The following is a 105443-nucleotide window of genomic DNA, read 5'->3' as shown; positions in this document are numbered from 1 at the left end:
GTGCCTTTCTCCCACTCACACGGCACCTGACATGATGGGACCCAACAGAGTCTTAACATTTGCAGGGAGAGGGGTGCCTGGGTGGCTCAGTCGGTTAAAGCGTCTCTCTCAAAATCTTTTTTAAAAAATTTTTTTATTTTGTCAGAGCACAAGCAGGGGGAGCAGCAGGCAGAGGGAGAAGCAGGCTCCCCCCTGAGCAAGGAGCCCAACGTGGGGCACGAACTCAGGACCCTGGGATCGTGACCTGAGCTGAAGGCAGACGCTAACCAACTGAACCACCCAGGCGTCCCTCAAATAAATAAAATCTAAAAGAAAAAAAAATTGCAGGGAGAAACTGAGGCAGAGAGCATGCTCACTCCCAGTTCCCCAAGCCTGGGCCTTCCCAACATCACTGCATCAGAAAAATAAGCACCAATAGGCTACCCCTACGACCCAGGCCTTTAGAAGAAATGCTTTAGGGGAGAGCCAATCAGTCCCAGCTGTGCCCTTGGGCTTCCCTGTCTCCCCCCCCCACCTTACTGAGGACCCATCACGTGCCTCTTCACCTTCCTCACGTGGCACTGCCTGGTCCTGAGGTCCTTGGGCCCGTCCCACCCCAGGGCCCGACACCTCTCAGGAGCCTTAGCATCCTGCCGCAGATTCTGGGCCTTCCCAGCCAGTCAGGGAATTCAACCCGGGCCTGAGGGTCCCCTGTGTGCCCGACACTGTGCTAAGGCCGGCGGGGCGACCTTGTTTTCTTTATCTTCAGCTAGTGGTTTGCTTTTTAAAATTTTTTCTCTATGGAGAGGGCTAGATTCTGGACCATTGGTAAAAGGTAAGCCACACAAAAGATCCCTCCCACCTTTCCTCAGTTCTTAGTTTTTCTCCCTAGAGGCAAACTTTGTTGCTAGATTTGGGGCTTTTTTCGGGAATATTCTGTACATGACTAGACTCAGATCCGCAGAGATAGTTACCAAACAAATGGCAGCACATTCCAGATACTACCAGCACTTTGCTTTTCTTAACCTATCAGTACAAACAGACCCACCTCAGAATTTCTTGTGTGAACAGGTCGTAGCTGGTGCCTGCGGACGGACATTCGGGCTGTTTCCATCTTCTGCGAGTCCAAGCAACGGTACAGTAAGTATCTGCCTACATACGTCCTTGCTCGTGGGCCCAAATGTAGCTGTAGGATCTAGCTCCAGAAATGCTAGATCAGGGAGTATAGCATTTTCTGTTTTACTTCTTGTTTTGAGAAGGCAATGTATTCACATGGCTCAAAATGCAAAAGGCAAAAAAAGAAGTGAAAAATCCTACTCATTATTCTCCGCAAAGGAACCAATGTTACCTTCCAAAGAGACTCAAGATGTCTAATATGGCTTTTTCCCCTTTTAGACACAATGGGTAGCATGGCATACACCCTGATTTGCACCATACTTCTATCTTGGAGAATTTTCCGTCATCAGCCCGTTACAGAGAGTGTCCTCATGCCTTTTTAGAATGGCTGTGTGGTTTTCCATTGCAGGGAGGTTACCGTCCCGAACTAGGGCCCCACAACGCCCATTGAGTTGGTACAAGTAATACCGCAAGGAATTTTCACTTTTATATACATGGATTAATTCCTCAGGCACGAGTTGCTGGGTCAAAGGTAGGTGCACTCATAATTTTGATAGCTGTTGCTAAAAATTCTCTGGTTTACATTCCCGCCAGCCAGGATTAAGATGCCTACGTCCCCCCATACGGTCGCAGACAACCCAGTGTATAGATGTGTGCCAAACTGATGGTGAAGAGTGGTACCTTACCGTGTTTTCCATGTGCCTCTGTTCGTGCGTTTGCGAGCCATTTGCATGTCCTCTTCTCTCTTTTTAAAAGATTTTATTTATTTACTGACTTATTTGAGAGAGCACGCACATGTGCGTACGGGGTTTGGGGGCAGAGGGAGAGGGAGAGAGAATCTCAGGCAGACTCTGTGCTGAGTGCAGAGTCCGACGCGGGGCTTGATCTCACGACCCTGAGATAGGACCTGAGCTGAAATCAAGAGTCAGACGCCCTAACTGACCGAGCCACCCAGGCGCCCCTGCACGTCCTGTTCTGCTTCACATTCATATTTCATATTTTTTGCCCATTTGTATAGTTATTGGTCCTGTTCTTACTGATTTGTCATTATTTCTCCCCGTTTTGTTACTGTCTTTTATTTTTCTGTGCCGAAGCCATCTTCCTTTAATCTCTTCTATACTTGCCTGATCTAGTGCTTGTCTAATCTTCATTTGTGCATTTCTATCCTGTTCCATCTGGGCTTTATGTTAGAGACAAGGTAGGGATCCAACTTTCTCTTTTCCCAGATGGTTACCCAGTTGTCTCCACACCATTCACTGAGTAATTCATTTTTTCCCCACAGAGCCGAAATGTCATTTGTAACATGTACTGCGTTTCCATATGTATATGAGTACTTTTCTGGACCTTGTTCTGCAGCAGAGAATTTTGTCTATTCATTGGCCGTTGTGGTTTTTTTTTTTTTAAGTATTGTACCTTTATATTTCCATATTTATAGTACCCTCTTATTCACCCTCTTTGTCCAATCAGTTGGTTAAGCAACTGCCTTTGGCTTAGGTCATGACCCTGGAGTCACAGGCTCGAGTCCTGCATCGGGCTCCCTGCTCAGCGGGGAATCTGCTTCTCTCCGCCCCTCCCCGCCTGCTGCTTCCACTGCATATACTCTCTCTCTCTGTGTCAAATAAATAAATAAAATCTTTTAAAAAAAAGAATAATATGTATTTATAAAATAACATAAGTTATGTAATATATAATTTGTAAACTGCACTCCAGACTTTATTCAGATTTGACTCATTTCCCCACTCATGTCCTCATTCGGTTCCCAGAGCCCACATGCCATGTGGCTGTCAGGTCTCCTCAGTCTCCTCTAATCTGTGACAGTTTCTCAGACTTTGTTTTTCATGACCTTGACGGCTTCAAGGAGTACTGGTGGGGTATGTTGCAGACTATCCCTCAGTTTCGGTCTGTCTGATGTTTTTCTCATGGTTAGACGGGGTTGTGTGTTTTAGGAGGAAGAACAGAGAGTTGCCCTTCTTTGTCACATCAGATCAGGGCACACAACATTGGTCTCTCACTGTCACGTTAGCCTGGATCCCTTGGCCAAGGTCGTGTTTCCAGCTTTCTCCGCTGTGCAGTTATTCTCTTCCCCTTTCCCTAGTCTGTTATTTAAAAGCAAGTCACTAAGTGCAGCCTACACTCGGGCAAGATTGTGGGGGCAGGGAGTAGCCACATAATGACTTGAAATTCTTCTGTAGGAAAGAACTGGTTTCTTCTCCTGTATTTATTTATTAATTCAGTCATTTATATCAGTCTGGACTCATGGATATTTATTTTCCAATTTGGGTTTAATCCAAAAGTACATTATTTATTTTGTTGCATAAATTGTTCCAATTTGGCCATTGGGAGCTCTTCGGGGTAGCCTCCGTGTCCCTTTGATACGGCCCATCCTTGCTTTACTTTGCGACTTCCTTGCTCTCTGGAATTACAAGATGCTCCAGGCTTATCTTCTGTTTGTCCTGCCCCAACCCTAGCAGCAGCCATTTCTCCAAGGAGCCTGGTTCCTCTCCTTGGCGAGTGGCCTTAGAAACCAAGATCTAAGTGCTGGGTGTGTTTGTTGCTCCTGGGTAGCACTTCTAGGCCCTCTCGGCAGACAGAGCTAGGAAATACCTGTGTGCACACTGACCCGTGTAGACACACATGTCCCTCCGTTGTTTTGTAACTAGTAGCTATTTGCATATAAAAATGAAATTGCTTTATAGGTACAAATCTTGTACCCCCCCCACCTTACAAAATTGTCTTGTTTTTCTCCCTGTTTTATCTCATCTCCTCCCACAACAACTGTGTGAAGTCAAGACTATTGTTATCCCATTACAGTCTAACTGTAAGGCTTAGAGAGTTGGAGTAATTTGCGCAGATTACACACTCTTGCGAGGAGACCTCAAACTCAGCCCCACTCCGTGCTGCCTCCTCGGGTCCTGAGGGCTTTCGAGAGGCTGACCACTACGCTTGGTGGGTGGCGCTATAAGGATGACCAAGGACCCACTCTATGCCAAGCATCTGAGAGAGGGGTGCCCCCCCATTCCAGGGCTCGGGGGCTGAGTCACTGCTGGGACAAGTGGTATTGTGCTGTGATTAACGGTCAGGACAGACCATGATGCAAGGGCTGGGCGGGGCCAGAGCAAATGGCCCTGGCAGCTGGATGCAGTCCAGGATGCTCGACCCCAGGGAAGGGCTGGACTCAGGCCAGCCAGGGAGAAGCTGTTTAGGCACTGGGGGGAGGGAAGGGCGGTGCTCGCAGGCTGGCATCAGGCGGCTGTGGGCTCAGGTTCTCCCCCCCCCACCCCACCCCCCCGGGTCTGCCCCTGCCCGGGGCCTCTCTACAGCCTCCCAGCCCACCCCACGTTCTGTGGCTTAACCCTTCAGGGCTCAGCTTAGGCGTGGCATCAGGCCTTTCCTGAGCCCCCAACCTCGGTAGGCGGGCAACTCCCCTGGGTCGTCTCAGCCCCCAGAGCCCCCAGGCCTTTCCATCTGTCTGTGCCTGGCTGCATGCCTGGCCCCTTCACGCGCCACAGAGGACGGGCAGGAACCAGCTTGGCCACCATGGGCCCAGCTCCGGGTCCTCTGCACCTCACGAACACATGTACGGCTGCTTGATCCGTGCTCCCGGGAGCACCGAATGGAAGCATGTGAGGAGCCTGGGAGCCACGGTGGCAGCAGACATCCCCCTGGCTGTCTCTGCTTGGGGAAGGAGTGAGGGGACCCCTGAGGGAAACGTTGAAATTCCATCCCAGCCCAAGTTCTCTGGCTTGCTAGTCTTCGGGAAGCCTGTTGCCCAGGCGGCCCACTCCTGTCATAGCTCAACTCAGTCCCCACGGATGAAAGGGGCTTCCTCAAAGTCCCTCCCCACGGGGCCACAGGCTCCCAGCTGATCTTCTCCCAAAGGCCCTCTGGTCCCTGGGCTGCTCAGAAGGTCAGAACTGATGACCCAATGTCTCGGGTTCCAGTGCCTGTGCCGCCACTTTCCTGCTGGGCAATCTCAGGCAAACCTTTGCACCCCTGGGCCTCGAGGAGCATGTGGCTATAGGTCGGGGCGTGGCACCTCACAGCCCCTTGCTAAACGGGGACTGCTGCTAGGGGTGCTGGCACAGGAGTTTCCTAGGGGATGGGTCACCCCCTTGAGGTCTGCAGGGCTTTGTAGAAGCTTTAGGACATTCCCCGTCCAGAGTGTCCTCCATCATTTCCAAACCGTGCACTAGGAAAGCACACTGGGACCAGAGATGCCCCCCACCCAGCCACACACAGCCCTGTTTGCTGGTTCTGAAGAAGCCTTGCCCGAGAAGGCGCTCTGTCAGAAAGAGAAGCAAGGAAGGTTTTCCAGAGGAAGGACACGCAGAACGAGCTCCCAAGGGTGGTCTTGCTCCCAAGGAGCAAGAAGAGAGGGTGCTCCAGTCAGAGATGCGGGTCCCACCCAGGGCCTCAAGGAAGACCGTCCTGATGTCAGCCCTGCACCCTCCTGAATGCCAAAAGGGAAGGAGAGCTTAGTTTATGTTTGTTCCCCAAAGGAATTGAGGCAGCTCACAAAACCCCAAAGTCTGAAATGTTATGAAGTGAGTGGGGAAGGTGGGCGAAGGGAAAGAATCATGGCGGGAAAAGAAGATGAAGCCAGGAGCCCCCACTCACTGGGCTTGAAGACCTGGAACACCCGCAAGAGACAGTCACAAGTCTGGCTCTGAGCTCCCTAGTGGCTGGGGAGAAGAGTGAAAGCAGACCCAGTTCCCCAACCCAGCGTGGGAAGACGAAAACACAACCAGTACTCTGGAGAAACACCCTCTGTTGCCATCACTTGCTTCCCGGAGGAGGGACCCTCTCCTCACTTCAGAGCTAAGCTCCTCCTCTCTCCTCCACTTCCCTCAGGCTGGAGGGGGCTTGTCTATGCTCCTACGATGCCTGGATCCCATGTGTTCTAGAACCTTCTCTCCTAAGGTAGGACTTTTCCCTCTCCCTCCCCACCTCTGCAGTCCCGGTGAGCAGTAAGCCGGGGAATGCTTGTTGAAGAGACGCACAAGTAAAAACCTTGGTCAGTGCAGAAACATAGAGGTGTCTGTACATTTCTCCCAGCACTTGGGCATCTGGTCAGAGAACTGGGAGAGTCCCCCTCTGCAGGGAGGAGGCAAGCAGAAGTAGAGGATGGGGGCTGGACAAACCCAGACTTCCTGAGCTGTAATGGTGAAGGAGCTTCTCACCAGATCCAGGGAGGGGGGAGTTTGGGCTTTGAGGGAAGATACAGGTGGAGACTGAGGCAGAAAACTCGGCCTTTGCAGTGACAGAGGTGGTGCTGACCAATTTCTGGATCTTTCAGCCTTGTTGGGCGGGGATTTGGGGCTGAGCTACTGTGACCTGGTGTGTACCGGGCTCAGCACACTCTGTCCAGCCCCACCTGGATGACGGCCATCTGATATATTGTTTCATGCTGGACATTCACCTCTGTGTGCAGGACAGAAGTGGGAGGGCTCCTCCGAGGAGACCACAGGCTGTGCGTCAGGGGCCACCCACTGGCCGCCAACCTTGGAGAGTCCCCTCCCGGGCCTGTTTTCCTCTCTCAAACGGAGATAACCAGGCTAAGGCTGTGGGTTCAGTGATCGCCAGGCAACAGCTTAGTAAAGGGCCCAGCACGTAGTAGGGTCTCAAGCCAGGTGTCCGCCTTGATGGATGTGGAGCAGAGAGCCAGCGCAGTGCGGAGACTCGCCCAAGGTCACACAGCTGGGGCTGTAGAGCCCACCCGACCCCGGGCGGCCTGACTCCGGCGGGCTGGGTTTGTCTGGAGCCAGCTTGCGGGAGCGGTGTTTGGAGGAACGGACGCGGACGTGGGCGGGAAGGGACTTCTATTTTGGAGCGGGTGAGAGGAGCGCGGGACACGGAGGGGGCTGGATCCCTCCCCCAGCTCCCTGCGCCTCAGTCACCTTCCCGCCACCCTTCCCGGGAGGTGCGTCCCGGGCGGGTAGGGGGGAGGTGGGGAGGGGCGGGCCGGCGGTTACCTCATCGCCGCCTCCAGGAGGCTCCGCTCGCTCGCTCGCTCGAGCCGCTGGCTGGGGCGGCGACTCAGGGAGCCGGAGCGGCAGAAGGACGGAGGGACGGAGGCACCGCGAGGCAGCGCCGCCCCCGCGCCCCGATCGGCTGCGGGACCCTCGCGGCCAGGAGGTCGGACCTCGGTGCTCGTGCTGCCGGCGGCGCCTCCAGTCGCGCTGCGGGGCGGAGGAGGTGTCTGCACGGCGCGCGGGGTCTGCTTTCTCCCGAGCTTCGGCACCTGCCGGAGCTGCTCGTGCGTCCTCCGTCGGCCTGCTCGGCTGTCTGTCTGCCCTCCGGCCGCGCGCTCCGTCCTCTGGTCCGGCCTCTTTCGGCCGGGGCTGTTCCGGGGGAGGATGAGGGGCGCGGAGCCAGGGCGCACCGGGCAGGACACGCGGGGCGCACGGCGCTGCGCTGGCCCATGAGGCTTTCCAGCGCTGGACGCGGCAGGGCGCGCGGGCCATGGGGGGCAGCCTGCGGGTGGCCGTGCTGGGCGCCCCGGGCGTGGGCAAGACGGCCATCATCCGCCAGTTCCTGTTCGGTGACTACCCCGAACGCCACCGGCCCACTGACGGGCCACGCCTCTACCGGCCCGCGGTGCTGCTCGACGGCGCGGTCTACGACCTGAGCATCCGCGACGGCGACGGCGCTCGCCCGGGTCAGAACCCCGGAGGTCCAGAGGTAGCGGCTGGAGGGGCGGGCAGGGGCGTGTGACAGCGTGTGTGTATGTGGGGGTGGCGTGCTCGGTGCACACGTGCGTGTCTGCCTGGACAGCCCCGGGATGCCCAACTGTGTTCCTGGATTGAGGATGAATGTGTCCTGGGGGTTTGAGCGTCTCTCTCCTTCTTGACGGCCTGGAGCTGCCCAAGATCTGGTCCCAGGCCGGCGATTTTGAAAAGCGGCTTTTTCTCACTCGCCTAAACTGCCTGTATAATTGCCTGCCTCGGCTGGTGGTTCTTGATCAGTGCATGGCAGAGCACGGTTGTGCCTCCCTGAGGGTGAGCACTGTAAGTTTGGGGTTTTAAGCACAGCCTCAGTGGGGGGAGGATGGGGCCAGACACAGGAGTACTTTCTAGGGTGGTCATTCTCTGCTCCCTTATTCCTGTGACTTGGAGCAAAGACTCCTGTAGCAATTGGTGTGAAGTCCAGGACAAACTTCAAATTCTTGGAGCTGGATCCCTCGGAGAGATGAAGAGGAAAGTGCACGCAGAATTAAGCAGGGCTTCCTGGAGGGGGTGACGTTTGGGCTGACCCTGGAAGGATGAGTGAAGTTTTGATTAAAAGAAGTGGCAAAAGCCTGGCAGGTGCAAAGAACAGCCTGTGCTTAGGCAGGGAGGCCTGAATGTATACAGCTGCCCATAATCAATGGTCCTCGAAGGCCCCGTAGTAAACAGGGAGGAAGGGCCTAAGGCGCCAGCGCCCCCCCCCCCCCCCCCCCGCTGAGCTTTGGAAAGGTAAGGAGGAAGCTAGGGGGTGGGCAGAAAGGAGGCCGAGAGTGAAGCACGGCTGGTAGCTGACTGGCTTCAGGCACGGGTTAGAAATTTTTACCCTGGCGAGGGCAGTAGGGCCTGGAGCTTGTGGGGAGATGGCACACAGGGGGTGGGGACGGCCGAGGCCTGAGGATGAACTGTGGGTTTAGCGTCAAGACCCTTCAGAGGGTCTGCCTGTCGGAGAGTAAGAAAGGGTCTCTAGCAAACTCCGGCCTCCCACCCAGGAGTGGCCGGACCCCAAGGACTGGAGTTTGCAGGACACGGACGCCTTCGTGCTCGTCTACGACATCTGCAGCCCGGACAGTTTCGACTACGTGAAGGCGCTACGGCAGCGCATCTCGGAGACCAGGTGGGGACGCGGCCACAGGTGTGTGTGGGCGGCAGAGGGGAGCTTTTGCCATTCTGGCTGGGCCTTTGCCCAAGGGGAGCGGGTGGGTTCTTCCCCAGTCCTGGCCGGGTCTCGGGCCTGCCGGCTATGCGGTCTTCGGGCCATTCGGGTCTGGTGTTTCCTGAGGGGGGTCTCTGGCCACTGCGGGGGAAAGGTGTCTCGGGCCGTGGGGTGTCCGGCACGGCAGCCCTCGTCCCCATCTGGCCCACAGGCCGGCGGGCGCACCCGAGGCTCCCATCCTCGTGGTAGGCAACAAGCGGGACCGGCAGCGGCTGCGCTTCGGGCCTCGGCGCGCGCTGGCCGCCCTGGTGCGCCGGGGCTGGCGCTGCGGCTACCTCGAGTGCTCCGCCAAGTACAATTGGCACGTGCTGCGTCTTTTCCGCGAGCTGCTGCGCTGCGCTTTGGTGCGCGCGCGCCCTGCGCATCCGGCCCTGCGCCTGCAGGGGGCGCTGCACCCCGCGCGCTGCAGCCTCATGTGACTGAACTGGACTACGACGCCGATGGTTGGGGGGTGGGAGGGTGGTTTGATTGGAACAACCGGGTACCTGGATTGGACGAAATTGCCCAACTTCTCTCGGATTGGACAGGACAAAGTCTCCTCCCTGATTGGATGAGGAAACCTCCCACTCAGTTTCCCAGGCGACAGGACTCTCTTTGAGCCTCATTGGACCCAGCCAGGCCCCAAGCTACATTGGCTGGAGCCGTCCTTTCTGGGACTTCATTGGGTTACAATCCCATTGGATAGAAGGGACTTGGCTATGAATCTGATTGGAAGCTCTCAGGTTGCTCCTGCAGCTTCATTGGACAAACTCTTAAGTCACACCTCTCAGGAGGTAATAAAGGGGAAAGCAATGCAAACGCACCTCGCATTTCTTGGATAGGCTGCATGGTCGTTAGGTTAGAGCTCCGAGCTGCCGGGCATTGCTCCCTGGCAGTCAATGCCAGAATCCCGACATGTAGTAAGGGTCCCCCCAAAAGGTGTGACGGCCACAAGGCTGACCCCAAGAAGCAGACACAAGTGGCTGGAACAATACTTTACTTGTCAGGCTCTGCAGGGCCACAGGACCTCAGGAGGGGTCCTCACTGGCCTCCTCTAAGGCATTCAATAATATTAGTAATTAAATAGCAACGCTCATCCCCCAACCGGAATGTACAACAGAGGTCCCATTGTGCCATGTGGTCCCAAGGGGTCTGGTCCCATGAGGTCTGGTACCCAAGAGGCGGGGGGGGGGGGGTGCTCCCTGATGCAGAGGGGTTAAGGCCACGAAGGAAAAGGAAGAGAAGGAATGGGGTCCTGGGGGGCAACTGGGCTGGTTCATGACATCCAGGAATCTGGCTCTGCCCTTGGGCTCACGGAGTGCAAGGCATGCCAGGACCCAGTCTCTGTGGATCCAGATGGGCGCCGAGGGCCCCGAGGCGTCGGGATGCGTGAGGGTTTTCGGTCTGGCTGTGTGTCCATCCGGCCCCGTGCCCAGGTCCTCGGGAGCTCCAGGCCAGCCAGGGGGCTCCCAGGTGCATCTGGTGGGCCCCCCACACCGGGGCAGGGGCTGCCTTCATCAGAAGAGCTGGACAGGATTGGGCCTCGGGGCCCAGGCAGCCCATTGGCCATCCGGCCAGAGTCCCCGGGTTGGCCACACTTGCCACCCAGAACACTGAGGGATGAAGAGGAAGAGCTGGAGGAACAGTAGGCTGAGTCAGGAGCTGGAGGGTCTGGGGCCCGAGCTGGGTCAGAGGCTGGTCCCGTGGGGGTCCCACCGGCAGCAGCCTCAAGGGCTCGGGCATTGGCCAGGAACTCCTCTTCCAAGCGCCGGAACAGCTGCTGCTCCTGCTTTGGGTCAAGCTGCAGGGGGGTGCGGAAGACACTGGCCGGTGTGGCGCCCAACTCTGGACCTGGGCTGGAGACCCGGAGAGGCCGGGGGGCTGCAGGGCTGCGAGCCCGGGGAGTCTGGGGGCTGCTCCTGCCTGAGCCCCCGCTGACCCTGCCCCGGGGCACCCACGAGTGCTGCCCATCTCGGTCCCTGCGCACCAGCAGCATGGTCTGCTCCTCACGGCTCTGGCTCCGGGCCCGTCGGGCAGGGCTGGGGGCCAACATCTGGGCTCCCCTGCCTCCTGGGGCCCCACGGGGCCGCCCCCGATCCAGTCGGTCTCTGGACTGGCTGCGTGGAGCAGGGGGCCGTCGCGGGGAGGCTGGGGTGCCCGTGGTCAGCCGCCGACTGGGCCGCTCCCTCCGGGGGCCAGTGCCCGAGTCTTCACTGCGGACACCAAGGGGGCCGCTCTGGGCTGAGGACGCAGAGGAGTCGCTGTCCCCGGAGTAGCGGCGGGAGCGGGGATGGGGGGGCAGCTGGTCCCGGGCCCTGGGGCAGGGGAACAAGAGAGAGAGATGCCGCATAGGGAGACAGGACTGGCATGCAGAAAAGGCAGGAAAGGAAGGAACAAGCAGCCAAATGGTTGGGGGCGGGGAAGACACCTGTGGTGGTGGTGGGGGCTGTCAAGGGCTTCGTTCAGTCCTGGGGACTTCCAGAGAGAAGTGAGGGACTCGACGGCAGCTTCCGGCAGCCGGGGCCACCCCCCAGCCCACGGCAGCGGAAGAAGCCAGGCTCCGAGCTCCCCCTCCCCAGGCCTCCCGCTTCCTGGGCAGGCCAGAGGGAAGCGGGTAGGACTGGCCGCCGCCCAGCCCCCAGGGCCTGCCCCAGCTGTGTTTTTCGGTTGCTTGGGTTGTCATGGAGATAGGAAGCCAGGCCTGCCCCCACCCACGGGAACTTTTCCCAGGGTGTGAGTCACTCTGGAGCACAGGCTCCTTCGTCATCCAGGCCAGGGCGGACGCCCCCCACCCCCACCGTCTGGGCCCCTCACCCCCAAGTCCTCCTGCCTCTCACCTGAGGGGGGTCTCTGTTCCCTCCTTTGAGGTGCGTAAGCTAATGGGCGTCACCTCTGGCCGGGAGCTCCGCCGCTCACCCCCAGGGGCTGGGCTGCCTGCGCGGGGGCTGGGGGTGGGCGACACCCTCTGTGGGGAGAAGGCGCGAGCCCTGGGCTGGGGCGGGCGGTGGGCTGCGGGGTGAGAGAGCAGGTGGCAGGTGAAGGGTGGTGCCACAGACCGGAGCGCTCTGCCCCCCAGCCATCCACCCACACCCCCACCACGGGCACTGACCCGACGACGAGCAGCGGCAAGGGTCATGCTTGTCCAGATAGTGCTCCAGAGTGTCCCAGCCGCCACCCACGCGCACCATCACGTGGCTCCTCAGCACCTGTGGGAGCCCAGCGTGGGCCGGTCACGGCCTGTCCCTGTCAGTGGACCCCGCAGTCCCCCGCAGGCCGCTGCCTGCAGGGCAGCCCCGAGCTCTTACCCGCACAAAGATGAGAAGACTGGAGTCTCCCACGCGGTACTTCCCCTCTGAGACTTTGATCATGGGAAACTGGTCCGGGCAGGTGCAGCAGCCCAAGATCTCCCTCACCTGAGGCCAGAGAGCAGAGGCTGGAGGTCAGGGATCCAGTCCCTCCTCCTGGGGCCTGATGTCAGCAGCTCCAGGCTCAAGAGGAAGCAGGTCCTTCCGGGGGGAAAGGGGGCACGGACCGTGTTGCCCCAGACTTGGGTGCGGGCTCTACATCTGACCTGTCACCAGCTCCCCTTCCCCTTTGGCTGTCAGAGGTCAGGGAGCTGACCCAGAAAGGCCGGTGGTGCTGTGGTCAGGCCAGGGCTTGGGACCCTAGGGAGGCGCATCCCTCCAGCCCCTGGGCCTGGGGCAGCCCTGGAAGCCGTCCTCACCCCCCCTTCACCTACTTCACAGACAGAGAGGCTGAGGCCCCACAGGGAGGCCAGGTCCTGGGAGGAGGTAGGCCAGGGACACGAGTACCACAGACAGGTAGTGACACACACACAAACCCCGACATGCGCACACAGGCCACACGCCCAGCTAGCAGACATCTGCCCACATGCCCCCCCCCCCCGGACCAGGAGCTGCCAGGCTGGCTATGTGGGCAGCCCTGCCCGCCTCGCAGCCCACAGTGGAGCCAGAGGAAATGAGCAGGTGGAGCCTCGGGTAACCCTGGCCCAAGACAGGGGTGGGGTGGCAGCCTCTGCCCACGACCAGCCGGCTACCCCCCTCTGGGATAGGCACATCATAGTCCTAACCTCCTGATAAGAAGGAAACTCTTGGCCAGCCTGCGGGGGCGTCAGGGATACCTAGGTCCCCAGAAGAGGAGGAGGGAGCTGGGGCTATGGTCTGGCACCTCTTATGCTCACAGTAGAGCTAATCCCGTCCTCCAGAGAGAAGACTTCCGGCTCCTAGCAGCAGCTCTGGGCCTGGCTTCCCGGGGCAGTGATGTGTGCAGGGCCCCGGGGAGAGGGTGGGCCTGCAGAGCCCTGGGGGAGCTCCGCTAGGTACTCTCTGAGAGCCTACTGGGTGCCGGGTACCTTGCTCAGAGCCCAGCGTCACACGCACCCACTCATCCTCCAGCTCTGTGATGGGGATGCGACTGTCTCGCCCTCGAGTACATACAGAAAGGGTCAAATCATGCAGCCCCCTGGATGAGGGAGCGTACGGGCACTTCTCTGATGCACGGGCAGCCCTTAAAGGAAGCGGGGAGATCGTGCCCTGGAGCTCAGATTGTACCCCAGGCCCAGCAGGGCCGTGTGACCTCACCCAGCGCTTCTCCCTCTCCGGGTCTGCGCCCATGTCCTTGGGGCCAGGTATACAGTTGCTGCTCAACATACGCAGCGTTCCCTGCGGCAGGCTGTCCCGTCCCTGGCACGCGGTGGGGGCACAAGGCAGGGCCACAGGCATGCGCCCTCTTTGGCGGACTCACCAGCTCGTCGAGGTTGCGCAGGTCGTTGGGTGTCATGCGGGGCCCGCGGGCGGGAGCCCCTGCTGCTGTGGCAGTTTCGGGGGTGTCCTCCTCGGCTGCGGGGGCATGGGGGGCAGGGGGGGCAGCCCGTAGCTCCCGCTCAATCTCCTGTTCAAACTGCACGAGGCGAGGGGCGAGCAGGCCGAGGCGGGCCCCACGCCGCGCCACCTCGAGCAGGCACAGCACCACGCTCTTCTCGTTCTTCCGCAGCACCAGGTCCTCCGTCTCAAACATGAGCACTTCAGGCACACCCAGCTCTGTTCGGCACCAGCCGATGAACGTGGCCACGTTGTCGCGGGCCATGAAAGAGCCGGGCGCCACGCTGTGCGCCTGGAAGGCCACCCCGCGGGCTGGACGGGCAGCGGCCAAAGCGCGGGCGGCCTCGGTGACAGCATTGGCATGTTGGCACAGGGTGGTTCCCGTGGCCAGCCCCGTCAGGAAGCCATCACCACCGCTGGGCAGACCCAGGCCGTACAAGGCGTTGAGCCACTCGGCCAGGTCCTCTTTCATGGCCTCCACGTAGGCCTCACTCGAGCGGAACGGCCGCACGCTCTTGGCTGCCGAGCCCGCAATGCCCGCCACGGGGTCCGCCATGCCCGGGCCAGCCGAGTCACTGTGGGTGGGCAGGGACACAGGACTGCTGTGAGGACCCAGGAAGCACTCAGTACAGACTAAGCCGCTGACCACTTGCAACTCGCCTGTCATCTCAGGCCAGATCCCTGGTTTTGCGTGCTGGCTGTGAGAAACTTCACTGTACCTCAGTTTCCTCGTCTGTGAAATGGGTACAATAATAGTACCTTCCTTGCAGGACCTAATGAGATAATTTGTACGAATGACTTAGTATCTCTAAGTGGTTGTTACTTCCCTCTGGGAGGGGGGGCAATGGGAGACTTGGCTGAATCCTCCCTCCCTCGCAGGCATACACGCATCCTTATTGCCCCACAGGGTAGGTGAAAAGCAGAGCCCTAGAGATGCAGCCCACAGGCAGGACCTGTCCAGGAATCCGGGTCCCAACCGTAGGAATGGTTAGCTCCATTGCTCAGGGCTGGTACCTGGCCCACCTGCCCTGCGAAAGTCCCGGGTCCTCCCTCAGCTCCCCTTCCCTAAGGACTGTGTCATTATAACAACGACATAACAGCAGTAACAGTAACCGCAATGCCCCTGCCCAGGGCTGAGAGTCAGTGATTTTATCTCCATTTTACAGATGAGGAAACTGAGGTGCACAGTGCGTTAAGGGCTCGCTCAAGGTCGCAGAGCAATGGGTGGCAAAGCCAGGCCGACCTGAGCCTCACTGCTGATCCCAAGCGCCTGGGCAGCCCGGGGGCTGGAGGGAGGCCCCGCCTCCTCTGAGGAGCCTCCCTAGCGCCGCAGGCCGGGTGCGCGCGGGCCGGGACTCAGCCGGGCTTCTGCCGGCCCCGGCTGGCCTCCGGGCTTTGGCCCAGAGAGGGTGCGGGGCCGCCCAAGGTCACACAGCCCCGGGGAACGGAGGCCGCAGCTGCCAGGTCCCCGTAAATGTGCGCCAGGCAGGGGGTGCTGGGGGTCCCCGCGCTCACCTGGCTCATCCTGCGGCCTCGGGGAGCATCGCCCCGGCGGGGCCGAGCGGGGCCGGGCCGCCTCAGGCAGGCGCCGCCCGAGCCACAGCGATCCGGTCCCGCGGCAGAGGCCTCCGCACCCGCCCGCCCGCCCGCCGTCTCCGCCCCGCCTCCCTGGAATTCGGATCCGGCCCGAGGGGGCGGGCGGGGCCGCGCGCTCTTAAAGGCGCAGCGCTGTTCCCGGGCCGGGAGGGCCGACGGAGGGAGGAGCTGGAGTCTCCTGACTGGGGTGGGGTGGTACCAGGGCTCCCAGGAGACCCCACCAGCCTCGACGCCCCATCCCCGCTCAGGCTGGTCCCTACGGTCCCTTCCAAACCTCCTTGGTCTCCTGGGTAGAGGTGTGGGCGCTTTTAATTGCACTCCCTCCCGGCATAGCTGCCTCCTCAGGCGAGCAGTACAGCCTGTTCCCAAGACGAACTCAGGAAGCGATAGGGACCGGGGCTGCAAAGTCACCTCCGTCTGGAGTGAACCTTCCTAGGCCAGATAAATGAGGTCAGCGTGACTGGGGTGCGAGCTTCCTACAAGCAGTGCGGGCCTCGTGGAGGGGGAGGATGACCTGTTCTGCCCACCCAGGCATGCCACTCCTCACTGAATGCTCATCTTTAACCTCGAGGTTAGGGGAACCCATTTCTCTGATGAGGACACTGAGGCTCAGAGGGGTAGGCAGGCGGCTAAGGCCTGGGGATCTGACACCTTGGCCCCTGCCCTTTGCGGGGAGGCCCATCCCCAACCACCTGTGGCTGCCCAGGTCAGACACAGAATTAAGGGGAAAGGAGGATATGAACTGGCGTGGCTTGGGAGGGTTAATCAATCGCCACTGGTTTCTTTTCAAACTGCAGAGGAGGGACCTGGCTGGGACCAGCGGGAAATCCTGCCCCCTGCTGCTGGCTGGGCCGGGAGGCCAGGCCTGGATGGGCTGCAGCCTCGCTGGCCAGGCGGGGCCAGCCTGGGGGGAAGCACCAGCACCCACAGCCAAGTCTCAGAGCTTTCATAAAGCTCCTACTGTGCACCAGGCCTGCTCTGTGCCCTGGACCTGAACTAGTCCAGTCACCTCTATGCGGGATTCTCTTTCGCCCAAACTAGGGCTCAAGAGAGCAGCTGGTGGAGTCTGGGTTTGAACATGGCCATTATGGGAATATCCTCATTCACGCACCAGGGCCATTTGTTGAGTACCTACTGTGTGCTAGACCTACTGGTGCCAGGCTGATCCATACATCGACTCTCCAAGTCCTCATGACTCAGCGGGCTCACAGCCTGGTGTCCTAGATACCAAAGCGGTGCAGGCTCTGATCTACCCTCTCCTTCAGCACCCCTACCCACAAAGAGTGAGGAAGGCCGGTAATTAGTAATAGTAATGGCTGACATTTATATGGCACCTACTGTGTGCTGGGTCTCTTCTGGCATTGGGAGCAAGAGAGCAAAAAGTGGGAAAGGAAACAGAGCCAGCTCTTGGGGTTCACAGTGTGGTAGGAAGGCAGCCCCTGGGCTGAAAGAGGGATGAGGCACCAGGGAAGAGAGAGTGGTGGAGCCGGGTGAGGGCCTGGGAGTGTGGGGTGGGATGAGGCTACAGTTTTAAATCAGTAGTCAGGAAAGGAGCTAAGGGAAAGAACGGTGTGGATGGGTAGAAGGAGAGTATTTCATGTAGAGGGAACAGCCAGTGCAAAGGCCCTGAGGTGGATATGTGGTTGGTATGTTCAAGAAAGAGTAAGGAGGCCTGTGAGGCTGGGGTGGAGGGAGGGATGAGGATTGAGAGACTGAGGGCAGAGCAAGTGCGGCTTTGTGGGCCACGCCTCTTTGGAGGGACATGGGAGCCATGGAGCATTTATTGCAGGGGAGGGGTGTGACCTGACTTAGGTCTTAACAGGTTCCCTGTGGTTGCTGTGATGGGCAGGGCAGGAACCCCAGAGGAGACTAGGTGGTACCAGTGGGGATGGTGGAAAATGGTGGATTCTGGCTGTATTTGAGGGGAGAGCTGATGGGATGTGCTGGTAGATTGGATGTGACTGTGAGGACAGAGTCAAGAATGACTCCCAGATCTGGGACTGCTGATACCTGGGGAGAGAGGGCTGCTGGAGATGGGGCAAGAGAACTCGGGTTTCAGGGGGAAGAACAAGGTGTGGAAGCAAAGTAGTTTTGTCCTCAAAATAGTCCTTGAGGTATGATGATTTTACGCGTTCTCATTTTACCACGTGGGGGCACTGAGGCCCAGAGAGGGCAAGGGCTGTGTGCGGTCAGCTGCTGTGCGGGAATTTGATTCCTGCTTCTATCTACCTTGCTGAACGACGGGGCTCTAGACAGAAGAGAGGTCAGATTGAACCCAGGCCCTGCTCTTGGTCATTGGGCGAGATGGTTAAGCTCTCTGAGCCTCCGTTGTACTATGTGTACAATGGGACAACAGTACTAGTCGCATCATAGAGCCGTGAAAATGGTATCATTAGTTAGCAGTCGGGATGGATGTCTATTCCTCTGAAGAAGAGGGGACACGGGGGTGGGGGCTCCCTCCTCCCTATCTCCCATCCCCTGGGCTGTGGCCTGCCATCACAGAGGCCCGCTCCAGAGCACAGACTCCAACATTGGGAGCAATTATAGGACAAGTGGCAGGTGTAGGGGTGACAGGCATGGCCAGACTCCTGGCCCAGGCCATGGAGGGCCTCAGCTCTGACCCCCTCTGTTGGGTGGGGACCTTTCCTGTTCCTTGCAGGACCAAGGGAAGTCACAGAAACTGCGGGAGGGGCAGCAGGTGTGGGCTATGGTTGTCCTGAACCCATTCCCACACACCCCAGGGGCCACAGAAGGCTGTGCTGTGCCTCCCGTGCACGCGTGGTCTGGCACGTGGCCGGATTTCTTGCCTCCACTGCTGGGTGCCTGGGAACTGCGTGCTTGGCCTTGGTTGCAGGTGGGCGTCAGAGGATGGCCACGGAGTCTTCAAGTAGAGCCCCCACTGGCGGGACTCAGCCCTGGTGCCGGGCAGCTCAGCGACTGGATGGGTCCACTCCCAGCTCGGCGGGTTAGACTGCGCCTGTGAGCACCACCCTGGTTGAGTGAGTGACCCACAGGGGTCTTTAGACTCCTCTGTTCCAGTGCGGGTCCAACTATGACAGCTGCTTGCTCCTGCTCTGGCTGTGGGACGAGTGACCCTAAGCTTCCCTGCGCTGCCTCCTGGGCCCTCCAGGAGAGAAATCAAAGCCGGAAAGCCCAAGAGGGCCCGCTTTCCAGCCCGCCTCCGTTACACTGCTCCTCGCTTGCCCTGTGCCCGGCAGCTCTGCGTGGGACGGGAGGGGGCCGCTCAAGGGCCAGCCGTTGGCCCTGGGGTCTTGGTGAGTGGGAGCTTGGCCCCCAGTTGCATCGGCCACTGGCCCGGCTCCCCGCACTGTCCTTGGCCCCACAGCTGCTGCAGTCCTGGAGCTCCACGTCCCTTCCCACGGAGCAGGTGAGCCACTCACTACTGTCCGTGCGTGTGCGGGGCATAGATGAGTCTCCCCACTGACCCCTCAGCCTTTGTCCGGGACTGTGGAGTGTGGCCGCGCGGACCCGTGAGGCTGTGATGGAAATGTTTATTCTAAGCCTGCCCGACCAAGTGCTCTTGGAGAGTTCGGAGCAGGGTGTGGAACGTAAGCAGGACTTCTCCGACTTCTCCTCTTCCCTCTCCTGCTTCTGGCGGCTTCCTCCTCCTCCACCTCTAGGAGCATTGACCAGCCTGGCGCAGCCCTTTGAGACGGGGCTTGGAACTCAGGCTGCCTGAGGTCCTCTGAGGCCAGTGCGGCCCAGATGTTTCTTTTGGCTAAGAGAAGTCAGCCCTTTTGACATAAACACTCCCAAACCCCAGGCCTAGGCACCTAGGACAGAGACACCTCTTGCAGGACTATGTAGTGCTGGCGACAAGCCCCTCTCCCGGCAGGGACACCAGCCACTCCCGGGGCAGCCTCAAGCTCCAGGCAGGAGCCAGGCGATGGCGGTCACATGTGATGGTTGTGCCGCGGCTCCCACGGAGGGCTGCCTGTCATCCCTTAGCCCGGGCTGTAGGCCGGGTGTGGCTGACCCCCGCCCACTGCTGCCAGAGCAGCTGGCCCCTGACACAGGACCCCTGCTTGTGCGGAGCGCAGGCTCTGCAGGGAGGCTGCCCTCAACTCCGGCCTCGCCCGCCGCTGGCAAGTTCCGCCGCCTCTTCCAGATGGGGGCAGACTCCTACCTCCCAGACTTCTCGGGAAGTAATGTGGTGAGACGGTGCTTGGCACCACGCACAAGCCTGGGGACGTCGTGGTTAAGTTTGGGCCTCAGGGTGTGCATCCAGGCTCTGATGCTTCCGACACCCGCCAAGGCTGAGGCAGGAGCCTTCTGGGCCCCTTGGAGGAGCAGCACTGGCCCGTGTGGCCAGACTCGAGCCGGCCAGGCCAAGTGGGGCAGCTGAGGTCACAGGGGCCCGCGGGGGCCAGATCGAGTAGGGCCTTGTGGGTCATGGCAAGTGTGGTGGAAGGTCTTGTCGAGTTGTAAGAAGTGCAGTGACTTAAGGTGTCAAGAAGTCACTCTGGCCTCTGTGGGGCAAGGGCTGGAGGGGCCGAGGGAAGCGGGGAGCCCGGCGAGGGGTGGCAGAGGTGGGAGGCGCTGGTGACTTATACCGCATACTGGACTTCGAAGAGAGCCTGCTGGGTTGGGTCAGGGGCTGGGGCGACACTAGAGAACAAGGCGGCCAGGAGGACGGTGAGGTTCCGGGACCGGTGGCGAGCAGCGTTTGCGGAGCTGGGCTGGAGGAAGGGGCCGGCTCCAGCCCTTCTGCAAGCCCATCCGACACTCAGAGGAGCCGGTGCCTGGGAGGAGGTCAGCCAGGCATGGAGGGTCAGAGGAGGCCGCCCTACCTTTCGAGGTCGGGTTGTGGGGGTAGCAGCCACCAGAGGGCCAAGGAGGGGCCACTGATTAGGCAAAGTGGTCACCGGGAACTTTGAGAACTACCCTATCAGTAGAAGCAAAAGACTGAAGTGGGTTCTGGAAAGGGAGAGGAGGTGGCCACTAGGGGAACAGAAAAATGGCTTGGTATCTAGAGGGGCTGATGAGGGATTTCCTAAAGGTGGGAGAGCAATGCCTCTTCTTGAGAAATGACTTGTCACGTAAAAGACGAAGCCACAGAGAGGTCGCATGTATGTCCAAGGAGGGCCGGGAGTGCCCAGGACCTGTCCTGTCTGCCTCAGGAGCACAGCCGAGGAGCGCAAACCCTCCCATAAGCAGGGAGCGGCGCACGGGCTCCTCAGAGGTTTCCCAAGGCCTTGCTCTCGTGGGCCGGGGGACGGTGAGGAAGTAACTTATTCCAAATCCTTCTTGTGCCTTCTCCTGGCAAAGGTGACAGTCTCTCCTTGAAGCTTCGGACACTGGCTGGTTTCACTGTTTATCCTTCTTTAAGCTCTGAGAGCTACAATTTCATACACGTGGACTTTGGAAATACGGATTAATATGAAGTAACGCCAGGAGAAAAGCTGCGGCCGCGACTCTAGGAGGCAGCAGTCACGCAGGACTCGCTCCACTGCTTCACGTCAGCACCACCCAGCATCTCCGCTTCCGAGCCAGAGTCCTGGCCGCCAACGTCGGATTTCCAGAATCCCCTGGCCACCGTTCAGGACTTCGTGTGCAGCCCTGCCCTGCCCGCTGACTGGGTATGTTAAGGCCTGCATTTCTTCCCTGAGCATCTGGTGATCGATCAACTGACTGCTTTATTATTTGCAAGACTGGGTTACACACAGTTGCTTACTTGGAAAACCTCTTTTCCCAGGAAGGCACGTTAGGGCCTCAAGTCTCTGGATGCCAGAAATCACACACGTGCAGGAGGACATCAAGACTTGAACCTACTGGCCTGGCTGTAAACTGGCCTGGCTGTAAACTGTCTTCGTCCAAGTCCAAGAAAAGGCAGGACTGACCAAAAAGGCCCAGAGGTCAAAGGTCTGGGGCTCTTCTCATCTTCTCCCCAATTTCAGAAACACGCTCATGGGGAAAAGCCCTGGCAACCAGGGAGAGCTGAACAGTGGCTTCTATCTACCAAGTTCACCAACTCTGACCCTGTAACATCAAGAAAACATCACATCACGGAGTAGGAAGTAAAAACAATCCCTATTAGCAGTCACGGAAGCAGACCTTCGTTCTGAAGCGTGTGGAGCCTGACTGGGACCGCCCACTACACCACGCCAGCGGCCTGGGAGCCGCAGGCACCCACGGTGCTGGGCCCTCTGACACGGAGCCCCTCCCTGCAAATCAGCCAGGCTCGGGCTAGATGTCCCCTTGCCTGGAGCTAGGATTCAGGGTCAGGGTTGACCCCGCAACCCCCGAGTCCTCACTAGTAGCACCACGCCCGACATGGTGCCGTCCTGAGCACTTCAGGTTTCCCCTCCCAGGACGCTGGAAGGAGTAGTTATCTGGCGGGTCGGGGTGCACTCCAAGGAGACTCGCAGCGACTGCGCAACAGAGGCCGAGAAGGATGACTGTTTATAAACATTTGGAATTTTATTTAAAAAAAAAAAAAAAACATCACAACCATGAACATTGTTACAGTTAGAGGCCCTCTTGGTTCTCCACAATGATACTGAGCATGCTCACAAGGGGTTCCCATTGTTTAGTCTTAGTTAAACAACCATCTTTAAAAGAAGGAAAAAAAAACTCGGCACACTACCATTTAACTTGTTTTAATGTTTCTTCACAAATGGTGAAAAATACTAAAGTACAGACAAGGAATAATCATAATGTTGTGGCCAACATTATAAATATGGAATTATAAATTTAAAACATTTTTTCTGGTTTAAAAAATAAATCTGGTAGTCAATGCAGCTCTGCGGGGTCTCTGCGTCTAGTAGGGCCGGTCTCTGCGTTCCTGACGGTGCTCGCCTCTGCAAGGCCAAACGGGGTGAGGGGTGAACAGGGTGAAAGGAGAAGGAGCTTCCCACCGCCTCCCACCAGAGCCCACCCTGCTGCAGTCAGCCAGGCAGGGCTGCCGCCTCGACGTGCCCCAGATCCCGCAGCTGGTTCGCACTGCCACGTACTTATCCATTTTTCCAGGTCCTCCGCGCCCGCCTCTTCTTCCTCCCATCTGTTCCATCAAAGGTCCAGGGGGCCCACCAGGGCCGCCCCGTCTTCCTCCACCAAAGCCACCTCGGTCCATGCCCCGACCACCACGGAAGCCCCCTCTGTCTCCACCGCGGCCACCTCTGAACATGCCACCGGGACCACCGCGGTCCATGAGGCCGCCTCTTCCGCCCCGCATGCCACCAGGGCCGCCTCTGCCACGGTCACCGCCTAAAGGAAGGAAAAGCACGGATCAGTAGCAGGACAGGGAGGACGGGCGGCTGCTCAGGGTCTGTTGCCTTCTCCCAAAGCAGAAACCAAGCCGACACTTTGCTTGGGCTGTGTGTCCGGGGCGCACTTTAGAACGGACTGGAACCTCTCAGCAGCTCCAGCGCCAAGACTACACTTACTGAGACACCAAGCTGGCTGTGAGCGCCGGGCGGAGGAGTTTACCAAGCCCACCAAGTTAACACAAGAGGTTTAGAACCAAGATGCTGAGCGGGTACTCCCAAAACCTGTACCTACCCGGGGGTGGGAAGGGTGGTGGAAGGAAGCCTTCAGGCTTCGGGGCCTTACACTGGTTGCATTCTGTTCTCCAGGCGAAGTTCTGGTTTCCGCACCCCCTGCATGAAATTATATCACAACAGAAATCACCAACCGAACTAAGGCAGTTAAGCAAAGCAAACGCGAGCAGGGACACACCGTATTCCACCAGCACAAACAGTGGAGCCTGGTCAAACACCATTAAGAGGATCTGTTGACAGAAAATGGCTTTAGAGTCATAGCCCCAGGCAGCAATGTACCCAAAAGATCAGTGTATGATCCAGAAAACATCTGCACAACCACGTACACATGGACCCCAGGAGTCCAGTGGAACCATGACTTCCTTCAGAAGGCTCTGAAGACGGACTAATTAGGCCACCCACCCACCCTGAGCTATCAGGGTCATCATTAGACTCCTTGAGACAGAGAGAAGCCAGCAGGCCTCCTCTCCAGGATGGGAATGGGTGGGACACAGGATGACTTCACTAGTGTAGGGTTTCAATTTGTCAAGTACATACGGATTGGGACACTGCCAGTCTCCAGCTCGGTGCTGGACGTTTCCTCCTCCGGATGGGTTCCCTCGGGAACCCCGGGGCCCTCTTGGGGGAAAGCCACCTCTGTCTCCTCCACGGCCTCCCATGCGACCCATGGGGCCCCCAGGACCTCCTGGGCCCCCGGGACCTGCAATAAGAAAGAGCCAGTCACCTCTGTATAGCAAGCACTAGATTTTCTACAGGGGAACTCTCTATCATTAAGGGAATTCAGAGAACACAGCTGTCACTGTCCATTTGCCTCAAACTTTCCCACAGGCTCCAGGACCCCGCTGCATGTCTTCTGTGCACACTACTTTACTTAGCTCCCACCATCTGTACAGAACAGGCATTCTCATGCAGACAGAGAGACCCAAGCAGAATAAATAAACGGCAGCCTGGGGTTGACAGCCAGGCAGAGTGGTTCCCAGGCATTCCAGCCCCCTTGACCAAGAAACCCCTGTTCTTCTCTTCCTTTAGTCCTGCAAACTTTTAACTGTCAGCATTCAGTGGTTCAGTATTGATTCTACATGACTTTTTAGTATTTCAAAGGGCTTGTCTACACCCTAGAAATCAAGTTTCTCAAAGCCAAGTGTAAAAAAAACATTGACAGCGACACAGCAGCTGTTCAGGGAAGGTGTCTGGTAGATACCTCCACGGAGCGGCGGCGGCATCCCTCTGCCCTCACGGGGAGGCATAGCACCCCTCATGCTGTTCATCGGAGGCTTCTTCCGAGCAAGAGACACCTTAAGCTTGCTCCCTTGGAAATCTTTCCCTGGAACAAGAGAACACAAATTACTCCCAACCTGCAACTCTTCCCTCCTTGAGGGACTGGGCAAGACTAGACCACTCCTCGCTCCCCAACTCCACCACACCGTCCCACTCAGCCACCCCCACAGCAGCATGTGCCCCGCCCACAACCTTCTCGAAGATCTTCGCTGGTAAGGCCACAAAACCTTTTCAAAAGCTACGTCAAAACCCCTGTACCGTAGGGAGGAAAGTAAGCCAGGGGAAGGCTGAGTGCATTAGCAACCTCGCCCCACAAAGGGTAAGGAGTAGGGACAAGAGTATAAAGTGGCCACGAGATGAAAGGCCAGGACCTGCTCTTTGACACTTTCAAGTTGGTTTTGTCTGCAGTGAAGTTCCAGAATCAATGCCAAGGCCAAGTATGGATATATTTAAACTCAAATGTATACTGGACTTTTACGGGGTGATCTGTACGTTCTGATACCCGTGCTGAGAGAAGCATTTACAATCTCAAGCAAGGCGGATTTATGATAAGGACTCAAAATAAGGGATCCCCTAACCCAGGGCCAGCAACAGGGCCCTCCCACGGCAGAGTGGAGCCAGGCACGCCGCTTTCCAACAGCCATCTGGTGCTCCTCCAGTGCAGACAGAGGGCCTTCCTGCTCCTATGGCTCTCAAGCTCCTCCCTTCTGCCATGTCTATCTGTCCCTTGTCCCCCAAACCAGAGTTTTAGAATATCAGAGAATGATAGTCTAACAGAATTACATACATCAGCAAGACCCTTGCTTCACCTGCAGGCTGACAGACATTTGCTACAAGACCCTTCATGCGCCCCAAGCACCGAGTTAAGAACACCAGTGAGCGCCCCCTGTCGACTCTAGGGCTCCTACCATCAAACCACTCCACGGCAGCCTTGGCAGTTGGTGGGTCTTCATAGGACACTGTAGCATCACCTTTGGGCTTTCCTGTTTCCTTGTCCAAGTAGATATGGATCATGGGTTGTCCAGTTCTCTTGTTCATCTAGGCATAAAACAGCAGAGTTAGGCTGTGACCAGAAACACACTGCGCTTTTAGTGGGGAAAAGTCCATGTGAAATTCAGAGAATTCCCTTAAAAATTGTCAAAAGTGTCAAAAGCAGTAATTTTTCGGGGCGCCTGGGTGGCACAGCGGTTGAGCGTCTGCCTTCGGCTCAGGGCGTGATCCCGGCATTATGGGATTGAGCCCCACATCAGGCTCCTCCGCTATGAGCCTGCTTCTTCCTCTCCCACTCCCCCTGCTTGTGTTCCCTCTCTCGCTGGCTGTCTCTATCTCTGTCAGATAAATAAATGAAATCTTAAAAAAAAAAAAAAAAAAAAAAAACAGTAATTTTTCACACACATTCAGCAGGATGCCAGTTTACCTCCAAGTAGTGGAATGACGCGTGCCTTGTTTCCTAAATTGCCACAACAAATACACACTTGGGTGATTTCTTCCTCTTAGGTATAGGCGTCATGAAAACCAAAATAAGCCTAAAGTTCCCAAGTGTGTAAGTGAACAGTACAGTTCCCCACTGCTTCCCTAGTTGTCATCCCCTGGTGTCGTTTGTACCTGCCCCAACATTTTCTGTGCCCATACTAAGAGGACCCAGTGACACCACCACCTCTTACGAGGCAGTCAGGCTTTGATGCCATCACACACGCCATGTCTCACATCAAGTAAAAATCACCCTGAAATCAGGCAGTACAGTATACAGGGGCTGTGAGCGTGCTAGAAGCATTCTTAAGTCTAACACTGCCCTTCGGTCCTGCAGAGGCAGAACACATCATCAGCCTTTCTGCTGAACGCCAAAGGCAACTGGCTTGAATTCACGAGCCACACTATAGAAGACCACGGCTTCATCTATTTTCTGCATTAAAAGTGCACATCATCAAAGTCTAATCTATACATATTTGTTTATGTAACACCTAATGATACCTAAGAGTACTGATTTATAGGGCGCTTTTTTTTTTCTTGTAAAGAAAGCTAATGTTTACAAGATATACATACCAATACCTATGTTTTTATAAAGGACATATACAGACTGAAAAGAAATATGGCAAAATAGCGGTATGAACGATGGGACTATGTATTTTATTTCACAAAATTGACAGCATACGGTACTTTCTTAACTAGGGGAAAAAAAAAAAAAACACCACACATACCCAAATAAACATACCACATACATCACAAACTTCCATTATGCAACTTTTTTTTTTTTTTTAAAGATTTTATTTATTTATGTGACAGAGACAGCCAGCTAGAGAGGGAACACAAGCAGAGGGAGTGGGAGAGGAAGAAGCAGGCTCCCAGCAGAAGAGCCTGATGTGGGGCTCGATCCCAGAACGCTGGGATCACGCCCTGAGCCAAAGGCAGACGCTTAACTGCTGTGCCACCCAGGTGCCCCCCATTATGCAACTCTTAAGCTCTACCCAAATCAATTTCTATATAGTTGTAACAACCACAAAATGTCATTTGAAAAAGTCACTCACAATATCAACTAAAAAAATCTAAAAAATAAAATAGGGGCGCCTGGGTGGCTCAGTCGTTAAGCATCTGCCTTCAGCTCAGGGTGTGATCCTGGCATTATGGGATCGAGCCCCGCATCAGGCTCCTCCACTGGGAGCCTGCTTCTTCCTCTCCCACTCCCCTGCTTGTGTTCCCTCTCTCACTGGCTGTCTCTGTCAAATAAATAAATAAAATCTTAAAAAATAAAAAAAATATAACAAAGACTGGGGCCCCTGGGTGGCTCAGGTGGTTAAGTGTCTGCCTTTGGCACGGGTCATGATCTCGGGGTACTGGATCAAGCCCTTCATAGGGCTCCCTGCTCACTGGGAAGCCTGCTTCTTCCTCTCCCTTTCCCCCAGCTCGTGCTCCCCCCCCCAAAATACTTTGTTTCTTAAAAGCCTTTATTTGCTTGAGAGAGCGAGCGAGCATGAGAGGGGGACGGTCAGAGGGAGAAGCAGACAGGGAGCCCCATGTGGGACTTGATCCTGGGACTCCAGGATCACAACATGAGTGCAACCCCAGATAAAATCTTTAAAAGACAAACTCAAAAACTAATAAAGACTTGCAAAACCTTTAAGGAGATGGTCTTTACTGCGCATATGATATTCATGGAAAAAACTACTCAATATTATAAAAACGTCAATTCTCCTCAAACTAATTTTATAGATTCCATAAACACCCAGTTTCATAAATGGAATTCTAAAATGTATATAGAAGAGCAAGGAGTAAATAGCAAAGCATTCCTGAGGAAAAAGAACAAAACAGAAGAATTTGCTTTATTACACGTATCAAGACTTAGCATAAAGACAGCTGTGCTATTAGTGCAGATCATACAGATTAACTCCCAGTACACAAGACCCTCAGAATAGATCCAGGCCCCCTGCCCCTTCAAATAAATAAATAAAATCTTACCAAAAAAAAAAAAGAAAAAAAAAGAAAAAAGTAAACAGATCCAGGTATGGGTGGAACTTTATGTGACACGTACAGTAATATACCATCAAGGAAAGGATGGCTCCTTCAATAAATGTTGCTGGAACAGAAGGTCTTACAAATAGAAAAAAACCAGTAAGGACAAGACCGATAAGTTCAATTACATTAACAGCTTCTTCAATTCATCAAAAGAAAAGGAGTTAGAAACTGGGAGAATACACTTGCAATACTAGACAAAGATCTGCCTTCAGAGAATATGAAGACCTATATGTAGGGGTGCCTGGGTGGCTCAGCTGGTTAAGCGTCTGACTCCTGATTCTGGCTCAGGTCATGATATCAGGGTTTTAAGATCAAGCCCTGCACTGGGCTCTGCGCTGAGCTTGGAGCCTGCTTGGGATTCTCTCCTCCCTCTGCCCCTACTCCCTGCTCTCTAACAAATACGATAAATAATAACAAATAATAAAATAAAATAAATTCTTTAAAGAACTATATGTAAAACAACAAATGACAACCCAATGAAGAATGAGTACAAGACTAACAGACGTTTCACAGAAGACAGCATGCCATTAGAACATTATTAGCAGGGTGACGGGCATTAAGGAGGACACGTGATATGAGCACCGGGTGTTACACGCAACTTGTAAATTATCTAAAACTAATGATATGTACTTTATGTTGGCTAAATGAATTTAGGTAAGAAAAAATTCAACAACAACAACAAAACAAAACCACCACCATTATTAGCAACCAAGGAAAAGGAAATTAAAACGAAATTTCTGGGGCACCTGGGTGGCTCAGTCAGTTAAGCATATGACTGCAGCTCAGGTCATGATCTCAGGGTCCTGGGATCGAGCCCTGCACAGGGCTCCACACTCAGCAGGGAGTCTGCTTGTCCCTTTCCCTCTGCCCCTCCCCGCGCTCGTGGTCTCTCTCTCTCTCAAATCAACAAAATCTTGACAAAAAACCCCACCAGATTTCCATTTTTTCCAGCAGATTGGCATTAAATACTCAGGTGATTCCCAGTAGCAATGAAGAGGTGGTCACTGTGGTCTCAGGAATGCTGGTGCCGTCTGCTAAGTTGCTCAGCCATACTATTAGCTTACGAAGTTAAACATGCACACAGCTTAAGAACCAGCAATTGTACATCTGGGTACAGTCGATCCTCATTATTCGTGGATTCAATATTTGCAAATTTGCCTACTCACTAAAATTTGTAACTCCAAAATCAATACTTGTGGTACTTTTGTGGTTACTCATGGACATGTACAGAGTGGCAAAAATTTGTCTGACGCACGTGTTTCAGTGGAGTTCAAATGAGACATTACCCGCCCCCCCCCACCCCCCGCAGTCCAGCTCTCTCTAGAGATGACCAGGGCATACACTGTGGGGGCAGGGCAGTGTAGTGCAAGAAGTTCTGGCCCTGGGGCCAGCGGGATGAAACTGTGTGCCAACTCATGCAAATCACGAAACACTTCAGAACCTCAGTTTCTCTTTGTAAGAGGAAACAGATCTACCAGAGGGAGTTCTTTTTAATTTAGGATCATAGCGTATGTGAGATGTGTAATGTATCTGTGCGCACACTTGCCTGAGAAGCAGTGGTTCAGAATCCATTAATTCAGTCTTTGTGGTGACTTTACAGAACCACTGCAGGTAACAAGAACCAACTGCACGCGCACTAGACGCTACCGCACTGTGCCCAGAGGGGTACGACAGCGCTCACTGCAGCATGGGCTACAGACCACAAACGGAGACAGACCCAACTGTCTATTACAGAACATACGAGTAACTTGTGACGTATTCACAGACGAAATACAGGACTCCCAAACTTTTTGAGTTTCTGACCTGAGCACCGACCCTGATCCCCCTTTCTCAAAACCCTAGTTTCTTTATCTCCAACCTAACAAAGAACCCATGTTTCCCAGTGTGTGAACTCCAAGGGTTCCTAGTTCATTCCCAGTGTATCCCCAGAATAGCAGTGCCTTATAGTAGTGTTTAATAAACATTCTCTAAAATTATAGAAAACAAACCATTACTGAAGGTACATCTATGAAAAGAAAGGAACAGGAGGACAATTTGGGACAGGAGTGTGGAGAAGGGATAAAACTGGGAAAGAAAGACATACGCCACATGCTCACAAAGCTCTCCTTATACTAGGAAGTAGAAATACTAACGTTCACTATTTTCAAAACTGTACGTTATAATCTGTATTTCATAAAAAAGTGTCCCTGTAAGTATTCTTATAATTAGCTGACAACTATAAAGAAAGAATTGTCAAGCATGCCCAACCATGTTTAGTATTTTTCTTAAAAAAAAAAAACAAAAACAAAACAAAAAAAACACACACACACAAAAAAACTTTTCTTCTTCTTCTTGTTTTTTTTTTGTATTTTAAGGAACAAACCACAATAAGCCCAGAAAGAAGTCAGGCAACTTCAGAAGCAGTCAGATCTTCAGAAACTTTCAATGTCACCTCTCTAAAATGCCTGATTTGGAAGATCTGCCAGCTCGCGCGGTTACGCTTGTACTTACCCTAACAACCCCACACTGCTTAAAGAAGTCTGCCAGGTCATCCAGCGTCACACTGTCATTTAAGCCTTGCACATAAATCGCACTGTTGTCACAGTCTTCATCTGGGTCTACAGGTGGGCCTTACAGAGAAGACAGAAGGGAGTTATTGTCCTGTTATCTACAGGGGCTGATTAATCCACTAGTCACTACTGCTCACTGGTAATTACCACAAAGCTAAGAGAACTACCAGCCACATTAACAAGAATGCCATGGAACTTGTGGTCTCCTTTGTCTAAGGCTATTATGAGTAGCTGCTCGGATGAAGGGAACCCAAACCGCTTCTGACAGCAAGCAGCTCACACTGACCCACCAGGCTGCTGAGCTCTAGTGTGCACTTACTTTCGTGCTGCTGCTCATTTATAAAGCGCGATACGAAATTCAAGAATCAAAATTACCTAGATCAAGATCTGGTCCTTCGTCCATGGGTCCTGCCAACCAGGAAAGATCATATAAAATACTATCAGTGCACGTCTTGCAAGCTACAGACCTTACAAACACACATAGCTATCTACTATACCACCATTTGATGGGGCTTCATTAAATTCAAAATGACCCGCACTGCTAAAATGGAGCAGTGCCCCTTTAACATTTGTGAAAGATTTGCTAGGGTTTTGCTTTTTTTTTTTTTCTTTGCTGGTTTGCTTTTTTTAAACCATTAACCAAATACACTCTCAATGCTTATGTGCCAAATTAGTGTTAAATCTAAGTCAAAATTTTTCCTCCAAACAAACCAAATTTAAAAAATGTATTCTCCCCCATATTACAGAAGCAGTTGCTCAATACCTCAAGTTACCCTTTGTTTTGTAACCATAGGTTAGCCTTATTACCCCTAAGACAATGCCGGCAGTACCCATTAGTCTCTTTGTATAGATCATTTTTAAACCGCTTATGAAACTAATAAAAAATTATAGTTTTCTAAAAACTGACTGTATTTTTTTTAAACACTATCCATGGTAATACTCAAAAACTTACCACCAGGCTTATTGAAGCCACCTCGCTCTCCAGCGCTGCTGGGGGGATAAACGAAGAAATGAAGGCCTTTCCCTTTAAAAGCCAGTACCGCTCTGAGCCTTGGGGGGGCTCGTGGGGAAGAAGGGCACTGGCTAAACACATCTCCAAACAATGCATCTCTCTCATCTCGTCACTATGCCTTTCTTCAGGGCAGCTTGCTCAAATTTCCTTTATACACAACCTTGCTTGTCTGATTGTACACACCAGTGTGGTTGGTTCCTTTCATTTCGGGGGCTGGTATTAATAGTGCAATACTTGGCAAATCAGGGGGGAAAAATTGATCCCAAACACCCACCCCATCAGCTGGGAAACAGGGAGAGCTTGGTTGTAGAGAGGAGTAGCAAGCTGGGGCAATTGCTTTCCATGTTCATAAAGGTGCACCCTCAACCTCTCCTAGGGGAGAGCCAAGTGAGGCTTCCTAACAAGTCACAGTATAATAAAGCAGGAGACAACCACATTAAACGCCTACAACACACATCAGAGGACGCATCCAGCCAATCTTCAGCATAAAGCCATACAATTCAGGGCACTAATGGATTTAACAATCGCTGTGAAAGGAGAATTTACAACAAATACCGAGGCTCAACGGACTGGGGGTGCAACTTTATAGACACGGGATCAGTTGAGAACAGTGGGATAGATGGCAGTATAAAATGACTGCCTTACATACTGTAAATAGGGGGAGGGAACATGATGGGCCTTTTTAATTTTTCCTTTAAGATTAAAGGCAGCTCCTCAGTGGGAGGTCCTGGGCTTTTTCTAACCAGTATTGCACCTTTAATACCTGAATATACAATTTCAAGCTGTTGCATGCAGCTTTGTTTCCTTTTTAAAAGTACACACCATAAAATGTTCTCTCTCTTTAAACACAAAAGTTTACACTTTAATGTTACACAATTCTAGAGTATTATACCTCCTCTGGTTCATTACCAAATAACAAGTATGCAGTTACCAAAGTTACAGAAGGATTCCATTTATACAATGAATACATTTTGTTAAAAATATTCTATGTATATTTTTCCTCTCCATATGGACACCGTGTCTAGTCCCACTTTTCATTATGCTGCCGGCTGAGTACTGAGTACGGGTACTTTTTAAGTATTGAAGTGTATACAAGGCTCTCACTTTGTAACCTGTAGCATATAAATGCGACAAAGCATGTTAAAAAGTTTCCACGTTTAACAGCCAATGAAAATATCAAAATACTGAGGCAATGAAAAAGGGCATGTTAACAACATTGAGTGCCTTACCTGCAGAAGACACTGAAAACCATCACCACACCAGAGTGAAAAAGAGGGGAGGGGAGAATGCCCCTGTCCTGTCCCCAAGGGATCCAACCGACTGCTTCACAGTCAGCTGGAACACCTGGGGGGAAAGCCATAACTTTTTTTCTATGGCTCCAGGAGAGACTTCTTGTCCAGAAAGAGGGGATCCCTCTACTAGCAAAGTCTAGCAAAATTAGTAGAATTATCACTTCTGGAGTATTAAAATGAATGAACTTGAAATTGGTTTTGCAATTGGAAAATACTAAGAATTCTAGGTGATTGGAGGAGACGTGATGATAGTAATTTCAAGTGTCTACGTCTATTTTAAAACATCCATAAAGAAGTGAAACCTTTATAATGGAATGACATGCTCCAAATCAGACTGATTTTACTTAATACCAATTTGTTCATCAATTTTTGTGTGTTGTCAAGTAACTGTTTCTTCCAATAAAGATTTCACCAAAGACTTTTAAGTTATGCAGAATATGCAGAACCGTATTTTCAATCAGTTCTCTTTCAATAGGATACAGATTTGAGAACACAAAAATTAAAGATCAACTTTTTATCTAATTTTGAAGTCCATTTCTATTAAAAAAAAAAAGAAAGAAACCCTACCCAATTTTTCTTTGACCCAAGTGGCACCAAATCCAATTTATACATAATATATAACATTCTGCATAACTTTTTTTTTTTTTAACTAGTTTATATAGGGACAGAACACACACAGAACTAAACCTTCTGGATCATGTTAACCACCAACATTATACCTCACCTTCATTGAAGTACAGACACCAGAAAGGGAAGAGGGGGCGGGAGAAGGGAGGGGAAGGGCAGGCACAGGTGGCAGGGTTATGTTACTGATCTAAACAGAATTTTCTAAACCAGATTGTGCCATCAATCAAAATGGTCAAACCGATTTAGACTTCTCAAAATCTCCAATGGGGAGTGATCCTGTAATTATATACATTACTCTGCAAAAAGCTATTAGACTTTTCTGTGTACCAGGTGCACCTCAGGCCATAGTTCAGGGGTGACGGGACCAAGATCTTCATCATTATGTTCAACAATTCCAAGGACAAACAGAAGTTGGGGACAAACATTGTGGAAAACATCTGCATTCCCTTCTCTGCAGTATATATACACCAGGTATTTCAAGACAACCATTCAGAGGCAATTAGTTAAAAACCTAGGGGTGTTAGAAGGGTTGTGTGTGTTCCATCCCGAGTCTGTTACCCAAAGAGGCTTTTGACCTCTGGAAACCATGAAGGGAACTGAAAGCTCTAGTTTCAAAACCATTCTTTGTTCTCCCCAACCCAACCAAGTAGATTGGCAGGGAAAAAAAGTGAACTGCCACTTAATCTATGCCACAAAGATGACATTTCCATGTTTTAGAAGATGGCCTGGGCTCAACAGATTGTCCATGGAAATGTAGAAATAAATTTCTTATGTCTTTCAGTCCCTTCTTTCCATTGAAAATCCTATGGATGAAACAAAATTAGGTAAAAGGAGAAAAGGTTTGCTCTTACCCCATTCCACCGCGTCCTCCTCCCCGCCCACCTCTGCTCATGCCTCCACGATCAAATCCCCCTCTTCCCCTGCCCCGGTTATCAGGGCCACTCATGCTCCGGTTCTCTCCTGGTCCGGAAAATCCTCCAGACTCCTGCCCATAAACACCCATGCTACTGGGGTGGTCCTGTCGGAATGAACCTGAGGAAAGAGTCACATCTGTAAGCCATGGACCAGCATTTGAACCACTGCCTGTTGTACTTTCTCCTGGAATCACAGAATGTTCAATTTCAAGGCACTAACCAAGGCACCGTCTTCTTTAAACCTGACAAAGCACCTCTAAATCAGTAGGATCTTTTAAGTTTAACCAAAACTGCTGGTTCATTAAAGCTGAAGTAACCTTACGTAACAGTTAACCTAGAATAAACCACCCAAATAAGAAAACAGCTCTCTGGTCAATAGTTTACAGGGTTTTGTATCCTAGGATGCCTCCGACAGCTGCTTCTTTAAACTATCTCAAGAAACAAAAACCAGAGGCAGGTTTCTTAGGGCTTTAGCATGTCGCTGAAGCTTGGGCTCCATTAAGAAGCACTACTCATCTCATAGCCGTGACGAAACACGCCCATAGATGGAGTTTAATTAAAAAACAAATATCCAGGTAAAAATTACATTGTGAAGACAGTTCTGAGAGTTTTTGGTTACTTCTCCATGTAAAACTAAGTGTTCTATGAGAAGGACTTTTGTTGTTTTTGCTTTATAGATGTAAAGAAAAACCAAAACCAAAGCACAGCATTTACATGACTACCAAAACTGCAGTCGTCTTCAACAGCTATCTGCTCACATCCTTATAATGAGCTGGGTGGGCAGGCCACAGGAATGCCAGCTTCACTCACTGTGCACAACCTCCTCAAAGACAGCAAGGCTGGCGTCTTAAAACGTTTTCTCTGGTCAGTTACAAGCTCTCTTTTCTCTCTCTCTTTTTTTTTTTTTGCAGGGCATAATAACAATTAAACTGGAGAAAAGCACTCATGTCTTTAATGGGACATCCAAGCGGTTAGCCAGGATGTTATGTCCTAAAGATGCCCTGGCGTCCAAAAGTAAACAATGTAAAGAGCATTTCCCCATGTTCAGAAACTCCAAACATAATCATTCTTATTTGGTTTTCTCTCTTAGCAACTCACTCTGCTGCCCGTAGCTGCTGCTCTGTTGGCTATATTGACTTGGAGCCTGGCTGTAGGATCCAGTTTGGGGGGGATAACTAGTGGGCGGCTGCTGCCCATAGCTGCTTTGTTGACCATAGCTACTCTGCTGTCCATAGCTGCTCGGCTGCCCATAGGTGTTCTGCTGAGAGTAACTGCTCTGATCATAACTAGTCGGCTGTGTAGAGGAGTAGCTGAAAGAAAGAAAAAAAGTTTTTTAGGAAGGAGAGGCTTGTTATTTCTTCAAGCCCCTTAAGTATAAGAGACATTCATAGCATGTGATACAGAAACCCTTAAAAACACTTTCTACATATCAACAGTTCGAATTTAAAATAAGCAAATATTTTTGTATTCAGAATAAAGCTTTAAATCCAAAGAAGGGGAAAACCATTGAAAACCAATCTATACAATATACAACCCTTAGAGTCTCCTCTTTTACCTCCCACCCCCTTAAAACCATAGTTTTCAATTAAATTCAAGGCAAATTTGGGAGTTTGGTGTTTGCCGCATTAAGGGAGGAAAAAGTGCATGTGCACTCCATGGAAAAGCCCCCGAGGCAAAGGAGGCAGTTAAGTACAGCGGCGCTAGGCCCGCCTCCAACAATTCCCCTTCAGTTCTGACAGTGACTGTCCTGAAGGTAGCAGGCTGCCCGATGTGTGTGCTGCCACACAAATATGGCAAATTTCTCTTGACATCTGTCCACGTGTCAAGCTGTTTTGCTATATACCGTATACAGTTTCACACTTTCAGACATGCCTGATCATCTACGAAATCTCAACGAAGAAAAGATGAATAAGGAAACTTGAGAATCAAGGAACTGCACAAGAATATTAAGTGGATCTTCATCTTTTTTTTTTCTTAAAGATTTTATTTATTTATTTGACAGAGACAGCCAGTGAGAGAGGGAACACAAGCAGGGGGAGTGGGAGAGGAAGAGGCAGGCTCCCAGCAGAGGAGCCTGATGTGGGACTCGATCCCAGAACGGTGGGATCACGCCCTGAGCCGAAGGCAGACGCTTAACGACTGTGCCACCCAGGTGCCCCTGGATCTTCATCTCTTGACGGGTCAACTACACAGCAAGGAGACTAACCAATGATACCTTTTTACATAGAAACAAAGCTCGAAAGAACTGCTATTAAACTTCAGATGAACTATGGTAACGAAAATTTAAAAAGACATTATATTTAAAAGTACAACTAAACTAAACCTCTATCACATCCCCCGACATGGCTGTACAGACTCAAAAGCCCCTCTTCACTGAGGGTACCTCTTCACTTGGCCACACGACTCTCAGCAGTACGGGCACAGGCGGGCTGTGGAAGGACTGCTGTAAGCCCTGCCCACTGCTGCTCCACGCTGCACACGTACCCGGTCAGCTGTATTTTGTTCCCAAACCTGTTCACACCTGCTGCACTTGCATGTGTAAGCCAGTGAAATGGAGTGCAAAAAAGGGAAGCACTAACCTCTAGCAAAACTAAGTTAACACTTTAGGACACAATTCAGACAGTTCATTTGAAAACTTGCTTCTAATTAAATATGAGTGACAAACCTTGCAGCTCTTCCTCTATTTTACAAGAAACCCAAAGGAGACACCTAGCTGCTAGAGTGGTTCACATAACCCACAGAGTGCAGAATAAATCTGCACATGAAAAGCCCTGGCCCAGTCATTAGAAGACTTGTACATGGGCGCACCTGGGTGGCTCAGTCGGTGAAGCGTCTGCCTTTGGCTCAGGTCATGACCCCAGGGTCCCTGCATCGGGCTCCCTGCTCAGGGGGAGCCTGCCTCTTCCTCTTCCCCTGCTTGTGCATGCTCTGTCAAATAAGTAAGTAAGTTGAAATCTTAAAAAAGAGTTGTGTATGAATGGACCTGTGAGTTAAGCTACATATGAAATGACTAAAATGAAGTTTCTTTCTTTCCTTTCTGTTCATGTCTTCCACGTTCCCACCCTCACTGCACTGGGGAAGGTGGCTTCTATGCTTGGGTTCACCTGCTTTCACATACTTCTGTTTCTCATCCATCTGAATTAACTAGAAGGAAAATTAAAAGGAAGAAGCTAGAGTGGTAAAAATGTTTGTGTTTAGAGAGAAGAGTTACTGACTGCCAGGTACTGCTACAGGAACCTAAGACTGAGGTCTTAATGTAACACTGCGTGGTCAGGATCATCACTGGGAGAGTCAGACAACCCATTTCACCCGAGGAAGAAGCAAGGAGGTCCACAGCCTGAAAAAAAATCGTTATTCTACTAGCTCACTGGCCATGAGAACAAAGATACTGACCTGGTAGGAGGGTAAGATGGTGGTGCCGTAACTGGCTGCATGGGGTAGCTCCCAGGCACCTGGGGATAACTGTAGTTACTCTGTCCATATCCTAGGCTGGGCTGGTTGTAACCCCCTGTGCTAGATTGAGGTTGACTAGTCTCAGCGGGTTTGTTACCATCCTGCGGTCTAAAAGGAGAAATAAAAAAGTAAGACTTTTTTCCCTCAACCATATAACTCTGTGCAATGTTAGGACTGAGCTTGGAAGTAAATACGATTGTCAACTGAACTACATCAAACCCAGTCTCGGTCCAACTGTATTTGCTGAAGAGAACATTAAGAACAGGGGAGAATTAATCACACCCACAGATGAGATACCAACATGTTCCACTGGTTCCACATTAGCAGCTATCGAAGGCAGTTACAATATTTTCTATTGCCAATTTAAGTGACTGGGAGGGGAGGTGATTTGTTAGGGAAGAAAATGCTCCCCCCCCCCCCAAAACTGAAGACAGACAAGTTAACTTTAACAATACAAAAGTGTCAGTTAGAGTAACATTTATATAAGTTTACAGCATTTACAAATTTGGATTATTGTGAGTTTAAGTTTCTCGTTTATTAAGAATAGACTGAAAATACATTTCCTAATTTCGACTGCCATAAATAAACCTAACCTTGCCTGAAAGTCTCCATAATGGAAATACCAAAGTAGGGGAGGGAACACCCCCCCCCCCCAGCTCCAGCTCTCAGCAATGCTTGGATGAACTGGGAAATATTAAATAAAACCAATCCCAATCCCAAAGGAGAAAAAAAGACCCCCCCCCCCCGGTTTTCTATTACCTCTTAGCCCTAACAGTTTGCAACAAGACTGTAGCAAAGTCAGCTTGAACTATTTTAAGCAAACCCCCAAGAATCAGCAGGCAAACCAGATAGGATGTGGAAGTACTGGTTTCTCCAGAGCTGAAATAAGTCACAAGCCCCCTCTTTCCAGTGGAAAAGGGAGTAGCTGACATTGATCATGAGACAGTTTTAAAGTGGTAAGGACTGAAAACCAAGGGGGGAAAAACCCACACAAAAAACCCAAAAAACAAAAACAAAACACCACCCTCCCAAAACAAACAAAAAACCCCCAGTTAATATATAACACCCCACCCCGACCCTGGCTATGGCTTGGATATACTGTTGCAATGGATCATCAAATGGGACTTCAAATAGTTGGTAACATTCTGAAATGAAATGCCTAGGTCAGCTGAGACAGAGCCCTATAGGAATCAGCGAGTTAGTTTAATCTACCCGCTGCACAGGATGTCCAGCGGATGTAAACTACCAAGTAGCTCTGATTACTCACTGTGCACTTTAGAAGTAATTTCATGAGTGTCTGCCAGAGCTAAGTTCTTACCTCTACAGTAGGCAAAAAGTCTAGGTTACAAGTTGATCTCTTGTTTATTCCCTAAAAAGTCTTCTTTCAAATCAGAATTCAATGTTCCTTCAAGACTGTATGCAGAAGCCACCTATGTGCATTGCCTAAAGCAAAGACCTGAAATCTTCTGTTAAGTAATAATCAATACTGTTGACCTGCTAATTAGTCATGGAGTATGAAACTGTTTGCCCAAATATTCACACCAAGGCAGGGTACCCAGTTAAGAATATATACTTGCCTGTGATATTTAGGTGACCAAGCCACTACATAATACAGAAAAAATGTTAATTCCTTCAACTGAGACACCAGTGTATGACTTCCCACCTCCCCTGTATTGTGAACTGCCATGTTTTTCCCAAAGAGAAAACTGTTATCCATTTACAAGGGCAATAAAACCAATAAAAACAATTCTATCACTTGTTCTGTTGCGAAGGAAAAAACACACTCCATTTTCCCCCCCTGGGTTTGCTAAAGTAAATGTAATAGTCTCCTCCTACCCTAAAAAGTCACTCTTCTGAAACTAGCTATCTACAAACTAGACATCGACCAGTGACATTCCTCATCTTGGTCCCCGGGTGGCACCATTTCTCTACTGAACGGAGAACGATGTATCTGCGGTGTGTTCTAGAGCATTACTGTGATGACTATACGCACACAGTCAACCTCTAAAAGCAAGTCTAAGAGTAACCATTACAAAGGAGTAAAGCCCTGGATTCTCTAAGTGTGCATAACTGCTCTTTCCCAAAACAGGCTGATGTGCTCTAGCGTAAGGACTAGGGGAGTGTGGCCTTACCTTGCAGGTGCGGTGGCTGCCGGCTGCTGCCCATAGGCTGGGTAAGCAGGCTGAGTGCCATAAGCAGACTGAGCTGCATAGGAGGCCTGGGTGGTAGTGACCGTAGCAGTGGTGGTATCGTAAGCACCAGTGCCGTACCCCTGGACAGGCTGACTGTATGCCTGGGGGGCAGTTGGAGTAGTATAACCTAGAACAAAGGAGAACTACGTGAGATTTCTGGCACCTCAGAGAGCTGCCTAGACACTTGTTAACAAAACAATTTGTGAACCATCTACTTTAAACCATCACAATATTTAGCCCCTTTAAATACTTCCCCTCTAGTATGAGTAGCAACAAACCAATATTTAAAGCCTAAGTTGTCTGAAAGTACCCAGTTTTCAGCACAGCACTCTCTTAAGCTCTAAAATCACACCTAACAAAAAGGAGGAAACAGGGTACGCTACATAAAGTGTTGGTACAGAAAACAAGGTTCCTGCTGCACCTTCCCTCTGGATTCAATAGGAAAAAAGTCTACTTTTGGGGAACCTATACTGGTCTTGCTAGCAGGCCTTAACAATTTCCTCAACTAGTTAAGTATCCCAAAACACTCTCAAGCAGGAATAAAACGTCCCAGAAAGGGAAAAGGCAATGACACAATGCTAAAATAGCTAAAAATAATGATCCAGGTAATAGTTTTAGCATTAAAGCCTGTAATTTGGAATTACTTTGCTTTCAGTCCCAAGCATTCCAACATGGGGAGTTCATGTTTAATTAAAGGAAACTGAAATCCCAGAGAACGTGTGTTTATTTTCGGTGGGAGATGTCCAAGAACTACTACTTTTGTTTCAGTAACAACTAAAAAGATGCTTGTTACCAGCACTAAATTTTGAAAAGGCACTTGAGTAATAAGATACTACAAATTACATTTGCTTAAGTGTAACCAACACAGGTTATCTTATTTGACCTTTCTGGTAAATAATTTTACTTAATACTCTGCAAATAAACCTTTAACGGGTAAATGTTTTTCACATGATGAAACCATCTAAGATTCTAGGCTTGTCATCAAATTACCCACCTCCATTCCTTTCTTATTTACCCACCACAAGCAAAAAGGTCTTTTTCCTGTTTGGAAATATTGAAAGTAGACCCTAGAGCTAGCCCCATGCTGGTCCCCTAACCAAGTACCACAAAGACCTGCTGTGTTCACAGGTAGGAGGCAAACTAAGGTAGGGTCTCTCCCTAGTTCCTGCCTCTACCAGATGAGGCAGGATGAAAACCCTTTCATTATCCGGAATTTGGGCTTGTAGTGGGACAAAAGCCACCTCCCCGCCACCCCACCCCCCCACTCCTAACTTGAGTCCTCCGCCTGTGAGATGTGTTATAACCTTTCCTGGTGCTGGGCTCTTCTCTCTGACTCCCTCTCATGGTCAATGAGCACAAGCCAGCCATGCAATACAAAGGTCTAGTTCTCAGCATTTACATCCATCAAAAAATAGTCTACATCTCACTAAAGTAAAAGAGTTTCAGTACTTAAAACTATCTTGAATTAAGATCACTCATTTTAGTTAAAATTTAGGGCCTTAAACCTCAGTTAGAACAAAGTATCTTCACTATACACACAACTTACTAGCCAACGACAACTACCAACTTCTCTTTGTACAACCTTAAGCGTCACCTCCTGTAGCACAGAGTGTAATACTTTTTTTCCCCATTCCAACATTTTAGGGGAAATTCTGAAATTAATTACACACACAGACGGTAATTTCCTTCTCAAAACTGCTAGGCTGAAACGTGTATAAAAGCATAATGCACAAAACAAAGAGCCCCAAGCAATGAAGTTTTTTGAGTTGGCATGTCGTTCATCTGTTTATGTGATTTAAAAGTCTCTGCAGAGTCCTAATGTCAAGCATATAAAGCACTCATTTATTTAAATTTAACTGGACTCTAATTCCACCTACCCTGTTACTCCTACACAGATTTTTCCCCCTACATGATGACAAGGCCATCTAAAAGATTCGCAAGGGCAATTAAAAACAACAACAACAACAACAGCAGCAAACGAAGACTGATCAGGGCAGTAACTGATATTATAAAACCACGCAGTAACTGTTAGAGCCTTGGAGTGCTGAAGATTACGGTAATAGACACCGGGTTAGTTAATAATCTTTTAATTAATCTCTAGTACCCACACAAACAGCCAGGCAAATGAACAAAAATTAACAGAGCAAAATGATTTAATGACAATAAAAAAGACCAACGGCAAAAGACAACACGTCTATTCTGTGCTGATGACTTTAAGAAAAAAAGTAATAAACATTACAGAAATCAACCAAAATTTTTGTTCAACTTGAACAGTAAAAACTAAAGTTTCTATTCTAATTAATGAAATGAGATTTATATGGCCACTTTTATTTTATTATTATTATTTTTAAAGATTTTATTTATTTATTTGACAGAGACAGCCAGTGAGAGAGGGAACACAGCAGGGGAGTGGGAGAGGAAGAAGCAGGCTCCCAGCGGAGGTGCCTGATGTGGGACTCGATCCCGGAACGCCGGGATCACGCCCTGAGCCGAAGGCAGACGCTTAACGACTGCACTACCCAGGCGCCCCATATATGGCCACTTTTAAAGCTTAATTAAAAAAATTCTATTAAGAGAAAAGGGTCTTCTCTACATTCCTTTCAGTAATCATCCAACGACTTTTATGTGTAAAGACAGCCTGAAGTATGGAAAAAAGTGTGCTTACTACCTGAGAGGGTCCTAACTTAGTTTGGTTCAGCCTCAGTTTGCCCATCAGGTTTAATTCTGGTGTCTACACTCCAAAGGTTGATGGGAGCATTAAGGGAGGTATGTATGATTCTCCATAAACTATAAAATCCATACTAACAGTCCTTATTAAGTGCAGTTTCTTGCTCATCAAAGCCACTAGTTTCTGTATCAGAATGTCCTATGTTTAGGGGCGCCTGGGTGGCGCAGTCCTTAAGCGTCTGCCTTCGGCTCAGGGCGTGATCCCGGCGTTACGGGATCGAGCCCCACATCAGGCTCCTCCGCTATGAGCCTGCTTCTTCCTCTCCCACTCCCCCTGCTTGTGTTCCCTCTCTCGCTGGCTGTCTCTCTCTGTCACATAAATAAATAAATAAATCTTAAAAAAAAAAAAAAAAAAGTCCTATGTTTTTGTGCTCATGGTGGGACCTGTTCAATTAATGACAATGAGAACACAGGACTCTAGAGAATCTAGAAGATCCCCGTGTTTCCTATAAATGACTTTATCGTATCCCTAATAAAACGGTCTAGAGACGCCAAAGGCTTAATCTAAGCTGTATTATTTATTTTCAAACGATACTTATTTTTTAAAAATGAAGGAAGGTTGGGACGCCTGGGTGGCTTAGTCAGTTAAGTGTCTGCCTTCATGATCCCAGGGTCCTGGGATCCAGCCCCACATCCGGGTCCCTGCAAAGCAGGGAGCCTACTTCCTGCGCTCCCTTCGCCTGCCACTTCCCCTGCTTGTATGTGCTGTCAAATAAATAAATAAAATCTTAAAAAAAAAAACCCGAAGGTGGTCAAAAGCTACAATCTTCTGGTTACAAAATAAATAAATCTGAAGAATGTAACCTACATCATGGTGACTATAGTTAACGAACTGTATTGTATATTTTAAAGTTGATGAGAGAATAGATCTTAAATGTTCTCATTGCAAGAAAAAAAATTTGTTAACTGTTATGTGCCGATGGATGTTAACTAGATTTTCTGTGGCAATCATTTCACAACATATACAAATATGGAACCAATAGGTTGTAAACCTAGAATTAGTATTATATATTAATCATTATCAATAAAAAAAATGGAAATAGCTTGAATATGTAAAGAACATCTCACAATTTCAAAATTCTGTGCTAAAGATCCAAACTGCATAGTCCTAGCTCCGGCTTTCCCTACAGTTGCAGCTAACACCAGTAAAAATATAAACACTGCCCATCCTATTTGAGATACACATTAGTTACAATGCCCATCAAATCCAGGACTCTCAAGGAGATAAATTATCACTCAAGGAGAGAAATAACAGATACAGGTTTTTCCCCTACTAAAGACTGAGATAAGGCTACATATAACTTAGGGAACTGAAAACAGTTTGAAAATAAGAGTTTTTACATTTTTAAGATTTCTGTATTCAATATTCTCTTATAATAATAAAGATAGGAGTGGGTGGGTGGGAAGAAGGTAGTGATTCAAAAATGTTACAAAGCACTGAACATAAAAATTCTTGTAAATTTTCACATACTCCACTCAATCCTAGTATTAGGATACAAGCTATTCTAATTCTCAGAGTAGTTTATTTTTTTTTAGCTCCCTGGAATACTGTTATTTAAGACATACTATGAATTAAAATAATTCATTAACACTTAAAACAGAAAATAAAATGTATCTGGACTGGAAACCAACCAAGAGACAAACATTACATGCAGGGTGGCAGTCTGTTCCTCTAAATAAATCTACTCATGCAACCTATCCTTCAGGGAATAGGGGGAATCAGCTGGGGAACAGTCATCTGAAATACCTTTGGGAAAGTGAACAACTATTATTAAGGCTTGACACAAAATAATGTAAAATAAAGCAAAACCTTTCCCAAAATCACATAAAGAAAAGGACATGGATCTGTGAATGGCACCTGAAGCAATTTCCCATTAGCACCTTGTTGTGTGTGATGTTAGAAAGTTTGAGGGTTAAACAGATGAAAACACCTAAAGGGTCAACATTACAAGGTTAGACAAGATGGAAAGCATTTCCCATGCAAGAATGAGCAGGATAGTCAAACCTGTACTGGTCCCTTCTACTGTGGAAAGCACAAAACAAAAAGTAGAGGGTACACTATCAGATGAAGCAAACAGATGTGAAAATCAGTTTGATTTTAAGCAGCTCACTTTAAGAAGGCTCATTCTTACCCAGTATTACCATTAGCATAACCTTTTATATATTCTCCATTTTGTTATAAGATTATTCGATATACTGTATGAAATAGTTAAAAAGGAAATTATCCCACCCACAATCTATCAGAAATCCTTTAGAAGAATATAAGGGAAAGGGGGGGGGAAAAAAAAAGAAAAAGAAAAAAATAGTTCCTCCTAAGAATAAAGGATCCTCAGATGCCAAGGTATGGAACAGAATATACACCTGAGAACATAAATAACAAGACTCTTAGCAAACACCCCAGTGGCTATGACCCCAAAGTCTCTCCAACGCAGGCCTTACCAGCGGGAGGCTGTCCATAAGAAGTTGCATAGGCAGTCTGCCCATAGGTCGCAGTGGTCTGAGCCTGGGTATAGCTGACATCAGTGGGCTGTCCATAGGTTCCATAACTTTGCTGCCCATATGCCTGCTCAAAGAAAATGGATGCAAGAAGTTCATATATAAACCTTAGATTTTAGCAAAAAAACAGATCGACTTATTTCTAAGTCTCTAAATTGGAAGAACCAAAGCCAAAAATACTGCTTTCTAGTAAAGATTGTAAAAAACAGACAGGTGATCACAGTATCATGAATGCTTACTCCCTTATCTAATCCACTCATATTTTTATAAACTTAACTACAAAAAAGTTCCTGAGATAATGAGGCAGACTCTAGTTCACTATACAGGAGATTAACAAGACTCTCAAGGGATGGGCAATAACGGAACAGGTGTGTAATTGCCCGCACTTAGGGTAGTACCGTTTTAGCAACTGGAAACAAATGTTAGGAAGACAAAGTGAACCAAGAGAAAGAAAATGAAAACGGGATTAAAATCTGTTAGTTTTGAAAACCAGATTTAAAACCTTACACCACTTCAAAGAAAATGAACTAAAACACTGCAAGTCTCCTTAAGGTTAACATATCAACAACTGCCTTTTGAACTAGGACATCGGTAATACTTAAAACCTGGCAAGAAATGAGGTATTCTTCCAGATACTAACACAATCACATTCTAGATCTGAATGACCAGTTATGTAAGGTCTGCCAGAGATATCACACTTCTGTCTAGCCTAGAATGTTCCAACGGCAGAGTTATTAGTATCCATTTTATGTCACGGACCATTTCAGAACTCAAAGTGGTCTTGAGAACACTAGGACGCTAATTTCTAGAAACTGTTGGCCTAGGCTTTTAAACACAAACTCACGTACTGGAAAGGGCTCAGAAGCTCTGTAGCTAGGCAGCCATACAGAGCTGACCCTGCTATTTACTATGTGACCACTGGCAAACGACCTATCTATGCACTGCCAATTTTATTTGCAAAATGTCCTGATAACCCTTCTTCTGCAGAACCACTGTAAAATTAAATAAATTTAAACATAATACAATATGTAGAAGGACCAACTACTGAGCAAGGCACTTAACTTGAGAAATGATACTAGAAAGGTGTGGAGAGCTAGCAACTCCCAGTTTGGGGATGGTGTCATTTATAACGGCACTCCCACTGTGAAAGTTTAAAATGCCTGAGTATTTTTATGATTATAAGCATATCATACTTTTCCATTACCTGATTTTTAAAAAAGAGCTGTACTAGCTATTGTTTTAATGGCTGACAGAGATATTTTGTTTGAGGATGTAACCACATATAATTATCTTAAAGATTACCTGGGTGGTCTGTGCATATCCTTGAGTGGGTTGGGCGGTGTATGCACTGTAGCTGTAAGAGAAATTAAATGCAAGAACTGAATATAGAACATTCAGATTCCATTACGAAATCCTCCACAACTCCAGGAGGCTTGGTGCTCTAAAAACATTATAATCAATCACACCCAAAGTACGGTTATAAAAGACTGACTTACCCCTGCTGGGCTGCAGCTTGGCTGTAGGTACTGTAATCTAGAGAAAACGAGGAGAGAAAATAATGTGAAGTCAGCAGAGACAAGGAGAAGACAAAAAAAAGGGGAGGGGATTCAGGTGGAGGAAGATAAATTCTTTAAACTGTTTATAGAGAGGAAGTACAGGCCAACACAGGTCGGAATGAGTATCTCTTCTCTCTCAACACCAAACCAAAAAATGAGTCTAAGCCAGTTAAACTCAGAAAGTTTGAAATATAGTGCCAGCTAATGAGGTCAAGATCAGCTGATTTGGCAGATTAAACTTTAAAGGTTCCCATGACCACAAACCCCCCCCCCCCCCTTAACTGCAGGCTGTCATTTCAAATACATGATCATTATCCTGAGACTAACAGAAAACAAGATGAACCAACAGGAGAAGTTTTACCTTCATATCAAAATGAGGCATGCCACAATATTACAATGTTTAACGTCAAACTGGTTACAACAGTAGCTACATCTCCCCCAAAACTAGTTTTTCTACCACTCTCACTTTAGCATTTTGAAAACCAACCATAATTCCGTAGGAGGGCTGTGACATGGAATGGCAAAAAAAGAAAGTCAGTCATCCCAATCCAGTATTTTAAAGGCTTTCCTGACTGTATCAGGGTGACATCTCTACAACAGTCAAAAGCTTGACATGATATAAATCACAGCAGAATTAAGACAGAATCATGATAACTGGCAGAGAAGAAAGAATGTCATCTTTTTGGGAGTAATCTGGTTTTTGGTAACATTTTTAAAACTCAAGAAAAAAAAAAAAAGCCCACAACTTTACTTTTCTTCCCCTCTGTTCTCTTTCTACATAATCTTTCCTATAATTTCCCTTTTCATATGAAATGTAAAACATGCACAAAAAGGGACTAAAAATTGGTCCGCTGAGGTATCTATACAAGTAGTGAAAACAAATAGAAAATAGAATTGCTAAGAAGTTTTCACAGCACTACTGAACTAAACATACATATATTTTTAAAAAGTATGTTTAAAAATTCTGCCCAATGCTTTGCTCTCCACAAAAAATACATATCTTATTCTATGCTAGAAGACAGTACTGCCATTAGCGCTGAACAAAAGGGTCCTTTCTTTTCCAATCAGAAAGTAGCCCCTCATTTGAAAGCAACAATGGACATCTCAGCTCTTCATGGAGGGGTTTCTACCCCGACTCTATCCAAAGCCTGCCTCACAGACCACTTGGCCCGAGGTCACTGTGCTGAATCCATCTTTTAAAGTAGGCTCACCTTTCTACCTCTCTACCTTAACTACTTTCCTTCCTCTGTACATCCTTAACTTAGAACCCTGATTCATCCAGACTATCAAATCAACTGCCTAATGAACAAATTGATTTAAGACAATCTTACGGCATCTTAAGGTTAAACCTTAAGGCATTTTCAGTAGCACTACAACTCATGCTTTCTATGTAGTGCATAAAAAGTAAATGCAAATCACTTCTTCCATGTGGCATTTACAAAACAGACAAATGAAGCATCAAAAACAAAATATTTCAACCTACGTTTTGCTCAGGTGTCTCATGTGAGAAATGATTCTAAATTGCTGACATGGAAGTTCAACTTTGCAAGAGGACTTTTACACAAGAACAGTTATGTAAAACAGAAAACTGGCAGAGCTGATATGGAACAACGAATGATCTCAGATCAGTGTGAAACCAACCCATTTAGTCCCATACTGGTGGGCTAAAGGAGGTAGCAAATTTGTTTCCTGAAAACTCATGTTACCTACCTACAACTCACAAACATTATATGGACTCAAAAATGTTAGTTACACAAGGGTCAGATTTTTTAGCAGTCAGTCATGCTTTGTTTTTAACCCCCAAACGTGCAGCTGTAATCCAGGGGGCCTCTAAAGTGCTGGCAATGTTCTTCTTCTTGATGGTGACTTGGGAGTAAGCATTGTAATTCTTTGTCAAACTGGACATATGCTCTACTTTCCCATACATAATATACACGAAAAGAAAAAACACCTAACATTACCCAAAGTAGTGGCTTTTAGATACTTTAGGGTACTCACTATCCAGAGACTTAGAGCTTCAAGCTACATAAGGAGTTAAAGTCTGTATGGGGCAATTTGTGGGAACCAAAAGCTTTGCTCTAAGGTCAACAGGTTAAGGGCTCAAAAAGCTCTTAGAAGATCTAGCCTCATTCCTTCATTTTGAAGGAAAAGGAAACCAAAGTCCAGGTGAGTATGTGATTTCCCAAAGATCCTCCGCTGGCCTACTACTGTGGTGTCTCCGCAAAACACAACTATAATTCTAATATAGTACACGGAGGTTTCCAATAACCAGCCTGAGCAAAGTAAACCAAGAAACGGGCATATCCAGCCACGCAAAAATTTCACCATACACATTTTGACTCCCCACGCTTCAACAAGGATGGGAGAGTAGCACTCCCCCTTACAAAATTCAAACACTGCAAGGAAGAGGAAGGTGGAAAGGGCTGTGCGGAAACCACTTCCCACCAGGATGCGTCTCGGACTGTGGTATTTCAGAGTCCTCTCTTCTAAGGGCACTCTGAACCCTGGCACGAACAGCTAGCATTTACCTGCCTGTTTACTGATCATGCAGCTCGGGAAGACAAATTGTCTTTAAGGTGCTGGATTCTTGACCCGTTTCAAATAAAATCTCGGAAGGACCCAGAGCTTTTCCGGTCTTCCCTCGACTTCTCCCACTGCTTCTAAGGCCTGGTGTTAGAAGGCCTAAGAATACCCCCAGAGGCAAAAAATGCCCCACCCTAGCAATAACCGCAGGTTAGTGCACGAAAAGGCTGCGAACTGCAAGCGATGTTTAGGCTACAAGGCTAACCAACTCCCGTACAAAGACCACCCTAGATTATTACATTCGAGTTCCCACCCCGAGCTTGCTTTCAAAGTCCAGCATGCGTCTCCTTTCCCTCTCTTCTGTCGGTCCACGAAATAAACAAGCCTGCCGGCTTAACCTACTAGAATAAACTTGCGAGATGACTGCTTAAGCATAATTCAAATGCCGACTCGGGCCTTTTGTTTCTCCTAGGTCAGAGAGGCCAGAATTTTCTCTCGGTAGGGATTTCTGGCCTCGCGATCCGGGCTGGTCTTATTATACAACGGATCTCCTTCGGTGTTTGCTGAAAAATGGCCCTGGGAAGCACTTAATTGCTTTTTGGGGAGGAAAGGAGGTAGGGTTAATAAGAGTAAAAACCAGTAAGTCCGAGGGAGGGGGGCCGCCAATTTGGGGGGGGGGCACTGAAGGGGGAAGCACATTCCGCCCAAAACCCAGTCCGGCAGAAGTTCGGTTTGGGGCTGGAACCCGCCGAGAGAGCAGCTCGGCCGCACCGGACGCCCCAGCCGACCAGGCCATTACGGGGCGCCCGCTCATAGGTCGGCACCCCCCGGCTCACAAACCCGCGATGCCTTTTTTGTTTATTTGCTTTTCCCCGCGGCTTCTCCGAGAGGCAAAGTCGCCCTCCGGCTTGAGCCGCCTCCCTGGAAATGGGGGTGGGGGGGGGAAAGAGTCAGAGGAGCGGCGTTGCTGCGGCTTCTCGAGCAGCCGTCGACATCCCCCCACCTCCAGTTTAGGGGTGCCGGGCTCTAGGCCTTGCCGAGCCCTCCCCCAACCCCCACGCGGGGCCCGGGAGGCCGCAGGCCCCGCCCACGTGGCGGGCGGCCCGGTGCGCGGGGCCCGACGGCCGCCACACAATGGAGACCACGGCAGGCCCCGCGCGCCCCCGCCGCCGCATGCACCTCGCACGCCGGGGGCGCCGGAAGGTTCCAGAACCGGCCTTCCCGGTGGGGGGAGGGGAGAAGAACGCGGGCCCTCGAGCTCGTCGGGCCGCGGCGGGTACCTCACACCCTTCTCGGCAGCTCTATTCAGTCGTCCCGGCCACCCCTAGAGACGAGCACCCCCAGATTTGGGTGTCCCAGCCGTCGCCAGCGCGGCCGCGGTTCCACCACACTCACCCGTGGACGCCATTTTCTCTCCTTCCTTCTCGTTCTCTCAACGTCCGTCTCCCTCTCGCTTTCCCTCTAGGCGCCGCACTGCGCAGGCGCGAAACCCGCAACCTCGGGCGCTACCATCGGGCCAGGCCACGGGGGTGAGGAAAGGAGGGATGAACCACAGCTTTCTCGTCCTTCCCGCCCGCAACTCTTGTCCTAATGCTCTCTAAAGGACGATGGACGTGCCATGCGGGCCAAATAACACCGAAGGGTCCGGAGCTGGGGGTGAGCGGGTATTGGTATCAAGCCGGAGAGATTCTCCGTACAAGGCTAAACTCTTCGGAATGGTTTCGTCCGCTGGCTCCAGGGACCGTCTCTGAAGAGTCGGCCTTGGAGGGACACGGAGACCGGCGGGAGGGCTGGGGGAAGGGACCCGGGCCTAGAACAACTGCTGACTAATCGGCGGGCGGCGGGGGAGGGGGTGGCGCGCCTGCTCGGCCGGGGTCACGCGCCCGAGTGCAGGCAGAATGGGCTCGGGGCTCTCGGGCCTCGCCGGGAAGCTGGTGTCCCGACTCCCAGCCAGGGGCCCCACCCGGCATTCCGGGGGCGGGGGGCGCCCTCTGCAGTGAGTACCCCGGACACGTGGCCTGGGCCGGAGGGGGAGGGGGCCGAGGCGGGTGGGGTAGGTGGGAGGCCCAGAACGTAGCTCTGATCCCGAGAGCCCCTCCCTCCCCAATACCCCCCCCCCCCCCGTAACGGTCAAGGTTGAGAAGACCCTTTAATCTTAATCCCCCATCCAATACCCTTGTTTTTACAGAAGGGGAAACTGAGGCCCAAGAAATTTGGGTACTTTTCCTAAAGTCACAAAGCTGAGTCCGACCCACACCCTGGGACCCCCCACTCTTTCTGTCACTCGGAAGAATCTACCCCATCCTTGTCTTCTCATTCTGTCCTCCGAGCTTCCCAGTAAGGTAGGCAGGGTTTGATGGTGTGTAGCCCCATTTTCTTGATGAAGAGACTGAGGCCCAGAGGGTTCCAGTTGCATTTGTTCATGGGCAAGTCCTTCAGCCTTGTAAAGTGCCCATGGGCGGGTGGTTTTGAGGGTGCAAGAGGAGGCTTTCAGTGGGTGTGTTGGCTTTGGGCAGGGCTGGCACCTGTCAGCCTTCCTGGACTCAATCTAGTCTCCCCAGGCAGGTGCCCAGGCCCAAGGAATGGCAGGGCTCACCCAAATCTTTCAGTGGGACCTGGAGCCAAGCTAGAGTCTCTTTTTCAGTGAACACATATGGAGAACTTGGGGATGAGTAAGAGGAGGGCACTCCCACCTGTCCTCTGCCTAGACTACCTGCCCAGGAAGGAAGACAGGCCAAACTGTGCTTACTAGATAGGATAAGATCCATGAAGCAAGAGATGGGGCATTTGAACTGGGCTTCAAGGGGGGTGAGTAGGAGTTTGCCTGTTGGAGAGATGGCGGGAGGGACATTGCAGGCCGAGCAGCTTTCTACGTTTTTCCGGCAGGAAACTGACAGGTGGGTTTCACTGCTGAGGTTGCCCTTGGCAAGGGAGCCAATGAAACAGTCCTCTTGTCTCTCTGGGATTTTGCTTCTTGCCTCATGAAATCAGCTCACTGGGAGTCTTGACAGGCCTGGCCAGGGGTGAGGGTGGTTTCAGCAAGTCCTGTGCCTTGTGGGCCGGAGCTTGAACCAGCAAAGCTGGAGCAGCTGCTTCCATGTTGAGGCCTCCCCTGGGTGGGCTAGGTGGTGGCCACCTCTGCTTCCCACAGTTAGCTGGGATGGCTACAGTTCACTGAGCAGGACCTGTGTACTGGGCCCTGCCTTAGTCCATCCTTTTTCTCATCCTATGAGGAGAGGATTTTCTTAATCCCCATTTTACAGATGAGGAAAGAGAGGCTCAGAGGATGGAAAACTTGTCCAGGGATGCACAGCAGGAAGAAGTGGAGGGGATACCGGAACCTTCCTGCGAAAAGAGGGGCTAGGGCCAGAGGGGCTGTGCTCAAAGCTGGAGGAAGAGGGTGGCCCCGTCCAGTGTCACTTTGTATGCACTGAGTGTGAGATTCCTGTTCCTCCGCCAGCCTTTCTGCCTCACCCCCTTCCTAATCTCTCTGCCCACTGGCTGGCCTCTCCCCCTCCATCAAGGGCAGCTGAGCCCAGTTAGAGCTCTAAGGCTGGGCATGGTGGAGGGGAGGAGAAGAGAGAGAAGGTGGCTGGTCTGCAGCCCAAGGGAAGAGGGAGGCAGAGGAAAGCTGGAGATGGCCCCGAGTTTGCCATGGAGTGCTGCATCCCTGTTTTTGGGAGTCCAGAGCCCCAGTTCAACTTCCCTGGCCTTGTGTCTGCCACCCCAGGCTCTTCTTCTGAGCCCTTTTGGCTTGGCCGCTCCCCATCCTCACACACAGGCCGAGGGGATGGCAAGATGGCTAAGAATGTTTTTAGGGTCTGAGCTCCTCTATGGTTGAGTTGTTGGGCCTGCCTCTCCAGCTTTGGTTTCTCCTTCTGTAAAATGGGGCCATCGAGAGGGTAGTTGAAAGGAGTTGGGTAAAAATTGCAGTAGTAACTGTTGTTGTTTTCCTTTACCCCTAGCACACAGCCTCAAGACCACTCTTGACACCTTCAGCCACGCTATGCGTGCCCGAGGTCCGCCCGGCCTACCGTCCCCAGCGCTACCTCTCGCCTCCTCCGTCCTGATGTTGCTGCTGAGCAGCCTGTGGCTGGCGGGGGCTGGCCCCAGCCTTGCCCTGGCCCCGGAGCTGCTGCTGGACCCTTGGCAGGGTGAGGGCCGGGCCCATGGGTCTTGGAGGAGTCAGGAACTTGCTCTAGGGCCTGAGACCGGTTCGCAGGAGCGCCATGCATCCTGCACTGGTCAGGCAGGGAGAGGACCCAGTGCCTGGGGGAGGGTTGGCTTGGGACAGGAGCACGCCCAGCTCATCCGCAGCCAAGAGGGGAGGGCAGAGCACCCAGGCCGAGGGGCCAGCAGAGGGGTGGGAGCCTGCAGGTAGGAATTCTTTTCAGACGGCTTCCCTTTTAAATAAGAACTAAGGCTTTCAGCTTTAGTATGAAAATGTCGAGGAGGTCCTGGGAGTTTAAGGAGTGACCCCAACTGAGTGCCTGTTTCCCAACAGACCGTGAAGTGACTCACCCACAGTTGGTTTGCTCTTGAGAAGACTGAGGGGTGGGCCCGGCCCGGTCTGGTTAACACAGCAGGGGAGCAGCCACAGTGTTTAGAAGCCCTCAGTCCCCTTCATGAGTGATTCAAGTGCTGGCAGTGGGCAGACTTTGGCTCCTGGGGAGAGGAGGCTGGCTTAGCGGGTGTCCCGTGGAGGATAATTACCAACTTGGGCCAGCCCTGGGGGTTAGGGCCACTAACCTGGCACAGAAGCTCCTTCTCTCTCCCAGTGCACCGGCTGCTGACCCATGCCCTGGGCCACACGGCCCTACCTGGTCTGCTCCTGAGCCTGCTGCTGCTGCCCACCCTGGGCTGGCGGCAGGAGTGCCACCTGGGCACGCTGCGGTTCCTGCATGCCTCTGCCCTGCTCGCCCTGGCTGCCGGGCTCATGGGGGTGCTGCTGGCGGGCCTTGGGGTGTCCGGTGCAGCTGGCGGCTGCGGCTACATGCCTGTCCACCTGGCCATGCTGGCAGGGCAGGGTCACCACCCTCGCCAGCCCCAGGGGGTCCTGCCACCATGGCTCCTGCCGTGGCTGCTGCTCGCCTTGACACCACTGCTCAGCTCCGAGCCACCCTTCCTGCAGCTGTTCTGTGGCCTTCTTGCCGGCCTGGCCTGTATCCTTTGCCGGGGGCTCAGGGCCCGTGTGGACATGTGGGTTCTGTGGCTGGGCCCCCAGGGTGCCCGGGAGGAAAGTGGCACAAGGGGGTCAGGCCCAACAATGCGGGGAAGCTGTGCAGACACATTCCGGGAGCTTCTCCGGGTTCTCTAGCCAGGCTCCGGCGGAGGGTGGGGGGCGGTTAAGGGCCAGTGGCCAGGGGGAGGTGCCAACTACAATTTAAAGGGGAGCCCAGGAGGGCCGAGGTGGCGCAAGCAGGCACCCAACCTGGCCCTCCCCCGTGGAGGTGGCATCTGAGCTACGATGTGCAGGATGAGGGGTTCAGGGGGAGAGAAGTGAGAAGAGAGCCGGCCAGGCAGGAAGCGCAAGGCCAGGGTGGGAGTGAGCCTGGGGCTCAGCGCTGACAGGGGGAGCTGCTGTGCCTGGTGGTGCCGGTGCATTAAACACAGGCTTTGCTCCAAAGATGCTTCATGCCTGCTGGGGGAGACGGTGCGTTTGGAGAGAACAGTGGACACAGGCCGACCCTCCTGTGGTTTTCTTAGGCCTGGGGACCCCAGCTGCCCAGCCTGGCCGAATCCTGGCGTGGGGAGTATGTCACCCTGGCTGAGGGCAATGGGAGGTTGTCAGTGGGCCCCAGGGTGGGCCTTGAGTCAGACCTGAGCCGTCTCACGGGGCTCTGGGAATAGAGCAAGTGGGGGGCGGGGGGCGGGTGGGTGGCTGAAACGGGGGGAGACAGCTTTTGTGGGGAGACACACCTGGCTCCCCGTCTTACTGGCTGAGGAGCTTCTGGCAGGTTCCTTTCCCGAGGGCCTCCATTTTTCCTGAGAGCTGACTAGGGTGAGGAGACATCCCTTGCTGGGCTGTAGGGAGGAGACACGAGGGAATGGCTGGCACACACTTGGCCTGGGGCCCGGCCTGCCGTGTGGCCTCCACACCCGCCCCCCCCCCCCCCCGGCTGGTTTTGGTTTTCCTTGACCAGCCGCCCTGCCCTGGGCAGATAGATGCAGCCGGGGCCTTCCAGTGGCTGGAGCTGTCGGAGCGGCGGCTGCAGGCGCTGCAGGAGGGCGTCTTGTGCAGGGCCCTGGCGGGGTCCTGGCCACTCAGACTCCTTCCTACTCCAGGTGGCCGGGCGGAGCTGCCTGTCACCCATCCTGCCGGAGTTAGGTGAGCGCGACACCGAAGACACCGGCCCTGCTGGCGGAAGCTGTGGCGGGCCTGGCAGTCAGGCCCTCTTCTGCTTCTGCCCCTCCAGGCCTCCCACCCCTGGACCTCCTTACATGGCCTCCCCTAGCCTCTGGTCCCGCAGTGAAGGCTCGGCCCCGCTCCCGCCAGGCCTGGGGCCTGTGCAGCCGACCTGGGAGGGCTCCTCAGAGGTGGGCCTGGCCTGGGCCGGGCCGGGCTTCCCCCCAGGGACTCCGCTCTGGGCAGCCCTGGATAAGCAGATGCTCCAGGAGGGGATCCAGGCCTCGCTCCTGGAGGGGCCAGCCCCGTGTCCTGAGAGCCCACTACGGCTGTCTAAGTCCTCCGTCTCGTCTCTGCGGTAAGGCGGGTGGGCGGGTGGGCGGCTGGGCGGAGGTCCCCTGTGCAGGGGCTGGAGGTGGCCCTGACGTCCCCTCCCCCCCACAGGCTGCAGCAGCTGGAGCGCATGGGCTTCCCCACAGAGCAGGCGGTGGTGGCCCTGGCAGCCACGGGCCGAGTGGAGGGTGCCGTGTCGCTGCTGGTTGGGGGGGAGGTGGGCACTGAGGCCCTGGTGACTCAGGGGAGGGGTGGGCCCGCTCACCCTGAGGGTCCTGGTCCCCCCTAGCCCATGCAGGCCCTTGGGTGACAAGAGGCTTGGCCTGTAGGTGGGTAGTCTGAGCCCAGCCCCGTGTGCCGAGCCGCAGTGTGGTGTGGGAGACACCCCTCCAGCACCCCACCCTGGTACTGTTTAGAATAAAAACCATTTCTTTTTTCAACCTGGACCTCCTTGGGGGAGGCCGTTGTGTCTGACTCTCTGTGTTGGCAGCAAGGGGGATGGATGAATGAATGAATGAATGAGCAGTGAAGAAATGACCCATTACAGGAGAACAGCTCCTGGATGTGCAGAGACACACCTACCCTCCAGTCCCCTCAGCCCTGCATTGCCTGTGGGCAGGGAAGGCCCCTGAGAAGAGGGAAGGGGCTCCTGGCCTAGCCCAGCCGCACCCATCTAAGCACACACTGAGACCAGGCCAGTGGGACATCAGACTGGGGGCCTTTATTGGCTGGAGACCTCTACCTCCAGGGGGCCCCTCCTTCTCCATGCCCCCACCCCCACCCCCATCCGGGACATGGGAGGGGCTGGGGGCTCAGGGGGCAGGACCTATGTGAGAAATCCCCAGTGTCCTGCCTGTTGAGCTCAGGGTGGGGAGCCAGCACCAGAAATCAAGGAGAGGAGGGGTGCGGTGGGCTCCCCGAGGTTTGACTGGGGAGGAAGGGGAGGCAAGCCCTTCCCCATCAAGCATGTGCCAAGGGCCCAGCAGAACCCCAGTTCCCGGCTCTCTTCAATGCCTACAGGCCCAGATGCCTGGGCAGCTGATGAGAAGACAGAAGCCTCAAACCTGCCACCCCTGCCCTGCAGGCCTGCGTCATCCTACTTCACAGAGGGAGACAGAGGCCCAGGGCCCTGAGCCAGGCCTCACCTCTTGCCTGGGCTGCCCCTCCCTCTCAGGCCACTGTCCCTTCTCAGCTTCCTATCAGGCTTGCACGGGGAGTCAGGACCAAGACGTGCCCATCCCAAAGGCCTAGGTAGCAGAAGGGACCCTGAGGACATGAATAAATATGGATGGGCGGTCCCTGGAGGCAGTTGGCCAAGTCCAGGCTGGGAGGGGAAGCCTGGCCTGGTCTGCCCCTAGGGCCGCCCCCGCCCTCAGCCTCTCTCGTTGCGGCTTCTGGGGGCCACGATCCGGTAGTTGGCCGCGTGTCCTCCCCTCTTGCCCCGCAGGAGGCTGGGGGTGCCTGTGCCGGCAGGGCCTGCCCCCGACCCCTCTGGTTCTGCCGGAGGGAAGGAGAGAGTCAGGGTTAGTGAGGTCTGTGTGAGGTGCCCATCTCCCTTCGGCCCTCTGGGGGCTGGGGCGCTGGGTACTCTGCCAGGTGCGCTCTGCCCTGGCGTCTGGGAGGCAGAGCTATGAGACAGAAGGGTGTTTGCAAGATGGTCAGTGCCTCTGCCGCCCCCCCTCCCCCCCGAGTTATCAGCTCCCCACCCAGTGAGAGCGCTCAGGGCCTCTATTTGATTTTCTCTTGTCAAGTGAGGATCAAAGAGCCTGCCATGTTCCTGAAATGCTTAGCACGGAGTGCATGTTCCATAAAAGTATTGTTCTTTCCTACATTTGGGGGAGAGGTGTGCCCTGAATCATCCCCGTTTCATAGCTGGTAAAGCTAAGGTCAGGGAATAGACTCACTCCCCCCTCCTGGGATTAGGCCATCTGTGGTGGGGAAGAGTCTAGGAAGGCCAGACTCTGCCACCGACCTACTATAGAGCTTTGGGCAAGTCTAGTCTCTGCCAGGGCCTCAGCGGTCTCATCTCTAAAACCAGGAGGGATAATTCCAGATGTACTCTAGGTCCTGACCAACTCCAATAATTACTGAAATTAGTTCTAATTTGGCTATGGTGAAATAGGCCCCAACCTGGAAATAAGCTGTCTTGCAAGAGTGAAACTGAATAATTGGCATTCTCGCCATCTGGAAAACTCCTATTCATCCTTCAACACCCAGGCAAGGCCTACCTCCTCCAAGAAGTCTTCCGCCACCAACGCTTTGGTCCCTTTCTCAGTTAAATACGTGGGTCAGGTAGATCAGGGTGTGCTATTTTTCCGGGGGGAAAGGCATGGTCAAGGAGCAGAGCCCCAGGATGGGGGACTTGGCTGAGCCTCTGAAGTCCGGTTCAAAGGGACAGACACTTGAACTCTGGTGAGCACCAGCTTTCTACTGGGCCACTGCCAGGGGAGTGGGCTATACCCTCATAACCCTATCTGTCTAGCATGCTGAGCCTGTGTGCACCCATACACCTCGGGGCTGGAATTTTCGGCCCCTGGGCCAGACAGCTGTGTGTGGGCACAGTCAAGGGTATTTCATGCCCTAAATCAGGGAGCACAGGAGGAGAGTAGCATGGAGCTCAGGCTCCCACATCAGCTGGGGCCAGGACCAGTGATGTGGTCTTGGGCAAGTCACAGAATCTCAGCCTCATCTGGAGCATGGGGACAACACGGTGTCCTACCCTTGTGGTAAGTATTTAAGGTGACCGGGAGTGGAAAGTGGTTTTCACGGTAAATGCTGGATTATTATGGTCTCTAGGTGTGTTTTTGACCCAGGTCTCCTGCAGGCCTGGTCCCTGTGAGTTGGTCATGAGATGCTGTTCTGACACAATCAAATTCAGGGCCCTTGGCTTCCCCTGGGCCCCACTCAGTGCCTGGCTGAGCAGGGGTGTCCGTGACCTTTTGTTGATGGAGCAAAAAGAGGCAGTGCTTGGGAGGACAGCCCCATGCTGGCTCCCTGGCCTCACCACTGCTATTGCTGTGACACTTGAGGAAATCACGTGAGCTCTTCGCACTTGTTTATCTGTGAAACGGGCGTGGTATTACCGACCTAGCAAGCCTGTGACGGGGGCTGAATATAAATCCCCCAGCCTGGTGGGCTGTTACTATCTCATTACTGATTATAACCTAAACCTGAGCCCAATCTGGGTCTTTAGTTACCACCTGCTGTGTACAAGGGACAATGGGGAAAGCTCCTTCTTCTCTGTTCCCCTCCTCCCTCACCTCCCCTTCCAGGCCCACAACTCAAGCAGGCTTGTGGGGTCACTCTCCCAGGCGAGTGGCCGAGGCCCTTCTCAGATGACCAGCACTCCCTCCCTGGGCTGCTGGATACAGAGGTGACTGAAGTGGAGATGGGCCACAGGTTCAAGGCTACAGTGTGTCCCTTCTGGCTCCTCTCCCAGTCCTCCCGAGAGGAGGTGGGGGACACCTGAAAAAGCCTGGGATTTGGTCCTGGGCCCTGATCTGTGAGAGGGGGAGGAGGTCTGGGAGATGGTCACTGATGTTTCTAAAAGTTAGAGAAGCCCCGTGGCAAGGTGGGAAGAGCTTGGGAAGCAGACCGCACGCCCCTTCCAGCCTCCAGGCCTTTGTCCACACAGGGCTCTCCGTCAGGGCTGCCCTTTCTGTCTTCTGCTCACATGCTTGTAGGGATCTTCTGTGACCCAATGCAAGTGTCCCCTCTGCCGGGAGGGCTTCTCCAGGCCACAGCTGGAGCTGGTTGCCGCCCACTCACATCCTTTGGTGCTTCTGTCCCCCGTGGCTCTCATCTCTGTAGACCCTGAGGGTTCCCCCTCACTTGATGGGCCCAGAGCATCCGCCCTGACCTGGCACTCAGAAGGTGTGCCCTATAGATGTGCTGAATGAAGGAGGCTTGGCTGTCACCCTGGCCCTCCTTCCTGCTTGGGGACTCAGTTTCCTCGTAAAATACACGCGAAGTTGGACGTGATGTCCGAGGCCTTTGTGTGCTGATGTAACTAGGATTGGGCTGTGAGATGGGGTGGCTGGACGTGGGAGAAGGGTGGCCATGGGGGCCTCTTAGCAGGTAGGTGAGGACTGGAGCTCAGCCCCGAGGGTGGCCAATCCCTGCCTCTCTTCACGGCCACCCACAGGCTCCAGTTTAATGGGGAGGGCCCTCCTTAGCCCCACCATGAAAAGCCAGGCACGGGGAGGGGCGCTGCCCACTTGGTGTCTAATCTCCTTCCATGCCTTCTAACTCCTTTCAAAGAGCCTTCTCAAACTGGGGCCTGCCAGATTCTCTAGCCCAAGCTGTCACTCCTTAGCAACCTCACAGAACAGTCTAGCCTCCTGGCTTTGGCTCGTGCTGTTCCTCGGCCTGTTTACTCATGCTCATTCTTGCCCTTCATGTTCATTTAGAGGATACCTCCTCCAGGAAGCCCTCCCTGAGGTGCCCTCCCCCATACCCCCCAGCCTGGGGCTGGGGCATTTCTGTGCTCTCATAGCACTCATTCCACCGTAGTGTTCCTTACCCCAGGTTTAACAGTTCCAGGGTGACCCCCGTGCTCCTGCACCCTACACTCCATGAGAACAGGACTAGGTCTGTCTGATCTGGGAGCCTGTGCCAGCAAGGTGTCAGGCACCGTCTGTCTGTCTGCTGGCTGCCTGGAAGGACTAGAGAAGGAGTGTCTGCTGGCCTGGGGCCACCAATGGGAGGTGACTTCTGTGTCCCTAGGCCCTTCCTGGAAGGGGCTGCCCCTACCTGCCCGCCCTGCCGTTACCTGGCCAGATGATGGCTTCCAGCAGGGTGACTCGTCTGGCCAGGAGCTCCAGCTGAGCCTGCTGCTGCAGGAAGCTCTGTAAGCTAGGAGCCTGATGGGAGATCAAGAAGAGCAGACGGTGCGAGTCCGGCCTCCGAGGGCTGGCCCGGGGAGCCGAGGGGGGGTGTGGGGGCCAGGCACCGGCCGGCTTCGAGGCAGGAGCCCAGGCATGAGTCTCTATCAAGACCTCGGTCTCCCCTTCTAAGTGGGATCTGCCTGGATCCTCAAGCGAGCAGATGGGTGGCGACATTGGTGGGTAAGTGCCTGGGGTAGGGGTCTGGCTCTCTCTGGCCACTAAAGGGACCTGCAGGGTGGGTTAGGAGGACCAGAGGGGGACCTGCAACTGTAAGGGAGATACTTGGGGCCAGGAAGGCCTGCCCTGTGAGAGCCTCTGGGGGCTTCTGGGGGAGGGGAAGTCAGAACTGGTGGGAGCTATAGGACCTGGAGTTCCCTGGGGCCTGAGCCTGGCTTCGTCACCCACAGTCCCCTGTACTTCTGGAGTCTAGCTCCATGACCTGTTGGCCTGTGGGCTTGGAGACTGGCTCTGTTACCCACAATTTCTGGAGAGCTGAATGAAGCCTGACTTTATTACCCATGACCCCCTGCTCTGCTGCAGTCTGGCTCAGTTACCCACAATCCCCTGCTGGTCTGGAGTTTGGCTCCATTGCCCCTAATTTCTTCCAAACTCAAAATCTGTCACCTCTGCTTCCCTGCAGGCCTGGAAACCACATTACCCACAATGCCTGGAGGCCCAGGTCTGGCCACAGAGGTGGGGGGCCCAGGTCTGTAGGGCCTCCTTTTCACCTGCGGAGGAGGGACCAACCATCGAGGGATGGGTGGCCTTGCTCTCTCAGGTCCTCTCCTGCCTGGGGCAGGCACCTTCTCCAGCCTCACGGCTGGGTCCAGGCAGCTCCACCCCCGGAGGGCCTGGGGAAGGTTAGCGGGTGGGGGCTGGGCTGTCTGTCCGTCTGTCTGTCTCTACTCACCATAGAGCCCAATCATTGTTTCCAAGATTAAAACCCTCTCAGCTAAAATCTTCAAAGCCTCGCGTAGTTGGTGCAACCCCTCCCCCTGCGGAGGAAAGAGACAGATGCAGCCGTGAAGGGGGCAAGGGAGGGGGCCCTGCAAAGCTTGTTGGTGGCCCATGCCCCACCCAGGACATGCACCTGCAGCCCCGCACCACCTGCCACAGCCCAGGGCCTGCCGACAGCCAGGATAAGACCAGGAGAGAACGGGAGCGGGGGTGGGGGGAGCAAGACAGGTGGAAGCAGCCCCCTCAGTAAGTCCTGATGGGTTCCAGCTGGCTGCTCTCTGCCCGCACCCTTGCACTGGCGGAAGGGGGATGCCAATCCGCAGGGGTCGCGCTGCCGTCCCAGAGCCTGTCCTGAAGGCTGTCACAGGGCGCCCCGAATCTCTGTTGCCCAACACCTGCATGATTCCTGCCCCATCCCTGGGCGACCTGCACTTTTGTTTACTTAATCTTCTTTAAACGGAGTCGGTTTCTGCCTTACTACTACTTTAATCTCACTCTAATGAAGTCCATCAGTGGGAACAGGCTGCTTCTGGATATCCTTTCCATTCACGTCAAAACGAATATATACGAGTAAAACTAGAAAATGTTTGAGTGGCATCATTTTCTGGAAGTTGTGCTTAAAATGCTGGAAAAGCTGCGGCTCAGGCCCAGGCGTCCACTCCCCAGCCCTTCTCACTCTGGGCTCATCCGTCCCTGGGCTCTGACTATTCCAAGTCCATATTCTGCCTGTGCTGGAATCAGGCCCCCAGCCCCACCCTCCCTTCTAAGCAGAATCTCTGGGTCTGCAGCCCCCAGGCCCAGGGATGTGGCAGTGGGCCCCCAAAGCCCCTCCCCTGGGACCCCCGCCCAGCAATAGTGTCAGCAGCCACCCCGGGCTCCTGCCAGCCCTCACCTTCACTTCCAATTTGTCTGTCTGTCCTTTCTTTCCCTAGCACAGGGTCCACGGTCTGGCTGAACTTCCACACTCCCTCACTCCTTCCTCTTGCCTAGTCCAGACTAAAGCTATTTCCGGAATGTCGATATCTTGATTCCAACACAGCCCCAGGACAGCAAATAGAACTATTCCAGCGCTGACATATCTGGGAGTCTCTCTCAGCGTCCTTTACTTAGAACAGACTACATGAAGGGAGGGGGCAGAATATGCTTATCGCTACAACGGACACCCAGCCCTTCAGGGTTCACCGAAACATCTAACAACCGAGAGTCCGCCCAGCGTGAGCCTGCCGTGGCATTGCTGAGACTGTCCATTATAACCCAGCTGTCCCGTCCACATCGCCAGCTCGGGGCTACCCTCGGGCCACTAACTGGCCGTTGCAGCCCAAGGGTCACAGGGTCACCATGGGCCACACACCAAAGTAATCCCCCTTCAAGTATTACAGGAGCAGGATCTAAAAAGGGATGACCTTCAAAGATGACATTGAGCTACTCGGGCATGGACGGTGGGACAAGCTGACATCACGAACGTCCTGGTAGGATGTAATAAGAGGGCGTCCGCTAGCGCTCCTGCCAAGAGCACTTAACTGTCTCTCATCACCAGGAAACAGCCAATCTAGGTGGCGGGATAGTCACAAAAAGACAAAGTCAAGAGAAAGAAGAAAAGGACAGGGACTGTTCTAGATTATAAGGCACTAGAGACTAACAACCAAGTGCAATGCATGAATCTTGATTAGATCTTAGATTTTTACTAAAAGCAGCTAAGAAAGGCATTTTGGGGATGACCGGTAAAATTTCTATATAAGTTAAATGATAGATAACTTCATGTTATCATTTCATTAATTAATGTCTGCTTGCTTATGTGTGGCGGTGGGTGGTGTTGGAGCTTTTCGGGGGGGTTTTGGGGAGAATGTCCGTATTCTTTTGAGATACACGCTGATGTGTTAGGGGAAATGTGGACGAGGTTTGCAACTTACTTTCAAATAGATCATACAAAAGTCTGTAAATATAAATGGAGAAAGAGCAAATGTGGCAAAATACTGATGCCAGTCTACAAGAAGGCAGGGGATATTCATTGTACCAAGTTTTCTACATATTTGAAAATCTTCCAAAGGAAAATTGGAAGAGGGGCGCCTGGCTGGCTCAGTCTGTAAAGCATGTGACTCTTGATCTCGGGGTTGTGAGTTCGAGCCTTTGGGGGTAGGGATTGCTTAAAAATAAAATCTTCATTTAAAAAAAGTTGGGGGGGTGCTTGGGTGGCTTAGTCGGTTTAAGCGTCTGCCTTTGGCTCAGGTCATGATCCTGAGGTCCTGGGATCGAGCCCTGCATCGGGCTCTTTGCTCAGTGGGGAGTCTGCTTCTCCCTCTACCCCTCCCCGCTGCTAGTGCTTGCTCTCTCTCTCAAATAAATAAAATCTTAAAAAAAAAAAAAAACAAAAACAAAATTAGAGGAAAAAATGTCAAATAAAGTCCTGCTATTTAGGTCCCTTCCAAGGTGGGAGGCCTGTTGTTTGCGCTGATAACACCCCAATCCCCTCCAGGCCTGGATCGAGTGTCCAGGGCCTGCTGGACACCCCCACTCAGCTTTATCACAAACAGCTCCCATTTTCCCTGGACAGAACCCGGTGGGGCTGCTTCTCCGGGCTCTCTACTATAACGGCTGCCTTAACTGCTCGCTCCCCCTCACAGTCAAGCCAGCATCAAGCATCACTTAGTCCATGGACATCCATCCGTCCTCACTGTCCCCCCTGCCCGTTCCAGCCCCCACGGTCTCCTGCCAGGATGACCACAACAGGCTCCCGCCTATGTCTCTCTTTCTGCTTCTCCCCTGTTGCCCCCTTGTCCCACCCATTCCCCACTGGGCAGTTAGAGGAACTGTTCACAAACAAAAATCTGACTGTGTCCCTTCCCTGCTGTTAAATACTTCAATGACTCCCCACCGTCCGCAGAACAAAGTTCAAATTCCTCCATATGGCCTCCTAAGTCCTGAAAGCCCGTTTGACCTCCGTCTCACCCCTTGACTGTCACACTGTACCATGCCAAGTATTTGCAGCTCCTTGAACACTCCAAGCTCACTCCAGCCCCAAGGCCTTTGAACATGATGTTCTCTCTCCTCTGCCGGAACACCGTTTGTTTAATGCACCTTTCAGATCTCAGCCCCCATCTCCTCCTCCAGGAAGACGCTAAATCCTCCCCCATCACAGCTGAGCTCCCTCTGTCCTGTTGCCACTGGTTACTGGTCTGTTCTCTCCTCCCACTGTGACCACCTTGAGGGTGGGGACTGTGACCAAATCACATCTGTGTCTACAGGGCCCAGCCTAGGGCCTGGCACCCACCGAGGAAGGGCTGGTTTCACTGATCCTGGGAGCTGAAAATCCTGGGCTTCAGTTCCAGCTCTGCCAACAATTTGCTCTGCGGAGTTGGCCCTCAGTTTTTCCTGCCTGAATAAGGGGTACGAACTTTGGTCTAAGATGAGTCAGTTCAGCTAGGTCTGGGGGCAATGCCTGCAGTTCATGCTCATGACCACTGGGTGTCACTGCTGAGCCACAGTCGGGCAAGGGGTTCAGGTCTACCTGGGGGTTGGTAGGTTGAGAGTGGCTCCCTCAGGGCCCTTCCCCACACTGGACCTCATGCCCACCTACCCCCAACAGAGCTGGTCCCCCACTCCTCAAAGCCTCATGCTGACCCCAGCCCAGCAGGCCCCCCTCAGGCAGGTGCAAGCAGGGGCAGAAGTACAGGTGGGCGATGGGGAGGCAGGAGAATGGGCAAGGGCCCTGCTACCTCTGGGGCGGCCCCTCCCATAGGTGGTCCTGAGATCGAGGTTTGGGTTGGGACAGTTCAGGCATCTGTTCTCCTCTTGGAATCCCTGCGTAGCCTAAGTCAGCCTCATTTCACCTCTCCCACCTCTCCTGGGCTGAGTAGGAAACATGTTCCCAGGGTGGGAGTGGCCAGTGAAGGGGCCTAGGGGAGGTAGAGGGCTGGGCTCACACGGGTCTACCTGACCCCCCAGCCCAGCTCGTGCCCATATTGGCAGTGTGCTTAAGAGGCTCTGGAACCACTAGGGGGTGAAGGGGGGTATGGGGAGTAGAGTGGCAGTGAGGGGCTGGGAGAGGCTGGAGAGGTAGCAGGGCCCCTGAAGTCATGGGAAGACACGGGGAAGGGCTCGTGCAGGGTGAGGGGCTCCCACGGCTGTATCCATCACTGACCCCACAATCAGGAGCAGAGAGGGCAAGGCAGGTGCTGGGTGCATCCCACGTCCTCACCAGTGCCTGCTGGGAAGTAGGGTACCCCAGCCAGACTGCACCGGGGAGGGGCCGGGGGAAAGGGAAGCCTGATACCAGCCTCCTGAATAGCTTCCTAGTTTTCTCTCCTGTACGGGTGTCTACCCTCACCCCACCCATTTTCCAAATGTCTAGGTCACAGTGGTTTCCAGGTCCCTGCACCGTGGGACTTCTGGTCCTCTCCCCATGCAACTATCGGGTGCGCAGATTTCTAGGCCTGGAAACTCATTCATTGCAACTATCTCCAATGATTGTAAAGGTTTCTAGGACCCCACATGTGGTTTCTCTGTCCCCTTTCTCATATACCCTATGTGTCCTGTGTATGTGACAGTTTCTAGGCCTTCCTTCTCAATCTTCATGGGCTTCCTCCGTGTATAGTGGTTTCTAGATCCCCTCATCTCTTTTCCCATGGTTCTCCCATGCCTATGATAGTTTCTAGGCCTCTCCTCGCACTCCCCATGGCTCTCCTATGTATGTGATGGTGTCTGGGACCTCGTGTTAATTATAGCTCTTTTGAGAACAGCGGAGTCTAGGTCTCCTGACCTCATTTACCATGTAGGATGTATACATAATGGCTTCGAGGCCTCCCTTCCCGTGATCCATGGATTTTCTATGTGTACAGTGGTAGGTAGGTCCCTTCTCCCTTTTACCACAGGGCCCCAGTGTTCCTCACTGTTTCTGTGCCTCCCTCCCTGTGCTTCACAGCTTTTTTTGGGTATTGTTTTCATGCTTCCCTTTCTTCTGCAGACAGAGCAGAAGCCAAAGCCCTTGCTGGGAACGGGCTCTCGAGGCACAGGATACAGTCTGGACTGGGTCAGCCCAAACCACCCAGGAGGAATGGGCAGGGTCACCCTGGCTTGGAAAGATGGAGGGACGGAGGAGACAGGGACGAAGACAGAGACAGAGAGTGTGGGGTCTGCCAATAAGGCTGGCCCTGCCTGGCTGGGGGGGCAGATGGGGAGGGGCCAGAGCGGAGGTCTGTCAAGGCTCCTTCCTAGGGGACCAGGTTGCAGGGGGATTTGAAGGAGGTGCTCCCCTCCAAATAATCTCCTGAGTGCCCAGGGCAGGAAGGGGGAGTGGGGGTCTGTGCTCTGCTGGAGCTTACCCAGTGGCTCTTCTCTCCAGGGTCTCCTTTGGGGCCAGGTTCTCCCTGCAAGGAGAGACAGAGGTAGAAGGAATGAGAGAGGGAAAGAGGAAGGGAGGGTGGGAGCCTGGGGAGGGGAGGAGAGGGGGAAAGAGGGAAGGAAAGATTGGGAGAAGCTAAAAGACTGAGAGAGACAGAGAGCGGCTTGTATTGGACTAACAGCAGGTTAAATGCAAAAAACAATTATTTGAAAGCAATGGAACATAATAAAGAGCAGCCAGAAACTGGAGGCCCTTTGACCTTTGAAAGAATGGAATTGCCCTAGGTTAAACACACACACACACACACACACACACACACACACACACACACACTTATTTACTTATGGCTTTTCCCCTGAGGGCACACCCCAGCCCCCTCAGCCCCTTGGCAAATAGCTTAAGCAGGAAGCTTTAGTCTTACTGGGCTGAAAGTCACAGGTTGGAGTGGAGACTGCCAAAGAAGGAGGAAATTGAAAGGAAATCCTAGAAAGCAGGGAGCCACAGTAGGGGAGTGAAATCTACATAAATACCCCCCTCTAATCCTTGGATAGTCAAACTACCCATCCTAAAGTCACAAAGCTGAATCCAACCCATACTCCAGACCAAAGATCAACATTCTTTAGAGGAAGATACTAGAATACAGATTCTCTTTATTATCTATATTGTCCAGTATGGACAATTACTAGATATGTAAAGAAACAGGAAAATGTGCCCACAATCAAGAGAAAAATAAGTCAGTAGAAATGGATCCATAGCCAACCCAGATATTGGAATTAGTAGACTCAAAGTTTAAAATACCTGTGATATTTATCATCAGGGAAATGCCAATCAAAACTACGAGATATCACCTCACACCTGTCAGAATGGCTAAAATCAACAACACGAGAAACAACAGGTGTTGGCAAGGATGCAGAGAAAGAACCCTGGTGCAGTATTGGTGGGAATGCAAACTGGTGCAGCCACTATGGAAAATAGTATGGAGGCACCTCAAAAAGTTAAAAATAGAGCTACCCTATGATCCAACAATTGCACTGGGTATTTACCCAAAGGATACAAAATACTAATTCAAAGGGATACATGCACACTGATGTTTATAGCAGCATTATCTAAATAGCTAAATTATGGAAACAGCCCAAATGTCGCTTGATTGATGAATGGATAAAGAAAATATAGTGTATATATATATGAATATATATATATATATGAACAGAAACTGAAAGAGAACAGACATATATATCTATATATGAAATATTATCCAGTCATAAAAAAGAATGAGATCTTGCCATTTGCAATGACATGAATGGAGATAGAGAGTATTATGCTAAGTGGAATAAGTCAGTCAGAGAAAGACATATCACGTGATTTCATTCATATGTGGAATTTCAGAAACAAAGCAAATGAGCATAAAGAAAAGAGAGGGAGAGGGGCAAACTAAGAACCTGACTCTTAACCACAGAGAACAAACTGATGGTTACCAGAAGGGAGGGAGAGAGGTGGGGGGATGGGTGAAATAGGTGATGGGGATGAAGGAGGACACTTGTCATTATGAGCACCAGGTGACGTACGGAAGTGTTGAATCACTATATTGTACACAACTGAAACTAATTTACACTGTAAGCTAACTAACTGGAATTAAAAAAAATAAATAAAATATCTGTGATAAATACGTTGAAGAGTGTAGTGGAATTAATATAATGGGTGATGAGACGGGGAATTTCAGGAGATCTGTGAAAAAAATCCTGGAAATGAAAAGGATAATACTTGAAATAAGAAATTCATTAGCTGGGATTAACAGAAGATGGGCCGTAACAGAAGAAAGAATCGGTTAACTTGAAGACAGGTCAATGCAACATCTCAAACTGAAGCACAAAGAGGAAAAAAGATTAAAAAAAAAAAATTAACAGAGCCTGGGGCACCTGGCTGGCTCAGTTGGAAGAGTGTGTGACTCCTGATTTTGGGGTTGTGAGTTCAAGCCCCATGGGGGGTGTAGAGACTACGTAAACAAAAAACTTAAAAAAAAAATTAACAGAGCCTCAATGACTCAGGAGAGAGTATTAGGTATAATTAAAGTCCCAGAAGGAGAGAAGAGAGTGAAGGAACAGAAAAAATGTTGAAGAAATATTAGCCAATCTTGTCTCGAAATTTGATTTAAAAACAAAACAAACGAGCCTTTTTGTTTCTGGCAAGGCACATGAGGAGCTCAGAAGTTGCCATTCTGGGGGCGCCTGGGTGGCTCAGTTGGTTAAACATCTATCTTTGGCTCAGGTCATGATCCCAGAGTCCTGGGATGGAGCCCCGCATCGGGCTTCCTGTTCAGAGGGGAGCCTGCTTCTCCCTCTCCATGCCGCTCCCCCCCCCCCCCGCTTGTGCTCTCTCTCTGTCAAATAAATAAATAAAATCTTAATAAAAAAAAAGTTGCCATTCTGTCCTACTAACAAGGAAAATGCTGGGCAAACTGGAAAACCAACAACTCTTCTTTGAGCCATCAAAGCAGTGGGGTCACAGGACAAACCACTGCCCCTCAAATTGCAGAAAGAGGGGGTGGATTACAGTTTACTGAGCAGAAGCCTCCCTGGGAACCAGTGTCAGCTGGGAAAACCTAAACATAACTGACAAATTTCTGGGGGCCAACTCTCAGTGTGGCTGACTGAGAATTAAACATCCCGGGGGGGGGGACCCAGTTTTGGGGGGAATCCCCACATCTGTGTGAGTTTTACACACGAGCTCTGTCAGATTCTCACAGTGACTACTGCAGAAAAATCTCCTCATGCTTTCAGCAGGAGGAGGGGGAAAGGAACCAACTTGAAACATGCCAGAGCATTCTGTTCTTCTGGGTGGGGTCTGCTCTCAGGAGAAACTATTTTACCAGAGCCTAACCTCCTAGGGTCGTATCAGAGCCTAACTGACCTGAGAGTAGGGAAATACCCAACGATAGCTGGCTTTAGCCTTCCACATGGGGGAAGAGAAATAGCCCAGCTTGCCCCTTCTAGGCATCTTGTCCCACCTAACAGGGGTGGGTGGGTGGTGGTCACAGGGGGTGGGAAAAACAAAAACATACCAATATTAAGAAGTGCTGGTAAAGTTCACAGTCCAGGGGCGTAGGCTTACTGAAGGACTGAGACCTAACCACAGGACTACAGAATGCTTCCTCCCTCTGCACACCTAACCACTACATTACTAAAGTCTCTTTACTGCCATTTCTTCACCCAGTACATCATATCATGTGTACCTTCCTTTTTTTTTCTTAAAGATTTTATTTATTTGACAGAGAGAGAGACAGCCAGCAAGAGAGGGAACACAAGCAGGGGGAGTGGGAGAGGAAGAAGCAGGCTCCCAGCAGAGGAGCCCAATGTGGGGCTCGATCCCATAACGCCGGGATCACGCCCTGAGCCGAAGGCAGATGCTTAACCGCTGTGCCACCTAGGAGCCCCCATGGTTACCTTCCAACAAAAAAAAATTATGAGGTATTTCGTAGGCTGCCTTTGAGTTTTGTTGACTGTTTCCTTTGCTGTGCAAAAGCTTTTTCTTTACCACTTTTTTAAAAAAATGATATTTCAAGATTATTTATTAATTTATTTGAGAGAGAGAGAGAGAGCACAAACTGTGCAGGGAGGAAGGAGAGGCAGAGGGAGAGGGAGAGGCAGAGGGAGAGGGAGAAGCAGACTCTCCGCTGAGCAGGGAGCCCAACTCGGGGCTCGATCCCAGGACCCTGAGATCATAACGTGAGCTGAAGGCAGGCATGTAACAGACTGAGCCACCCAGGCGCCCCTGTGTAAAAACTTTTTATCTTGATGAAGTCCCAGTTGTTCATTTTTGCTTTTGTTTCCCTTTCCTCTGAAGATGTGTCTAGCAAGAAGTTGCAGCAGCCGAGGTCACAGAGGCTGCTGCCTGTGTTCTCCTCAAGGATTTTGATGGATTCTTGTCTCACATTTAGGTCTTTCATCCATTTTGAACTCATATGTGGAATTTAAGAAACAAAAAGGACAAGGGGCGCCTGGGTGGCACAGCGGTTAAGCGTCTGCCTTCGGCTCGGGGCGTGATCCCGGCCTTATGGGATCGAGCCCCACGTCAGGCTCCTCCGCTGGGAGCCTGCTTCTTCCTCTCCCACTCCCCCTGCTTGTGTTCCCTCTCTCGCTGGCTGTCTCTATCTCTGTCTAATAAAAAAAAAAAAAAAAAAAAAAAAAAAAGACATGCAAAGTCTTTAAAAAAAGAAAAAAAGGACAAACATAGGGGAAGGGAGGGAAAAATAAAATAAGATGAAAACAGAGCGGGAGGCAAACCATAAGAGACTCTTAACTCTAGGAAACAAACTGAGGGTTGCTAGAGGGGAGGTAATTGGGGGGATGGGGTAACTGGGGGATGGGCATTAAGGAGGGCACTTAATGGAATGAGCACTCACTGTTGTATGCAATTGATGAATCACTAAATTCTACCTCTTAAACTAATAATACATTATATGTTAATTAAATTGAAATTAAATTGAACATTTTAAAAAATTACAAGGCATACTAACAGGCAAAAAACACAGTTTTAAGAGACTGAGCAAATACCAGATCCCAAGTCAGATATAGCACAGATGTTGGAGTTATCAGACCAGGAATTTAAAAAAACAACTATATGGGGCACCTGGGTGGCTCAGCCGGTTAAGCATCTGCCTTCAGCTCAGGTCATGATCTTGGGGTCCTGGGATAGAGGCCCACGTCAAGTCCCACATCGGGCTCCCTGCTCAGGGGGAAGTCTGCTTCTGCCTCTCCCTCTGCTCCTCCCCACTGCTCATGATCTCTCTCTCTCAAGTAAATAAATAACCTTTTAAAAAAACAACTGTGATTAATATGCCAAAGGCTTTAATGGAAAAAAATTGATAAAATGCAAGAACAGAGGGATAATGTGAGAAGAGAGATGGAAATTCTAACAAACAAAAAGAAATGCTAGATTTTGGTTGCAGGTGCTCTTCATAGAGTCCGTTAGCTAAGGGCCATCCCATTCTTCCCAGGCCTCTTAAGAAATATTTCAATTCTAGCAAAGGCCGTGCTGCTTTCTAGTATTAAGAGCCACGGTCCAGAAATACAAATTTAATAGAATTTCAGCCATTTATCTCCCAGACTGTCCCCTTCCTGAAGTTTTACCTAGAGCAGGAAAAAAATCATGAAAACACTACCTGCAACCACAAGTCCTTCAGTTTCCTGGCCAAGATTTCATATGCCCTTAAAGATACCTTTCAAGGAGAAAGTGGCATGGCAGGGGCACATGGGAGACTTCAAAGGTACTGATAAGGTTCTATTTCTTAAGCTTGGTGTTGGGCACATGAATATATGATTTAATAGCATTCGTCAGACTTTTCAGGTTCAGAATTTTTTTTGCATGTCTATTTGAAAAAATGCTAGAGGGGAACCTGGGAGACATAGCGGTTAAGCGTCTGCCTTCGGCTCAGGGCATGATCCCGGCGTTATGGGATCGAGCCCCACATCAGGCTCTTCCGCTATGAGCCTGCTTCTTCCTCTCCCACTCCCCCTGCTTGTGTTCCCTGTCTCACTGGCTGTCTCTCTCTCTGTCGAATAAATAAATAAAATCTTAAAAAAAAAAATGCTAGAGATCAGAAACTTGAAACAGAAACGAAGGGCTTTGAAGGGCTCATTAGTAGACTGGGCGTGGCGGAGGAAAGAATCTCTGAACTTGAGAATATGACAATTAGAACCTTTCAAAGCTGAAAAGCGATGAGAAAAAAGACTGACAAAAGCAGGACAGAATATCCAAGAATGATGGGACAATTATAAAAAGTATAACACACGTAATGAGAAGACCAGACGCAGAAGAACAAGAAAGGAAGGGAAGCAATATTTGAAGCAATAATGCCTGAGGATTTTCCCAAATTGTCAGACACCAAGCCACAGATCCAGGAAGTTCAGAGAACGCCAAGCAGGAAAAATGCCAAACAAATACTATGCCCTGGGCAGACCATACTTAAACTTCAGAAAACCAAAGATAAAAAGTATCTTGAAAGGGGCGCCTGGCTGGCTTAGCTGGAAGAGCATGAGACTCCTGACCTCAGGGTCATGAGTTCGCGCCCCACGTTGGGTGTAGAGATTACTTAAAACAAAACAAAACAAAACTAAACCCCAAAACGGTATCTTGAAAGAAGCCGGAGGAAAAATCAGCTTATCTAGAGGAGCAAAGTAAGACTTTCATCCACCTTGTCCTCGGAAGCCATTCCCACAAGAAGAGAGCAGAGTGAGATATTTTAAGTGTTGAGAGAATAAAACCACTGACCCAGAATTCTGTACCCCGTGCAATTATCCTTCAAAAGTGAAGGAGAAAGAAAGACTTGCTCAGAAAAACAAAACCTGATGGAATTTGCTGCCAGGAGATCTGCCTTGCAAGAGATGTTAAACGGAATTCTTCAAAGAGAAGGAAGTGATAAGTCAGAAACTGGGACCTCCATAATGAAAGGAAGAGCATCAGAGAAGTAATAAATGGATGTAAAATACAAACTTTCAGGGGCGCCTGGGTGGCACAGCGGTTAAGCGCCTGCCTTCGGCTCAGGCCGTGATCCCGGCGTTCTGGGATCGAGCCCCACATCAGGCTCCTCCGCTGTGAGCCTGCTTCTTCCTCTCCCACTCCCCCTGCTTGTGTTCCCTCTCTCGCTGGCTATTTCTGTTAAATAAATAAATAAAATCATAAAAAAAAAAAATACAAACTTTTATTTCCTGTATTCTTAACTGATCTAATAGAAAACACTTTGTTCAAAATAATACTACCAACAATGTATTTGATTATGCATGTGTGTATGTGTATATATAGATATATTTGCATGTAATTATATACGAGTGAAATGAACGACAACAATAATATAAGGAATAGGAGGGAAGAATTGAGAATATTTTATTATAAGGTATTCGCACTGACCATGACGCAGTATAGTGTTATTTGCAAGTAGATTTGGGTTAGTTGTAAATGTAAATGGCAGACTTTGGGGAAACCACTACAAAAAGTGAAAGAGGAGGTGCAGTTGATGTGCCAAGCAAGGAGAGAAAGTGGAATTATATGAAATGAAGAATTAAAACTGCAAAAGGCAGAAAAATTGTAGAAGACGAAAATACGAACAAAGAATAAGAGCAACAAATAGAAGACGGTAACAAATAGGGTAATTACTATTTAAATAATCATTTAAGCCTCAATGGTTTATTTTTTTATTTCTTTAAAAATTTTATTTTTAAGTTATCTCTACAGCCAGTGTGGGGCTTGAACTCACAGCCCTGAGATCAAGAGTTGCACGCTCCACCGACTGAGCCAGCCAGGTGCCCCTAAATGTCAATGGTTTAAATACACCGATTAAAAGTCAAGGATTGCATGGTGCACTGGGTGTTATACACAACTTGAATCATCGAGCCTTACATCGGAAACCGGGGATGTACTGTATGGTGACTAACATAATATAATAAAAAATCAAAAATAAAATAAAATAAAATAAAAGTCAAGGATTGTCCCGTTGGATAAATAACCAAGACCCAACTCTATGTTGTCTAGAAGAAGCCCACTTTAAATATAAAGACACATATAAAGCCAAGGGATGCCAAAGGTATACCATGCTAGCACTAATCACAAGAAAGCGAGAGTGACTACATTAATTTCAGACAGAGCAGATGTCAGAGAAAGTAATCATGGATAAAGAAGGACAATACATAATGATCAAGGGGTCAATACTCCACGAAGGCACAACAATCCTTCACGTGTATATGCCTAACAACAGAACACAGAAGAATACGAGGTCAAAACAGATAGAACTGCAGGGAGAAATGAATCCACTGTTATAGCTGGAAACTCTAACATCCTCTGTCAGAAAGGGACAGACTCAGACAGGCAGAACATCAGGAAGAACATACTTGAATCAATAATACCATCAATCAACTGGATACAGTTGACATCTATAGACCACTTCATCCAACAACAGATGACACATTCTTCTCAAACTTACATGGAACATTCTGGGCCATAAAATACATCTCAATGAATTTCAAGGAAGAGAAATCATACCATGCATGTTCTTAGACCACAATGGAATTAAATGAGAAATTAATAACAGAAAGATAAGGGGAAACTCCCCAAATACTTGGAAGTTAAACAACAGACTTCTAAGGAACACGTGAGTCAAATAAGAAATCTCAAGAGGCATTTAAAAATATTTTGAACTACATAAAAATAAAATGGCAACTTATCAAAATTTGTGGGATGTATCAAAAGCAATGTTTAGATGGAAATGTATTGCATTGAATGTATATATTAGAAAAGAAGAAAGATCTAAAATTGATAATCTAAACTTGGACCTTGGAAAAGTAGAAAAAAGGAGAGTAAATTAAATCCAAAGTAAGCAAAATAAAAGAAATAATAGAAATTAGAGCAGAAATCAATGAAATTGAAAACAGGAAATCTATAGAGAAAATCAACAAAACCAAAAGCTAGTTCTTTGAAAAAAAAATCAATGAAAGTGACAATACCCTATCCAGGATAATTAAAAGAGAAAAAAGAGACAAATGGATCAATGGAATAGAACAGAGAGCCCAGAAATATAAACATAGTTAACTGATTTTTTTTTAAGATTTTTATTTATTTATTTGACAGAGAGAGACAGCCAGCGAGAGAGGGAACACAAGCAGGGGGAGTGGGAGAGGAAGAAGCAGGCTCTCAGCAGAGGAGCCTGATGTGGGGCTCGATCCCAGAACGCCAGGATCACGCCCTGAGCCGAAGGCAGACGCTTAACGACTGCGCCACCCAGGCACCCCTAGTTAACTGATCTTTGACAAAGGAGCAAAGACAATGCAATGGAGCAAAGATAATCTTTTTCATAAATGATGCTGGAACAACTGGACCCTCACATGCAAGACAAAAAAATGAAGAAATTATACCAATTCTTTACAATCTCTTTCAGAGGATAGAAGCAGTGGGAATATGCCCTGACTCATTCTATGAGGCTAGCATTACCCTAATACCAAGTCCAGACAAAAGCACTACAAGAAAGGAAAGGAGATATTGAAAGATCAGTATCTCTCATGAACATAGATGCAAAATTCTTCAACAAAATATTAGCAAATGGAACCTAAGATGTATAAAAAGAATTATATACCACGACCAAGTGGGGTTTATTACAGGTATACATGGCTAATTCAACATTTGAAAATCAATTAATGTGATCTGTCACATCAACAGACTAAGAAAAATCACATGATCATATCAATAAGTACAGAAAAAGCATTTGATAAAATCCAACATCCATTCATGATAAATACTCAGCAAACTAGGGATACAAGGGAACTTCCTTAACTTGATAAAGAACATCTACAATAAACTTACTACTAACATCATAGTTAACGGTGAGAAACTCAAAACTTTCCTGCTAAAATCAGGAACAAGGAAAGCATGTCTGCTTTCACCAATGGTCATCAATATCATACTGGAAGTTCTAGCTAATGAAATAAGACAAGAAAAGGAAACAAAAAGTATACAGTTTGGGGAGGAAGAAATAAAATTTTCCTTGTTTGCAGATGACATGGTCATCTAGGTAGGAAACCTGAAAAAAATCGACAAAGAAACTCTTGGAACTAATAAGCAATTATAGCAAGGTTGAAGGATACAAGGCTAAACAAAAAACAAAAGTCTATCACTTTCTTATATACCATCGATGAATAAGAGGAATTTGAAGTTAAAAACACATTACCATTTACATTAGCACCCCCCAAAATGAAATACTTAAGTGTAAATCAAATGTAATAAGTACGAGATCCATGTGAAGAAAACCACAAAACTCTGATGAAAGATGGCAAAGAATTAAATAAATGGAGAGATATCCCACGTTTGTGGGTGGGTAGACTCAATATTGTTGCGACGTCAGTTCTTCCCAATTTGATCGATAGATTCATTGTAATCCCAATCAAAATCCCGGCAAGATATTTTATGGATATTGACCAGCTGACTCCAAAGTTTACACGGAGAGGAAAAAGACCCAGAATAACCAACTCGATATTAAAGGAGAAGAACAAACTCAGAGGACTAACACTACCCTACTTCAAGACTTACCGTAAAGCCACAATTATCAAGACAGTATGCAATTGGCAAAAAAGTGAATCTAGACACGGATCTCACACCCTTCACAAAAATTAACTCAAAATGGATCACAGATCTCAGCGTAAAATACAAAACCATAGAACTCCTAGAAGATAATGTAGGAGAAAACTTAGATGACCTTGGCTTTGATGATGACATTTTAGATACAATACCAAAAGTAGCATCCATGAAAGAAATCACTGATAAGCTGGAATTTATTAAAATTAAAAACTCTACAAAAGACAATGTCAAGAGAATGAGAAGAGAAGCCACGTACTGGGAGAAAATATTTGCAGAAGACACACCCGATAAAGGACTACTATTCAAAATATAGAAAGAACCCTTAAAAGTCAACAATAAGAAAACCAATTCAAAAAGCTTTTTACAATGGGGTGCCTGAGTGGCTCAGTTGGTTAAGTGCCCGACTCTTGATATCAGGGTCATGAGTTCAAGCCCTGTGTTGGGCTCCTTGCTGGCTGTGGAGCCTACTTACACAAAAATAAAAGTAAAATTAAAAAAAAAGAAGCTTTTGCACAGCAAAGGAAACCAACCAGAAGAAGAAAGAAGAAGAAAGAAGAAGAAGGGGAAGGAAGACAAAAAGAAAAAGAAAAGGCAATCTATGGAATGGGAGAAAACATTTGCAAACCACCTAGCTAATAAAGAGTTGATATCCAGGGGCGCCTGGGTGGCACAGCGGTTGAACGTCTGCCTTCAGCTCAGGGCGTGATCCTGGCGTTATGGGATCGAGCCCCACATCAGGCTCCTCTGCTATGAGCCTGCTTCTTCCTCTCCCACTCCCCCCTGCTTGTGTTCCCTCTCTCGCTGGCTGTCTCTATCTCTGTCGAGTAAATAAATAAAATCTTTAAAAAAAAAATTAAAAAAGAGTTGATATCCATAACATATAAGGAATTTATACAACTAACAACCAACAAATAACCCAATTAAAAACAGGCAAGGACCTGAATAGACATTTTCCCAAAGAAGATATATAAATGGCCAATAGGTATATAAGAAGATGCTCCAGATAACTAATTATCGGGGCTGCTGGGTGGCTCAGTGGGTTAAACCTTCAGCTTAGGTCATGATCCCGGGGTCCAGCGGGGAGCGTGCTTTCCCTCTCCCTCTTCCTGGCACTACCCCTGCTTGTGCTCTCTCTCTCTCTGTTAAATAAATAAATAAAATCTTTCTAAAAAAAGATCACTAATTATCAGGGAAATGCAAATCAAAACCATAACTTTAGATATCACCCCACACCTGTTAAGGTGTCTATTAGAAAAAAAAAAAAAACAAAAACCAAAAACCAAGAGAACAGATGCTGGTGAGGATGTGAAAAAAAGGGAACCCTGTGCATTGTTGGTGGGAATGTAAATTGATACAGCCTTTATGGAAAACAGAATGGAGATTCCTTAAGAAATTAAAAATAGGATTACCATACAATCCAGTGATCTCACTTCTGGGTATTTATCCAAAGAAAACGAAATTACTATCTTAAAGAAATATCTGCATTCCCATGTTCACTGCAGCATTTTTCACAAAAGCTAAGATACGGGAACAACCTAAGTGCCTGTCAATGGATGAACGGATAAATGAAATATGTATGCATGCGTGTATGCATATGTGTGTACATATATAATAGAACATTATCTATCCTTTAAAAAAGAAGGAAAATTTTCCATTTGTGACAACATGGATGACCCTGGAGGGCATTATGCTAAGTGAAATAAACCAGACAGAGAAAAACAAATACTATGCCATATCACTTAAAAAAAAAATCTTAAAGAATCTTAAAAAAAAAAAAAAAAAAAAGCTGAACAGAGAGAAACAGAGTGGAATGGTGGTTGCCAGGGCCTGGGGCAGGGGATGGGAAATGGGGAAAGGTTGATAAAGGAATACCAACTTTCAGTTAGAACATGACTAAGTTCTGAGGATTTAATATATAGTATGGTGACTGTAGTTAACGAAACTGTATTGTATAATTGAAATTTGCTAAGAGAGTAGATCTTAAGTGTTCTCACCACGTATACACACACACACACACACACACACACACACACACACAGAGTGTGTTCCTTAGGGAAAAATTTCTTACAAAACTAAACATACTATATGATCCAGCAATTGCACTCATTGGCATTTACCCAAAAGAACTGAAAACATGTCCACACAAAAATCTGCACATGGATGTTTATTCCTAACTGCCAAAACTTGGAAGCAACCAAGATGTCTTTTAGTAGGTGAATGGATAAATAAACCGTGGTACATACGATGGGATATTATGTACAGCTAAAGAGAAATGAGTTATCAAACCATGAAAAGACATGGAGGAAACTTACACGCATATTAGTGTGGAGGGAGGGACGAATGGGCGGAGCACCAGGGGTTTTTAGATCAGTGAAACTACTCTATCTGATACTACAATGGTGGATACATAACAGCATACATCTATCGATACTACGGAACGTACAACACCAAGAGGGAACTCTCATGTAAACTATGGACTTAGGGCGATAATGTGTCAATGTAGATTCAGTTGTCCAAATGTACCATTGTATGTGAGATGTTGATAGTGGGAGACGCTGTGCATATGTGAGGACAGGGAGTAAATGGGAATTCTCTGTACTTTCTGTTCAATTTTTCTGTGAACCCCCAAAATTGCTCTCTAAAAATCATTTTATCATTTAAACAAAACCAACCAAACCAACCCAAACAAAAATCCTGGCAACCTTACTGATCTAGGAATCTTAGCAAACCCAAAGAAGGATAAACACAAAATCGCACCCAACTATGTCATGATCAACTTGTTGAAAACCAAGGGTAAAGGGAAAATCTTAAAAGCCAAAGAAAAAAGACATATTACGTACAGGGGAACAGCAAGAACCACAGCCGATTTCTCATGAGAAGTTGTAATTTTCTCTGTCAGCCAGAAGACCATGGAACAACATCTTTAAAGTGCTAAAAGGGAGGAAAACTGCCAAACTATCATTTTATATCCAATTGAAAAAAATCTTTCAAAAATTAAGATGGGGCACCTGGGTGGCTCAGTCGGTTAAGCAGCTGACTCTCGGTTTAGGCTCAGGTCATGATCTCATGGGTTGTGAGACTGAGGCCCACGTTGGGCTCCCCACTCAGCAGGGAATCTGCTCGAAGTTCCTCTCCCTCTGCCCATCACCCCACTTGCTCTCTCTCTCTCAAATAAATACATAAATATATATTTTTTTAAATGGAAGTAAAATGAAGACAGTTTTAGATAAAAACAGGGAGGATTTGTTGGCAGCAGACCCATAAAGGCAGAGCTAAAGGACATTCTTTAGGCTGAAGACAAACGATACCAGATGGAATCTGGAGCTACAGGGAATCATTAGAAATGATAAATATATCAGTAGATGTGAAAGACTATTTTCCTAACTTCTTTCGAAGTCACCTGTTTAAAGCAAGAACAACAATGCATTGCAGGGATTATGACACACGCAGAAATGAAATATATGATAGCGATAGAGCGAGGTTGGAATGGGAAATCATACAGTTGTAACATTCCTATTTATACGTGAAGTGGTATAATGTTAATTCAAGCAAATTGTGATAAGTCAAGGATGCATATTGTTATCCTTAGAGCAGCTGTGAGAAAATAACACAAAGTCATTGATAGAGATAAAATGGGACTGTAAATAGTACTCAGTCTAAAGGAAGACAGAAAAAAGGGGGAAAAATTAAAAAGATGGGGTAAATAGAACACAAAGAGCAAGATGGTTGACTTAAGTGGAACCATATAAGTAACTCTACATATCGTTAAATGTAAATGAACTCAACAGTCAAGACTGTTTAAAAAATAAGTCCCAAGTATATGCTGTTTACCAGAGATATACTTTAAATAGCAAGACAGGGTCGAAAGCAAAAGGGTTGAAAAAGATATACCATGCAAGTGCTAAGTATAAGAAAGCTGGTATGTTTATTTTAGTATCAAAGTAGAATGCAGAACAAGGAGTATCACTACAGAGAAAGATATTAATTTCATAAAGTTAACATTAAAATCCTGAACATGTATGCACCTAGTAACAAAGCTTCAAAACACACTAAGCAAAAATTGACCAAACTAAAGGGAGAAATGGACAAATCTACGTTCATAATTGGAAAGACTGAGAGTGAAAGAGAGAAATATAGTGTCAGAGAGACAAAGACACAGAGAAAAGAGAGAGATAGAGAAACAGATACAGAGATAAAGAGCCCAAGTGAGGGAGAGGGTTGTGACCTGATCCTAAGAGGTTGGCAGGACCCAGAGACAAGGAAAGAGAGAGATGGACCATGCCCTGGATAGGAGGGAGGGTCAGGAGCTCTGGTTGCAGCGCATGGAGCCAGAGCAGGGGTCTGGACATGTGGGATCCTGGAGGGGGTGCTGTAGGGTGGGCAGCATCACTCACCCGCTGCCCCGTGGAGCCTTGGGGGCCAGGCTCCCCACGCAGTCCCTGTGTGGGAGGGAGGAGAGTTATGCAGTCAGCTATTGGAGGGTGTGACCCAGGGAACCCAGGACTCCCCAGACTCCTCCACCAGGGGCTGCCTCAGTACTCACTCTCTCTCCCTTCTCTCCTGGGTGGCCGGAGATTCCTTTGGGTCCAGTGGGGCCTGGGGGTCCCTGAGCAACAAGACAGGGCCTCAGCTTTGTGCTGAGGCAGGATGGGGTGGGCAGGGACTTGGCGGGGCAGAGGGGTCGAGGAGGAAGCCTCAGTTTGGCCTGGGCCTCTGGGTTCTTTACCACACTCCCAGTCCCTGGTACACAGCAGTGACTTTGTACGGCTCAGGGTTCAGAGTTATGGTCCTGGAGTCAGAGAGTCCCTGCCCTGATCTGGAAGTTGCTATGTGCTGGCAGCAGCCCTAGGTCAAGAACTTCTACCTTTCTTGGCCGCATGTGCTAACAATACTTGTTTCTCCTTACATGGACTGAATGAAAAGATTTATGGAAAGTAGTTTGCATATTAAGTGCTCCATAAATGCTTGAATGAATGAATGAATGAATGAATGAATGAATGATGGATGAATGGATTGATGGATGGTTAGATGGATGGATATGTGGACTGATCAGTGGGTGGGTGGATGAATGGATGGACAGATGAGTGGGAGCAACTGGAGAACTACTTACCATGTGTCCAGGACTCCCAGGGATGCCCATGGGACCAGGAAGTCCAGGGGGACCTAGAATAAGACAAGATGTGCTCAGGACTGAAACAGAGTACAATGCCAGGAAGTCCACCATCCGCTCCCTCCTGATAGCCACAGCCCTAGTCCCTCTGCCATTTCCCAACCCCACCCCTCAACCTGGACCTGGACTCAACTTACCCATGGGCCCTGGGGGGCCTGGGAGTCCAGCTGGTCCCTGGGGCCAGTGGCTGCTGGTCTCAGTGAAGGTGTTGGACAGTAATGGGTCCCCTGGTGGGGGCAAAGATGGTGAGTGAGCAGGGTTGGGCTGGAGCAGGGCAGTCGGTCTTTACCTGCCGCCTCTGCTAAGCCAGCTGTGACTGCCCTGTGGGGTAACCTGCAGTGTGGCTGGGGCTACTGGGCAACTGCTCCAAGGGTGGGGAGCGTGGAGAGTATTGGTCACACAGGACCAGGAGGCAGGGAGACCTGGGTTCTAACCTTACCACAGTCTAGCTGGTGACATCCAGCAAGACTCTACCTTGCTCAGCCTACACTGTCACATAGCAACGGGAATAAGAGTCAAAGCTACCATTTACTGACCACCTACTTTGTGCCGGGCTTCTGTGCATGGGGGTTGTGGAGCTCTGGGAGAACTGCACGGTCACTCTCCCCATTGAACAGATGAGGAAACTGAGGCTTGGGGAAGGAGAAGGGGTGGTGAGATGGAACGAACGGCGGGTTGGGGGAATACATGAATGGTGCCCAGCCACACACCAGAGATATGGCGCCGGTAGGGCTGAACCTGGCACTTTGAGCTCTGGCCACTGGCAGCACGCACGTAGGTCAGGCTGGGGAGGAGGCGAAGGATACACGTCAGGGCCCCACTGGGCGGAAGGGGCTCTCTGAGCACAGGGCCAGGGAGCACAGAACTCATTTCCTGCTGCCAGGCCTTGAGCTTTCCGGTGCTCTGAGGGCTGGATCCTGGCCAGCTCCAAGGCTTGGCAGGAGCGCCTGGTGCTGGTGGATCCAAGCACAGCTCCAGAGGGCGCCTGGGTTTGAAGACGGTCCCCCCCGCCCCGCCATGTCCTGGCTATGTGATCACCCCTCTCTGGCCCTCAGTTTTCCTCATCCGAACAGAGGAGGACAATGGCATCTGTTGGAGGACTGGGTGACATGTAGCTGACTAGAGGCAAGTCTGGTAAACAGAAGGTGCCCAGTAGATGGCAGTGGCGCTGGGGTGATGGTTATGCCAGCCTCGCCCCCATCCCCACCATTATCTCTTGTGACCCCCAAAGGACTCACCATACTGGAGGTTCCGGGTGTGGGGTGGTCCAACAGGGGCTGGGGGCCCAGGGGGGCCAGGGGGGCCAGGAGGCCCTGGTGGGCCTGGAGGTCCCCTCTCTCCAGGGGTGCCCACAGCTCCAGCCTGGCCAGGGCTTCCTGGGGGGCCCTGAGGACCTACAATGGAACCAGGGAGTTGGTGGGTATCTAGGAGGCAGGGAGGCCCAGGGTGGTTGCAAGGGGGAAGGATAAGGCAGCCTGGGGGAGTGGGGTACAAGAAGGCTCCAGAGGCCGCAGGCCCAGGCCAGTCCTGGCTCTGACCTCCCTGGCTGTCTATTAGGAGGATGAACAGCCCTCTTCAGGAGCTTTAGGACAATGGACACTTGGTCCATAGGAGATTCTTAGGAAAGGTTGATTTCCAGAATGTTCTCTTCTCTCCCTTCCAGGCTTTTGGATGAGTTGTTCCCTCTATCAGTCCTCCCTTTGCTCTGCCTGGTGCCCCCTTTCAAGTCATCCTTTAGGCCTCAGCTAAGATGTCACTCCTACCAGGAAGGCCTCCCCACTCCTTACTCCATCCAGGCTGGGTCTACGCTTCCTTCCTTGGGCCTCCCAACCTGCTATGTCCCCCAGAAGAACTCTGGTCACATGGTAGGTGGGGGGCACTGCTGTTTCTCCTCTGCCTAGGCACCCCCACCTCCAGTCTGGGAGCTCCAGGAGGCAGGGACTGGTCTGACCCCACCCCAGTGCCCAGCTCAGAGCCTGCCAGGGAAGGTGCCCAGGAAGCATGGGTCCAGTGAATGCAAAAGAGGGCTTCAGGGAGCCCAGGGTGCAAGTGGAGGGGTGGTGAGCTGAGACACAAGTGGGTGGAAGGGGCCTAGGCTATCTTTGGCCAAGAAAGAGTTCACTGACAGGGCTGACCTGGGGGTAGGGGAAGTGCTGTGGACACTCACCTGGCGGGCCTCTCATCCCCGTTGGGCCTCGGCTGCCAGTGTCTCCCTTAGGGCCAGTGGGCCCAGGAAGCCCCTGGCCACCAACTCGATCTGGAAGGGAAAATAAGTGAGCTTGGCAGTTCTGGCCTTGCTCTTGCCCTGAACCTGGCCCCAGCACCCCAGCCAGCACCTACCATCTCGAGGGAGCAGTGGGGTCCTCACGTTCTCTCTGGCTCCGGGTAGCCCTGGGGCAGGGGGAATAGGCAGGGGTCAGTGTCATCCAGGGTCCCTGCCCCCAGTTCCACTGTGTGGGGCAGGGGTGGTGGGGCTGCTGGGCCCCATCCCCTCAGGCCCACTGGAGAACTGGGAAGACCGAGGTCTAGAAGGGGGTCAAGCTGGGAGTCAGTAGCAGGGTGGGGACTGGAATCACTCCCCTGATTCATTCCCACATGGGAGCACATCCCCCCACTGACCCACTCACCTCGGAGGCCTCCATCCCCGGGGCTGCCCTGGGCAGCGGGGGAGCCCCAGAGTGGGAAGGGGTCCCCGGGGGCAGCTGGGGTTGGGAGCACTACCCGCTCAGTGACAGTGAGCACCGCCACCTGTGGAGGAAGAGGAAGACAAGGTAGGTCCCAGGGTCTCGCCAGGGACAGGCCAGCCGAGGGACCCCCGTGTTGCGCACCGGAGCCCATGCAGCCAGCAGAACCCAGCATGGAGTGGAGACCTAGGCCCCAGAAGTGACTGATTTTCAAACTGCACAATTCATCATTCGGAAAGCCATTCCACACCGTGACTGCCACCCAAGTGGAGTTCTGGGTCTCTGTGTCTGCTGGGCCGTGCGGTTTTTCCTATGCTGACCTGTGTCAATAATCTGAAACTTCTCTTGGTCTCTTGAAGCACCACAAGCTGGAAGGATTTTTACTAAATTTGGAGGGAAGTTTGGGAGGGTCTGACATGAGCTAGAGGCCCAGGGGTGTATACAAAACCACTCTGAGACCCAGTGTGGGGGAGCCTCTGAAAGGTCAGGGGTGCCCGCTGAGGCACTGACCGAGGACAAAAGAGGGCCCAGAAAGGGCGCCTGGGTGGCTCAGTCATTAAGCCTCTGACTCTTGATTTCAGCTCACGTTGTGATCTCAGGGTTGTGAGATCGAGCCCTACATTGAGCTCTGCACTCAGCGCAGTCTGCTGGAGATTCTCTCTCTCTTCCCCCTCTACCTCTCCTCCTGCTCCCGTGAGCGCTTTCTCTCTCTCTCTCTCTCTCTCTCAAATAAATAAATAAATAAATAAATAAATAAATAAATAAATAAAATCTTAAAAAAAAAAAAAACCCAGGGGGGCCAGAATGCCCACTGACCGGGAGTGGGGGTCGTGTGGTCCTGTCCAGAGAACAGCTGAAACTCTTGGGCAGACCCCGAAGGGAGAACCATGCCCCAGATCTGAGACTGAGCCCCTTCTGCCGGCTTCTCCCGGGGAGGAAGCCCGGGGAGCAGTGTGGGCTTCCTGGAGCTCCCACTCCTCATCAGTGGGGTTCTAGCACATGCCGTTCAGGAGCTTGGTTCTTCCCCCTGACACATCACAAGCATCTCTTCATGTTACAAAACGGAGGTGCCGTGGATGGCTCTCTGGGATTCCGCTGAGCCAGGCCCGCTCATTCCGCAACCACCCCTTCTTCCGTCCGGTTTTCAAATTTCCCTATTCATTATTAACATGTTGGCAAACATCTTCACATTGACTCTCCTTTTAAGGTAAATTCCCCGAGTGACAGAGGAAAGGATATGCAGATGAATTATATACAACTCCATGTGTGCTTAGAAAATCTGGAAGAAAAGATGCTTAAGTGTTGACCGTCGCTCTCTTTGGGGGCACAAGTGACCGCTGCAGATGGTTTTCTGGTAGGTTTTTCACGGTTCTGAGTTTTTCACGTTTCTAAATTTAGAATGTCTTACTTTTTTAATTAAGATTTATTTTAGAGAGAGAGAGAGAGAAAACGTGCACGCGTGTGCACACATGAGTGGGAAGCGGGGGAGGGGCAGAGAGAGGGAGACTCAAGCAGACTCCCCACTGGGTGCAGAGCCCAACGTGGGGCTCCATCTCACAACCCCCAGATCAGGACCTGAGCCGAAATGAAGAGTCGGCCGCTCAACCAACTGAGCCACCCAGGCGCCCCTAGAATGTCTTACTTTTTAATTGCTAAAACCTTTTTATCTTGACATAATTTGAGATGCACAACAGATGCTTTGCTTGGAAACTGGGAAGATAGTATTATCATGGTGGTGTGGGTGTGGGGGGATAAAGGGTAAAGGGGACGGGGCAAGGAAGGGACCCGGCCACGGGCTCTGGGGGATGTCTACAAACATCTGGCTGCGATGGGGAGGGGGGTGAGCAGGGGACATTCATGGGCCTCCTGGGGGAAGGAGCAGGCCAGGCCATCTGACCCTGAGCAGGCTTCCTGGGGACAGGCACAGAACGGAGGCCAGCTTATTCTAGAAGGTGGTGGGTGCCTGCTAGGGAGGCCACCTGGTCGTGGGTGCTGAAGCTCAGCACAGAGCTGCGCTGTGGGAATGATGAGCCAGTGGGTGTGGGGGCATAGGGAGGGGGTGGGAAGGCCAGGGGAGGGGCTGCCGCTCACCCACCTTGGCCTCCAATGCCTTCAGCCGCTCGGTCAGCTCTGACACTTTGCTGCAGTTGAGGCAACCTGCGGGGAAGGAGGAGGCTGGGGCCAGGTGTCTCAGATCCCCCATGGAGCCCCTCAGCCCCCCGGGACAGAACAGAGGCAAGGGGACAGACACTTGATGACCCCAACCCATGAGATGGCCCAGCGCAGGGACGGGGCTCCAGCCTGGTCAGGGTGGGCCATGCCCTGAGGGTTTCCTTTGGCTCCAGAGCCTCCAGACCAGGACTAGGGACTCCCCTCCTGCAGCCTCGGCATCCAAGATGACTCCTTCCCTGGAAGCCAGGGCAGGAAACCCTGTTGCTTCCCGCTGGGCGGGGCTGGCCTGGGCTGGCCGTCTTTGGGGACTGACACATCACAGCCTGGACTGCACGGGCCTCAGAGGTGCCCCCCTCTGATCCTCCCTCCACAACACCGGCCAGCTCCTCTGGCCTCCCCAGCGATACCCCTAAGTGATCCATAGCAGTTCGGGCCTGTTATGCAACCTCCCAGCGGGCATGTATTGGGACCAGTGCTTTACAGGCCTGTCTCTCCACGATCCTGGGTGTTGGGACGAGTGTCACTGCAGTGCACATCTGAGGACATGGAGCTCAGAGCAAGGGTGGGGTGAGTTCTTACTGAGCACAAAGTCTGGGGTCGAGTCCCAGCGCTGCCTCTTCCTGGCTATGGGGCCTTGGGCAGGGCATGTCTCCTCTCTGACCCTCAGCTTCCTCCTCTTTAACGTGGGGACAATGATGCCTTCCTGGGGCTGGGAGATTTAAATGAGTTGACAATGGAAAGCACCTGGCACAGTGCCTCACTCACGGCAGACGCTTAGAAAAGCATCATTTCAATAAAAAGAGGAAACTGGCGGCTTGGGCCCTCGTCTGCAAGAGTCTGGGGGTCATGGGTCTTGGGGTGCTGGGCCCAGGTCAGACTCCCTCTAGGGCCCTGGGGTGGGCAGGTGTGGGCACTCCCCTTGACCCTCCACTGCTGGGCCCAGCCGGCCTCAGGACCATCACCACATTGCTCGGGCCCCACCAGGCCTCCCCTAAACCAGAGGGACCTCAAGCAGCTGCCCCAGGACCCACCTGAGAAGGCCATGGGCCGAAGCGCCATCCGTCGCATGGCGTTGCCTGACCACCTGGGCTCCACGAAGCCAGAGGGGCCTGCAACTGAGGGACAACAGGGGGTGAGGGCCCTGCCGGCCCGCACCATTCTTGTTTTGGACCCTGCCCTGCCCATCTGCTGCTGTTGCCCCAGCAAGGATCCCTACTCCCCTTAGTGCAGAGGGAGACAGAGGACCAGAGAGGCAGGACAGTTTCCCGGGGTCACACAGCGTGAGCTGGGCTGAGCTAGAACAAGGCAGCCAAGCTGCTGGGGTTGGGGAGAAGGGCAGGCAATGGTGGGGGGCATGGTGAGGCTTCCCCAGTGGCCCCAGAATGCTGCATGCGTTAAGAGCTTAGAGCTAACATGCAAGGCCGGGTCCCAGCCCTGCTACTCGCTGACCAGTATGACTTGTCCTCTTCGGACATGCCCGTTTTCCCATCCATAAAATGGGGTCATAAGGCCACTACATCTCCCAGGCTGGTGCAAGGCCCGAGGAAGGCGATGCGTGCAAAGAGGCCCACTGGGCACACGCAGGGCCTGGCATACGGTAAGCAGCTGGGACACCGCTGTCCGCCCTCTTCCTGCCCCAGTTGGTAAGAAGACACAGAAGTGGATCCAGCCCCGGTTTTAAATGAAACCCAGAGGGAGGCTGGCTGCCTGGGAGGGCAAGGGGGGCTGCGTTCCAGGAGCCCACCCCTCCCACCACCCCTATGGAGAGCCGGCTGTCCTGGCCGCTCTGGCTCTGGGGGCCTGGTTTTCTCCACAGCCAGAGGGATGGGCTGGCCAAGCCAGGGACGGGGCCACAGCTGGAGGGGCTCCGGAGCCAGCAGGAGCCACTGCCCCCCTTCACCCCCCAGGCCTGCCCTTTTAAGGCCACAAAGTGCCGTCTGGGGGGAGAGAAGACCCAAATAAGGCGCAGGCCCGGCGGCTCAGAGCCAGGCTGTGGGTTAGCGCAGGGAGTGAGGCGCCGGGAACTCAAACCAGACGGGTGCCTCTGGCCAGCCCCCAGCAAAAAGGCTGCCAGACCCTTCGCTCAGACTGGGCCTGCGTCCCCGGCACGCCCTCCCTGGGGACCTGCGACTTGCCCCGGCGCAGGGAGTGACTCTCACCCAGGACGGAGGAAGAGGTGGGTTGGCTGCCCAAGACTGGGTCAGGGACTGGGGACAGGTGTGGGGGGACGTCACTGAGCCATGGCCAATGCTAAGTACTTTCTATATCCCAGCTCAATCGTATACAGCTAACACTTAACTCTGAGCCTGGCACATTCCACTAGGCACTTCCCATATGCAGTCTTAACTCATTATCCTCACGCAACCCTCCTAGCGGGTGCTAGTACCACCTCCACTTTACAGATGGGGAAACTGAGGCACAGAGCTCCTCTGTCCCCTGTGCTCAAATGGATGAGTGACTAGGAATCTCTCTCCTGGGGGAAAACAAGAAAGTTGGAGTCTGGACTTGAACCCCGGTCGGCCTAACTCCAGGGCCTCACCTCCTCTCTGGGCCAGCTGGCACCTCGAGTCAGCGCACCGTGCAGAGGCAGGGAGGCCCTGAGCCCTCCTCACCCTCTTTGCTCCCAGGTTAAGACGTAAAAGGCCATTTTATTACCCTTTGCAGGACGCCTACCAAAAGAAGCCGCTGTCTCTCCAACCCCAGGGAAGTTTGGCCTTTTCCTGGGATGAAGTTTGGCAGGGCATCTGCCCAGCCCACCCTCCCCACTACCCTGCTATTGTTTCCGTTTTTCCATGGCATTCCTCTAATGGGTCCTGTAACTGTGTCAGTTCCCATGTCCGCTGCCCATCACCTGCCCCGCCCCCCGCTGGAACAGGAGCCCCACCAGGGCAGGGACCCAGCCTGGCCTGGGCAAGGCCTGGAAAAGTGCCCGGTGCGTAGTAGGGCCTCCACGGCCTCAATAACCCTTCTGTTCACGAAGGCATGAATCACCAGCTGAAAAATGAGTGCAAAACAAACAAAATAAAAGGCAAAATAATGTGGACAGCAGACACAATGGTCTTAAAATTATGAGTGCAAATCTTCTAACATCACACGAGGGGTTCCCTGAGTTATTAATTCGTGCACTTGTGGTTGGAAATTCTTTTCCATCCAATTTGCTTTTGTACATTTCACTGGGAGCCGGAGAGAACTAGAAAAACTAATGAAAACACGGTCCAACCATCAACATAGATGTAAGGGGCTCAAAGTAATGGCAAGTTGAAATTTTAAAAGGAAGGAAGGAAGGAAGGAAGGAAGGAAGGAAGGAAGGAAGGAAGGAAGGAAAGAAGGAAGGAAGGAAGAGAAAAAGAAAGGACAAAACTATCCAAAAAAAATCCCAGAATATGTTGGTTTTGGTTTCAGGATTCACAAAAACAATCCCCCAAACTCCTCCAAATTCTGATAAATAGACAGAACTACTTTAGGGACAAGCCAAGTTGTAAAATGGCCCTTTGGCACAGCAAATCCCAGTAGGGAAAAAGCCGAGGGTTGGGGGGTAGGTCTCCTGTTGTCCAAAAATATTACAACCGTCCCACTGGTTGTGGGCTAGGACCCTTGGAGCAGACCCCAGAGGGCTGAAAGCACCCCCTCACCCCAGCCTGGTGGTCTGTCCTAAAGGGCTGCCCTGAGCCCCAACCTCGCCCTCTCAAGGGCTCCAGGCTGGATCTAGGATCACAAGCCCCAGCTCCATTCTGGAAGCCTGACTGTGGGCTACTCCCCACCACCTGGGAGGTCTCCACCAGTAGTACGCGCGCGCGCGCGCGCACACACACACACACACACACACACACACAGACACTGTTTCCCTACCCCCTTCCCGCAGCTGTCAGTCCTATGTCACCTCCTCCAGGAAGTCTTCCCAGACAGACCCAGGTACCCACCAAAGCTCCCCCTTGAAGCTCACGTCACTCCATCACTTCCTCTGTCTTGATCTGCTCAAGGACGGCATCATGGACAGTTCTGAACCCTGTTCCCCCACAAGCAGCTCCCCTTTCCTCTGCCCAGGACCAGAGTTAAGCTAAGAAGCCCCTTCTCACTGGGTCCTCATGAGAACATGAGGCCCAGAGAGGAGAGGCTGCTTCCCTGCACAGCAAGGTGGGATGGTGGGGATTCAAACCCCACGCCAAGCTGGGAATGCACGAGAAGTTGAGAGTGTCCCTGAGCTTCATCTCTGACTTTCTCTCTCACGACAGGTATTGGGAGAGGGGCTTTCTCATTCACAAGCCACCCACGGGTCTGCCGGGTCCGGTGACTACAGCCACAGGGATGCTGTCTCCCCAGCCCCAGGCCCGGTGTCCTCCTGGGAATATACTTTGCAAATATAAATATTTGCTACTCTTGGATGATGGGGTGACCCCAAGGTGACCCCCAAGCTCCGAGAACCCTCCAGCCGCCCTCTGGGAAGCCTCAGTCTGCATCTGGCCTGGCCCTCTCTTCAGGGTAAAATGAGGTTCCCTCTCTCAGGTACTGGAGAGACAGGAGCAGTGATGGCAGGGTGGAGGCCATTGTAGCCAGGTGGCAGCTCCAGGAAGGTCGCAGACAGAGGGGACAGCTGCTGCCCAGGCTGTGCTGTGGGAGAGAGGGCCAGGGTGGGCCGGGGCTAAGATGGAGGGAGGGCAGGGCTGGAGCACATCACTGGGGCGGCCAGGAGGGTGGAGAGGGGAGCACCGGCTAGGGGTGGAGGATGGGCTGGGCTGGCAGGGAGTCAGGAGATGGGGACTGCCAGGTCTTCCAGATGGGAGTGAAAGGGTGGGGGGGGGGGACATGGACAGATTCATGCAGCACTGAGCCCCCAGGATCCTGTATCCTCAGAGTAAAGCCTAAACCTGGCCCTGTAATAGCACCTAGTTAGGGATGGAGAGGCAGAGAGGCCCAGGGCCCAGGAAAGGCCTGGGCTACAACCTCGTCCGTTCTTAAGCTTTTCTGCTGTGTGGCCTGGTGTAAACTGCTTCCCTCTCTGATTCCCCATCACAGAAGACAAGGGTTGTGGGGTTCCCCGGATGGGGAAGGGACACGTGAGCTAAGGATATTGGGGACACTGAGAGGCACACAGAGGTCGCCTGACTCCAGGGGATCCCAAGGGAGAGGTGGGGGAGGGAGCTCCTCTATCTTTCTGTCTGGGCGGGATTGGGGCTGAGATGGGCTTCAGCCAGTCTCATGGTGCCCCAACTGTCTGAATGCCTTCCCCTGGGAGTCCCTGGCTGGTGCTGCTGCAGAGGAAAACTCCTGGCGTCAGGTCAGACGGATGGACTCTCAATCTGGATGTGACCCTGAGCAAGGCATTTCCCTCTCCCAGCCTCAATTCCTACATCTGTGACACGATAGCATGACGCCAGTATGAGTCACGGCGCTGGGCATGGCAGACAGGGGACGCTTTCCTTCCCCTCGTCACTGTGACTGCGGGAGGGTCTTTGGGGGGGGGAGTGGATGCTGCAGACCTCAGGTCAGAGCCCTGGCTCTGCTCTGGGAATCCCAAAGCTTACTTGCTGTATGACCTTGGCTGAGACCTACGCCCTCTCTGAGCCTCACTTACTCATCTGGACAATGGGGGTGATGGGTAAAAGATTTGTCTGCAGGGACTCCCCCCAGAGGCAGGATCACCCTCTTCAGAGCCTACCAGGGGGTCAGGACCAGCAGTCGTAGTACATTTTGGCCTTGGCCCTTCCTCAAATGTTTTCCAGTGGGAGTGGGCAGCCGGGTGAGACCTCAGCCAGGCTCCCTCCCTGCCATCTAGTCCCCCCTTCCCAAAGCCTGGAGGCACCAACAGAGGCTTGGTCAGGCAGGTCCCAATCCCGGCTCTTCCTGTGCTGAGTGACTCCAGGTCAGCCCATTCACCTTTCTGAGCCTTGGTTTCTGCATCTGTAAAATGGGGCCTTTTCCTCCCAGGTTGTCACGAACATCAGAGAACATCCTTGCCCTTCATCACAGAGTGAACATTCCATCCTGAAGATGGGAAAGCCAGGGCTAAGAGCTGTGAATGAACGCAGAATCTGGAGACTAGGGTCCTGGGAATGGGGGTGGGGAAGGACGGGGAGGCCTGTTTGCTGGGCAGCTGACTGAGAAGTGTGGTCTCAGAGGTCAGAAGCAGGATAATCCCAGACAGCCATCACAGAATCCCCACCACAGGGGCCGAAGGTTCAAGGCCTGAGTCTCTGGTGCTCAGAATAAAGTACAAGGTGGGCACTTTTCCATCCCAGGTGACTTCCAGATAGAGACAAGATTCAGAGAGATGGAGTGACTTGCCCCAGGTCACACAGCAAAGCATGGCTGATCTACATCTGGATTCTGGACTGATGGGTCCTCCCTCTCCTTCTACAGTCCACCCAGGCTGCTCCGGTGACACAGCTCTGGGGCCCCAGGTCCATGTCCCAGTGCCAGGCAGGCTGCGAGGTCGGTCACCAGCAGGGGAAACAGCTGGGGGAGCTCAGCCTCAACCCAACTGTGAGAGGAAGGGCAGGGCCTGGGATGGGCCTGCAAAGTCCTCACGGGTCCCCGCCCCCATTCCCAGGGCCCCTAGCAGAGCAGTTTTCCAGAATATCCAGGCCCAGGCACCTCTTTACTCAGCTCTGACTGTATGGGTTTGGGAGGGGCCCCTCCTGTCCCATCCATCATCAAGTTAGGCCCACCCTGGGCAGCCACACCACCTGCAGGATCTCTACTGTTGCATTTCATCTTTGAAACATCCCTGGGAGGCGGCCTCCGGTATCCTTCCTGTTTCACAGGTGAGAACACTGACGCTTCGTGTGCAGGAGCTCAGGCTCTGCAAGAGCACACGACCGCGTGGTGCTCGTCAGACAGGGTGCCCCTCCGAGTGGGCACGAGACGGGGCACCTGCACTGCAGCCTCCCAGCCCCCAGCCCGGTGCCCTTGCACAATGACTTGCACAATGCTTGGGGAGTCCCCGGCCCAAGGCCACACAGCTGGGGTGTAGCAGATCTGGCCTGGCCCACGGAGCCCTGGATACTCCCGGCCCCGGGCTGGGACCCAGAGGCCCTGCAGAAGGAGATGGCAGATGTCAGGGGCGGCCTGGCCCAGCCCCTGTCTTGCACCCCCACCTTGCCATTGCCAGACCCTCAGCCCTAATCTTGGCTTCTGGATGTACCGCCTCCAGCTGCGGGACTCTAGGGCACGGGCCCTGCCCCCACCTGTCCCCCACCCTCACCCGCTCCAGGATGGCCCTGCAGACTGCAAAGGTCTGCCCTTGGGAGGGAAGCCAGGGACACAGTGGCCTTTGTCTGGGCAGGCCCTGCCTGGCCTCAGGCCCGCTAGGCCCAGGTGGCCCCTACACTCCGGGGATTCACCCTTCCCCCCACCAGCTTCTCTGTGGCCTGTTTGGCAGCAGCCCCTCCTCGCTGGCTCTCCTCCTGCCCCCTGGGCCCTTCCACCTTCCCCGCTTTCTCCCAGCAGGGAGGGGAGGGTGCCATTCCTGGTTCTCTGTCACTTCTGCCCTCCCACACTGGCCTGGTGGCTGCCTGTCTGCAGAGGACCCCTGCTGGGCATCGGGCAGCTCCCCTGCTCCCTCTGGCCACACCACCAGAACTGGGGACTCCGCAGCCCCACAGGGAAACCTGTCAGGCCCCCTCCCCACCCCACTTTGTGGTGAGCTCTGCCCTGCACCCTGTGGGACTCCGGGCATGGGACTCCACCTCTCCGGGCCTCCGTTGCCCGGTCTGTGAACCAGGACTCGTGGCGTCCCAGGGAGGTGAAGCGTGTAAGTCCTTCAAGAAGCATCTATGAATGGTGATTTCTGGTAGCGTCCCATTCTCCTGATCAGAGGCCGTGTCTCACACGTTCGTGTTTCTGGAATCAGAATAGGTCTTGCAACTGATGCCGCTCTGGGGGCCCCGAATGCCCCTTTCCACTGAGGTGCCTAGAGGACTACTTCTTGGGCTGGTTCTAGGCTGGTCTGTCCTCTGGAGGGCCATTCTGGGAACACAGCCCAAAGTCTCCCTCTCACTGAGCTCAGGTGGGCAGCGAGGGCAGGAGCGCAGAGAGGCAGGTGCTCTTGAGGAAAGGGCTCTCCAGGTAAGCAGGTGGCCAGGGCGTGGGGAGGCCTGGGCCGTGTCCTCTGTACCACAGAGGTGTTGGGAGCTTGGCCCTGAACCACGCGTGCGGCCTGCGGAGGAGGGGGCCGGGGTGAGAGCCCCCCCCCCCCGTGCCTGTGACACGCGCTACGCGTGGTGCGCCCATCCCTCAGGCCCCAACTGCCACTTAGCAACTGTACACCCACCACCTTCCTGAGCCCGGGTTTCTTCACCCGCAAGACGGATACAAGCCTCCCAGCCGTGCCAATCCAGACCTACGTGGTGCTTCGCTTCCGTGGGCCGTGACCACGTGCAATGCACACGTCGGATGGGTTTTCCCCAAGTTTGGAGGAAACGCTTGGGATGGTGTGACTCAAGATGTGAGCTCCACGGCACGTACGGAATTTCTCCGGGGGTCCTGAGAGTCCCCCAAGAGGGAGGCGGACAAGACGCACGCGGCCGAGCATGCGGCGCTCACCGACTTAGCAAGGGCCGACTGCTCCCGCCCGCGCCCGAGGGAAGACACCCGGCCTGCACCTCAGGGTGGTCCTACCTTCCTCGCAGCTCACCCCCGAGTGCCCGGGGCAGCACCTCCACTCGCGCGCGGTCACCGTCTTGTACACCACCTTGTACGAGGGTCTCACCACCGTTCTGTAGCTGGAAGAGGGCCCAGGGGGCTGGACTCAGACAGTCTTCTACCGCCTTTCCCACTCACCTGGATGTCCGTGGGGACACAGTCCGGGGTCCTCTGCCACCCCTGGGCCCCTCTGGAGCCTGTGTCCTGCTGTATTCTGGGATTCAGTCCCTCTAATCCCTCCTAACTCCCCAGGTGGGGGGGTGTATCCAGATAGTAACTGGACAGGGAGTCCCTGCCAGCTGGCCTGTCCCCAGAAGTGAAGCCTCACTAAGTGAATGCATGTGTAAATGGTGGACTCCTTCCCCCAGGAAGCCCTCCAGGTGCCACGGGAGCAGAAGGGGAGGTGCTGAGATTGGGCATAGGGCCGATGTTCCCTTTGCTCCACCCGTCCGCGGGGTCCAGCATTCCCCTGCACTCCCAATGCAGCGCCAAGACCAGGCCTCTGCTCATGCTAGGCCCCCACCTGCAGGGCCACCGGCATCCGTCGCCCCGGGGCCTCGCTTACCTGCTCACTGGGCAGCTCATGGGCCAGGGGCAATTCTGCAGCACTCGCTGGAGGTAGGTGCCATTTTGCACGTGGCATGAGATGGTCCGGGTCACCATATAGGCACACCAGTTCCTGAAACAGACCCACGGTGAGGAAGCTCAGGTGCCGTGCACAGCCCCTGCCCGGGGCTCCCGGGGCAGGGGGATGAGTGAGGAGTCCCCGTTCTCGCCAGGAGCCCTGAGTCTCTAGGTGGAGAGACCCCTAAGCTCTCAAAGTCCTTTGGGCCCCAGTGGGAGTCTCGGTGGCACTGTGGCCGAGGAGTGAATCCGTAGCCCTAGAGGGGGCAGCTGTGCTGGGGGCTCTCGGAAGGTCTCGGGGAATGAGCTGCGGGGGACAGGATGGAAGCAAGACCTCTTTGCCCGACCTCTCCTTTCTCAGTATCACTTCTCTCCACCCCCGACCCATCCAGGTCACCGGTGCCTCCTGCCGCCCACCCGGACAACAGCGGCAGCCTCCCCTTGCATCTCAGTATCTCCCAAGAAGGCGTGTCCTAAAATGCAAACCTGGCCTTATCCTTCTCTTGCTCATCTTCACCCTCAGCGCTCCAGATCTGTGCTCACACCTGCTGTGATCCCTCACCTCCAAGCCTTTGCTCACCCTGGGCCCACTGCCTGGAGCACCCTGGCCCCTCCTCCCCACTTGGCACCTCCGACCTTCAAAGCCCTACTGTGCTGTCACCTCTCCCCTTGTCCTTCCCCACCTCCACCCTACCTGAACAGAACAATGGTTCCCTGCACGGGATCCCGCAGCACTTTGCATCCCTGTCAGGCTGAATGAAGCTCGTGATTCATGTCTGCCCTCTCCCTCCTTGGCATGACAGAAGAGAGGCCCTGTCTCTTTTGTCCTTGGGTCCCCTCTGTGGAACAGCCAGATGTCCCAAGCATGGAGGACCGACTTGTCCAAATGCCAATTAATAATCATCGTGCATCACATATATTGAGTACCTACTGTATGCTTCACCGTGCACTGCATACATTGAGCACCTACTGTATGCTAAGCATATTTACATTCACCTTCTTGGTGAACCAGGCAGGCACCTCCCCATATTTTACAGAGGGGTAAAATGAGGCTCAGGGAGGGGAAGACAACTGCTCCTGCCCCAGAGCTGGTGCAAGGTAGAGCCAGATTTGCACCCAGGAATGTGGATGGCCCAGCTTGGGCCCTGACTCCGTCCTAGAGACCTCAGTTCCCGTCTCCTCCCCATCCCCTGAGCCACGGTCTGTGGTTCTGTGAAGGCCCCAACCTGGGAACCTGCTGGCCTCAGGCTCGAGGCCACAGAGGAAAAGTCTGGTGGGGTGGCGGGCTCGGGTTGTGAAGGGTCACCTGAAACGGTCCCTCCTTTCCCAGCCCCGGCAAAAAATGCAGGGCCCGTGACCCTGCACAGGCTGAGGGCTGCTGAGCACCTGGAATGTCCCGGCCATCACAGAGGCGTCTGCCGCCCCTGAAATCCAGTCTCCCGGCGGCTGGCCCACCCATAGGACAATGTCCCTGGCCGGGACCTGCCAACTCACTCACTGTGGGACCCTGGAGAAGTCCCCTCCTGTCTGGTCACCCTGGACTCAGTCCGGGAGGGAACAGCCCAGCCAAAGGCGAAGCAGGAAGAGCCCCGTTTAGACCAATGACCTAGCAGAAGCTCCCCACAGCCAGGGGACAGCCAGCCCACGAGAGAGGCGACAGGCGCTTGCTGCGGCGCTGCTGGGGGCGACGCGAAACCGGGAACAGCCTCGACAGCAGCAGCACCACTGGACACAGAAAACCAGACTCTGAGCTAGAGCCCAAGGCCTCCACGCTCCGACCACCGCGTCTGGTTAAGGGCAAAACGCAAGTACAGACCAACAGGCGGGGAATGATCGCGTTTCTATTCAAATAAGAAAGCCCAGAGACTACGCCTACGTATGTGCGCGTGCATAGTTCTATGTGGATCGAGGTCGGAAGAGTCACAGGCTCGAGTCAAGCTGCCACCTCTGGGGCTTCCCGTCTGCTCTGTTTCCTGCACGAACAGCAGGCTTTGGTGAGCATGCCCGCCGCACAGCAGGAGCTCGGGCCAAAGCCTTTCACACGCCAATTATGAGCACCACTTTACAGATGGGAAGACTGAGGCTCTGGGGTCTGGGATGTGCCCCAGGCACCCGAGATGAACAACACGGTCACGGCTGGAATTCAGGTCCATCTGACCCTAGAGTTTGCACTCCTAACCTCCGGCTGGCCATTTTTCTCCTAATGAACAGGTGGGGATTTCAAAAGTTACAAAAATACATTTCAAAAAGGCCCCGCCCTTTAGATCCTCTGGGTCCCTAGAGCTGTGCTTTTGAACCTGGAGTTTTGTTTATTGGAGGGGGTGGCATATGAGCCCCTTTGAGAAAGTGATGCCCGTTGTGGCTCCTCTCCAGAAAAATGCATAAAATTCGGAGTGCAAGTTTTGGGGGGGCTTCCTGAGGGGTGTTGGGGGCTCCCTGCAGCCTGTGTCATATCCCCCAGGCTGGCCCTGGGGCTCTGGGAATGAAGTGGGGGGAGGGGCAGTCTGGGAAGAGGACAGTCAGAAGCTCCAGATACTGGAGGGGCTCCCCTGGCCGGGGCTGAAGACTCCATCCCAGGGTACGGATATGCACACACACGTACCAAGCTCTGCCCAGACATCACTACGGGGGCCCACATGCAGACACACATACACATACGTGGGTGCCCACAACCCCAGGATACACGCGTGCCCATGTGCTCGCACAGACCCACAGAAGCACACACAAACACGTTCAAGCGTACGGCAGCCAGAGGCGAATCCAACAGGACACCCAGCCACCGAATGACCGTCCTGTCTACAGACACAGGGCCATGTGCCCTCACACACGCATGCGCACACATCCCTCCCTCCATGCCCACACCCCGGGCTGGGCTGGGGGCGGTGGGCCTGGGACTTCCCACAATTGCCTGACCTGCCCCTCTTTACTGGGGGTGGGGAGCGAGAGAAAACAATTTTCTTCTTCTTCCTTAATTAAAATCGCCCCCAGGTGGGTGAAGCGTGGCTCCCTGGTTTACTTCCCACCAGCCCGAGTTGGCTTGAATTCCCCCCCCCTCCTTAGGAGTCACGGAGCTGTTGGCTGACTAGCCAGGAGGGGATCCTCAGGCCACGTGGGGTTCAAGGTCAGCCCCTGGCCCCTCCCCTGGGACGTGGGGAGTCACCAATAACCACGCCCCACCCCCCACCCCCGGACCTTGAAGACCGCAGCCCCCACACTGTTCCCAGGATAAATCCAAGTTCTTCTGCCCCCTGGCCTGGCCCCTCTGTCTACTTCCTGCGGGGCAGCAGGGCCTCTTTCTAAAGCGCAGACCTAGTGTTGCCACTGCCTGCTGTGAGTCCGCAGCTCACCATGGCTCCCCAGGGTCCTGCATGCCCCCCTACACTCCTGCTGCCCCCCTTCCACCTTCCTGCACCCCCTTCAAGTGCCAGCTCTTCCCCCACCTCAGGTCTTTGCATTCGGATTCCCTCCACCCAGAAAGCCCTTCCCTTGGCTCCTGCAAGCTGTGTGTCCTTTAGGTGTCAGTCCTAAGGTCCCAGGAGGGGTGGGGCACCTCCAGGGGTCCCCTTCAGCAGCCCTGAGCTTTTTCCTTCCCTGCAGATGCCTAGGGAGGGCACTGGCAGGGACCAAGCCGGGAAGGGAGTGAGCCTGAGGGTGCTCAGGGACGTTTGCTGAATGACTGAATGACCAAGAACAGGCAGTGGGCCTGGGCGGAGGAGCCAGGACCCAGGTTCCCAGGGATGGGTGCTGTGCTTAGAAGCCTGCTTCTAATCCTGCCGCCCCTGGAGGCTCTGTCTCCTGGGACGTCGTCAGTGAGAAGGTGCCCGAGAACCCACGAGGCTGAGCCTGTGGGATGCGGCGCTTCCCTTCCGGGCTTGCCACTCGTGCCCACTCAGCACCTCCCGGGCCCCCAGAGGCTGCCAGAGGACAGAAAACAGGCCAGACCAGCTCAGCCTGGCACCAGCCGCCCCCACAAGCCCCCCCCCCACTACTTGCCCTCCACCCCCTGCCACGGGGGCCCAGGGGACTTTGTCTCTGCGGGGCCCAGGGCTGCGATCCGGAACAGTGATAGGGGCTAATTGCAGGAGGCAGCCAAGCGGGCCAGGGGCCAAGGGCCGTTCTGAAAAGAAGAGGAAAGAAAGGAGAGGTACAAGGTGGGGGCGGGGTGATTAGAGCCCGAACCCCACTCTGGAGGCGAAGTTCCAGTCCTGGCCCTATGGCTTCCTAACTTGGCGACCTTGGGCAAGGCCCTGACCGTCTCGGCGCCTCACTCTGTCCATCTGCAGATGGGGACAGCAGAACCTCCTCCGACAGAGACCTCACACATACCGCATAGGCCGGTGCTGATAGCTGCTGTTCTCCGACTGGGACTCGGACCCCACACCCCACAGCTGGGGGGTCCAGAGCCTTCCTGGAGAGACCCCAGCATGGCACCTTCCGTTGACTTTGGGATAGGGATTGTCAGGCTCTGCATTTTCCGGAGGGCAGGGGACCCCGAGGCTCCAAGAGAAGTCCTGCGGCCGGGTCACCCATGTGGGCGCAGGAGAGGGGCTGGGGAAGAGAATTCTCCCCTCTCCTTGATTCTAGGACTTGCCCCAAGGAAGCCCATCCTGCAGGGGGAAGTGGCCTGGGCCAGGACACTGGTGACGGCTTCTACTCGAGAGCCACAGAGCTGAGATGCGTTCATTAAAGAAAACTGGGATTCAGGAGGGAAGGGACCTCAGGGAGGCAGGAAGCAGCCCCAGCAGGGATTGGGGGACAGAGAGGGGGCAGGGGTAAGCCAAGGTAGCTCTGCACTGCCCCTGGGGAACCCTGGTTCTGGGGGTCTCAAAGTCTTGCCACATTCCTGGGTCTGGGGCAGCCCCTTGGATGCCTTCCCGGGCCTCCCCCTCCCCAGGCACAAAGCTTCTTTTCTGCCTCTGATCCCGTGGCTGCCAAGGGGTGCCAGGGGTGCTGGGCTGGGGGTGGAGGGAGGGCTGATGGGGTGTGACGTCCCCATGCTGTCTCCAACAATGCTGGGACATGGCCACAAGGGGAGGTCCAGGCAGCTGAGGACCACAGATTACTCCAGCTAGGGGTCCCCTCCTCCACCTAATGTCAGTGATCCTTCCTGTGGGGGTCTGTCCCCCCCAGAACATGCCAGTGGGCAGGGCGCAAGGGGAGGAAAGAGGGAAACATTGAGGAAACTGACACCCGGGACTGTGAAGTGACCTGCCTGAGGTCACGCACTGAGCGAGTACCAGCGCCAGGGCCAGAGCCCCTGACTCCTAACCACGATCTGCAAACCTCTCCCAGACCCACAAGCTGACCCCTTCTCCTCGGATGCCAAGGACACTGGATGGGAAACTGGCTGGCCTGGATTGAGGGGCCACTTTCCCTCTCTGGGCCCCAGTCTTATCTGTAAAATGGGAGCAACAGCATTGCCACAGGGCTTTTGGGATGCTAGGCCACTGTGAGCCTTCTGTGAACAGATCGGGTGACAGTTCCCAGTGACCATGAGCTACCTGCCCAGGGTCACCATCCTGCTCCCACCCAGGAAGTGCTGGGGGTGAGAAGCCCAGGCTGGGAGGCCCTGGCCTGGACTGGCTGGAAGGCAGTCTGGACATTAAGCCCTCTCACCCCTCATCCTGAGCCTGACACTGAGAACTCGAGTTTAGGGTCTTGGTCATCTTCGCACCTAGGATCCCAGGGGGTTCACATTCGTGCCCTGGGCAGGTCAGATCCTCCCTCTGAGTTTCAGCTTCCTCCTCTACGAAAGGGGGACCATCAGAATGCATGCCTCCCACGGCAGCTGGGAAGATTTCTGGAGGTGGTGGAAGCCGGTAAAATGCCCAGCCCAGGTCAGCTGTGGTCAGTATGCAGTAGGCGGCCGTGGCTGATATCGGCCACCTGCCTGTCCCTCTCTCAGACGACTGCTATTCTGGCCTCTGATGCCCTGGCCGCCTCTGCCCTCCAGCCCTAGCCATGTCACCTGCTCTTGCTAGCCCAGCAGGGGCATGCTGGCCCCTGACCACTGGGAAAGGGGATTTCTGAAAAGAATTAAAGAATTGAGGCCCTAGGGGGTGGGGGCCGGGGAAGGCCTTTGAGTGGGATGAAAAGGCCTGAAGAGGCCTGGCTACTCCGCATTGTCTGCCTCAGACAACGGCTGGCCTTCGAGAGGGGACCCCAGCAGGGGTGGGGGCTGCAGCCAGGACAGGGGACAGGTTCAAACACTGTTATCACGGCCAGAAAACCACAGATCGGAATCCCAACACTTCTGTTAATGGCCCATGAGTTTAGAAGATTATGTTAATTCTCTGGGGCCTCAGTTTGCTCATCTGCTAAATGGGGACGGTAGCTTCCCACCTTACTCAATCCTTGAAAGATTAATGACCACGCTGCAAATAGGGGCTCCTCCCTGGGGAGGTGCTCCACAAACACCAACAGAGAGAACGTCCCCAGCTCCAGAAACAGCAGCAGGAGCCCAGAATGCTCTCTCCAGTCTCTGTGCAAAATGCCAGGTCCCTGGGGTGGCCACTGACCCACGGATCTGTGAAATTCCATCCCGGTCTTCTTCCTCCGAGGGAAATAAATAGCCGGGGTACTAAAAAAAGCTGAGAACAGGGAAAAGGGAGGGGGGTCCCCAAGGGTCAGCTAGGGGATGTGCTGGCCTTTTCCTACGTGCAGGGAAGGGGGCCCTTGAGCTAGGGCGATGGAAGTCCCAGGAGGCGGGCTTCTCCCTCGTTGTTCCCCTTCCCCCTCCTCTGGGGCTCTGGAGGTGAAGTGGTGGGGGGGGCGGTGGAGGAGGCTGGAGGGGGATGCCGTTCCGGACACATGGAGTCGGGGACCCCCGCACTGCCGGGAGCCTCCTCCAGATAGCGGGGCTGGCCCAGGTCCCTACTCCCACCGGGCTGGCACCGAAGTGGGGGACCAAGTCCCCTTCCCAGTCTTTGGCTTGCACGAAGGTTGGGGGGAGGTGGGGGGTGCCTGAGAGTCCCGGCCACGGGGCTGGCAGGGCGCAGAGGTGGTGGCAGGCAACCCTTACCTGCGTCCGGAGAACGGGGCTCCTCCGACGCTCCACGCGGCGCTGCCTCCCGGGAGCAGGAGCCCGAGGCAGAGCAGCGCCCAGGCCCGCGGGCCGCCCATGCTGCGCCCGGCGCCCTCCTCGCACTGCCCGTCGCCGTCGCCGCCCCCAGCCTGCGGTCCCCGCCCGCCCGCGCCGCCAGCCTCCCCGGACGCGCGGAGCCCGGTTCCCAGCGCGGCGACGGGAGGGCGGGCGCGGGGCGGGGGCGCGCGTTCCCGGCCTCGCCCGGCCCCGCGGCGCGGCCCCCCGCCCCCTGCGCCGCGGCTGCCAACCCGGAAGGAGCTCCGGGGGAGGGGGCCGGGCGCCCCCGCCGGGAGGCCCGCCAGGTGCCCACCTGAGCCCGGCGCCCTTCGCCGCGTGACCCATCGGGGGCCCGGGGGCCAGTTCGGAGGGGCCCTCTCACGTGCTGCAGACCGCGGAGCTGAGGCCGGGGCCACCGTCTGAGACGCCGCCCGGACCCGGAGTCGCCACGCCTGAACTAATGATGCCAGGGCCCTCATCCCCTCCCAACGTTTTTGAGAGCGCCAGTTCCCAAGGCACGCGGGATCCAGGCATGCACGCAACAAAGGCTTCCTGAGCGGTCAGCGCCGCTGTGTGCAGGGCACCTCGCCTCCACTTCACATCCTGTCTGTTTAATCTTCAAACCACTCTTGCTGGGATGGGCACAATCATTCCCACTACACAGAGAAGTAAACTGAGGCCCAGGCACTCGTGGCTGCCTCTGCCAGGAGAAGACCTGGGCTGGTCATAAGTTCAGTGTCCACTCTTACTGCCATTTTACAGATGGAGAAACTGAGGCACACAGAGGCGCGGTCTTCAGTGGTTGGAAGAGCCAGAATTTGAACTCATATCTTCTGACTTCAGAGAGGTCAGCTCTTTTTTTTGGGGGGGGGGGAAGGGCAGTGGGAGAGGGAGAGAGAGACTCTTAAGCAGGCTCCACGCCCAGCACAGAGTCTGTGGCGGGGCTTGATCTCATGATCTTGATATCATGACCTGAGCCACTGCCACCGAGGCATCCCAAAGAGGGGTCAGCCCTTAAGCACAACTAGGGAGGGGTGCAGATAGCATGTTGGTGTGGGCCTCAGTTTCCCCAACTGTAACAAGGTGAAGATTGGCTTAGAGTGTAGTTTCTTTATCTGGGGTACATGGATGAGCTTCTGGGGAGAGAGGTGTGAATCCCTCAAAGGTGTATGCAAGTGTGTGTGTGCACCATGTGTACGCGTGTGATGGATGAGTGTGTATATGTGTGATGGTGCTTGTGACGCATGCGTGTGATGTGTGTGTGCAGATATGATGGGTGTTTGTGGTACGTGTGTGATGCCTGTGTGCAGGTGTGTGACGGATGTCTGTGGTAGTTGTGTGTGTTTATGGGGAGGAACCACAGCTGTCATTAGAGGGGACCCCTCCAAAATCTCAGGACAGTCGCTAACCTCCTCTTCTGCCTGGATTGACAGGCAGCAGGCCGTCCTGGGCTGGGGAGCCCCCCGCCCAGTTTGGCAGCGCACCGGGGGCCTGCCCTTCAGGATCCTGCTGTGACTTGTCCAGACCCAGACCCAGGATCTCTGCTAGAAACACTCCAGCAGGAAGGATCTGGCAGCCCCTACCTCTGATTCCCAGGGACCGCCTCCCCGGGACTCACCAGGTCCTGTGCCTAAGCAGGATGGGGGAGGGCATGCCAATATAGAGGGGGCTGCCCCCCGCCCCCTGAGGGAGCAGGTGGTGAGTGTTAGGTTCGAACCCAAGTTAACTTGGGCAAGTCCTGCCTCTCTCCAGACTCAGTTTCTCTTTGTAAGCACAGCTGCAAATTCCTTATGTGGGTGTGGCTGTGAGATGTCACGGTCATGCCCTGGCATCCACTGTCCCCTGCTTCACGTGGCCCCCCAAGCGTGCCCCACTTCCTCCAAAGACATCATCACAGTATCAACTTTGCCTCCTTGGGGAGCTGCCTCCCTCCCTTCCATGTGCAATCTTGGGGTACCTACTTTATGCCATCTGGCTGACCTCCCATAGTGCAGCTTG

At 52.2% G+C, this 105443-nt stretch overlaps 5 protein-coding genes across 18 annotated transcripts; 2 read left to right on the top strand and 3 right to left on the bottom strand.

The window, feature by feature from the left end:
- Positions 1-7554: 7554 nt before the first annotated feature.
- Positions 7555-10002, top strand: RASL10A (RAS like family 10 member A). The gene is made up of 3 exons (XM_026484755.4): positions 7555-7776; positions 8810-8934; positions 9185-10002. Exons 1-3 carry the CDS (start codon positions 7558-7560, stop codon positions 9450-9452), a joined length of 612 nt encoding a protein of 203 aa, XP_026340540.1. The 5' UTR covers positions 7555-7557; the 3' UTR covers positions 9453-10002.
- Positions 9993-15490, bottom strand: GAS2L1 (growth arrest specific 2 like 1). 2 transcript variants are annotated; one of them, XM_026484752.4, is made up of 6 exons: positions 15369-15490; positions 13777-14626; positions 12318-12425; positions 12122-12218; positions 11850-12021; positions 9993-11327 (listed from the first exon to the last, which is right to left on the bottom strand). In XM_026484752.4, the coding sequence occupies exons 2-6, from the start codon at positions 14518-14520 to the stop codon at positions 10289-10291; spliced, it is 2160 nt and encodes a 719-aa protein (XP_026340537.1). In that variant the 5' UTR covers positions 14521-14626; positions 15369-15490; the 3' UTR covers positions 9993-10288. The 2 variants fall into 2 exon arrangements, with proteins under 2 accessions (XP_026340537.1, XP_057162044.1); XM_057306061.1 differs by having other exon boundaries at positions 13777-14428.
- A 6375-nt stretch (positions 15491-21865) lies between these two features.
- EWSR1 (EWS RNA binding protein 1) lies at positions 21866-50610 on the bottom strand. 3 transcript variants are annotated; one of them, XM_026484732.4, is made up of 17 exons: positions 50494-50610; positions 46516-46552; positions 46322-46373; positions 44963-45086; positions 39737-39923; positions 37545-37712; positions 35250-35461; positions 34089-34269; positions 31259-31296; positions 30682-30714; positions 30248-30366; positions 25156-25285; positions 24171-24293; positions 23507-23669; positions 22971-23068; positions 22424-22676; positions 21866-22270 (listed from the first exon to the last, which is right to left on the bottom strand). In XM_026484732.4, exons 1-17 carry the CDS (start codon positions 50504-50506, stop codon positions 22231-22233), a joined length of 1971 nt encoding a protein of 656 aa, XP_026340517.1. In that variant the 5' UTR covers positions 50507-50610; the 3' UTR covers positions 21866-22230. The 3 variants fall into 3 exon arrangements, with proteins under 3 accessions (XP_026340517.1, XP_026340519.1, XP_026340520.1); XM_026484734.3 differs by having other exon boundaries at positions 31259-31293; positions 50494-50602; XM_026484735.4 differs by lacking the exons at positions 21866-22270; positions 22424-22676; positions 22971-23068; ... (4 more) ...; positions 30682-30714; positions 31259-31296 and adding an exon at positions 32241-32430 and having other exon boundaries at positions 50494-50592.
- A 52-nt stretch (positions 50611-50662) lies between these two features.
- RHBDD3 (rhomboid domain containing 3) lies at positions 50663-56217 on the top strand. 6 transcript variants are annotated; one of them, XM_044379029.3, is made up of 7 exons: positions 50663-50754; positions 51287-51440; positions 53064-53252; positions 53877-54260; positions 55264-55426; positions 55515-55802; positions 55889-56217. In XM_044379029.3, exons 3-7 carry the CDS (start codon positions 53105-53107, stop codon positions 56064-56066), a joined length of 1161 nt encoding a protein of 386 aa, XP_044234964.1. In that variant the 5' UTR covers positions 50663-50754; positions 51287-51440; positions 53064-53104; the 3' UTR covers positions 56067-56217. The 6 variants fall into 6 exon arrangements, with proteins under 6 accessions (XP_044234964.1, XP_044234965.1, XP_026340530.1 ...); XM_026484747.4 differs by lacking the exon at positions 50663-50754 and adding an exon at positions 50915-51094; XM_044379030.3 differs by lacking the exon at positions 51287-51440 and having other exon boundaries at positions 50670-50754; positions 54120-54260.
- Positions 56218-56476: 259 nt separating this feature from the next.
- Positions 56477-103547, bottom strand: EMID1 (EMI domain containing 1). Of its 6 annotated transcripts, none has more exons than XM_026484738.4 (16): positions 103386-103547; positions 96306-96419; positions 95717-95820; positions 88132-88215; positions 87024-87085; positions 84872-84992; positions 84585-84635; positions 84412-84501; positions 83483-83638; positions 82382-82471; positions 82185-82237; positions 81618-81680; positions 81469-81513; positions 66939-66983; positions 61574-61658; positions 57066-57274 (listed from the first exon to the last, which is right to left on the bottom strand). In XM_026484738.4, exons 1-16 carry the CDS (start codon positions 103484-103486, stop codon positions 57150-57152), a joined length of 1389 nt encoding a protein of 462 aa, XP_026340523.1. In that variant the 5' UTR covers positions 103487-103547; the 3' UTR covers positions 57066-57149. The 6 variants fall into 6 exon arrangements, with proteins under 6 accessions (XP_057161716.1, XP_057161719.1, XP_057161717.1 ...); XM_026484737.4 differs by lacking the exon at positions 61574-61658 and adding an exon at positions 60549-60639; XM_057305735.1 differs by lacking the exon at positions 57066-57274 and adding an exon at positions 60551-60639.
- Between the last annotated feature and the right edge of the window lie 1896 nt (positions 103548-105443).

The sequence above is a fragment of the Ursus arctos genome, unplaced genomic scaffold (assembly GCF_023065955.2).
Source record: "Ursus arctos isolate Adak ecotype North America unplaced genomic scaffold, UrsArc2.0 scaffold_34, whole genome shotgun sequence".
NCBI classification, from domain to species: domain Eukaryota; kingdom Metazoa; phylum Chordata; class Mammalia; order Carnivora; family Ursidae; genus Ursus; species Ursus arctos.
The sequence above is the reverse complement of the archived record's forward strand: the minus strand, read 5'-3'. Positions and strand labels throughout refer to the sequence as shown.

Bases quoted from the DNA above. Each gene is read 5' to 3' on its own strand.
- RASL10A (XM_026484755.4), top strand. From the start codon at position 7,558: ATGGGGGGCAGCCTGCGGGTGGCCGTGCTGGGCGCCCCGGGCGTGGGC. The intron at 7,777-8,809 runs GTAGCGGCTGGA...CCTCCCACCCAG, and splicing joins AGAACCCCGGAGGTCCAGAG to GAGTGGCCGGACCCCAAGGA. The intron at 8,935-9,184 runs GTGGGGACGCGG...TCTGGCCCACAG, and splicing joins CAGCGCATCTCGGAGACCAG to GCCGGCGGGCGCACCCGAGG.
- EMID1 (XM_057305733.1), bottom strand. From the start codon at position 103,486: ATGGGCGGCCCGCGGGCCTGGGCGCTGCTCTGCCTCGGGCTCCTGCTC. The intron at 95,821-96,305 runs GTAAGCGAGGCC...GCCCTCTTCCAG, and splicing joins ATGAGCTGCCCAGTGAGCAG to CTACAGAACGGTGGTGAGAC. The intron at 66,984-81,468 runs GTGAGTGATGCT...CTCTCCTTGCAG, and splicing joins AAGGCTCCACGGGGCAGCGG to GGAGAACCTGGCCCCAAAGG.
- GAS2L1 (XM_026484752.4), bottom strand. From the start codon at position 14,520: ATGACAGGCGAGTTGCAAGTGGTCAGCGGCTTAGTCTGTACTGAGTGC. The intron at 12,219-12,317 runs GTAAGAGCTCGG...GGGCTCCCACAG, and splicing joins GTCTTCTCATCTTTGTGCGG to GTGCTGAGGAGCCACGTGAT. The intron at 11,328-11,849 runs GTGAGAGGCAGG...CCCCTGCCCCAG, and splicing joins GGAACAGAGACCCCCCTCAG to GGCCCGGGACCAGCTGCCCC.
- EWSR1 (XM_026484732.4), bottom strand. The intron at 31,297-34,088 runs GTAAGAGCAAAC...TTATCCCCCCAG, and splicing joins GGAGGACGCGGTGGAATGGG to CAGCGCTGGAGAGCGAGGTG. The intron at 23,069-23,506 runs GTATGTACTTGA...AATTTCATGCAG, and splicing joins GACTGGCAGTGTCCCAATCC to GGGGTGCGGAAACCAGAACT.
- RHBDD3 (XM_026484745.4), top strand. From the start codon at position 50,706: ATGGACGTGCCATGCGGGCCAAATAACACCGAAGGGTCCGGAGCTGGG. The intron at 53,253-53,876 runs GTGAGGGCCGGG...TCTCTCTCCCAG, and splicing joins GCTGCTGGACCCTTGGCAGG to TGCACCGGCTGCTGACCCAT. The intron at 54,261-55,263 runs GTATCCTTTGCC...CTGGGCAGATAG, and splicing joins CCTTCTTGCCGGCCTGGCCT to ATGCAGCCGGGGCCTTCCAG.